General features: G+C 34.7%; 5 protein-coding genes across 11 annotated transcripts in view; 2 read left to right on the top strand and 3 right to left on the bottom strand.

Annotated features, from left to right (window-relative positions):
* The first annotated feature begins 33040 nt into the window (after positions 1-33040).
* Positions 33041-58012, top strand: ppp2r3b (protein phosphatase 2, regulatory subunit B'', beta). 3 transcript variants are annotated; one of them, XM_056465603.1, is made up of 14 exons: positions 33041-33125; positions 35243-35687; positions 45287-45475; positions 45935-46038; positions 48057-48159; positions 49029-49103; positions 49319-49405; positions 51031-51187; positions 51573-51621; positions 51758-51847; positions 52084-52259; positions 54252-54370; positions 54442-54548; positions 57290-58012. In XM_056465603.1, exons 2-14 carry the CDS (start codon positions 35334-35336, stop codon positions 57429-57431), a joined length of 1752 nt encoding a protein of 583 aa, XP_056321578.1. In that variant the 5' UTR covers positions 33041-33125; positions 35243-35333; the 3' UTR covers positions 57432-58012. The 3 variants fall into 3 exon arrangements, with proteins under 3 accessions (XP_056321578.1, XP_056321580.1, XP_056321579.1); XM_056465605.1 differs by lacking the exons at positions 33041-33125; positions 35243-35687 and adding an exon at positions 42685-43040; XM_056465604.1 differs by lacking the exons at positions 33041-33125; positions 35243-35687 and adding an exon at positions 42685-43052.
* Positions 58013-59623: 1611 nt separating this feature from the next.
* si:ch211-269e2.1 (cohesin subunit SA-2) lies at positions 59624-107359 on the bottom strand. 4 transcript variants are annotated; one of them, XM_056465598.1, is made up of 33 exons: positions 107265-107359; positions 105854-105968; positions 105055-105135; positions 104840-104924; positions 102302-102466; positions 101627-101723; positions 101383-101459; positions 101230-101301; positions 99695-99899; positions 99457-99608; positions 98371-98444; positions 98163-98286; positions 97957-98052; positions 93016-93095; positions 92767-92874; positions 91880-91997; positions 90337-90454; positions 90058-90161; positions 89272-89364; positions 89100-89186; positions 88465-88665; positions 88240-88316; positions 86251-86338; positions 86073-86153; positions 81786-81878; positions 77947-78124; positions 73382-73521; positions 67502-67603; positions 64969-65123; positions 62902-63030; positions 62610-62815; positions 59866-59923; positions 59624-59782 (listed from the first exon to the last, which is right to left on the bottom strand). In XM_056465598.1, the coding sequence occupies exons 3-33, from the start codon at positions 105093-105095 to the stop codon at positions 59662-59664; spliced, it is 3525 nt and encodes a 1174-aa protein (XP_056321573.1). In that variant the 5' UTR covers positions 105096-105135; positions 105854-105968; positions 107265-107359; the 3' UTR covers positions 59624-59661. The 4 variants fall into 4 exon arrangements, with proteins under 4 accessions (XP_056321573.1, XP_056321574.1, XP_056321572.1 ...); XM_056465599.1 differs by lacking the exon at positions 107265-107359 and adding an exon at positions 106797-106865; XM_056465597.1 differs by lacking the exon at positions 105854-105968.
* Positions 107360-109084: 1725 nt separating this feature from the next.
* Positions 109085-113955, bottom strand: si:ch211-218d20.15 (uncharacterized). Its single transcript, XM_056465242.1, has 8 exons — positions 113666-113955; positions 113456-113574; positions 113325-113385; positions 111739-111806; positions 111557-111659; positions 109943-110061; positions 109693-109838; positions 109085-109615 (listed from the first exon to the last, which is right to left on the bottom strand). The coding sequence occupies exons 1-8, from the start codon at positions 113727-113729 to the stop codon at positions 109510-109512; spliced, it is 786 nt and encodes a 261-aa protein (XP_056321217.1). The 5' UTR covers positions 113730-113955; the 3' UTR covers positions 109085-109509.
* A 1952-nt stretch (positions 113956-115907) lies between these two features.
* med14 (mediator complex subunit 14) lies at positions 115908-140451 on the bottom strand. 2 transcript variants are annotated; one of them, XM_056465595.1, is made up of 30 exons: positions 140065-140451; positions 139507-139533; positions 137624-137729; positions 137374-137547; positions 137160-137289; positions 136872-137000; positions 135879-135986; positions 135506-135638; positions 135281-135431; positions 134588-134699; positions 134190-134315; positions 134016-134094; positions 133259-133418; positions 132974-133168; positions 131304-131438; positions 131118-131194; positions 129049-129209; positions 128812-128958; positions 128419-128510; positions 127312-127464; positions 126845-127114; positions 123919-124135; positions 123473-123598; positions 121586-121768; positions 120680-120906; positions 120422-120601; positions 119350-119457; positions 118846-118971; positions 118444-118633; positions 115908-116588 (listed from the first exon to the last, which is right to left on the bottom strand). In XM_056465595.1, the coding sequence occupies exons 1-30, from the start codon at positions 140232-140234 to the stop codon at positions 116515-116517; spliced, it is 4266 nt and encodes a 1421-aa protein (XP_056321570.1). In that variant the 5' UTR covers positions 140235-140451; the 3' UTR covers positions 115908-116514. The 2 variants fall into 2 exon arrangements, with proteins under 2 accessions (XP_056321570.1, XP_056321571.1); XM_056465596.1 differs by lacking the exon at positions 123473-123598.
* A 1603-nt stretch (positions 140452-142054) lies between these two features.
* Positions 142055-144179, top strand: part of grtp1b (growth hormone regulated TBC protein 1b) — a 5648-nt gene continuing 3523 nt past the window's right edge. Inside the window, exons 1-4 of the mRNA XM_056465006.1 lie at positions 142055-142137; positions 143087-143235; positions 143929-144090; positions 144164-144179. The exon at positions 144164-144179 is cut by the window's right edge and continues 109 nt beyond it. Coding sequence (XP_056320981.1) covers positions 142073-142137; positions 143087-143235; positions 143929-144090; positions 144164-144179 — 392 coding nt within the window. The 5' untranslated portion in view covers positions 142055-142072. The remainder of the gene's footprint in view (positions 142138-143086; positions 143236-143928; positions 144091-144163) is intronic.

Raw genomic sequence — 144179 nt, 5'->3', positions numbered from 1 at the left:
GGTTGCTTTTTTTATTGTGCACTAAGCTGAATTATCAAGCGGGATAATATAGATGGCTGTGGGATATTAGTAATTATGCTCAAATTATAACTAAGTGCGCTGTAATTAAAATCTGATAAATATTTGATGCTATTTCTTTTACGATAATTGCAGCCTCGTTAATATGTGAGCGATGCTGAATAATGCACCGTGAAAATCATTATTTCAAATTGTTTTGTTTTTTTTCTTTTTTCGTTGAGGGTTCCCCCCCACCCCCTCCTCCTGGAACGGCTGACAGACACACTTTTTCATTGAAAAGAATGAAGGGCATAAACCGATGGTTCGAGCGAGATGGACAACATGTGCTTTATATGGAGAGAGGGAGGTCTTCCTGCCAGACTCCTAATTGAGGCCATTTAGCAAACATACATTCAGGAGGCTGAATGCTGAAGTATGAGCCAGAGGCTCTGTTGAACCATTAGCATGTATTCCCAGTTGCTCAAGTTAGCGAAGAAAAAATAGAGGTCTACCACTGAAATAATGTCTGCCAATTACCGCTGTACATAGTAGATAAGGATGTGTTTTACAGCTTAAAACTGACAAAATCTGCCGCTATGTGAAAGCTCCTCAGCCCTGGGAGTGGAGAGTGTGATCAATATCGGTCAGCTTTGTCCTCTATCAGGCTCATTCGGTATTCAGCAAAGCGCTGCTCTCTGTTTTCTGCTTTTAAAGTGCACTGTAGTTCATAAACAGACTTTTATAACCAACGTTCTGCTTACGAGGTGTAAAATCCAGGGTGGCCTGGGAAAGCGCCGGGTGGAACTGAGGACGAGCGCTGATGAGTTCCTGGGAGCAGGCAGAGGGCAGAACATGACTTTTGTCAGATTCCCAAATGGAAAGGAAAAATGTGTCCAACGGTGAACAAAGGCGATTCGTCTCTACGGAGTTTGCCCCCACATGATTTCAGGTCTAAGTTGTCCTATCACATGTCTGAGTTAATTTCGTGCAACAGTGCAAGACTATGGCAGTTCTGTCAGATTTATGTGGAAGTTGTAGGTTTCAATTCTAGAGATTCGTTTCTGCAGGCTAGCACATGAGCACTTGAAAAGCTGTGAGATCTCCCCTTTCAAACATTATCATTCTCCTGTTGTATGGATTTTCCTCCCTGACGGCCAGCATTTGAAGAATTTATTTTTCCGGCTAATTATATGACAATATGATGGATTTTTTTCCCCTCGATGCAAACGCAGAATTGAGTAGATGGTACCGCTGGAGGTGCGCTCGCTCTGCCCTTTATGCGTGCTGAATGTGTTGCCTTGTGTTTTTTCTTTTTTTATATATAGATGTTGCTTACCTTTGAAAACCCATCCTCTTGTGTCTCCTGCTGTTTCCCTGTGTTTTAAGTATCAGTCATACAGGTTAGGTAATGCACAATAGTGACTTGGATGGCAGTGCTTTTACCATTGAAAAACTTGTTGTACTCCAACTCTAACACTCTGCGTAAGTGAAATTGACATGCCTTTCAATACGTGCTGAAAGTGTTTTATTAAAAAAGACGTCTTTTATTCTCCAGCCCTTGCATCACATTGAGTTGGCCACATGCTCTGATCATTGTTCTCCATAGGGGAGGCTGGGCAAATTCAGCAGACTCGGCCTAATAAATAAATAAACAAACGAATAAATTGATTGATGAAGTATGTGTTCTAAAGTTTACTTTTTTGGCGGAGAAGTTCACTCTTTTTATTTTCCCGAGGCGTTGATGATATTGTTTTAGGTTTTTAAATGGGGTCATCACATAGGACAGACAATCATGCATACAGTATAAAACAACGCTGCTCAGATTCACCTGCTTGAAATAATATTTGAGTATTAGTGACTGTCATTTGCCTTTGAACTTTGAACTCTGTGCCCTTTTGAAACTAATAGTCTGTGCTATCCACATTTAAAATAGTTATGATCATGTTTAAATGTGAATAAGGCAGGGGTTTTCATTCTGTTAGATTCCTCAAAATATGATCATTCTCCCATGAGGGAGATTATTTATTTATTTTAATAAAATATTTGATTATTTTAATTTCATTTGATATTAATTTAATCTTTTATACAATTATAATTTATTGTTGTTATTATTATTATTATTATTATTATTATTATTATTATTATATTCATTTCATTTATAATAATATTTGCTTATTCTTTTTTTGTATCTTCTACTGTATTTATTTAGTTAAATATATATATATATATATATATATATATATATATATATATATATATATATATATATATATATATATATATATATATATATATATATATATATTTATTTGGTGCTTTTTCTTTGAACACTTCCACAAAACTGTTTGCACTCCCATTTGGCCCTCTATTTAAAATACAGTTTAAATCAGAATTGTTAAACCCCCTTTGAATTTTTTTTCCCCAAATGATGTTTAACAGAGCAAGGAAATGTTCACAGTATGTCTGATATTATTTTTTCTTCTGGAGAAAGCCTTTTTTGTTTTATTTTGGCTAGAATAAAAGCAATTTTTTAATTTTTTAAAAACCATTTTAAGGTCAATATTATTAACCCCTTTTAAGCAATTTTTTCCGATAGTCTACAGAACAAACCATCGTTATACAATAACTTGCCTAATTACCCTAACCTGCCTAGTTAACCTAATTAACCTAGTTAAGCCTTTAAATGTCACTTTTAGCTGTATAGAAGTGTTTAGAAAAAATATCTAGCAAAATATTATTTACTGTCATCATGGCAAAGATATTTCCCAGTGACGGGTTGCAGCTGGAAAGGCATCCGCTGCGTAAAACAAGTGCTGGATAAGTTGGCGATTCATTCCGCTGTGTCAGCCCCGGATTGGTGGAGGGACTAAGCCGAAAATGAATGAATGAATGAATGAATGGCAAATTATTGAATTATTAAAACTATTATGTTTAGAAATGTTTTGAAAAAAATCTTCTTTCCGTTAAACAGAAATTGGGGGAAAAATAAACAGGGGGGCTAATAATTCAGGGAGACTAATAATTCTGACTTTCTGTATATATGACTGTATATATAACTGTATATATTTAATTTACATACATATTTTTATATATTCTATTGGATTCAAGTGCTTGGCTGGGCCATTTTACAGCTTGATTTTCCTTCTCTGAAACTATTTGCTTTCTAACAACTGAAAGATTTCAGCTGCTGACTGGGCTTCCACTGGCTTTTTTACACCTTCTTTTCGTCATGTGTTCAATACTTTTTCCCTGCGTCATTTAATACTTACACATAACTTCATTTTGTAAACTAATTAGTTTTGTTTGTTTATTTTTTTTGTATCTTTTACTGTATGTATTTAGTTAACTTTTACTTTGAACAGTTCAATTTTTCCTTGAACAGTTCCACAGATCGTTGGCCCTCCCACCTGGCCCTGTGGGGATTTATAAAAAATATATTACTTTGCATAAATATTACCAATGGTGGATAATAAGAATATATTTAAACTTGTTTATTGTTAAGCTTGGCTAAAAGTTGCTTTTTAGATCATGTTACTTTTTAATTTATATCTTTATATTTTCTGTGTTTTTATTGTTGTTGTTTTTTGTCGCTATCTAACAACTTTTATATGTCTGACATTAGTCTGATCATTTAAATTTCATATTTTAGTTATGTTTTCCACAATATGCATATGCTTTAGTTACTATATGTTTTCAGCTTGTGTTAGAGTTAACCCCAGTTCACAATGACAGCAATGAAATCGCTGGAGGTCACCAGTCCATTGTAATGTCAGCCGTAGGCGGCAGATCCATCTCTGCACACTGTATAACATTTGCTGTGTCACATTTGCATAAAGTTGATCTTTGCTCAAGCCATGTATGTCACCAGAAATGGCCAGTTCTCAGTGGAACATTTATTGATTGGTGCAGTAAATTACTCTGTCCTTTTGATATAATTTTACAGTGTCGTTCATTAGTATTGGTACGTTTGTTACATTTTTTTTTTGTGTTTCAGTGTCTTTAGTGTTTAGCGTTTTGATCTTTTAGTCAACATATTAACAAAACAACTCTGCTTTCATTAAGAATAAACACAGCACATTTTTTATAAAAGAATTAATATATTTTATAAATATTTGTATGCCAAAATTATTGGCTCCGCTATAAACAAATATGAGCAAAATATTTTGAAGTATGTTCACACTGAGAGCAAAGAATAGAATTGTGGTTTGGGACAAAACATTGTTGTAGCTGTAAGAAAATAGCCAAAATTTGGCAAAATAGCTCGATAGCACCACCTGTACACATTCAACAAAGTGTTTCTTGAGCTATGTTTCCTGCACATGCAAAAATCGACAGACATGGGGACTGTCTCAATACCTACAAAAAAGTCTCTTGGAGTGTAATATTCAACTGAAATTCAAAATTAAACTGGAAATTTTTACCATTTCCAAGCCTTGAAAATGCCAATTTCCACCAGCAATAATCAAGAAATTCCCGTTAGCTGGAAGAATTATAAATCAGCCTAGATAAGAATTTGTGTAAATCTTGTCTTATCCACTGTCAGGAGAATGGTTCCAGGAGCCCAAAAATGTCCAAGAATCACAGCTGGAGATTTGCCAAACCAGGCTCATTCTGAAAACGTACCGATATATACATTTCTAGAGACCGCCAAATATGTGCCAGGAGCTACTTTTTTTTGTGCAGTTTTTGTGAATCCATGAGAAGCGGCTGTGCATGCTTTTTGAGATCTCAAATTTCTGGTAAGCTTGAAAAGGAACAGCGTCATACCGCCCCGTAGAGTTTATTTAAAAAGTGAAATGCAGCTATACGTACTTCTGGCTACATAATTCCAGAAATGTATATAGAGCTACATTTTCAGAATGAGCCTATGTTGCGATTTGCAGTAGTTACTTTGGTCAGAAAGTCTTCAAAACAACAGTCCGACATCACCAACATCAACACAAAAGCCACTACTCTCAACCAAAAATAAGAAACTGAAGCGTCTTCTGTTTTAATATTAATATTTTTTAAACTAAAAGATTAAAAGAATAAATGATAGAGATTATTTTTAAAACCTTCTTTTATCATGTTTACCAACAGTTGCAATGTTAGTGGAGGACATTATATATGTAAATATTCATTCTTGATGATCTTTAGTTTGGGAACAAACAAATAATGTATTGACATTTTACTTGAAGGGGTGTTCATAAGACTGTCATGAAACCTTTATAATCATGACATGACACATGAATGTGAATGAGATTTTATGTATGCTTAAGACAACTGTTATTAAGTGTCATTTGCTCAGTTATGTCATTTTAAATGCAAAGATGACATTGTTTGGTATGACAACTTGACAAATAAATACAACCCAGTCTTCATCTTTGTCACAACAACTTGATATTATTAAGACAACAAAACTTGTCATACATCTGTCATAAACATGATTGTCATGAGGCATTATAAAGGTGTCATAAATATTTTTCTCATCACTTTTTCAGTGGAAAAAACTATATTTGTCATCAGAATGTATCATTAAAAATGTCATTACTCTGTCGAATCATTTTTTAAGAACATCTGTATTTCATTACTTTTTTTATTTATGATTTATTTAACATTTTTACATTTTACAAACATATCAAACAACACTTGTAGAAATAATAAAATAATAATAAACATAAATAAATAAATAAAAATTGTAAGAAAATAAAACTTAATTAGACAACTAAATGAGGGGCAGATGTCTGCATTTATGCAAAAATCTCAATGTTACAATTCGAGTAATCAAAGATTACAAAGTGATGCATTATTATCATTGTCAAGAGCTAGCAAGGATGATCAATCTAGATCCAGCTGGATTTTAATGACAAATTCAGCTTGAACCAATGTAGTTGAGGTCATAAAATATCAATGATACTGTTATAAAATTCATGACATAGCTATAATGGCTTCATGACAATCATGTTTATGACAGATTTATGACAAGTTTTGTTGTCTTGGTAAGTTCAAGTTGTCATGAAGAAACCAAAACAGGTTGTGATGTATTTATTTTTGTCAAGCTGTCATAGCAATGTCTTCTTTGAATTTAAAATGTCATAACTGAACGAATGACACTTAATGACAATTGTTATGAGCAAACATAAAATGTTATGAAAACCCCTACAAGTAAAGTGTTACGAATAATTTTTCATTCATTCATTTTCCTTCGGCTTAGTGCCTTTATTATTCAGGGGTCGCCACAGCAGAATAAACCACCAACTTATCCAGCATATGTTTTACACAGCGGATCACTGGGAAACCACAATTTCTATGAATAATAATAATAATTTAATAATAATTCAAATGAAATATATATATATATATATATATATATATATATATATATATATATATATATATATATATATATATATATATATATATATATATATATATATATATAAAATCTTTTTTCATGTAAGTTAGAAGTCTCTGTACCATCTGGACGGTCCTTCGTGGTAGGGTCTGGAAGTGCAGGTGTGCTGAGCAGTGCTGGAGTCTGGTTGAGGAGGCATGGAGGAGAGGGTGGGGCTTTCTTTCTTTCTCTCTCTCCCTCTCCCCCTCTCGCTCTCTCTCTCTCTTTCTCTCTCTCTCTCTCTCTCTCAGAGATGCTGATACAGGAAGAATCTGACACGTGTCTCCCTCACGCATTTTAATGAGTGTACTGCTTCTGTGAAGCTATTAAACGAAATGAACCATTTGAAAGTGAATTTTAGATTTCCGGTCAAAGCGCTCTCCTCCAAGAACGGATGAGGGGATCGGCGATTGTCGAGTGCCCCTCTCCTACCCCCCAGTATCCACACTCGAACCTCTCGCACACAGCATGGATGATCAAAAGAGGCCAACGGCGGACGACCATTATGCCAATGACACTTTGAGTAAGAGTCTGGAGAACAAAATGACATGACAGCCATTAGGGTTTGAAAGTGGGACTTTAAAGAGAGGCTGAAGGATGAATGTCAGGAGGGAATCAAAGGGAGAAAGTTAAATCTTCATAACGTTTGCCGCTCTTCTCGAAAAAAATAAGTTCTTTGCAAACTAGCTCCCATTCAAGTCCCAAAACACGAAGACGAGTGTGTCCATGTAGAATAAAGCAGATGAGGAACTTGAGTCTGGAGGTTCAGACATGAAAGCTAATAGGGCAACGAAACTCCATTGTGCAGGTGGTTGATCATTAGTGGACAGGTTTTTAGTCAGCGAGACGAGATGCACAACGATGTCTTCAGGAGCGCAAATGATGTGCTGGCTTCCAGATGTAACGTCCAGAAGTTCCGCTAAAAAAAACAAAAACAATGTCAAACAAAATGAAAACCAATTGCACTCTTCAAAAAAAAACAAAGCTTCTATATTGGTATTGATGGTTCCGTAAAGACGCTTTAACATCTTTATAACCTCTCATTTCACAAATGGACACTTGCGCTCTTAAAAATCAAGTTTGATACTTTTTTTTTGCAGCGATAACATAAAAGAAGCACTTTTGGTTCCACAATGATCCTCTTACTATAGTTAAACATGTTTCAAATAATCATTTTTGATATTGTAGATATTGTTAATTTTTATAAGCTCCACAAACATTTCCAATACATTCTTAAAAATGAAATGAAATATTAGCATCAGTGGTTCCATCAAGATCTTTTAACAACCAAGGAACCTGTTCTTTACAGTGGAAAATGTTCTTCAGATTTTCTTCGTACAAAAAAAAAACTAATGGTTCTGTTTAAAGGATGTTTTTGCAGTAATGCCACAAATTGCCAAAACAAAAACATTTTGCTGGGTGTCCGCTGGGTCTTAAAAAGTATTAAAAGTTGATAAATCAATTATGAGGAAATTAAGGCCCTTAAAAGGTATTAAAAAGTCTTAATCCTGTTTTTACGAGGTCTTAAATTTAGTTTAAGCATTGCCCAAAAGTGTTTGACTCCAAAAAAAAAAAACAATAATAAGTTTATTTTCCTCGATCGACTTAATTTTTTCCGGTTACGTCCGATGTAACGCTCAATAGTGTGGGGAGAACAATGAATTCCGAAAAACGTCCCTGAAAACCACAGAACAAAACAGACAGCAAAATACGATAATGTAAGTTTGCATACTCATGGTTGGAGAAAGACAAGTTTAAACAGTGGCCAAAGCCTGTCGCTAAAAACAACCCCGTCTTTCAAGCTTTGTTACATAGTTGTGCTCCATTTATTTATTTAACTACAACTTTTAATTAACAACTGTTTATTAAGTTAAAGGTTTGATAACTTGAAGTGGCGATGAGGTTTAAAATATTCTAAAAAGGTCTTTAAAAGGTATTGAAATTACATTTAGGATTCCTACATATACCCTGTTTTGAATCTGCAAAGAACAATTCACTGAACACTTCTTAAATAATCTTTTTTTTCCCTGGCATGAACATTTTCATAATCTAAAGAACCCTTTTTTCTCCATGAGGAACCTTTTGTGGAATGAAAACATGGTTCTACATGGAACCATCAATGCCAATAAAGAACCTTTAGTTAGAGCTCACTGAAACGTTCATTAATGGACCCAAAATGGTTTTGCTATGGCATCACTCCAAAAACTCTTTCTTGAAACCTTAATTTTTAATAGTGTGGATAGAACAATGAATTCCGAAATGCGTCCCTGGGCCTTTTTCTACTTCTAAGCCTCCTTTATAACCTAATTGCCAAGAAAATCACGGGCCTCTGTGTTCGGTTTGTGCAGTTTCTAATTCCCCTCCTCAGTCAAATGCCACATTATGCCAGCGAACGTGGCTGATCAGCTGGATTTTTCTGGCACTGTCCATGCGGCTCATCTCTCCCTGCCAGTGCAAGGAAAATGCATCTAATGTGTCTCCATGTCACATAATCAAGGATTTTAGAGTGTAAATCTTTGATCTGGGAGAACATTTTCTGATAGGATCAACCCCCCACCACCCACCACCCCCCTCTTGGCTGAAGTCTTCTGATCTCCCTCCAATTACTGGTGTCAAATGAGTCTGTTTACAGGCTGATTGGATGAGTGCTGTACTGACAGTGCACCTCCCTCTCTCTGGAAAGCCTCTTTCCGTCCTCGGCCACCGTCGCACCAATGGCGAGGACCCCGGCACACAGCTGGAGCTGTTTGGAGCCGCTTCAGAGCCAGTTGTAAGGCGGCCAAGTCGGGGGTCTCGGGGGCCTTCCATCTGGTGTGACAGGGCAGGCTCTGGGGCTTGGCTGACAGAGTGCGAGAGAGCCCACAAACCTTGCAGAGCCTCACAAATCTTTTATTTATTGGCCTGCTCGGCTCACATTTGCAGTAGTTAGTTAATATGCAGACTGGGCTCCAGGACTTCAAATGGCGCTGTGGAGTGAAGCTGGCTGGAGTTTAGGGGAGGGAAGGTGGGGGCTCCTCAGCCAGCCATCCCGCTGAGAACTAAAGGGGGAGGAGGTCACTGTCCAGCTGCAGGGGAGATCTGGGGCTCTCGTATTCAGCCATATTCATCACTATCACCGTCATCATCTGCATCATCATAATGAGGATCCCAGCATGTGAACGAGATCTTAAGAAGCATATGACTTGCATCATCACTGATTTTTATGCTGTTTGCTGTGCCCTTAAGGGCAGCTCCTGGAGAATTTGTTTTTACATGCAACAAACGAGCCGCACAATTAAGGTTTCTTAATTATTCTAGACTCACATTAAGGTAACACATGCTTTAAAGAGATGAGAATTTTGTCGTCATTTACTCAAAACCTGTATGGTTGAGGAATCAGATTATATTTTAATGGATGTTCAAAACATGTTGTTGACGATATAATGAAAGTTGTTGGAGTCCAACAACACGTTTTTGGAGTTCAATACGTTTCTGGAAATCGCTAATTATGTAGCCAGAAGTACGTATGGCTGCATTTCGCCTTTAAAATGAATGCTACAGGGTGGTATGACGCCATTACTTTTTGCTCTTACCAGCTGACCGCTTACCTTTATGTGGACGTCTTTCCCACTGTTACCAGTTTGACCAGTTAGCTAGCCATGTATGTCGATGGACTTGAGACGCAGAGAGGAGTTGACTATGACGACGAGTATGACACGAGTCTGGTGAGAAACGGTTCCAGAAAGTGGGTAAAAAAAATACAGAATCATAATAATAAAATAAACAAGTAAATAACAGGGTAAAAGAATGAAAAATCTGAAAACATGGTAAAAATAAGGCGAGGGCTTTTTTTTTTCTCGATTGCTTTTTAAAATTGTCGGTTTGATTTAGGGAAGTGTGTGGGCGGGTCAGTCTGTGCTTTTGAAAATACTATTGGTTGGGTTTAGGGAAGGAGGAGAGTGGGTCAGTCCATCGGTCTCGATTGCTTTTTAAATTTGGATTTACCATGGATTTAAATTTGGATTTACAGTCCATCGATTGCTTTTTAAAATTGTCAGTTTGATTTAGGGAAGTGCGTGGGCGGGTCAGTCTGTGCTTTTGAAAATACTATTGGTTGGGTTTAGGGAAGGAGGAGAGTGGGTCAGTGCATCGGTCTGTCAGTCAGTCAGTCAGTCAGTCAACAGCTTCCTCTGGTGGATTTATGTGAGAACAGGCACGAATGGCACTCGTGAGAAAAAATTGGGATTTGAAATAGCATGCAGAGCTGGTGGATGGATTCACAAAAAAAAATTTGCAAAAAAGCGTAGCTTCTGGGGCGTATTTGGAGGTCTCCAGAAACGTATATAGAAGTACATTTCAGAATGAGCCTGGGTTGCTTAACATGGTGTCCGCAGTGTCTTAAAAAGTAAACAAAATAATTCTTACATTTCAAAAACAAAATTTTAGGCCTTAAAAAGTCTTAAATTCACTGAAATATTGACTTGTAGGTCTTAATTAATTTCAAACAGGTCATAGTTTTTCAATGTCCATGTAAAGTATGGTTCCTCAATAACATTTGTGCATTCTCCATATATTTATAGACTTTGGTGAGGACACTGACCTGGACAGAATGTAGTTTATTATAGTTTATAAAGCTTGTCAAAAAAAAAAAAGTTGTATTGCTAAAAAAAGTGTATGTATTGTTTGCTTGTTTTGACATATTATTTAAGTATCATTCAAGTAATTACAATTGTGTTTAATGGGGCAAGTCCTTATGGTTTAGCCCTGTGTAAGTCTGAAATTTCATTCATGATTGTTTTAAAAAGTCTTAAATTTAACTTGGTGAAACCTTTAGAAACCCTAAACATTAGACTCAATTATTTTTCCAGTTTGGTATCAATCAAGATTAGCTCAAGTGTTTCTATGTACAGTAAAAAATATATAAAACATGCTACAACATATATTTATATAAAAATGAGATATCATTATTCTTACCTTGATATAAATACATAAAGCAATAAGTAATCATGCTAAATTTTCCAATGATATCCAATTCCTTGCAAAGACCTCTTACTTACAAATGTGTAAATCCTAGTGGTTTGAAGGATAATCAAGTGTACAAAAAATGTTATTTCGAATTTTACTATATTTTATTATTTGTTTACTTATCATTTAAACCCCTTTTTTACACCTTTAACCATGACCAAAAAAAAAAGATATTTAATTTTCCACAGAATATTTTCATGTTTAGATCAAATATAAGGCTACATTAAAAGCAACTGAAATACACATCTCTCACCAGATTTGGCTGCTTTTTAGGTGATGCACATGAGGCACTATAAGTATCAAATGTAATGTTACTGGTGCTAAATAGCAAGTTCGGTTTACTTCAAATGTTTAATGAACATTATTTTTGCATATTGTGTTCAGCCATCTTAAAACCCTTTCAGTAGACACATATTATTTGGAATGTCGTGACTCATATCTGAGTGCTCAGCATCACAAGTGAGTACACTACTTATGTTTTCTCTATCCAAAAAAACTTGTATATGGAGCTATGTATGTGATATAAATGTGAAAATGTATTATTTTACAAATCATACAATATTGCAAAAGAGTTTTGTAGGCCTTAACTAAGGCCAGACAGAATCTGCGGACATTTTTTGAATATTTCAGCAGAGAATCAAAAAAAGAAAAATCTGCAGATTTAGGCGGAATGATTTTAGGAGTATAATAACTAAAAACAAACTTTAAAATAAAAAATAATACCCTTTTAACATTTATTTAATCTTTACAATGCAAATCCAATTAGATACATTTATTTGGTAAACAAAGCTAGTCTCTCATATAATATATCTACTAAAAGACAGAAAATATTACTTTACAAACTGTATTGTAAATAAATCATATGGACATTTTAATATTGTTATTATTATATCACAAAATATTAGTGAAATTAATTTAAAAACTGAATAAATATACATTTACACAAGTAAATGCATAGACTCAATGAAGGGCTAAATATCTGCAGAAATCTGCGGTTTTATGTGCACGCAGATTCTGTGTGTGCCTAGTAACATAGTAATAAGTCTTTATTGTTAAATCTTTGTTAATTAATAATCTGCCCATTTTACAATTTGTAACAAAAGGATGAAAGTTGATTTACTGCCTCTGGTGTTTATTTTATCTGGAGATGTAAAAAAAAGATACATTTCATCAGTGAAATGTATGTGTAGGTAAGTTTGGCAGTTTTACAGAAATATGCCTTGAGTCATCTCTAGCCAGTGAGCCTGGGTTGGACCTATTCCTTTAAAAGTGGTGGGGAAGCATGTGCAGCCCTCATTTGCATAGTCACTGTCAAGCATTAGCATGAATTCTGGGATATTCCGTACTGCCACCTAATGTTTTGATATGTGAGTGCATTTGGGCTGATGCTAACTTTTAAGTAATCAGTGCTGGGAAAATATGTGTAAGAAGTCTAGATTAGCAGGGAAATAAAAGCAATGCTAATAATAGTTATTTTCCTCCACTTAGCTAGAAAAAAGCCCTGACTCGAGTCAAAATATTAACATTTTATTCTCTCACTTACTAGAAAGTCGTCTAAAGAAAAACACTCTGTCCCAGGGAGACAGTTTCATGCTAAAGGAAGGTCAACACAGAGCTCCGCGTGACATTTTCTTCAAATTTATGGAGTAACAGCGTGTCACACTGCATTGTCATGCGATGACACCAATTTGACGTGATGGCTCTTTACGGCTGTCCCTTTCCTGTCATATACTGCATGCACAGCAGATACAAGAGTTCAACAAGCGCTCCAAAGGGGGCTGTCTCATCGCTCACATCGCCACACACACACAATGCCTTCACCATCCCCATATATCTCAGAGAAAACAGACCTGACAACAAATTTATAGCATGTAAAATCTCCAGCATACGCGCAAACGCACATTTCATACAGTACAACTATGCTACAAAGGCATCGCCATTAAGACAAATCAGTCGCAAGGCCACTGGGAATTTAGAAAGAGGTGAAACGGTGCAGCCTTTCTGTGGCGTTCATGGAACACAGATGCCAGTATAGAGCGTCTGTGCTCAGAGCAGCCAATCTCAGCAATTATTAACTAGGTGGCATCGAGAGCGCTGCTTAGCCTGTTCAACAGCTCCCTGAGCTCTTTAAGGAGCTCAAGACATATTTTCCAGCAGGCCCTCTGGAGCATCGCTCTTCACACACGCTCTCTCTCTCTCTCTCTCGCCTTGTCACTCGTCCCTCTCCTCCTTATTTCTCCGGTTGTGTCCTCTTGGATCCAATTTGCAACTTAGCATCACCCCTGTTTGCTGGTTTTCTTCTGGTCTTATCTTATCTTGTTACACACTCTTCAGGCTTTGTGGTTAAATTATGTATTAAGGTCAATGTCAAAACATGGAAGATATGTAATCTACGGGGAGTTTCCTTTTATTCATTATTACAGTGAAGGCTGAGCACAACTGTCAGAGAGCCGAGGATGTGCGCAGCATGGAAGCTTGCTGCACAGCGGGGCTCTTCATAGCCCCCTCTCCCGCCTCTCTCCCAGGACAGACCCCTTGATAGATTTACCCAGCTAACCCATCTCACTTAAAAAGTTCTCTCTTCTCTGCTCCAATCTGAAAGCTGTCAAGCGCACCTATATAGCCGTGTCATTTATCTAAAGGAAGACTGTGCGCACTTGAGAAGATGTTCGCTCGCGTTTGGGGATCTTCTAATGGGGAGGCGCTTTCTTTTTGGGAGGGTCTTGAGAAATGTGACACCCTCATACGTATATGTCTCCGATTACGTTGCGTTTTGTCTGAAGGTGTATATCGCTTGTGCGAATGTGACCCCCTAGTGTGCTCATGGACTGATCTCTACGGCATGCTTAGTGGAAGAAGAAGGGAAAAAAAATGAATGCTTGATAAATTTGAGCCAACTCTCTCTGGGGCAAGCATAATTATTTTCTGATTAGATTAATTCAGTTATACTTTGGTCCTTTCCAGAGCCACCGGCGTGCCTGGAAGAAGCGCACTCAGTCATGCTAACAATTACACAATTAGCTGAACAGCTCAAACCATGCAGGCGAATTCAGCTCCGGCTAACAATCCGCCCTCCTACATTCATTGCATAGACCATAACAATTATCATTTGTGGGGTTTTTATGGGTCTCTGATGCTGATGGGGGTTGGAATAATGCGAGTTCGCCCTCATGTTTAACCCACCCACTCCTCTCTCATTATTTCTGCTCCATTGTGAATACCATAAACGTCTCGATAACCGCAATGATAAACAGTCGAGACCGAGAAACAATCCTTCCCATTATGGGGAGTGTAATTGAGAATATCCCTTTCTCAGATGCTCTTCGGGGACACATTGTCCAAACGGTCAACAGCAGCGATATTTTTTCATCTATATTCACTTGTGAATGTGATTACTTACAGAAGGATCCTTACTATGGGCTCATTATGGCTGTAATATAAAATCAAGCTGTTTATTTTATATTGTACAGACACTTTCAAACACAATTACTTCAATGTAGAATCTAATATCAGCCATGAATTACTGATTTCCATACACACTTAAAAATAAAGGCTTCGAAAGGGAGTTTTTGTGGTTCCTTATGTTGCAGTTTCATTCATCTAGATTAGAATGGATTATATATCCTACAGTTTCGTATTTTCTGGGGGGTTTTATGAGTATAATAACTTAACTTGTAAATAACATTGTTTTCTAAAGATCTGTTCAGTATTGTACTACATCTGACGATCATTTATTGTTTAAAGTGACAAAAACAAAGTTGTCTTTCAAATAACTTTATTAAAAGCTTCATGGTTTGTTTATAATATGGTAACCTATGGGTAGGCCTGTCACAATAATCAATAGATGGACTTATCGCACAACACATGGACATGACCTCAATCATTTTTGGTAATGCAACAGATACATAAAAACCAAATCTAGCAACATTTTTTGCTGGTTGTCCAACCTCTCTGTCTCCATTGGAGGGGTTAGTGTCAGTATAGTTGAAAAAAACACTAATATATTTACTGTAAATTACTATAGTATATTTTCATGTTGGTGTCTGACAACTGAAAATAGCAGGTAGCAGATATCACAGCCTCTGTTACTTTTTACCTTGCACTTTTTTGTTGACATTTATTATTATTTATTTGTTTAGGATATACCCTAATTATTAAATTTTTGGGATTTGAGACCTGCTTTTTGTCCTTTTTTTTTATTCAAATTCAAAAAATTTTCAAAGTTGTCCATTTATGATGACTGGTTTATAAAATCTAGTATCTACTGCTCTTGTTTGACATAGATCTTTTGTTTTTCCAATATTAAGATGTAATAAACTTTTGCAAACCATTCTGTGATACTATTAATACACTGTAAAACCCAAAAAGTTAAGGTAACTCAAACCGTTTGAGGAAACTGATTGCAACAAACCATTTAGGTTAGACCCTTTAACAGCATCCTTTGTTTTCTCCTGAAGGTTTGCCCCAAACCAGAGGGGGAGCAAATGATGACAGAACTGTTGATTTTTGGGTGAACTATCCTTTTAAAGTGTAACATATTATGGTGTGCCTGACCGCCACCCTGCGAGACCTTTTTGACGACACCACAAAAACGTGTTAGATGTTTATGTATTTGTTGACTTGAACACCAGCCATGATGCAATTATAATGATGCAATATTTACAGTCGCTAAAATGTGCTCGATCCACCACCCAAAAGCCGAGCTTGTTCTTGCTCAACACGACGACGCAATCCAGCAGCTCTCAAATGACACAAATTTGTTTCTAAATAGTAAGTTTCTGACACGGAGGCCTGAGAGATTATTTGTATTATTATTATTTGTCTTTGCAAATGGCGGAACCTCAAATCTCCTGCCTCTATGGAGCATTAGCATCTCTTTGTTTTGCTGTGTAGTTTGATGATAAACTCTCTGTAGTCGAGCCAAGCTCACAACCCAGTTTTGTTTTTTGGGGTTTTTTGTTTTCCACAAACTGGACATTTGAAATTAGCGTTAGATGAAAAAGCACGAACCTTCTCATCTGGCCAAACAAACACGTAATGAAATAACCTAGCCTCACACTAAGACGTCTTAGAGATAGGAGCCATGTTTTCTTTTTATCCTGGCTTTTTCTCCTCTCGTACTAGAGGAGCGCTAGCACCGTTGCGTTCTTAACCTCGCATGTAGAGCGTGGAAAATAACTTGTGACTTGTAAGCCTAATTAAGGAATCCTCCCTGACCCGTACACCCAGGCCTCGTCAGAAATCTAACACCAGAGCTGATTCAACATGAGCTACACACCGGGCAGGACCCAGCACTAATGAATACTAATGAATAATAATTACAGGCTCTTTGGCACCCAGACGCACTGCAGGGACAAATGCTAATACGCTTTAAATGTACACCGCTAGGAATGACTAGCGGGTTCAACATGCGGCAGATTAGCCGAAGGGCCGATGCAAACTCAAGGTGAAGGATGAAACATCTCTGGCGGACGAAATTATGAGCATATTGGTTTGTTTTTCGGTGACGCAGGCGAAGCCATTGATCTAGAGAATTCGGGCCACATGAGAGCAGACGAATCTCGGGATGTGGCGCTCCTAGCGTGTCTGTTTGTGACACCTTTTAATTGGCAGCATTAGAGCTCATCAGCGAGCAGACTGTTGTTTGTGAGAGCGCTCTCTCCTAGCGCTTTTGTACTCGTTCTCGCATGGCAGGGAAATTAAACTTTGTGGTGTTTTATTTTTTCTCTCTTTTTTTTTCTCCCCACTGTTTATTCTTTTGATCTGTGTGTACATTATTCGCTGCTCTTTGAATTTAAATTTCACTGTCATGTTTCTCTTTTCATCACACTGATGGTTGCAGCTCTAATAATATTCAGCTTTTAAGTCACTGTAGAATGTTAATTAGAATCTCTCTTTTTTTAATTAATACGTCCCTGCAGGTTTCCTTATCAAATCATTTTTACCAACGTAAAATCGTGCACTTTGTGTCAGCGAGTTACTGTAAAATCTTCCAAATGAAATTGCATATGAGCAATTCCATGCAAATGTCAACCTTGCCATGAAAACAATTACGTTTTCGTCAAAATAGCGAAACGGTTTCTGCGTTTTTTGTGCAAGCAAGTATTTTACAATGCTTTAAAAATACTCAAAAATGTCTCTGTTAATGTTTTTAAACTATTCTATTTGATTTACCAAAATCACACAAGTGCCAATTTGACATCTGTCACATCCATAACGCAGCTTTTTTCCTCATAATTCCAAATAATGTCAAATAAAATAAAATCAATCATTTTTGTTCTAAGGAAAGCCAACTCTTATCCTTTTGATTAGCATTATTTCTTTTGGGTTGTGCAGTTTAATTCACAGAATTTCTACGTAATTTGTAAGTATGTTGTATACTTCAAACTTACAGACTTTTTTGATCACATCTATAACGAATCCTTATTTTCCTCATTTAAAATATATAACATGTTTACAGATTGATTTTTTTCTGCTCCCATAACTTTGTGGTTAGTTATTTTGGAGAATATAACCAGACATTTTAATATAATGTTAACATATTCTTTCTCTATGAATTTTACTGCAAATGTCACATCCATAACGCTGGAATTGCTCATATGATATCTGAGAACTTGGTTTACATGCAGTATGCAGAATATGTATTTTTTTTCACTTAGAGAAATTAAAGCTTAGTGTGCTCTTGAAAGGTTAGCGCAATGCGGCTTCCTCGTGCTTGTATTGTGGGGTATTAGTGGTAATGTGTTGTGCTCTGCCTCCCTAAATGCTAGTGTTGTCCAGCAGCTTCTACTGTCCCATCTATCATCTTCAGCTGTGAGCCAAGGATTCTGGGATAGAGGAGCCACGTACTGGGCTGTGATAATGAAAGGTCACAAAGGGGGTGGAGTGTTGAAATTGCTTTACTTTACAATGAAACATGTTCAGCCCAAGCAGTGCCATACCCGAGGAGCGCTGTCTGGAGCAGAGCTAGAATTTCAAACGCTCTCATGGCCACTGAGGCAATAGATTTGCTTTCAATAGAACACAGCAAAGGCCATTTCACATTTTAGATATTTTATTGGAAGTCAGAATTATTTGTTCTTGGAGATTCGTCCATTGGCTTAATTTTGGGGAAATTCTGTGAAATGTTTGGAAACTTGTTTAAATGCTGTACTCATTCATATACTGTAAACCATGCTGGGTTCCACACAATCAGTTTGTGTTAGGGTAACATGAAATAATTAAGTTAACTTATTAGTTTTACAAATTTAAGTTGATTGAACTTAAAACAATCAAGGTGTCTCAAAAAACCTCAACCGTTATGTTGTTTCAGCTCATTTTAAATAAGTAGTTTTAACAAACAATGAAAAGTGATAATGAAAGGTCACAAAGGGGGTGGAGTGTTGAAATTGCTTTGCTTTAAAATGAAACATATTCAGCCCAAACAGTGCCATACACGCTCTCATAGCCACTGAGGCAATAGATTTGCTTTCAATAGAACACAATGAAGCCCATTTCACGTTTGATATATGTTATTAGAAGTCAAAATGATTTGTTTACATGTTGATTCATTTGTTGGCTTAATTTTGGAGAAAATCTGTGAAATGTTTGGAAACTTGTTTAAATGCAGTACTCATTCATTCATTCATTTTCTTTTCTGCTTAGTCCCTTTATTAATCAGGACCACTGCGGAATGAACCACCAACTAAACCAGTATATGTTGTACACAACGGATGCCCTTCCAGCTGCAACCCAGTACTGGGAAATGTATTCATTCACACACTGTAAAAAATGCTGGGTTCAAAATAACCAATTTGTGTTAGGGCAACATGAAATATTCAATTCAATTCACCTTTATTTGTATAGCGCTTATACAATGTAGATTGTGTCAAAGCAGCTTCACATAAAAGGTCATAGTAAATTATATAAAATAAAATAATATTATTAAATAATGAAGTTAACTTTATTTGTTTTTACAAATGTAAGTAGATTGAACATAAACAATCAAGTTCTCCCAAAAAAACTCAACAATTATGCTGTTTCAGCTCATTTTAAATTAGTAGTTTGAACCAACAACAAACAGCATTTATTTAGTGTACTATATCTTGTTTATTTGTACACGTTTTCACGATGATATCTTAAAAACATCATTTTAATGTTCACAAAAAACATTTGAGAAAAAATGGAAGAATATTTATATTGATCTAATGTCTGTGGATGCTAAAGCTTTTTAATCAATGCCAATAAAGAGTGAATATACAGTGCATATTGAAGTACACCCCTCACAAATGTATCTTTTAAGTTCATATTTTTAATAGGAAGCTATACAATATTATATTTGTGCATATACAATAGATTAGTCAGTACTGAAGCTAATTCTGGAGCTTATCTAACAAAATAAGTTTCGATAACAGTCCAAAAACTAGCACACCCGAATTTATATGTTATGGAAAAATATTAAATACAAATTTTAAAAAGTGGAAAAATCAAGAGAACCAAAAAACAGAAATATTAAGTTGAAATTTTGTAAGTTGTAATTTTTTTTCACCATATTTAGCTTGAATTTAATTGTTTTATCTTTCCATTTCTAAATATGTTTAATGACTAAAATATTATTTTAATAAATATATCTGTTTAATAAATATTGTTGGTTTAAATGCACCAAAATACATTGCCTATATTCACTGAGAAATAGATGAAAATATTCATTTTCAAAATGGGGTGTACTCAATTATGCTGAGCACTGTAATTTAACGGATATAATAAATTGATATTTGAATCTGTTTTATCATAAACAAACATGCACTACAGCAGTGTTCCGACATGCCTATTATTAAAAATCTGTTTCTGTATATTTCTATAAATAAATATGCCTTCATTGTAAGACATAAAAATCAGTTTCTTTTGAAAATACGCAAGGAGGAGAACATTTCACTGAGCTCACCAACGAAAACTGATATTCGCAGAAAGAGCAGAAAAGAATATATATATTTGGCGTTTATTATACTTTATAATGAACTGATTCACATCTTGCTGAGAGGTAATTAATACGGGGAAATCTTGAATTAAAGATGTAAATCTTGACACTTTGGCAGGGGGGCCGGTAAGGGACAGTAGTCTCCAAGGCCTGAATTATTCTTAGCATAGACCAATTAACACCATGTATCTTCTTTTATGTTCAGTTCAATTAAGAGCCTTTACGGTTTTTAAGTTCTTTTCTTCTTTATAGTTGGAGAGTGTCAGAAATGCAGATCAAAGCCAAACGCAGCGGTCCGTGCACCATAGGTAAATCTGCTTTGCATAAGAATCTGCATGTTGCTACGAAGGTTTTATTCCAATTTTGCATGAATTAAAAAACAGGAAGGGAGCAGAAATGAGGGAGAGAACCCACAAAGCAGTCTATTAATCTGCTCTCAAATCTCCCTATATCTAGCACTCTGACAGCTGAGTACCTCGATAGCTCAAACCCCAGTAGACCGACGCCGGCTGTAGAGAACAATTTCGCTTTTTGTCATTCCACGACCATTCCACGTCTTTTATTTAGATTTTCAAGCAAGCCCGGCAGAGCTGAAAGCCAATGAAGTAGCATTTCTAAACACAGATAGTCATTTGCTGTTTTATATTTCAATACGTGACCAACAAGCTACTTTATTTGGAGAGGGGAAAGTGTTTCTCTGTCCTCTTCGCTCTTTTGTGTTTCATTTTGCATAATTATTGAACTGACAGTTGTGTTTTTCTCACCGCGGGAGCTTTAAACTCAATGCTGAAATTCAATCTCAAAAACCTGGTTCGAAAATTACTGCGCTCACTAATATTCCTGCCGAATGTCATGACGTGCTTATATTTATTTTTGCGCTGGCCACTGTAGATCTCCTTCTTAATTATTTTCCTCAGGCAAGATGGATGGTTTCTTGAAGAGATCTCTGCTGCGTGCTGCGTTCCAATCATCCAGTGATATGATATGGTCAACATATATCATAATCATATTGAGAGATGACATCCAGGGAGGGGCACAGCCTCGGGGTGGATGGATGCTTTCAGGGCAACATAATAACACAAACAACCTGTTTTTCAGCACCCCTAATTGCTGCGCTTTAATTGCATTAAGCAGTGAGATATCAATAAATCAATGGGCAAATGAACTGGGCAACTATGAGCAATGACTGTTTAGTGTAGCTCTGTATTATTCTATTGATGTTCCACTAACGGCTGTCCTTGAGATATTGAATGCTATTCAAGCTGGGTGCTGACATCATAATAGAAGGCAGTCTGGCCGCATGGACGCTCGTCTCTGCCGTATGTTTTTATCACTTATATACAGTGCTTAGCATATGAGTACACCCCATTTTGAAAATAAACATTTTTCTCCATTTCTCAGTGAATATGGGTAATATATATTGGTGCATTTGAACAAAACAGATTTATTAAACATATATTTATTAAAATAATATTTTAGTCACAGAACATCTTTAGAAATGGAAAGACAATACATTTAAATTCATGCAAAATATTGCAAAAAGTAATTAAAACTACAGAATTTCAAATTAACTGTATATATTTTTTGTTTCTCTTGATTTTTGCTATTTTTGACAATTTTATTTCATATTTTTCTACAACATAAATTTGGACTGCTAATTTTTGAACCATTATTGTAAGTTATTTTGTTAGATTAGCTCCAGATTTGGCTTCAGTACTAACTAAACTAATGCATATGCACAAATATAATATTGTAAATCATCCCATAGAAAATATTAATTGAAATGAGAGATTTTTAGGGGTGTACTCATACAATTGAAGTCAGAATTATTGGCCCCCCTGAATTATTAGTTTATTTTTTTCCCCAATTTCTGTTTAACAGAGAGAAGACTTTTTTCAACACATTTCTAAACATAATAGTTTTAATAAATCATCTCTAATAACTGATTTATTTTATCTTTGCCATGATGACAGTACATAACATTTCAATAAATATTTTTCGAGACACTTCTATACAGCTGAAAGTGACATTTAAAGGCTTAACTAGGTTAATTATGTTAACTAGGCAGAATAGGTTAATTAGGCAAGTTATTGTATAATGATGGTTTGTTCTTTAGACTATCGAAAAAATAAATAGCTTAAAGGGGCTAATAATTTTGACCTTAAAATGGTTTTTAAAAAATTAAAAACTGCTTTTATTGTAGCCGAAATAAAACAAATAAAAGTTTCTCCAGAAGAAAAAATATTATCAGACATACTGTGAAAATTTTCTTGCTCTGTTAAACATGATTTGGGACATATTTAAAAAAGAAAATAATTCAAAGGGGGGCTAATAATTCTGGCTTCACCTGTAGCACTGTACATGCTTTTTAAAACACAGAGAGAGACACTGCCATTATGAAGAGTACATTTGGGCTTTTATGTCAATAATACAGTAAAAGTACTGTCTTTATTTATAGTCGTGCAATTGATCTGCTCCTTTTAATCTCTTGGAGTTGTGGGAGCTACTGTAGAAATATAGAATCGTGTGACACCATGCATTGAAAAATTATTTAAATATAATTATAAATAGATTATGTTATTAAGACAAATAAATACCCTAAATATTTCAAGAATCAAACATTTTAACTTGGTATAAATATTAAAAGACCAGGAATAGCTGCCAAATATTTATTACATCAAACCTATTAAAATTATATAAAAATAAACTATTTTATTACTCATAATTATTCAAATATGGGTGAATATCTAGTCCAAATCTACACTGTAAAAAATGTAGGGTTGCACACAATTCCTTCATGTTGTCCCAACACAAATCCATTAAGTTAATGTCACTAATTTAAGTAGATTGAACATTAAACAATTAAGTTTCCCCCCAAAATTTCCAGAATTGTTTTGTTTCAGCTTATTTTAAATATGCTTTTTGAACAAGCAGCAAAAATAGATTTTTTTGAGCGTTCATGATCCTGTTTTATTAGTAATAAGCTGGACAGGAAAGCTTTTAATGCTCAATATCTAAAAATATACACACTGTATAAAAAATGGGTCATTGTATTCTATAATGTTGTCTCCAAGTTACATTTAGAGCAAAAATGTATATATTTTAGGTTGTAGTGTGGCATAATAATAATATGATATTGATATTAATTATTATATGCTATAATATGTATATTATTATTGATACAATGTGTAACTATAGTATAATGAAATTGTAAAGGTTGACCTGTGCTTTAGGACACATGTTCCAGGTAAAAATAAATGTTAGAGACAATTATTTCAAATGTTGTCATTATCAGAAATTAATGATTCATAAAATTAATCCATTTACTAATACCTGTTGCTCAAAATTATATTGTTATTATTATTATTATTAGTAGTAGTAGTAGTAGTAGTAGTAGTAGTAGTAGTAGTAGTAGTATCATTATTATTATAAAAATTGTTTCATAATTTACATTTTCGCTAAAAAAAACATTAAATATGCTTACAGATTTATTGTGACAACATGCCCCAATATATGCCCAACAAACAAGAACCTTTTCTTCTTGTTTTCTGGGAATTATCAATGAAATTTACCTGCTTCTAGTAAACATAGTATGGTCTGGTTATTGAAATAACCATAAAAAATGTTCAAAATGTGATAGAAATGAAACAAATCCTGTGACAACTAGCCTGAGTGTGCCCTACATATTCCCTATTTTTTCATTTCAAGACAAAGGAACAGTCGATGTCCCTCTCTTATAAGTAATAAGTTAGAGAGAAAAGCTTTTAATGTTTGATATCTAGGGATATGTAAAAAGTCGTGTGAAATAATTTTGTCAGCTCGTTCTTGACCCACTATTTTTAAGAATTGGTATGAAGTGTGTGGTAATAAAAAGCTTTGAAGTCTTTTTTATCTCAAGTTTATTTTAAGCCTGTTTTACTGCACTTTCACCTTCGTGTGAGTCTTTCTGACTGTTGACAATTGCCATTTTAATCCAGCGTTCAAAGAATTTTTTTATAGGACAGCAGGCTAATTCAAATATCAAAATATTTTGGCAGGTGTGATTTCTTTGTTGGTTTGTTTTCATAACCCCGTTGTCTCTAAGTATTATTAAGTAAAAATCTTTGCTCAAGTGTCTGTTTGAAGATATAAATAGCGCGTACTGCCATCTAGTGGAGTTTTTACGCTACAGCGATCTGCAATTGAACTTCAGACGCTGTTGGTGCTAGTCATTAAACTTCTTACTAGCTGTTCCACTGACAATACTCATATTTTTTTGTTATGATATTAAATCACTAAACAAACAAACGTTCTTAAACTGTGAAAAGCTGGCAAAATGAGGAGCGCGTATAATCAAATTTTGCATAATGGTCCTGAGGCTGCCAGCAGCTTTAGGAAGGCCGACGTTGATCCGCGTGTCCTTTAATTGTCTCGCAATTTGAGTAAACAAGAACAAAGAACAGCGAAAACATGTTGCAAATCAGGCATGCAAATAAGTGGATTTACTCGCACATCCTGCGTGCTCGTGCTCAGTGGGAATCAGTCAGGCTTGTTCTCAATGGCCCTCTTTTTTCCTGCTGTGAACACCGTGCTCTGTCAGTGATTAGCAATAACAGAGACAATGGATGTAATTTCGGTGGGAGGGAAACATGCAGCATCAGACCTTGCATAAGCATGCACATAAGCAAGCATTCTTGTCTGTGCCACCTACTTTTTTATATTTTATTCATAGTTTTGAACAACAAACAACCATACATGATTTAAAGATTAACACGTAGACTGAGATTATACTCAGTATTTGGGCTGTACGGTGTTGGAAAAATCTGATATGATATTTTTCTATGATCAATAATGTGATATGAATACAGTTTTATAAGAGAAACCACTATTTGGTGGTTTTCTGGAAAGTCTAGCAGTATTCAGGTAGAGAAATTGAATAATCACAATGCAAATTATGCTTTGCTTTGTCTCCTTTTAAGTCCAAATATTTTTTTAAAAGTCCTAGATTGAGTAAAAATATTGTTTTGTTTTAACTGTCAAAAGAAATGTCAAAATTAAGAGATTTTTCTTTAAATAAACAAGCAAACTTATCTGCTAATTGGGTAAGTAAAATAATCTTGTTTTCACTTTAAAATGTGGATATTTAGACTAGAAACAAGACTAAAATTTAAAAAAAATAAAGGACATAAATTTTATATGTATATCTGTATAAATAATTTAATAAAATTTGTCTTTGTTAAAAATAAATTTTGCAAACAAATGTTTTAAGCTCTCTTGACATGCTCAGTCACAGGCATTAAAACACATGCATATGCTAAACCTTCACCAGTTAAACTTAGCAGTGACAGTATAAATCACATGTGTCCTGTAGCTCAACTATAATCCAGTCATTGCACATCCTGCGATGTGACTATTGCGAATGCGATATCGATGCAGAAACGATATATTGTGCAGATCCACTCACACCTTTCTTATTATAGTAATAAAACAGGTCATGGGAAGCATTGTTGAAATAAAAAATCACTCAGAAATTTATTTCAATTATTTATTTATTATTGTTTTGTTTTGTTTTTCAAACCAAGTGTTCCTATCATGCAGAAAAGTTGTTTTTAATCCATTGGTTTAATCTGTTAACTCAATCATTTTTATTAATATTTTTAAAGGTAAACTTAGATTGTATGTAGTTAATTTTAAAAAAGCTCCCTAAGTTGCCCATACATCAATCATCAATGACTTTATGTTCACTAAATTGTTATGAGGGTTAAAATTATGTTTAAAAATATATTAAAAATAAATAAATATAAAAAATATATAAAATAACTGTATTGTTGGTTGAAAAGCAGGGACATATTAGTACCTTAAAAGTCCAAAAGTGTTCCTCTTAAAATTTTTAGGTACTAATATATACTCTAAAGGTACCAATATAGACCCTTTAAATACAAATGTGTATCTTTTGAAAAGGTACCACCCCAGTGACAGCTCGCGTACCTTAATTTCTGAGAGTGTACATTGGTACCTCATTAGTACCCAAAAATACACTTGAGGTGTTGTGGACCCTTTTAGGTGCAAATGTTTCCCTTTTGAAAAGTTACTGACCCAGTGACGTCTCCTAAACCTCAATTTCTGAAAGTGTAAGGAGATTGTAAAATTCCAAATTACATTGCAACAAAACCTGTATTCCACCACATTTTTGAACTGCATCCATAGGAATCTCAACCCCAAAATAAATCTTTATTTGTTATGGACCCTTTAGGTGCATATATGTACCCTTTGAAAAGTTACTGACCCAGTGCCATCTCCCAAACCTTTATTTCTGAGACTGTAGGGAGATCACATTGCAAATCACATTGCACCAAAACCTGTATTCCACCACATTTTTGCATTTGATGAAATCCTGTAACCATTTAAGTTTGATGAACCCATTCATATTATCAAAATTAATAGTTTTAAGACCACTCACTTTTTTAATTGTGTCACTTTTCCATAAATTATGACCTTTTTGTTTTTTTATTCTCCAAATTGGAATGATTTTGTATGCCTGTGGAGCTGCGGTCTTTGCTGTCTACATGCTGCACTGGTACACACATGCTTCCAAGGTTGCTAATGTAATTGCTTTACATTGATCCTGTCCGACTATACGACTTGTTTTCATCCATTTTTAGGGAGCAGTGCCAGCGCTTTAACCTCCTGTGATGTGAAAAGTGTGCGTCCTTTTCAGCACATATAAAACAGATACTTGCTCACATGGCTGGGAAGGGTATACTGTCCTCTGAAAGATTTTTTAATGTCTCATTTTACCATACAATCAACCAGATCTGTTGCCATGATACCGCACATATGTAACTGAAGCACTTTGAGTGGATTGACTCACGGTCTAATTATAAGAACCAGATCTTTACATCCCACACGTCAAGACAACGTCTCTAGCAGATGAGGTGGAATAATGTTTTAGGAATAAGACAGAACGTGTTTCCATGAGATCATGTGATCTGACAGCCACAAGACCCCTTTGCTGCAGGTATATACTGTATATATGCATATATATTCAAGCTTTTATTGAATTTTTACATATGTTGAATGCTTTAATGTACCAGCACTTCAACCAGATAGGAACGTGCATACATTTGGGTTAATTTTAGAACTTTATAATCCCATATAGTAAAGATGCTCAGCAATTAGATACTGCTGTGGTTAAAAGAGACATTCTTTGGCAGAGATAAAGAGAATATTGCCTCTATTGAAAGATCACAGCTAGTTGCCTTTGATAAGACATTGCTGGATTTGCTCGCTCATTAAAGAAATTAGGTTTCAATAAGTGATTAATTTCATGACAAATTGTGGCCCTTTTAAAATAATAATAACATAATCTCTCACGTTAAATGATTATTATTAGTACTTAGGCAGAAAAAGTCATTTAGCGTGGTATTATAGTTGACAATTTGCCTCGTTCAATTCAGGCTCTGATTTTGTAGGCCATTAATGCTGTTTAATTGCAGTCTCTTTTCATTTATTGCGTAAGCTAGTGTGTATTGGTGAATAATAGTTGCATTTACCTTCACAAAAGCTAAAATAACTGTATAATGTAACTGCAAATACTGAATATCACATACTGGTCAGCCTTAAATGAGGCAATGTTTTAAAAACTGTTCTGTTGTAAATACTATTGTAAACCTTTTTCCATTTCTATTTTACACATGTAAAATAGTGAAAATCACTAAATGAAATGAGTTAGTTTAACTTAATTTTTTTAAGTTACTTTAACTCAATGAAAAAGAGTTATGGTAACTCATAAGCTCATTATATTAGGCAGAACTCTAATCGAATGAGTTATGAATTAATTGTATTTTTTTGTGTTAACTTAACTCTAGTGCTTGAAGGAATACCAAACCATTTGAGTAGCTATATAGTTGTTTGGACTTAATTCATTTAAGTTCATTAATAGTGATTTGATGACTGAAGTTAAAATGTTTAAGTTAATACTACTCTAAAAGTTTGATGATATCAACACAAATGATATATGTGTATGTGACACAATATATAAGTTTACAGTACTCAAACCATTTTGTTTCAAAACTTAAATGGTTTGCCCAAATCTGTTTAACAGTTTGAGTTAACTTATCAGGTTTTACAGTGCACTAAAACATGATATTTTTGCATTTAGCTTGAATATAAATGTTTGTTATCTGCATCAATATTTCTGGGAAGATATATTAATGGAACCTTTCAATTGCAGAAAAGGTTCTAGTGTGAGAAAAAGATTTATTTTATTTATTGAATATTCTTTAGAGACTTTTCACAGAAAGTTAACCCACCCCTCCTCTATCTAGATCTAGAATATTCTGTAGGTGTGAATGTTATTCATACCAGGAAAATAATTGTTTTAAGAACTGTAAAAGAAGAATGGTTCTTCAACAATCTCAAAAATAATGGTTCCAATTTGGCCTGTCATGATAGCTATTTTTTGTTGTATGATATATCGCACCAAAATATTTTGTGATAAACAATATTGTTGTCATTTTTAGACCAATGTTTGCCATTATATGATGCCAGAATGACAATATAATATCATCACAATGCAAGTACATTCTTCAAAGAATATATAACATTTTATTCTTAATAATATTCCATTTAATTATAGTCATTTTAACAATTTAATTGTAATTGGCATTGGAATTAGAATGTGAAAATGCATGTAATAAATAAATAATAATAATAAAAAATTTAACAAAAAAGTATATATGGTTAACAATGAATAAATAATGTTAACAAAAAAGTATATAAGTATATATAATCTTTATATAGCACTATTAAACACAACCAAACCTTTGGTTGTGTTTAATAATGCTATATAAACAAAATAGACATTGACAAAAGGAGCAGAGGCTGCAATATCTGGTACCATATCTATTTTCAGTTGTTAGGCACCCACATGAAAATATACTATAGTAATTTATAGTAAATACTATAGTTTGTTTTAACCATACTGACACTGACACCTCCAATAGAGATAGAGAGGTTGCTAGAATTGGTTTTTATGTATGGGCGATATAAATTGCATCACCAAAAATGATTGAGGTCATGACCATGTGTTATGTGATAAGTCCATATATTGATTATTGTGACAGGACTAGTTCCAATGCGATTTTTTTTCACTGATGCCATAGAAGAACCTTTTTGGATACTATAAAAAGTTAAAAGAGCAATGTTTGTGGTTGTGGGGGAAAAAATATCAGTATAAAGAAACTTTTGTGGTGTAAGTAAAAAACTCCATAAATGAGAAAAAAATGCTCATTCATGGAACCACTAATGCCAGTAAAGAACCTTTATTTTGTATATATGACATCCCATTTGTTTTTAACACATACACATTTTTCAGATAATTCACATTCTAAAAATCTGAACCTAAGCTGTGCTGAGAGCTGTGCTCTGACTATATCTGAATGACGATGTTTAAACTGTTCCATTGATTTCCGTGATGCAGAAGTGAGTTAAATTCTCAATCTACACCTTGTCACTCACATGAATGAGATATTACACCACAGTAAATACATTTGAACCACAAGCTACCACAGTCTGCCTGAGCACGGATCCACTGATAACTATGATGGGAGTTGTTGGACTGATTCTTCACGCAGTCAAATCCAATGCCTTCTAATCTTCTCCTGCTTTTTCTGAATTATTCAAACAGATCTTGAAGCAACAGAGGCGTCTCGACAGCGAGCAAAGCTCCCTATGAGAGAGCTTCAGATAATGTGAAATGAATGATGAAATTCTGGGAGCTGAAATGAAAGACTGATGTGATGCGTGTTCAAAGGTGGGGCCCGGGTCCCCAAACCCCTGGGGGGATCAGCGAGCCTCTTTTACCTTTTTTTTTTTTAAACCAGGGATGAATATACTGTAACGTCTTTGCCGAAATTAACCAAAACCCATTTCCACATTCACATGTCATACGGGCATGTCAAGGAAAGAAACAGCTCTTTGTCCAGCATTAGAGGGAGAATCGCATGACTTTTCTTCTCATGTTTGAGAAAAAAAAAATCTAGATTGAAATCTCACGTCAATTAATAGATGAAACACATTTTTCTAAAATAGGTTACTCGTTTATGTAGGAAGCATTTAGGGGGCAATTTAGTTAATGCATGAAATAATTCACGCCATGATGTAATGTCCATTGCTTTTTATCTTGAAAGGAAACTGGCTTATCTGCCTTTAAATACAGTTAATAGCACATCAACAAACAAATAGCCTTAAATAGCGTGATGTTCTTCGATTAATATTGATGACGTGCTACTTGACCTCGGTGCTTGAGTGCGATTAAATAAAACAATAAAATGAATATGCGCATAATTATGTTTAGAGTTCGGTACCTTGCTGTAAAACAAACATAAAACTCCTCTGTGAACTCGAAATGGAAATGTATTTTTAGTGCAGTTCTCATGCAATATGCTTGTAAATCATATCCAGCGCTCAAGTCCAAGACCTGAAAGCTTTCATAAAGTTGAACACAAAATTAGACGGTCTTGTCTGGCAACTGTAGCCATCCAAAGATCCGTTTCAGATTTCTGCCCGGACATTTGATATATGTAATGTGTTTTAGCCATTAATGTACTTACTGATATTGGATGTAATGCTACTTTAAACTAGGTCATGTGTGTGTGCTAAAGTTTGTGTGTATACTTTGGTGACATTTGAATATTTATGCGTTGTTATATCAACAACAAAATAAAAAGCAGGTGCAATTAGAATACAACTAAATCATGTTGCTTGTCTACAATCAGTAACGTTTTCTTTTTGAAATTGTATTGAGCAATGAAAGTTCCCTCCCGTACTGTACCATTAACATTAATCTAGCATGAGAAAATCTCCATGGATTTTCAAAGGCACAAGCATCGTTTCTATTCCCCATCGGGATCTCAAATGAAGAATCCAAACATCTGAGAGCAATTGAAGTGTCTTGTGAAATCCATTCTTCCCACCATGCATTGATTTATTATGTGAATTACAAATCTAAATGTTTTTTGAATAAAGGGGTGTCCTTTTGTGCCTTTATTAAAAATCATGAGGTACAGGGTGGAATAACTATTAAAGCCCTTTTCAGACTGTGCTGTAGATCATATGGCTCTTTGTGTTTCTTGAAACATCATGTTATGATAGTAGTAGATTTAAACAATTTATACACAGCGGTGGTTATAAGGAAATCATTAGATGAACAAGAAGTTTCCTTCTGTTAAGTAATGCCTATTGTGGTATTACTGTAAATTTCAAGAACATTACAGGGGGCTTCATCATAGTTTGACCAGTATAATATTGTGGCCATTTGGATGAATTTTTCAGGACACCTCTATATAACACCAATACAGTTGTCTAGTGCAATTTCCACTGCACTTTGAACACTTTATGTTTAAATAATATTCTGTTCCTAAACAGAATATGGCCACATTTTAATGTCAATATGTCAAGAGAGCGTTGAAATAGAAACTCAAAATATTGGGGTAACATTAGATGAATAACATATTTGCTAATTGTGATTGTTCATGTGATCAAAATCTAAATAAGCATTAACGTTATTGTACATAAAAACTTAAGCATCGTGTCTAAACAAAAATATTTTTTCCTCATACTTACTCCCAGGGCCGTTTATGTCAAAGTTGACACATAGCTGCATTATGTTGGTGTTTTGTGACATCTAATTTTTATGAGGTGAGTCGTTAGCCCAACGCTCAACCCCCAACCTGGAGGACCAGCACATACACACATACACTAGACAATTTAGCTCACCCAATTCACATTTATATGTTAAAAATTACATTTTTATGAAAAATTATTCTTTTGTCCCCGCTCTCCCTCACTATATAACTGAATAAAAAATAACTTAGAGAAGATTCAGAGGATGAGTGAAAATATTATTATAATTATGAATTCCTTCATTCATTCATTTTCTTTTCGGCTTATTCCTTTTGTTAATCTGGGGTCGTCACAGTGGAATGAATCGCCAACTTATCCAGCATATGTTTCACGCAGCGGATGCCCTTCCAGCTGCAACCCATCTTGTGGGGGAAACCGGAGCACCCTACGAAAACCCACGCGAACACAGGGAGAACATGCAAACTCCATACAGAAATGCCAACTGACCCAGCTGAGGCTCAAACCAGCGACCTTCTTGCTGTGAGGCGATTGTGTGAGACTGATTGTGTGAGGCTACCCACTGCGCCACCATGATGCCCCATTAATATTAATATTAATATTAATATTAATATTAATATTATTATTATTATTATTATTATTATTATTAATATTATTATTATTATTATTTTAGTAAAATAAAAGAAATTAGTAAATTCATCAGTAAATTAGAATTAATCCAAGCAAATCATGCTTTGTCATAGTCATGTTTGTTGTCATATAGGCTAGGATTAAACTCCTATGCTTTGTTTTTTTATCAATTAAATGCAGTTCAGTGGCAAAATAATATATTAATTAATACTGCTGAGTAATATTTAATCTATAACTACTAGTGGAATCTTTTACACTTTTAAACAGAAACCTTTTATGCACTGTTTCGTTCGGAGTCGAAACGTTCTCTTCAGACAATGAATCGGATCGGATTCGACTCTGTAATCCTGGTCAAACCCCTTTCCTTTTGCGAATCGATTCTTTAAAAGAACCGCTTTAAATGAACGAGTCTTTCGCGTGTGTTTCGCTACTCTCGCGATATAAACTTTTCCCGGTTACCTGAGGAGACGAGAGTTTGGTTCAAAGTGTACCCCTATTATTTGAATGAACGATAACAGACAAAACTCTTCTTTATAACTGCAGGTAGAGTAGTGCAAACCAGTTACCTTTCACTTTGTCGGGTTTACCGGTTGACAGTACGTTTCTTTATCTATGTTACGAAATACTGGCGGTGTTTATGTAATAATTTGCCCGTTAGCAGTGGGAGTATATGCTGCGTGTTAGTCTGTTAGCAACAGCAACAAACCAGTTTATTCATCTCGTGTTTCTGCTAACGTTGGGTTCTGTTTAAACGCTTAACGTTACCGGTTTATGTGTGGAATTGTGAGTTAAACAAAGTGAACTTGAATAGGGATATTTGGTGCGTTCTCCACTTTCGCCAACCGCGGTGGGATGTTTAGAAACCGTAATGTTATTTACAATAGCATAGTTGGTTCAGATACAAGTACGTATTATATAATTAAATCAATGTACATCTTGCTTTCGTAGAGTTAAATGTTGTTGTTTGTGACATTTGAAGCCAACGGCAGGTTATAACATCCTACTGGGCTAAAGTTGGTTTAACATTCTCACATTCGTTCAGTCATAACCTGTGAGACGATAAATATATTGTTTTCCATGCTACTTTGAATATTCGCTCTGAAAACGCATGCAAGTATGAGTTCAAAACAACATTAGTATTTGATTGACTGTGAGCAATGCTCTGAACAACAGGTAATTACAACAGGTAGAAATACAAACATAGAAGTATAGTACAAACAAAACAAATATTACTTTTTGCAACAATAGAAACGTGGCAATTTTAAAGAAATATAATAAAGGTAAATCAAAAAGACCATGAGAGAAAAAATAATTAAATGAGGGCACATGAAATCATACAGATTAATGCAGAATATTCAATAAATCACATGTTTTATAAGTTTTAATTGCTTTCTTGTTATGAGACTCTGATAGCAATGTTGTACTTTGCTAGTCATTGGCTGCTAATAGGCAAAGAATACTTTTCTGAGATTATATTATTAAGAAGAAAGTCTGAATGTGCAAATGTAAAACCAATTTTACCATAGTTAACACCCTTTAGGTAACGTTAATATCATGAAATGTGATCATAATGTTTTGGCAGGGAATTAACGTTTCAGTGCTACTTTGTAAGGACATATGTTGCTTAATTGTGTGAGATCATAATCAAACAGCTGTCAATTTTTTTTTACCCTTTTTTGACACAGAGAATAAATTCTATAAAGATTTTTTTGTTGTTGTAATGCATGTATTTGCATAATAGTTTGTTAAATGTATTCAATTTCATTCATTTTCTTTTCGGCTTTGTCCATTTTTTAATCTGGGGTCGCTACAGTGGAATGAACCACCAATTTATCCAGCATATGTTTTACGCAGTGGATGCCCTTCCAGCTACAACCTATTACTGGGAAACACGCGCACTCTCAATCCCACTCATACACTACAGCCAATTTAGTTTATTCAATTCACCTATACCACATGTCTTTGGACTTGTGGGGGAAACTGGAGCACCCGGAGGAAACCCATGCGAACACACGGAGAACATGCAAACTCCACACAGAAACAACAACTGACCCAGCCGGGGCTCGAACCAGCTGTGAGGCAATTGTGCTGCTCACTGCGCCACCGTGACGCCCAATTGTATTCAATTTGTTTAAATTATTGTTTTCCTGAAAAATATTTGTATACTTTTTTTTTTATTTGATTATACACATACCCTTTTTAGACGTATTTGCATTTATTTATTTAGTTTGTTACAAATATGAACTACAACACACATTGATGTGTATAAACGATGCTTTTGTATTTTACACTTTTTATGCACTTTAAAATGATATTAAATTATGCAGCATAGTTTACTAGGATAAAATTGGTTTTATATTCGCACATTCTGACTTTCTAGTTAATGATATAATCTCAGAAAATATTCTTTGCAAGTTCTAAATAGGGAAATTACATTAGCAGCTAATGACTATCAAAGTACAGCATTGTTAACAGTCAATCAAAAAGTGCTAATGTTGTTTTGAAGTCATGTTTGCATGCAATGTCAGAGCGAATATTCAAAGTAGCATGGTAATAGATATTTGTATCGTTTCACAAATTAGGACTGAACGAATGTGAGAATATCTAACCAACTTTACCAAAGTACATACTTTGATGGTTCTATCTGCTTTCTTTTTCAGGTATTTTTCGTCTTTATTTATTTTTTTACTTTTTTTATTTTTATATATTTTTGTGTTTGAGAGAATCTTGCCTGCATGAAGAAAACCAGAAATGGCATCACCACAAACACTTCAACCTGTCCTAAAGATGAAGGTCGACGAGCTCTTCCTCTTTTGGTTGAGTGAGCCGAGTACTCAGGCGATGCTAAAAGACTACCTCAACAAAATCAAGAGTGGAGAAGAAATAGATCTAAGCCATGGTGAATTCAAGGGCACAAGCACTTTGATGTTCACTGAAAACAACAATAACAACATAGCATCAAAGATTAATGCAACGGAGAGAATGAGTGCGGCCCTTGGTGCCCCATGCAGTCCTCCTTCGGCCACGCTGCCATCTGCGAGTGGCAGCAATAACAGGGCAGGAGTGAATGCGAGGGCCCTGCGACGCTCTGTCAGCACTAAAAAGGTAAAGCCATTATGCTCCACATTCTCTTCATAATACAGCATGACCCTGGTTTTGTCACTTTGCAGACTGCTGTGTCAGTCTAAAGAAATGTGCGTTCTACTTTGGCAATGGCTCTATTCCATCAGTCCCTGGTATATATTGAAACATTACTCAATTTCCAATGTTAACATTTCATGTTGTGAAGCATTTGTGAAGCATTTATTAATGTAGAAACTATTTTAGTAATGCTAACATACTTGTTTGGTTTTTATTAATAGTTTGAAAGTTTTTCTTTTCTATTTTAATTTTAGATAATGTTAGTAATTTTGTGATACTGTCATCTTTATTCGTTTTTAGAGTTTTAAAAGCAGAATTTTTTTTATCAAACTGTTCCTTGCCTGACAATCTTTTTTACATTATAAATATTGTATTAATAGTAATTATTATTATTATTGTTATTATTATTATTATTATTATTATTATAAAAGTAACAACTATTGTAGACTATTTCAATGTGGTCATGTTATTGGCCCATGAACATTTCCTGCTTATCAAACTATTTTAATAACTGTAACAAGAGGCAATTCAATCATAACTTAAAACGGCTATCATAACATTATTTAACAATATGTGGCTCTATTTGGATACTCAGAAACTATAGAAATTAAAAATGTAAAACAGGAAATTTGTTGGGACTATTGCTTTTGTTTACATTCCTCAAAAATGTCTATAGTTGTTTGTTCTTTATAAAAAGGGCGAATAAGTTATAATATATGTAATTTAAATTATTATTTTAACTAATATAAAATCAAATGACTACTTAACAGATGTTTAACAGAATTTAACAAACATTATAGAAATTGAATAATGTAATAATACTGTTTGGTTTTTAGTTGATTAACTACAGAGAAATCTATTATTACTGAAGCTAATAAATAATGTTTCGTCAAGATCAATGATTCCTCTATTTTGTATTTGTTAATTAACGTTAATGACAGATGGAAACTGGTTTGTTGAATTAACCTCATGCACAGATCTGACATGTTGTAACTGTATGTAGTTGTTATGTCGTTTACATTTTCAGTTTTAATATTAGAGAGAAATGTAGATTAAAATACATGTATAATGTAGGTAAATGTATATTAAAAGTGCTTTACAGCAAAAAAATTATAAATGATAATGCTCAATGTCTTTTATTTAGCATCAGTGCAGATTCAGAAGCATTATGCGTCAAGAAAACGCTTATTTTCTACAGCTCTAGTCTATATAGTTTTTAGAATTTACTTGGATTTCAGTACGTCAAGTTAAAGTTAATAAAAAGAAGCTAGCTGAACTCATTTTTCAGTTTATGTATTTAATGTAATTTTTTATTTAACATGAAGTTCATTTGCAAAAACAAAGTATTGTTGTTCAGTTTACTTAAATTAAAAATTTACATAAACATACAAAAATGTGCAAGTGTGAACTCTTCATTTCTCCTTTATAAAACATTTTATTTATTTTAAGAATTCTTGGAGTTATGTTAAGATGAACTGTTTATTTTCTTAAAAAGAAAGTGACAAGAATGTTTTTAATTAACTGTAAAATGATTAGCTCATTCTGGTGATATAGTTGGAACTGTTGTCATATTCCCACACTCTCTATTTTATTAACAGCCAGTTTACCACAGAGTAGTGTTGAACAATATATTGTTTGAGCATTGATTTCGCTATGCGATTATCTGCAATAGTCACTTTGCAGGATTAGATTGTTTTATGCAGATGCACTGCATAGAAAAAGACTTGATCATGCCATCAAATCTAAATAATTAAATCTTTCCAAATAGAGCTATTTAAATCATCAGGTGACATTTATAGTCATATCAAAATAAATATATTGCAGCAAAACATAACTTTTCGATGTCAGATTTTTCCAATATCGTGCTGCCCTACCACAGTGGGTTAAAGTACTTTTTCCTGATTTAGCCACAAGAGGATGCTGAATGGCTTTTGCAGCTACTGGTCAGTGCAAGTATAGGGCTCCTGCTCTGGTCAGATGAGCTCTGTAAACTCTGCATGTGTTACAAAAAGCAATCCTGTTCATGTGTTCAGCCCTGGCCAGAGGTGGGCGAACCTCTATGCTGTCAATTCCTGGAATGATAATGACTCTGTCATCATGTACTGTCCAGTGATGCTGGTGAACTTCACTGCTGATGTTTCAGGGCCCATAAATTGGATTATAAAGAGATGTCTTTAATTAAAGCATTTCCTTCATGCCGATAATATCAGTATCCTCTGTCATCTGTGGAAAATAAAAAGATAATGAAGTAAAATTTGCTTTTGCTGTAAAACATTATATGGACAAAGCATAAGCACATTTTCTAGTTGATGACATTTTGCCTAGTTGGTCTCAGTGAAGTTTTATTTTATTATTCCAGGTATGTACATTTTATTTACATACCAATTTTATAAGGACAAATTGAAAACACAGAAATAGCAAACTTTATTTTTCTTCACAGATGACAAAGCAGCATTTTAGCAAAGACATCTGTTTGTAGGGAATGTACATCACAAGTAAGAGACATTATCTGACCAGTGTGATTCTTTATTATGAAATGCTAAGCAGATGTGAGAAGGCTTTGATTTTTATGTCCAGTTATTCTCAGATGCTTTGGTAATCCTACGTGCTGATGGAAACAACTGTTGGGTATTTTATGTTTTCTGGCATGGTCCAATCAACAGGCGCCCACAACTTGTCACAATGCATTATAGGGATTTTGATCCTGTATGTTCTATTTTAAGAGCCTAAAGGAATTCCTGAATACAAATGCATTCTCTAAAGTATTAGTTAAAAATTCAATTAACGTCATGCTGATGCTCATCGGAACAACTGTTCCAACTCTGACACAGGACACCGGTAAAGATAGCCTTGGTTTAACTACTGGGAATTTGGCGTACACTTCAGAGGCAGTTTACATATTTGTCCATAGTGTAATACAGTATGCGTAAACTCAGTCAGATGCTGTTAATGGTCAGAATTATTTAGTGTCTGTCATGCCTGACACCCAGTTGCAAGGTGAGAGGTCATTAAAACATTGCCTGGAATAATATGAGCTAATTGGAAATATTTTAATTGTAAAGTGCTAAAGTGAAAAGGCTATTCTCATGACATTTGGGTTTTTTATTTGAATTGTGCTCAGTGCTGTTTCTGTTTTTGACACAAAATGCTACTCTACTGCTGATCTGCTATCCCTACTGTTTTGTTTCTTTTCTTTGAAGTGCAGATAGTTAAAAAGATTAGTTCTAGCAAAAGTGTTTGACGTAATCAAGCTGTGTATTGGAAGTTGGGAATTTTGCGTCTTGTTTTGGTTCTCCCTCATTGGATGGTATGCAGCCTCAAAGAGATTTTAATTTGTATTTTTTTTCTCCAGAACTACAGTTTGGCATTTTGATAGTTTACAACTCTTATAGCATCCTGTCTGAACATTGTTTATATTTTTCTCCCCTGCAGCACTTGAATTGTAGCATGTTTGTTAGCATTCCCCACTTTTGCTTTGCTGGTCATCCTCTCCTCAACCGCTTGGCTCTAGTGACTGGACACAGAGCTTTGTTTGGAAATTGGCAGTGTCGACACGGACAGCTGCCACCTCTTGTTCAGGCAGATCTTTTTCTCGTTCTGTTAGTACCAGCTTACTCTGACAGTAGAGAGTTGTTTTACGTATGGCATACACACTGAGGCAAACGTTGGGGAAAGTGCTGTTTGGAGAGAACTTTCCAATAGACAAAAATATTTATAGGTTTTACCCTTTGTGTGTGTGTGTGTGTGTGTGTGTGTGTGTGTGTGTGTGTTTCCGTATTTCTAACAGAGTGATGAGTAAAAAAAGCAAAATCAGTTAATGATGAAATTGGTCTTATCAAATGTGTACAGTATCCTGCCATTGGATGGCAACAGGAACTGTTTCTGCTGGAATGAGTGGAAGAATGTGGACCCTATGATCTGGCATCTAAAAATACTTATTTAAGCCAGGCAGGGCTTTGTTTTTGCACTACTTTGTTTGTTAGATGCTCTAGCTCCAAGCCTTCGGTGAATATGCATTCACTTTTATGGCAGATCACTTGTCACTAAAGTCTGCTTTTTTTATTAATCCAATTAGTTTTCAGAACAATAATGGGCATAAGAAAGGGATTTTCAGATGCACAACGCCCAGCCTCAGAGGCTGAGTTTCTTTGGATCAACACAGTTAGAGGGAATTGATGTAATTGCAGTTAGTCTGGGAGCGGATGTTTGTTAAAGGACTGAAGATACATTTGTATCTTGGGGTTGCCCAAACAGAGCATGTTGGGTCTTTTAATAGTCCTCAACTGCTTCAGCCATCATTCTTTGAATTCAGTACATCCACACTGTGCCACTAACTAAGACTTGTCATCTATAATAAGCCACAGAATGGCTGGTAGCTGTAGCCTTGGAAAGCAAAATAAACAAAACAAAGCCAGGAATGCACGTGTAGATTTTTTTTTTTCCACATTTCAAGGAGTGCCAATTAAAAAATTAAAACTGCATTAGTAGTTCAGTTAGGGCTGTTTGATCATTTAAAAAATCATAATCACGATTATTTTGGTCATAATTGTAATCCCGATTGTTCAAAACAATATACGGTTGGTCAAAATTATTCACCTTCCTGTGAATTTTTTTTTTTCTTTTTCAAATATTTCCCAAATGATGTTTAAGAGAGCAAGCAATTTTTCGCAGTATTACCTATAATATTTTTTCTTCTAGAAAAACTCTTATTTTGGCTAGAATAAAAGCAGGTTTAAATATTTTGAAACCTATTTTAAGATCAATATTATAAGCCCCTTAAGCAATATATTTTTGTGATTGTCTGCAGAAGAAACTACGGTTATACAATGACTTGCCTAGTTGCCCTGATTAAGCCTTTGAATTGCACTTTAAGCTGAATGCTTGTATCTTCAAAAATATCTAGTAAAATTATGTACAGTCATCATAGCAAAGATAAAACAAATCAGTTACTACAAATGAGTTCTTAAATCTATTATGTTTAGAGATCATGAAAAAAGAAAAAATCTTTCCATTAAACAGAAATTGGGGGGAAAATATAAAGGGCCACTAATAATTCTGACTTCAACTTTGTATATACAGTTATTTTCCTCCCTGTAAATAAGGAAAGGGAAATACATGCTATATAAAAATGTGATACAAACTGCTTTAAGCATCTTTACTGTTAGAAAAAAACTTTAATTAAAGCTACAAAAGTCCTTCAGAGAAGAGCAGTGAGTGATTTTGTCTTTTTGTTGTTTGATTAATGATAAAAACAGTCGGCAGCAGGAATATTGGGCACTGTCACTTTAGGAGTAGTACTATTCTGATCTATGGTTTCACTTTCACTTGTCTTTTAATTCTCTGTTAATTTGTTTGTTACTTAAGGGTCAATTCGAATAATCACTATACACCACGTTTTGTGCTGTAAAAGTTACATTACAGTACATGATTTGAGTAATTTTCATGTGAAACTTAACTTTGCAGAGCAACAAATGTGTACAACTTGAAAGGAGGCGGTATATGATGCAATAATCATTTTATTTCGATTATTGTTTTTCTCTGAATCGTTAGAACCCGAAATCAAAACTGTAATTTCAATTAATTGCACAGCCCTACGTTCAGTAGTAGTGTAATTGTGGGTGGCATAAATTATGACTGACTTAACTATTTTTGATCGATTGCATAATGCACTTTGATGTTGCTTTAATATTATTAATCTAAATAAATGGAGCTTTTTGAATTGGTAAAAAAGTAGATTATGTAATGTTATGTTGCATTATGTAATGTTATACAGTAACCATTTGTATTTTGAAATGTTTTATTTTCTCTGTAAAGTTAGTGCTTTCATTTGCAAAAGTGTGAACAATGCCATCTGAACCTTGGTATACAAATAGGCCTAGATCTTTGGAAAGGGGGATCTTGGTCCATTTCCAAGTGAACTCGGTTCAGTTCAATTGAAGTATAAACAAAAATAAAACATCTAAGACTTGTCATAGTATTTATATACTGCAACTTTCTTTAAACTCTCACTTGATTTGAAGTGGTTCTTATCTTTTTTTTATTTTTTTTTTACTTGCAAGTCGTTTTGGATAAGTGTCTGCTCAATGAGTAAGTGTAAATGGGATCAAAGCCCGTAGTTCAGGACCAGTGTTATTGCTGGTTTGTCGCTGATTTGTCTGGCAAGTGGATCCTCGATGCGTCGCAGTGAAAACTGCAGATGATCTTTTGCCTTGATCCACAAGTATCGCTGTAACTGAGAGAAGAGAGGAAACATTATCTCATGGACACACCACCAGGTCAAAGGGTCCTTCGTAAGACAGAGGCAGAGATATAGCTTAGCTATGCCTGAATTTCCACCCTAGCAATGAAATAGCGGGTCTTGGGTTCTACTGTACCTTCAGTGTCAGTAAAAGTCTGTTCCAACGAACTGACAAGCAGTGAATTGTGCAGTTGTCGACTTTAGTTTGAACATTTTAATCTGCTCTCATGCTCTCACGTCTCTCCTCCCTTGCCATAGTATGTTACTGCAACATAGCGCATATGTCACAAATCTCTGTTATCAGTTATGATCTATTACTGAACAAATATTGAGTTGTTCTTAACAATTAATTTTGACACCTTCAAACAATGTTGATGCTCATTAACTTCCATTGTATGGGTTTAAAATTAGTTTTTGTTCGGGTACAGTAAACAATCTAAGGGTAAGTAAATGAAGAAATTAAATTCTAGACATAAAAATATGCTGGTCATTCATAATGTTGCATCCTATTGCCGTTAGTGTTCTTGGTAGCTGCTGCATCTTCTGAATACAGGATCACAGGGTTCCAAGTGAACAGGTTTGTGTCTTTACATAACCTCTATGAGAGCTGTGGAATGCACACTGAAAAGGGCAGATCCACTACCCCTCCGACTGTCACCCCCCTCCACCTCAATACAAACACCCTCGTCCTATCTCCCCAGTGACTTTTCAGGATAGGACTGTGTGACCCCTGCCAGCCACTATTGGATGTATGGAGCAACAGGCAGTACTGTGGTTCTGGCTACTGCACGGCTGAGAGGAGCAGCTGCAGTTCACCATTAAGAGAGCTGACGCTCTGATAAAGACAGACAGAGGAGTGTCCTGTGGCGGGACAGTCACTGTGTGCGATTATCCTGACCCCGGAGTGCGTACTCTCTGCCACACTGGCTCCATTAGCAGACAGCAGCATGAGAATGAAGGAGATATCTTTACGGCAGGACCCTGACCTGAGGAAGGAGCTGGCACTGCTGGCGCGTGGCTGTGACTTTGTGCTGCCCTCTCGCTTTAAGAAGAGGCTCAAAGCCTTCCAGCAAGGACAGGCAGGTTGTCTTGTATGTTCTGTGTGATACCGTCGCAATGCTCTTGTTCGCTTATCCCTGTTGTATACCTTAGTGAAATGTAACCTGATTTAACATGCATTATGTATGCGTGATTGTAGCTGTGGTATTGAGCAGAACTGTCCTTTTCATATCATGAAAAACTGAGAGTCTGATAGATTATTGATGGTTTTGAGAGCATCCAAATGGTTGGAATCGAGCAGAAGGCTCTGTGCTGGAGTTGATGATGGTCATTTCCTTTTATAGACATGGCAGACACTGACTGGAGAAGGCAAGATTAAATGAATTCATCTCTCACAGTGGGTTACACTAAGCAGAATCCTCTGCATGCCATATCAGAGGGAGGCTTTTTAAGTGTGCTAAGCTTCCATACTTCCATGTAGGGTTCTTTTATGTTAGCCTATTTTAAAGCAGAAGCTTTGTTTGTTGGCTAAAGATTTATACAGCATTTATTGATGAGCAGCAGTGATTTACTTCTGTACGTTCATCATAGATGTCTTTAGTGCTGCATGAGGTGGTGTAATATCTAATCAATAGCAAAACACTGGAGTAACAAGTAAAGACCTTTGCTTGTAAAGTTGTATAGTTTTTTTTTCAGGCATATAAATGGGTAGGGAAGGTGTTGTTTATTTAAATATAAATTTAAATAAAGGGTATACTTCATGATTGTACATTTTCTATATGCTTAGTTTTGTTTTGTTTTTTTGTCATGATATGAATTGGTTAAAATATTATATGATGTCTTTTCTTTACTTTTTGCTTTAATATTATGATATAATCTTTAATGGAGAACATTTTTAAAATCCTAGTGAATAAGATTGATAAAATATGTTGAGAACAAAAGCAGCTAAAGAACTGGACATTGACCTCTCTTCTGTACAGCAAGATATATATTCATGCTAAGGTTTTGAAAAAAAAATGAAATATTGTGTGAAAGCATCAGAGTTTTGTAAATTGAGAGGTCAACAGTGGTTAGGACTGAAGTTGTAGCATTAAAACTGAAATGTGGTCCTTTGTTTTACCTCCAGAATAAAGGCATGACACTGAAGGTTAGGAATATGCTTGCTTCCATCTCCCAGTAACTAAATACTGCTTTTTAATTCATTATATGGGCACACTAAACCTTTACGTTTCTCAGGGTGAAACGGCTGTACACAGAAGGCCTGGTTAGCTGAAGCCTGCATGTTCATGTGATTGTCTAATACAGAAAGTCTAAATGGGTCTTGTTTGGTGTAATGTTGCTTATTTTAGAGAGATGGCTTTGATGGAGTTTTTTTTTTTTTCTTTATGGAAGTTCTAGGGGGTCAAGATCTTCACAGCTGCAGCCTGACACTCAAATACTTGAGGTTTTAAGTTACTGTGGGAAGCTGAGCCTTTGGAAAATCAGTAATAAGAGAAATTTTACCACAACTGTTCACTAAACATTTGGGCATGAGGGACATTTTGTCATTTGGCAAAGCTGTCATGTTATTATGGACACTTGGGTAGAGTTTTCCTACCGTCCCCCCATTTTCCACCCAAAAAGTAACTTTTGTTTCTTTCAAACTAGGTCCACCCAACTCTACACAATCGTTCTGCATGTTTGACTAACTTCAAGGCTTTTTAGACAAGCCAACATCAACACTTATCTCTGATTGTTTTCCTCTTGTTTTTATAATCTCTCTTTTTTTAAGTCAGTCTTGACTAGAATTTAAAAATATTCCAATAGTATATTTTCTAATGCTGTTTACCCTACTAATCTATTCCCAATAGTTATTTATACAAGTCTAAATGTGCAATCTTTCAGAAGTTGTGCAACTCTTTAAAAAGATTCCTTTCAGAATATGCTGCCTTTTACACAATCGCAACAGGTTTGCTCTGGTTTTCCTTTGTTTGCACTTCGTCCAGACCTAATCAATAGACTTGCATGTTTGTTTACTAAAAAATAAATTAAGTACTAGGCCTTTTTCTGTGAGCAGGTGTAAAGGGTTTTTATCTATAATACCAATAAATAAAAACTTTTCATTTTTAGATTTGTAAAAAAAAAAAAAACATTGAGATGGCTCATCATTCTTTGAGATGGCGTTTATCTGCCAGAATTGTTCAAATTGTGTTTTATGCACACTGTCTGACATCACAACTTAAGCCATCACTGTGAAATGCTGATTGAGCTGTAATTTTCAGCACAGACGTACATCTCTCTCACGTCAAGTTTTGTGGCTAATAGTTATTATTTCTGTCTGTTTCAGCAAGCGCAGGCTAAGAAAGAGGAGCCCGTTACACCAGCCTTAAGTGAAAGCATTCCAAAGTTCTACTTCCCTCGAGGACAGCCCCAGGCCAACATCAACATAGACAATCTCATTTCCAAGATTGAAAAAATATTTTCTCAATTTCCTGATGAAAGAGTCACTATTAAAGACATGGGGCTGGTCGCCAAGGTAAGTGTGGTTTGTAACGTGCCACTTTTACCCATTCTGCAAATTGTTCATTTGTGTAACTAACTTCTAACTGTTTACAAGTCTGAGGGTTGTACTTTTCCTGAAGTCAGTGGAAAAGTATCGCCACTGTTTATATGTCAAATTACTTATCCTGGGGAGAACCCGTCAAGGTAAATGATGGGAATCAGAAGTTTAAACAAAATGATTTCTAAACATAATCTTTGCTAATTAGCCCCATTTATAGTTCCTACAGCACATGTGAAAGATGTAGTCATAATCCTCAAGCACTGATTGTGCTGAATTGCTTGTATAGGGGAGAATGGTTCTAGTGTTACATTTTATTTCTGAACCCTTCTCTAACTTTCAGACCTTGAAACCTTATAGCTTCATTTGCACTTAGGTATGGATTTTGAAATGTTTTACATCTTGAACTATTTTGACACATTTGTCTGTTTACAGGCCTGCGATTGCCCGTTCTATTGGAAAGCTCCATTGTTTCATGCTGCTGGAGGAGACAGGAGGGGTTATGTGTCTGTTCACAAGTTTGTGGCAATGTGGAGAAAGTAAGACAATACTTCTCTTACTGTGCTCTGTCACTCTGTCCTTTTCTTTAAGAGCTAAAGTGAAGTTAACTTGTGTGTGCGATTGTGTGGTTATTTTATACAATCATGCTCTATTCAGTTAGTGTTTTGGATTTTCAAGTGAGGGGGAATTTATACAATGCCTTTTTTCACTGATCAAGAAAAATCTGAAATGTTTTGCCTGTTGATTTTCACAACTGCTTTGTGAACCAGAAAATAATGACAAGGCATCATTATTCACATGCGCATTGTGTCTATAGACATGCCTGAGTACTTGACAAACAAAACAACAATGGTGGAGTACCGAACTGCAGAGTTATTTTTTTTATTTTATTTTTTTTCTGAAATGATGTCACCAACATCTGGCCTGACATACATAATACAGCCTTTTTGGGCATTTTTGTGGGTCTGTGTGAGAGATGTTTGACAATGCTGTTGTTATTATTAGGGCTGCTCAATTATGGGAAAAATCATAATCATGATTAGTTTGATCATAATTGTAATCACAAGTATTCAAAATGATTACAGTCAAAATTATTCGCCCTCCTGTGAAATTTTTATTTATATATATATTATATATATATATATATATATTATTTATATATATATTCCCAAATGATGTTTAACAGAGCAAGGAATTTTTCGAAGCATTACCTATAATATTTTTTTCTTCTGGAGAAAGTCTTATTTGTTTTATTTTGGCTAGAATAAAAGCAAGTTTAAATATTTTTAAAACTATTTTAAGATCAATATTATTAGCCCCCTTAAGCAAAATATTTTTTTGATTTTTCTGCAGAAGAAACTACTGCATTATACAATTTATTGCACTTTAAGCTGATTGCTTGTATCTTGAAAAATATCTAGTAAAATTATTTACTGTCATCATGGAACAGATAAAATAAATCAGTTATTAGAAATTAGTTTTTAAAACTATTATGTTTAGAAATGTGTTAAAAAAAAATTATCTCTCCGTTAAACAGAAATTGGGGGGAAAATATAATAATTCAGGGGGGCTAATAATTCTGACTTCAACTGTGTATATACAGTTATTTTCCTCCCTGTAAATAAGGAAAGGGAAATAAAAACAATAGAATGAAATATGATACAAACTGCTTTAAGCATCTTTACTGTTAGAAAAAACTTAAAGCTACAAAAGTCCTTCAGTGAAGAGCAGTGAGTGATTTTGTCCTTTTGTTGTTTGATTAATGATAAAAACAGTCGGCAGCAGGAATATTGGGCACTGTCACTTTAAGAGTAGTACGGTTCTGATCTATGGTTTCACTTTCACAAGTCTTTTAATTCTCTATTGATTTATTTGTTACTTAAATGATGGTTAATATGAATAATAAAATGATTCAATAATATAAATCTGCTTGTTTCTGAGCCTGTGCGCATGCACACAACAACATATGATCTTTTGCGCTTTTAAAAACATGAATGATTCGAATGCACATCGATGAATAATGCGCATCCTGTGCTGCAAAAGTAGCTTTGCAGAGCAACAAATGTATAAAAATTGAAAGGAGGCAGTATATGATGCAATCATTTTATCTCGATTATTGTTTTTTCATAATCGTTAGAAGCCGAAATCAAAACTACGTTTCGATTAATTGCACAGCCCTAGTCTTTATGTAAAAGTTTTCAAAAATACAATGGAAAATTATTCATTTATCTCATATCTTTGTCATTAAAGGACCACTTCTAGAAATGCATCAATATTTGTATATTTTTAATAAGATTATTAGTGTTCCTGGGGTTGTCCTTAGGTTGGCTGAGCATTTTGGTTGGGGCGTCCCTGAGTTTGCAGTCGAAAACCCTCTGTTTTAAATCATCACTCCTCTGTCATTTGATGTCTGAACTGGCTGAGCGTGAATTCCGGAGCCTCATTTGTAGATTCCATTTAATATGTGGCCACATATTTGAAGTGAAGAGTTTTGGAGTCTATATTGCTTTTTGAAAGGCTGAGAGGGAGCCTGAAACCATCTGTTTCCTCCCCATAGAGTGCTTCAGACCTGTCATGATGACGCATCCAAATTTCTTCACCTTCTGGCCAAGCCTGGCTGCAATTATTTGGAACAAGAAGACTTTATTCCATTCCTGCAGGTACAGAGTGCTGGACCTACCACTGAGAACACAGACACACGCATATGTCAAAATGCACCGAGCATCTATTATTTCAGCTATGTATATTTGCTACAGTATATGCCCTCATTCCGTGCAAAAATCCAAATATGACTCTGTTATAAAATAATTGTGTGCATTCTTTGAGTTCAGTGAAGGACATGTCATTTATATTCTCTGGCAGGCATTGGTCACAGTGGGAGGATATGTATTCTGGCGTCCACTCTTTAATTTGTATTGTGTAGCTTTAGAAATTGCCTTGACTGTTTTGATGAATGAAAAAAGTATTGCAGTGGAGTAGATTGGCCTGTTCCCGTCTGCTCCTTTACAGCTGTGATTTATGTGTTTTTCTATTGTTTAATTTCACATGGGGAAGGGTCAAAGAGTCCCGCACCTCCCCCAAAATAAGTTGTCGTAATTTATCGCCTTTTACGCATATATACCAATATTTGACTATGAAACATGCATGAGCGGAATCTTTGCTGACGAAAGCACTAGATTGAAGACATTGGCCATATGTATGCAGAGAGAGAGAGAGAGAGAGAGAGAGAGAGAGAGAGAGAGATGGGATAAAACCAAGATACAAGTCTGAGCTTGGACTTAAAATCTGCCCTTTGTTCTTAGAAGTTTAATACCTTTAACATTTCCACACATCTTGTACCAACATATTATCCTCTTCAAGCGGACAGACCAGAATGATTTTGCCGCTTCCCTGTAATCTAATCCAGAGTCTCTTTGCACACAAATGGATTTAACATTGGGTTTTTTATTCTGAAAGCTGTGTCCGTTATTATATGCTGACTTTGATGTTATATTGGTGTGTGAATCATTTTTATGCCTTTTTTTTCAAGGATGTGGTGGATTCCCATACAGGCCTGGCGTTTTTAAAGGAGGCTTCAGACTTTCATTCACGCTACATTACCACTGTAAGGGATACTTCCAGTTGTGTATTTTTCTAGTGAATGAAACACTTTTTGGATATTAAGCGTAGACATGCACCATTAACTGAAACTTTAAATAACATGAACAGACTGTATGTATACACAAAATATTATGTAGCGTAATTTTAAAAAAATAGCATAGTTTTGGTTAATGATTTAAATAAGCCTGATGTTCAACAAAGTGTTATATCTGCCAACAGGTCGTCCAGAGGATATTTTACAATGTAAACCGCTCGTGGACTGGAAAAATAACATGTTCAGAACTCAGAAGAAGTACTTTTCTGCAGGTAGGTATCTTGTTATTCTTATTCATTGTCATAGTATTGATAGGTAAATGTAATTGTCTTATTTTTAAGATTCCAAATAATTTTTGTTTCATTTATATTTTTGGCAGTAAATTTAACTTCATGGTTATATTAAGGTCTGTCTGAAGCGGCTAGTCTTTTCTTTGCAGTATAAATGGAATTTGTAGTGCTGATTTGATTTTTATACAATCAATTTAAACTATGTCTGCTTATTTCAAACTGGGGCCCAAGGTGCTGCAAAGAAGTGCAGGGTCTGTGGAAAGGTTTAGCGATAAAAATTAAAATAGTAAATGTAAAGTTTAAACAAGCTATTGAGTAAAAATAATGGCCCGTTTCCACTGAGTGGTACAGTACGGTACAGGTCAACTTTATCAGGCTTGTGTTACATTGATACCCTTTTGGTTGGTGTGGTGTACAATGGAAAATTTCCGTCGACATCATTCTCACTCGAGGAAATGTCTACAGTAAAGCTGTATGGGTCATTCACATATCGTATGAGAAGCACTTCTTACAAAACGGGGGCTTTATACACATAAATACTTGTGTAAATGTTCGTTACTAACCTTTCTACATGATTTGATTTATAACTGCAAATCAATGATGCGAAATAACCTACTGTAACGTCTGCAATTATATAAAATAAATAAATAAATGCAACGTATTTGAACACATACAGCCCCTTACAGTCTCCTTTATGTTACCAATTACAGAAAAACTACACAAAGCATACATTTAATTCTTATTTGGGTTCTAAAACAACACGCAACATATAGCCCAGTCAATGCAAACCTCTCATCTGTGTCTTTAATCTTCACCAGCACATGTAACCTCTGTTAGAGAGTAATTCCATCATTCCTAGTTCATAATAGTCCAAAAGGTGATGATAATAGTTAAACATGGCAGTTTGTTTGTTTTAGGTTGCTAAAAGAATCGTTTGCTCCTTTGTTTTTTCTGGCTTCTCCTTTGTTTTTTGCGCTCTTCTCTCGCGTTTGTCTGTTTATGAAAGGATCGGATGTCAGAAGTACTTTAATAATCACATGCACGTTATTATCATCAGCTCAAGAAGTTCGTTATTTCAAATATAGACTCGCGGCAAGCTCTTTGGAGAAAGTGAAACCGCACACGCTTTTGGACGGTATTGTAAAACAAAAACAGGACACAGAAGATTATGTTCTTCTTGGCTTTGTGGCTCTTCATCAAGACGACGACAAGGTTTCACAGTGAAAACAGCCATAAAAACGTACCGTACCATACCACTCAGTGGAAAAAGGGCCATAAATGAACTTCAAATGGTTTCAGACCTTTTCGAGTTTCTTTATTCAGTTCATCTTGATATTATTAAGAATGTATGAATGTAAATACAAAATATATAGATATATTGAAGAATGTCGGAAACCCGGAGCCATTGCCCTCCATAGTAGGAAAAAATGTCTACCGGTTTCCAACATTTTTTTTCAGGGGAAAAAAGAAACTCAAACAGGTTTAAAACTAGCTTAGAGTAAATGATGACCAAACTTGTTTTGTGTGTGTGTTCTGTGGTGTCTAGATGATTGATAACTCCTGATTTACCTTTTGTGTTGTGTAATGATGAAAATGTTTGCCCGCAGAATGTGGCACTTCTTGAAGAGGATGAAGAGATTAACCAGTTGACAGAGTTCTTCTCCTATGAACATTTCTATGTCATTTACTGTAAATTCTGGGAGCTGGATACAGATCACGACCTGTACATTGACCAAAGAGACCTGGTGCGGCATAATGATCAAGGTGACCGTCCAGATGCTCACACTCTTCTGAAATGCTCTTTAATGATTGGCTGGTTATTACTAGAGGTGTCGTTGAATATCCGTCCCCTCCAGCAGCACTTGACTGCATATGTTTCTGTTTGCAGCAGTATGAGTTTACGGAGCTGAATGAAGTGCGGTCAAATTTTAACATCAATTTCCTCTAGAATGACGCAATGTCTGGCACTCTAATCATTTTATCTCCGTTTAGACAGGGTCAATAATCACTGTGTCTTTTAAAATGATAAAATAAGGACATTAAATCATTTTTTACTGTTGCAGCATGAAAGATTTATAACCTTTGACTGCAAATTATTGGCATGTTTAAGAATATGTCTGTGATGTGAATTGTCTGTTGTCTTTGACAGCCATTTCCCACAGAATGATTGAGAGAATATTCTCAGGAGCTGTAACCAGGTACCATCTTTCATTTTTCAGACATTTCAGAAAAAGCATTTTTCATTTTGTTCTTTACAGTTTTTAAAAGCTTGCATGTCACTTATCAATTTATGGAGTTTATGAGTGCTGTGGTTAATTATACTCTGATGTTCAGGGGCAGAGCAGTTCATAAAGAGGGCAGGCTGAGCTACGGTGACTTTGTGTGGTTCCTCATATCTGAGGAGGACAAAAAGTCTGAGACGAGGTCAGTCAAAATTCTCTTAATGTTTGGTTTTTTTCTTTTTTCTTTGTTTTTACCAAAATGTAGGGCTGATTTGCTTAATATTGAGTCAGTATTTACACCAATTTGAAATGCTATTAATATTTTTATGAACTTGAAAAGAAACTGAATAAATTTGAATTCCAGACATTGGTTTATTTTTGCATTTGTTCTTGATTAGTAACTCTCATGTCATAACAACGCTGCTGTCGCTTGTGTAGCATAGAGTATTGGTTTCGCTGTATGGATCTGGATGGAGATGGAGTTCTGTCCATGTATGAGCTGCAGTACTTCTACCAGGAACAGTGTCAGAAGCTTGAGGCCATGGCCATTGAACCGCTGCCTTTCGAGGACTGCCTGTGCCAAATGTTAGATTTGGTTAAGCCAGAAAACCCAGGTATTATTTGAAATAATTAATATGTTGGTGTTAGATTGAACTTTGAATGCGTTTAATAGATGTTTAATAGATTTACATGATGTCTTTGGCTCTTAATGCTCTTCGGCCATTGTTTTAAAGTAGTCATTGAATTATACAAAGTTGAGTTTAGATTTTGGGTAAGATTAGAACGCAGAGATAGATCATGTTGTTCACGGTGTCTTAAAAAGTTGTTGTTCGCCTTAATGTCTTAAATTTCCAAAACAGAATTTTAGGCCTTAAAGGCTTAAATTTATTGAAATATTGTGTTGTGGGTCTCAAATCATTTTAAACAGGTCTTCAATTTTCAACTCTCCAAGTAAAGCTGCACAACCGGGCTGATAAAACCTTTTTTTATAGACTTTTTGTTTTAAAGACTTACAATTTACCACTTCTGTTAGACATTTTTTACAGCAATTTCTCCAAATTAAATTCCCTAGTCAGGGAAAGAAAAGTAAAAACAATTATGAAATTTCTCACGATAATAATAAAGCAAGCATATCATATTGCACGATCTTCTATATATACAAAAACAATTTCCAGAAGAAAGGGGGGAAAGACAAAGCATTGATAAATGGGCATGAAACTTATGGTTTTATAACAGAAACGCATTAGGTTGAATAGGAGTTATTTACTCAATCCATTAAGACCAAAAGTCAACAACTATTTATTTTTCATTATTCATGTAATTGTCTTCATAATTAATACATTTAACAATGTTAAACTTGTCATTTGAAAAAAACATGTTGAAATGGTGTATACAACTATATAACAATTTTCTTGTTTTGACACATTCAAAATGATAAAAATGAAAAATCATTAGCATTAACCCTGTATAAGTCTAAAATTTCATTTAAAATGGTCTTGGAAGGGACTAGGGATGTTCCGATCAAGGTTTTTTTGCCCGCAAGTCCGAGTCATTTAATTTTGAGTATCTACCGAAACCGATCTCAAACTTCTATAATACATAAAAAAAAGAATGAAGAAGAGCAAAGAAACCGATCCAGGATGTTCCTTACTTTTTATTTAATTCACTTATTTTAACATTTAACAACTCTGCTAACAAACAGAGCACTTCTGTAAGATAGCTTGAACAATCAAGTAATATATAACATCAATTCTTGAGTTTAGATTGTGCAACTGTAAATATAAAAAAAAAAAATCTAATATAAAAACAAATAGCTTCTCAACTTCAAATACCCGGCAGGTAATTCCAAGTTTACATATCTCTCAGTTTGCTATGGCAATGTTGTCGTCATCAACTTTATAATACCTCGTTATAATACCTCCAGACATACTTGCGCTTTCCGTTTCAAGCTGCTTCCGTGTTCTACTTTGGTGGCATTTAACCAATAGCGTCTCTGCAACAAAGTGATGTCATGCTGCACGCGTTGCTGTTTCTGTGTGAAGTCAAGAAAGAGGTCTAACTCTGTGCATATATACATATATATTTGAGTCCTGATCAGGAGGTAACGTCCGATCGAGTCTGAAACTGCGTGATCAAATCTGGACATCGCTAATTATGACCTAAACTAGTGTTACAGGTTTTTCTAATTATGACAGATGTGCAACTCGCATAATAGTTTCAATGTTTTTAAATGTTTTTTTTTTGTTTTTTGCACAGTGTCAACACTGGGGGAAAAAAACAAGATGACATGTGTTTGGGTGTCCTACGTCTCAATGTATAAGTTTTTTTTTTGTGTTTTCACTAGGGTGCAAATTTTATTATCAGAACAGAATGCATGTAAAGCATACAGATATTGCAAATACTTTTTTATATCAGAGAGACACGGTTGGTTGATCATCTGTGTTTGTGCACACTGTCAGATGGAGAACTTTGCATTGGACTGTGTGCGGAAGTATACAACTGTTGGGCCAAAATGAAGAATACTTTAGGCGTTAAACCACATCCTTTCACAAGCAAAACTGCATATTACTTGCAATCTCTTTAACCAACTTCTCTGTTTTGATCAGGAAAGATTACACTCAGGGACTTGAAGAGGTGCAGGATGTCCCATATTTTCTTCGACACGTTCTTCAACATTGAGAAGTATCTAGACCATGAACAGAGGGATCCCTTATTGGCTGCAAGGGTAATGAACAACTTTTTTTTTTTTTTGCTGATATGGTCACTTTGATGCTGACTTGTGTTGTTGTTCTGCAGGACGCTGAAGCAGTGGGCCAGGAGATTTCTGACTGGGAGAGATATGCTGCAGAGGAGTATGACAACTTGGTGGCTGAGGAAACCGCAAATGAGCAGTACAACGATGGGTAAGACTTCTCTTCTCACAGCTCACCTGCCCACAGACCACAGCTTTATCTATGGCACAACATCACAGATGAATGTCTGCTGCAAGCAACATCTAAACTGCACGTCTACACTTTATCTAACAGGAGTTCACCTCGTCCTATACAAATTAAAAAGAGTGATTTGTAGATGTTAGGATCATTATTGTTAGTTTTTAGGATATCTGTAAGCTAGTGCGCACCAAAACAATGACAATTTACATTTACATTTTTTCAGTTTGTCATTTACACCTAAATAGATCAACGGTTTTATTCACGTCACCTCATACTTCAGTTTCTCATCAAATCTCTGACTAATTAAATGCTCTCTAGTATCTGACATGCCCTACCCCCTTCAAAACACTTCACGTTTGATGCACTTGAGCTCAACCACTCACTGACAGAGCAGTGATGAAACAAACCGTTGTTGGCTGTTTTTCTTTTCTTTTTTTTCCTCAAAGGGAGGAGCTACACTATGTCCCACTATCTCTTCATGTTTCGGTTGAAATTACATCAAACATCTATCAAAACTGCACATTTTAAAGCACTTCACGGGACCTTTAAATTCTCAATTTAAAGCCCTAAAAAAAGTCTTAAGTTCACTTAAATAATGTTGTTGATCTTAAATCATCTTAAACACTTCCTATTTTTTTCGATGTCCATGTAAAAATACCTGATTGAGCCAAAGATGCATCATAACTAAAGTTAGGAGTTTACCCGCCACCATTCATAAATTAAATCTGTGTGCTGGAGCTGATTGCACCGCTCTTTATCTCCTTACTACTTTACTACTATCCCTGAGCAGACCTTTTTAAAAAAAAATTTAATTCTTAGCGTTTTACCCTGTGTACTGTTCTCTTTATGTGTTTGCATTCTTTGCATGAAATATGAATAAACAGCCAGCCAAACTCTGTTCAAGAGCCAGAATATGAGCGTCTTGCTTCTTTAATCGTGTAATATGTTTACACAATCAAACCCAATAGCCATTGAACGGAGTAAAACTATAAAGGAAATTAAAGAAATATAGAAGATTAATTATAATGTTTCAACAAGTTATCACTTTAAGATGTAATGTATTATGCATTAGTGCAGATTAGCAATAACAATCATCTTCTATCATACATTTTAACTGAACATATTCTACTACAATCTAAAGTAAAACTGATTAAACATTCAGATGAACTTGCAATCAATGCTTTCGGCAGGATTTAGAAGGTGACAGAAACGCGTCATGTGCTTTCTGCCTCAAGTCCACTGCTTTCATTTTTCTAGAGCGCGAAACTGGCAGATATGCGTCAAAATAAGTCACGGCATAAAGACTTGCATCTAATGGGCTATATGCACACAGACTTTTAATATTCAACCAGGCAGCCCAAAGGCTTCCGGTGAACTGTCTTTCCATTACAAAATTGTCACGTTTAAAATCTGATTTCTTTAAAAATCAGCCATCTTCACTGCCTCTTAGATAAACGATATGAAGTGGATCTCAGACCGGACAAGAAGCACTGGATTAAATTGCATTTCCTCCCGCCATGTCTTTAAAATGTGACAGTTTATGTTATCCCAGTATTTTCAATGGAGTTTCTGCGCTAGCCTGTTGCTACTGATGGCTTACAAGGGTCTTTCAACTCGTTTTACGCTTGAACAACTAAACGGATGCTTAAGTGGATTTTACTGAATGTGTTGTAATGATATTACAACATTGATGCTGTAAAAGCAACCTTGTGAAAATTAAAATAGTCACATTAAGCTTTCAGCAGAAGTTTATCGTTGGCTTTAAAACTCTAGCTGTGCATAGAGCCCATAGCGACAGGAAACAAAACTTATACTGAACTAATAATGCATTACAAAAATATAATACTGTTGTATACAAATGTCCAACATGAACAGTACACAGTGGCAGAACACACTGTATAGGTCTTGAGTTCAAAAATGTCTTAAACTGGACTTGGGGAAACCAGCAGAAACCCTGTTATAATAACATCAATTCACTTTTGTCATTTGCTGCATTGTCACTGCACTACATCAGTGTGCTGATCCTAAACCATCACACACTGCCTGATCTGAGTAGAGCTGAAACAGGTAAGACGCCGCAAGAGCAGGCCTAAGCTTTTCCATCTTCTCCTCCTCATGGCTTCACCTGCTAACCAGACACTTCCATGGTTTGCTTGTCAGATGAAAGTTTTACTTCCTCGCACAAGTTGCTTTTCAGTATGTCAGTGTTTTTGTCAAAAGCATGCAGCTCACTTGTCCGTTCCTTGTATGTTTTTGCCCTCCTGTTACTTCTGGAAGTGTTGTTTTTACTGATTTATTTATAAGAGTTAAGTCAAACTGACCAGTTTTGAGATGGTAATATTACTAGTAGCTACCTTTTGTGTTTTGGGCACAAAATAGTTTTTATCTGCCAGTGCCGGTAGCCTAGTGTGTTGACATATAGTGCAACTGCGCTACTGGTGTCCTGCCTTTAAGACCCATCTCTCTCCCACTTCACTTTCTGTCAACATACTGTCCTGTCATAATAAATAATATATATGCACATGGGCTGTATCAGAAATCACCCTATACCCTAAATAGTGCACTATTTGAGGGAGCAGCCATTCGTAGTAGTGTATAGCAACAAAAAAGTATTGAAGCTGTATTTTCCTTATTCAGATATTTACTTCCAGAACCTAACTCATCTTGCAAGTCAAGCGCATTTTGTTACTTAAAAACCGTTTTGGTTTCAGGTACGACAATATTCTAGACCCGGCGGATCACGTGACGAGCACTTTAGAGCTGCACAGTGAGAAGAGGCATCTGTTCGGGATCCCCAGCCCTCACTGTAACCTGGATCTGGATGAATATGAATACGAGGACGATTTTGAATGAGGAGCAGACGAGTAAATGAAACATCATCTGGTAGTGTGTAGAACCCATCCTGCTCTCACACCTGGTTCAGCTATCCCAGACTAAAGAGCGATGCGGATGCACTCCTACAGGCCGCTGGATGCCGGACAGCAAACAGCAGCCAGAGACGGATTGTGCTGGTCCAGTTTTTCTGTCAGTCTGCGCACAACCAGCTTTCTAAAACCAAATGTAGCAGCAACTACACTGAAAGCCAACCACAACACTTGAAATATTGATTCTGCACTAAATATTGAAGATTTTAATGCTGGTGAGACATTCCAGAAGATTGAGGATTTCAGCTTGATGGCTTCTTTCTCCTGGAGCTTTGTCCACATCCTGTGTGTGTTTGAGGGTCACGCTAATATGAAGTAATGCAGTAATCAGACTGTGATGTTTTACTGTGTCTGTGTGAGAGGTGTATAAGTTATAATGTATTTATGTATATTTGTTTATATATTGTTTGTCATTTCTATAGAAGTGCTTCCTAAAGTTGCTTTTATTGTAATAATGAACTTTTGTTTTTCAACTGTCTTATAGTTCAATAAAGTATTAAGACAAAAATATTTCATGCATTCACTGTGGGATGTTATTGCTGTTTAATGCACTTTTTAGAAGCAACAATCACTTCAGTACAAACCCTCAGTTTACTAACAAAAGACAGTGAAACTATATTCATTATTTCTATAGCGCATTTACAATGTAGATTGTGTCAAAGCATCTTCGCATAGAAGTTTTAGTAAATTGAAATTGTCAGTCCAGTTTTCAGAGTTTAGTTCAGTTCAATGTGGTTTCAGTTTCACTGCTGTCTCAAGCAGTGGCGAGGAACAAAACTTTACTAATTGACAAGTGAAGGAACTGATCTTCCATGTATAACTCGTTTACTAATTTTGTCACTCAATTTTGATGCACTGATTGATTGAGATGAGTCTAATAGACCATTTCAATTTGGTCGTGTCATTGGCCCATGAACATTTTCCTGCTTATCAAACTGTTTCATAACTGTAACGAGGCAATTCAATCACAAATTAATGTTAAAATACCTATCATAACATTATTTAATATGCCAACTAATTCTCTTTAGATTATAAGTAGACTGTTAGGGTTAGTGCAAGTTGACATGTACTTGCAAAGTTTCTTATAGTCAGTTAAATGTCTGTTGAGGGAGCAGTATCAGTAGATATTAAGCAGACAGTCTACTAATACTCAAATGGACCATCAAAATAAAGTATTTTCAACCAGTTTTATGGTTTATGGCAGCTGCAAAAAGTATTTGGTTGTCAATCACTCAATTTCTTTAGCTTTTTTTTAAATTAACTTTATTGCAGTAATACAGGCTTTATCAGATATAATTTCATGTGCATCATCATTTATCAGTTTGTGTGTATATTAATTTAGCTGGAAAAAAATAATTAGCATTACTCATCCTATTCTACATCTTTCTGAAAAAGTTAATTTTCCTCAGCGCTTCATTTTAAATGGAAAAATTGTTCTAATATTTTATATATATATATATGGACAGGCATGGGATTTTAAACATTAATAAGCAAAACAAAAACTCATGTTTCTTTTGCAATGTGTGTGTGATTTATTATTTCTGTGATTTACATTGTATCCAATTTAGGTCCCAACATATAAGCAGTACCAAAAATGTATATGTATTACATTACATTGAACAGAAGTATGGACCCCTTTACCATAGTAAATACTACAAATATATAAAAGGATGAACGTGACCAACAATGCATTACATAAAGAAAAGTAAATGACATAAACTGTCTAAATACAGTTGGTGTAGCTTATGTAGCAAACCTGAACGAACAACTACATGATTCAATGAAAGTATCTGTGGTCCTGAATTACATGTAGTATACAGTATTAACAAAATGTTACCAAAAACCCAAAGGTCCAAATGACTATATTATTCATTTTGGCCATAAATGTGTCAAAATTTGAAAGTGCATCATCTTGTGTTTTAAGCCCAAAGGCCTAGTGCAAAACAAAACAATGCACCATGTATTTATATGCTTTAAAAAAAAAAAATTCAGCACCACCGTAAAAGATCTGTACAGTTAAAGTTGATATACAGGCAATTATATATATATATATATATATATATATATATATATATATATATATATATATATATATATATATATATATATATATATATATATATATATTAGACTCATGATAACAAAAGTGAAGTACAGCATTAGACGTCAATTTCTACAGTATCAACATCCACCTCCTCACTGCTCCTCAGGCCTTTATCAGACTGGAGATAAAGATGTTCTCGGCTCAGTGGAGTTTGCTGGACCTTTGAGTCATTAAAACTGTACACAGACAAAAAAAGCCAACATTCTGTTAGTCACATGACTAACTAATCACTGTCAATAAGAGAGTTTATTGAGCTCACCTTCTCAAAAGCTTGCTTCCCTTCAGTTCTGCAGAGGGAGAAACAAAGCGTTGCTCTCCTGCAAACAGAATTATTTTTAATCAAATTGTTGAAATAAAAAAATCCATATAAAATCAAACTTTTTCTAACTAATCTAGAATATTGTGGCTGAAGTCGTCAAACTGACACCATCAGAGATGGAGCGCCACTCCAAACCCAGAAGCAGAAGCTCAGGCTTTTGCTGAGAAGATTACCAAAACAACCTTTTTGAATGGATTAAATTGCACAGATTGACTGTTCACCAAAGAATAACAATGTGCATTAGCTAAATAAACATAGTACATTTTGATTTCACACAGACTTTAATGTACTGAAGAAAAAAGGTCATCTTCATCTTCAACGTCCTGAGGGTGAGTAAACCGATTAATCCTTGTGTAGTGTTCTACCCTTTTCATTATGTTTGTGATGAAAATGAACATTTTAACTGGATTATGATTAATGAACAATTACCATTATTATTTTTTTTTTTTTTTGCCCTCAAAGTTCACTGACAGGTTTTGTACAGTAAATATGCTCACATATTACTAGTGAGAGATTTGTGAATGAAGGGTGCATTACTTGGTTTTAAGATAGCTGAAGTAAAACGCACACCATCTATGATTATCTATTGAACATTAACGCTGAACAACTGAAATTAATCCGCGCCGCCCACGCTCGTCACTGATATTAAACTGACTAATCACAAACCTGTACTATGTGTCGTCACGACGTGTAGTTAAATTTCACGTGACTCCACATGTGGTAGAGAAAGTAATTGGAAAAAAAACAGCCTTGAAAAATTAGATCGACTTTAGGTTATGAATATTTTTTACAGTAGGAGTTATATACACTTGGGAAAATAGTAAAATAATTAAAAATATATAGAGAAATAAAACTTATGCAATCTGCACTGAAATAAAAGTACAAAGACTGTCACGGGGTGGTTCTCCCCAAAGGGTTAAAAGAGAACATTTATTAATGTGCACGTTTTAGATACAAACACGTATTATTTAAGATACCATCTTTAGTACAATTTGTGTCTGATAATAGACATGCACAATAGCCTATTCCACTGTTTTATTATTATGATTATTTTTTATGAATAATAATTTATGCAGTCATGCATGTTTTGCTAAGATGATTTGATGCTTTGCAAAATTTGCAGACACTTTTATCGATATCTAAATACTTTTTTGATGCAAAATTAATTTAAACATTCAAGTTTCCTAATCAGCATAAGCAATAACTGACTAAGTCTAGGCTACTATTCTAAAGAAAATCCCCTCTAAATGTAAAGCTAAACAAATTGATAAATACTCGACAGTAAAGCCTGCAGCCCACAACACATGTGGAAAGTTATTGCGTATCATATTTAACAAACCGTTTACTAATTTTATAGAATTTTGCTCACATGGATGAAAAAATAGTAATCAGATGATGTCTGAGGGATTATATTTTTAAATGGGATTATATTTTTTAAAGAAATGTATTGAAAATATATTTTTCTCTTAAAGAAGTTTTGCTTTTTACTAATGAAATGCTCGTTGCTTGAAATATTGAAATGATTGTGCCTATTGCTTAAGTTTCGTTTCTAGGGTGGGGTTTTTTCCACAGAAATATGACAAGAGGTTTTTCTAGAGAAACGAAAGCAAAAAATGTATTTGGGGTGGGGAAGGGAAATTCTCTGTGTGTGCAGGCTGCTGGCTGCTTCTGACTGGCTGAGATGAAATCTGATGATGGGCAGGCGAACAATGGATTGGAGGCTATAAAGAAAAGGGGAGGAGGCAGCAAAACAAAAACAACTGTGATATTACTGTACGGCAATACTGGACTGCCGGAGTGCCTTTTACATTGTGGCTGTTTTGTATTCCTGAGCTCAGACATTGTTGATCTGATTCTCTTTTTATTAAATTCAATTACTTGATAAAGTTAAGTTCTCTGCGTCTGCTTTCAAGCGAATCCTGAACGTGGGGAGGGGAAAATCTATTTCCTACATGTCATTACACTGCTGTGCCGTCAGCCAATCGCTGCATTGCTGATCATGATTTCAATACATATGTCCTTCACAACACATGCAGCGATCTAAGATCAGTTCATCCAGATATTTTTTATTCGCAAACTTGTTTGAAGAACCAAATTAGCCAGAGATCAGTTATCAAGATTACAAGATCCAGGATCTGTCAAATCATCTTAGATCATTTAAGCGAGGTTTGAAGAACGGACCCTGAGCTCCTTATTTTGATTTTCTCAGACATTTCAAGATAAGTGCACAAAGGTGTGTCTCTGTCTCTCTCTCTCTCTCACACACACAAAAAGACACACAATATACTCCATATAGAAGCCAGAAACTAAGCTTTTTTTTGCATTGCAACTGATGGTCAACAGTAAAAATGACACATTTGACCTCCTCCAACATGGAAAACGAGCAACAATCAAGAATGCGTGACTATATGCTGTCATGGCTTTCCAATTAAAAATTGTGACTATAATAGAAGTCAAAGAGGCAAAAACAGCCACCAACATAACAAATAAATAAATTTTCAAAGCATTTTTCCAAAATGTGTGACAAAATAAAGATTTGTCACCAAAAATCATTCCATTTGCTCAAACACAGAGAAACTTGTGGCTGAATTAAGACTCAAAATCACCCCGGAGTGGATGAAAACATTTTTGTGTGAACTATCCCATTAGAGAAGCTCAGCAGTGGCCAGTGAGCGCTCTCTTACCTTCAGACTGGACGAGTCTAATAGAGGGAGACCTGGAGCGGTTAGTGAGAGAGGGCTGTTTGTTGGTGTCGGAGCTGATGAAGGAAACGGCATCCTCTCCCTCAGCTGTGCCCATCAGAGACGCCCGGTAGTAAATCAGCGGCATCCAGCTCTCCTCTCGGTTACTGATGACCTGCTCGCCAGCAAACTTCTGCAGATAACCATAACTACAGGGGGAAAAAGCAAGACGTGATTGAGACTGTTTTAGTGAAAGTAAGCTGAGATGTGGAGAGCTGATTTAGTTCAGACTCACATGGTCTTCTTGTCAGGTTTGAGCAGTTTGCTGGAGAATTCACTGAGGATGGTGAGGTACGAGACATACGGCGGAGACTGTTTCTCGGACTGCTGAACAAACCCTTGGAAAACAAATTCAATGCCGTCCCTGCACAAACAAAGCAACTTATTCAAGCGCAGGTACAGGAGAAGCACATTTCATCACATCAAAATTGACGTCGTATCTTTTATTAGCTCACATTGCTATTATTAAGGAGAACAATTCATCCTTGCTAGTTAATCGGTGGTATAATAAACTCTATTCTGAGCTTAGTTTGTAAAACTCTGGGCTAGTTTTCAACCGTACACTTGAACGCTCATGAGGAAGGGTCATGTACTGTATGTTGGCTTTTTTTGTTATGAGATTAATAAACACAGCTCCATATGAATGCTCATGTTATTCACGTAAGGTTTTCCTAACTTTATTAAGTTTTACTTATGAAGTCTGAAACTATTGGTCTTAAAATATTTTTGTTAAGTGAAATATAATAAAAATGTCCTAATAAATAACTAACTAAAACTTAATGAAAATATTGTGACTGAAAAAGTAACTAATAATAGTAATAGTTAAATAATAGTAGTCAGGGTTAATAAGCACTCATTCTGTAGCGGAAAATCTGACCTGTGACTGCTATACTGTATATAGAAATAACAGCAGATGGTGCTTTTTTAAAGCTTTTTTTAATTCAACATCTTGTTTAGATAAACTTAATGTGTTCTAACTTCTCCTCGTTTGCCAAAAAGTAAACTAGGCATGTTTAACTACATGAATGATCTGTAATATGAAGAAATCTGCCTTCATTCTTTTTAATTATTAAGAGGTTTGCTAACTATAATTAATGTAAGCAGTGCAAACACTAAACTTTGCTCTGGTCTAACTCAGCTAAACTAGAATTAAGGAGTCAATCTAGGGCCATATATTCTTGCAAAATAACAAAGTTTTGCAAACAAAAAATAAAGTATTGAGCAAAAAAATGGAAATCTCCAAAATCACAAAGCAAAAATAAATTGAGAATAAAAACTAATTTTGCTAATAAAAATAAAGAACTGCAAACTGAAAGTGAAGTGAACTAAAAATGACATTTGCAAGCAAAAAAGAACTGCAAATAAAAAAAATCAAGCAGTGGAAAAAATATATATATATTTGCAATAAAAAAAAACTATATATATATTTATAGCATTACCTTTACCCAAATTTTACCCGTTTACATTTATTTATTTATTTATTTTTGCTCAATACTTTATTTTTTTTGTTTGCAAAACTTTCTTTATTTTGCAAGTGTATATATGGCCCTAGATTGACTCCATATAGAATTACTTAAAATAATAGAACAAATAGAGTTGTGTTCACAACATAAAAACTAAATCAAACTTACAAAACCATTTATGAATCAAATTAAAACTAATCTAAAATGTAAAGCAAATTAAGAGTATCGAAATATAAACGCTTTTTATTTTTAAAAATATCAAACAAATAGAAATGTTCACAAAATATAAACTAAAACTGACAAAACGTTGATGAATCGATCTAAAACTAAACTTAAATGAAGAGCGAATTCAATAAGAGTATCGAAATATAAACGATTTTATTTAAAATGCTATTCATTTTGAAAAATATAAAGAATTTTAAAAAGGCAAAACTATTATTTACATTTTTTTAAATTAGCGCCATCTGCTGTTAAATGCTAAACCTAGAATCGATTCAAGAGAGACTAGCGAAGCATTTTCAGAATCGCAGAATCGGTTTCTCACCAAGCTCTAGTTAAAATAACAATTGAGAATAACAATAAGCCAACATTAAGTGCCTTTCCTTTTAAGACCTAAATACTCCTTGTTCTGTCCATCTATATTTGAATCTTAATACAAGTCCAGAAGTGCAGCCCTGAAATAGTCAAACACTAGACTCTTCGGTAGCAGCTAAATGAAGCCATGAAGTACAGGATCTTGACAGAACTATTTTTATTTGAGGACAAGCACACGGCTATAATAGTTTTGCTTTTAGCTATGTGACCTGTTCTGACCCTGAGTCAGCAGTGGACTGCGGTACCTGTGGATCATGGCCAGAGACTCTCGGGATTTGATCTGGTCCCAGCCGAAGGTGAGAGAGAAGCGTCTGGCCAGCTCTTTGATACTGCTGTACGTCTGGATCCTGGAGCTGCATGTGTTTCCTCTGTCCTGCTCCTGTTTCAGCCGCAGATACAGCTGAAAACACACAACAGTAAAGGATGCGAGTTAATTTACAAGAAAACATGCAATTATTTTGATTATTCTGTGATTGTCTAAAATGCAGCTTTATTTTCATCAGTCCAGAGGGAAGTATACATAGAAATACATATAGAAATCATAGTAAATGATGTAGTGTCAAATGTTCCAATGAATACTGTAAAAATAAAATTACATAATATGATTGAAATTAAGTTCCATCATCGTTTGCTATAACAAATATATTTAAGTAAAATGGACACAATCTGTAAAATGGAAACAATCTGAACACATTTTTTTCAAATATATACAAAAAAATAAATTAATTAAAAAATATATATATATATACATATACATACATACACACACACAAACTACAGTTCTGTCTGATTGTCAAATCAGATTGGCTGATAGCTGTGAGATTTTAAAGTAATATCAACACTTGTACAGCCTCTTCACCCTTGTGCATTACTCTGTCCACATGAGTGGCAAGCAGAGGACTACAGATTGGCAAATGTTGCTGCTGTTGGACAACATAATGTACTTTTGAGGCTTTTTCAGGTGAGAATGTAGTTGTTTACATTGCAACTAAGCAGTTTATTTATAAGGATAGTGCCTATTTTAAATTTTCATAATTTCAGAGATTCAGCACGCTGGTGGCCATCAGCCTGTCATACTGAGCAGAGCAATGACGTTCCGCCACAAGATGGTGACAGAGATCGCATAAATCCTTCGGGGAGAAAAACCTCAGCGTTTTCTCAATGTAAGTTTCAACTACAGCAGAACAAATCATTACAGAACAGGTGAGTGACTTTCTAAGTCGATCTCTCTCTCTTTTTATGTTGTAGTGCTGTATTTATACTACAGAAACTGGTAGTGTTTACTTTGCTCTGGCTTTTTCAGGGTTAATTATTGTGATCTCCCGATTGCAACGGAGACATACTTGAAAATCTCTGACTGATGACATTTCATGCAGTTCAGCTTAATAATCTTAAAATGTCAGCAAAATCACCTGTTTTGTCATCATTTTAGACATTACACTAGAGAATCATTCAAATACCAGCTCTAAAGTGATGTTAGTGAATGAAAAACGGTTTTTGCTGTGCTGACGGTCAGCTACAGTGTATGAATAACGTAAGAAAGTAGTTCCTCATACAAAAGAGTTTTTGAGACTCTCTGTGTTTCATTTTCTTTTTTATATGCACGATTATGCCGTCGAAACTGTTGTATAAAAGGCAATATCACACTCGTAGCAGTACGATTTGGTTGTATATCGGCATTGGTGGGACACTAAAGCACTTGCCCTGCAGCCTCGAGTCAACGCATGCCTCCCACAAGTGCTGATATACAGCCATATCGCACTGCTACTTGTGTGATATTGCTCATAAATACAAACTTAACAAATATGTAAAACCTAGTGGTTTGAAGTAAAAAGTTGAGGTAAAAAAAAAAAGATCACAAATGACAAATAACTGAAAAGTATTTAAACATGTTATGAATGTCTTTTAGTTGTAAATATGCCTGATGATTTATTTTTTGGTATATAAATGATCCTGAATAAATTGTGTCTTCTGTAATTCATGGTTACATAATTTTTTTATTTCTATGATTATTATTAACCCTATTTAATACAATATTATTATTATTTCTATTAATCAACACATCTTGACACAAAGCAGCTGTTCTCAAAATAAATAATAATAGTAAATGTCTTTTGTGCACCGAATCAGGATATCTGAATGATCATGTGACCAAAGATAATTAAATCACATTCTTATATTTTACAATTAATATCAAATATGTAAAAACTTACTAACTTGACTGTATTTATTTTAATCAACGTGTGTGTGTGTGTGTGTGTGTGTTTGGTTTGGTTTCAAATTAGTAAATTGACATGGTTATAACCTAGGTATTACAATATTTAGGTGGTTTATGAGTACATATCCAGTGTCCTCATAACTCCAAACTGTAATACTACAGGGGATACACTGTCATACTAATGGGATCTTAAGGTTTCCTGTGAGGTTTAGGATTATGGATAGGGTGAGCATAAGACAATAACATTTTTAAAGTATAAAATAAAGTTTAAAATAAAGTTTTAAAGTATAAAGCATATTACATTAATTTAGTCCTCATAAACCACCAAAAAAGTATGTGTGTGTGAGAGCACAACTTCAGCACAGGATTTCCAGTTAATCTCTCCAAGCAGTGTTAGAGCTGCTAGAACATTCCACACTGAGCATGATGGGAACTCTTTGTGTCTCTGAGGTGTGGACAGCTGCAGGGGCCATCAGAGAGCTCAGGGGCCCGGGACACTCAGAGGAGCAGATGTACCACACACACACACACACACACAGGAGAGAGCAGCTACATAATACCTGCTGAAGGCACTGCACCAGCGTCCTGGCGCTCTCCATCTTGTCCATCTGCCGGGTCCTGTTCAAGGTCTCTTTGATGATGTCACCGAAGTCATTGTAGTACTGCAGGGCAGATACATGAACACAGTGAGCTATACACACTCAGTAAGGCTCCACGTCTGACACAGCTTCACCAATAAGACTGCAAACCTGTGGCATACTGACAGCACTTTACCCATGACTCTGTCTAACTCTTGGGATTACTCTATGGTCCACTTTTGGTGAGCCTGTACTAATTGTAGCCTCAGTTTCCTGTTCTTAGCTGACAAGAGTGGCACCCGGTGTGGTTTTCTGCTGGTGTAGCCCATCCGCTTCAATTCGGACATGTTGTGTGTTCAGAGATGCTCTTCTGCATACCTCAGTTGTAACAAGTGGTTAATTGAGTTACTGTTGCCTTTCTATCAGCTGGAACCAGGATGTCTCCTCTGACATCAACAAGACATTTGCACCCACAGAACTGCCACTCACTGGATATTTTCTCTTTTTCAGACCATTCTCTGTAAACCCTAGAGGTGGTTGTGCGTTAAAATCCCAGTAGATCAAGTTTCTGAAATATCAGTCACCTAAATCACCTTTCTTCACCATTCTGATGCTCTGTTTGAACTGCAGCAGATCATCTTGAACATGTCTACATGCCTAAATGCATTGTTGCCAACTGTACCTAATAAAGTGGCCGGTGAGTGTATTGATTGATCGACGCTGCATAAAATGCTTTTCTTAGATTTTTGTCTTGTTTTTAGTCCGAAGATCTACAGATTCTTAAATCAAGAAGCATTTTCTAGACAAGCAAAAAAATATGGTCTTGTTTTCAGAAGTATTGGCAAAATGAAGTAAGCTTTTCCTGAAAACCAAAAAAAAAAAATCTGCCAATGGGGTAAGTAAACTAATATTGTCAAAACGAAAAACAAGTTATTTTTATTACACCATTGGCAGAGGTTTTTTTGCTTGTTTCAAGGAAAAACCTAATTTTGGCATACTATTTCTAAAAACAAGACATAATATTGTGTCACATAAGACATATCAAATATTAAAGTAAGAAAAGCATTATATACAGGGATATCCAGGGTTAAACACTGTTAGTTTTCCCAGAAAGGTATTTTGTTCAAGTTTTTTTTAATTAAAAAGAAAACTATTTCAGCACAAATAGTTACATATTATCTTTGTTGTATTTATAAAAGATAAGAAATAAAATAATAATCATTCATTCTCGTTTCGGCTTAGTCCCTTTATAAATCCGGGGTCACCACAGCGAATGAACCACCAACTTATCCAGCACATGTTTTACACAGCGGATGCCCTTCCAGCCCCAACTCATCTCTTGGAAACATCCTACACACTCATTCACACTCATACACAATGGACAATTTAGCCTACCCAATTCACCTATATCACATGTCTTTGGACTGTGGGGGAAACCGGAGCACCCAGAGGAAACCCACGCTATCGCAGGGAGAACATGCAAACTCCACACAGAATCGCCAACTGACCCAGCTGAGGCTCGAACCAGCGACCTTTCTTGCTGTGAAGCGACAGCACTACCTACTGCGTCGCCAAATAATATAATAATTAAAAAAAACAGAAACGAGTAATAAAAGTGTACAGAAAATTACAACCAACTGAATGCAGACATTAAATAGTCACAATCAAATGTTCAGATACGTTGTTAATGTTGAAAGTAAATATTTACAATGAAGCAGTATAAGATGATAATATTAAAAACTAAAATTTAATTACTATGAAATAAATCAATTAAAAAGGAAGGAGAGGGCGTCTAAAGGGAAGGCAAGATGTGCAGAGAATTTGAACATTGCCACTTTTTAAAGAAACTAGTTTTCCCAGAGCATCTAACCTTTTTCTAACTTTAGAAAATTCATGGTATCCACAAGCCATTGGGCTAGTTGGAGGCTTATTTGATTTTCAGTAGAGTACGACACCTAGCTAATAATGAGGTAAAGGCCAAAATATCAAGTCGTTTAGAATTAAACTGGGACCAAATGTTTGGAACCCCAAAAATCGCAACATCAGGGGATGGGTGTATATTTACCTGCAACACCTTAGACAAAACTGTAAAATACTTAATCCAGTAATTCTGTAACATAGAGCACATAAAGAACACTTAAATTACACTGTGGTGCATGAGTATAGAAAGGTATTTTGATTATTCCCCTAACTGTTAAACTTAAAATTGTTCAATGGACGGTTCCGCATCCCTGTAAAAAAAAAAAAAGTAAAATTATTTAACATTTACTCCCTCATCCACTTGTTCCAAAGTTTTGTTTGTTGTTTTTTTTTTTACAGTTTTACAACTGGTGCAGTTGGTTGGTTCTTATGCTCATTCAAACTGAATTAATTAGGATACAAAAAAAAAAAAAAACCTTTGTTTAGCAAATAATTAGAAAAAAGTTTGTATTTGCCCTAAGAGTGACTTTTTTTTTTTTATGAAGAAAATGTGAGTTCAGTACTAACATTTTAATTAAAAAAAATAAAGTTTTACGAAAACATTTTGTTGGAGGACTTAAAATTAATTTTATTACAAAATTCAGTTTAGTTTATTACAAAAATAAGACAAAAAAGTTACTAAATGTGCACAAGGATTAATAGAATAGAATAGAATAGAATAGAATAGAATATAGGAGATGCGGTGGTACAGCGGGTAGTACAATCGCCTCATGGCAAGAAGGTTGCCTCGGCTGGGCCAGTTGGCATTTCTGTGTGGCGTTTGCATGTTCTCCCCGTGTTCGCGTCGGTTTCCTCCGGGTGCTCCAGTTTCCCCCACAGTCCAAAGACATGTGGTACAGGTGAATTGGGTAGGCTAAATTATCCGTAGTGTATGTGCGTGAATGAGCATTTATGGATGTTTCCCAGTGATATGTTGCGGCTGGAAGAGCATGTACTGCGTAAAAGAAAATTTTACGACCCCAGATTAATAAAGGGACTAAGCCTGAAAAGAAAATTAATGAATGATAATTAATATAATATAATATAATCAGTGTATATAAACAGTATAGTAAAGTTTATTTTATATATAAATGATAATTTATGGAGTTACATCACTTGATACTTGTGTGATCTTGTAGATCTTGATCTTGTTACTAGGTTTACATGAATGTTTGGATGCATCTTTAAATAGACTCAGCCTGTGTGAGTAAAGCTGTTCTGATGCTGCTGGCAGGGGTTTCTCTCAGAAAGTCAAGACTTTCAGCACATATCTCTGATACTGAAACTCAGCCACTTCACACATTCTTCTCCACTGAGTGCATTTGAGGCTTTTGCCACCTAAAGCTGACTGACACAGTATAAGAAACAGAAAAAGATCTAGGTGAGGGTCCTCCTGCCAAACAACAACCTCCATTTATTACCATCTGTTAGCTTGAATACATATTCACTCAAGAAAAGTGACTACTTGTTAGAGAGGAAACTGTTTAAATGAGGAGTTTGTGACTCTCGCCAACTTTGTCATTTGCCTGATCTTTAAAAACTGACATTCAGACTGATGCTGTTCAGAGAGAGAGAGAGAGAGAGAGAGAGAGAGAGAGAGAGTGTGTGTGTGTGTGTGTGTGTGTGTGTGTGTGTGTGTGTGTGTGTGTGTGTGTGTGTGTGTGTGTGTGTGTGAATGCCTCTTCATGAAGAATGCTGCTAAGAGAATGTTGGCGGCTCTGTACCGGTCGAGTCGAGCGGGCATTCCTTACGTGTCAGCATGTCAGACACACACAAACACACTGTAACACAAACACTCTGTAAATCCCAAATATCAATTCATTAATTCTGTGCCTAAGAGCTACAGTTGTGAAGTCAAATGAACAGACCGAATTCATCTAATACTCATCGACATACTCGAATACTCACTGCAACATTTACTTACACAGGTCAGTATATTAATAACACAATACATTTGAAGGAAAAGGTCTCAAAAGTAAAACATAATATAAGAGCATTATTATTCATACTCCTGGCAATTTCTGATTTAAAGTTATTGTCCAAATGTAAATAAAAGCTTGAATAAAAGTAACTAAGTCAGAATTTGCCAGGGGTGTGAATGATTTTGGGCTTGAATGTGTATTTATTGTATATACAGTGCTCAGCATAATTGAGTACACCCCATTTTGAAAATAAATATGTTTTATCCATTTCTCAGTGAATATAGGCTATGTATTTTGATGCATTTAGTCAAAACAGATTTATTAAACAGATATATTTATTTAAATAATATTTTAGTCACCAAATATATTAAGAAATGGTAAGATAATACAATTCAATTCAAGCTAAATATTGCAACAACTAAAAAATTACAACCTACAAATTTCAACTCAATTTTTCCTTCTTTTTTCTTGCTTCTCTTGATTTTTCCACTTTTTTAAAAATTGTTAATACAGTTTTCCATATATATTTCATATCACCATTAATACACCTAAAATAATACAATTAAAGTCAACATTTCCAGCACATCTATGACATTGTCATTCTTTTACAAATATTTTTTACCAAGTAATGTTTAACAGAGTAAGGCCTTTTTTCACAGTATTTTCTCCATATTTCTTATGGAGAGTATTTTTCTAATGGAAAAAGTCTCATTTCCTTTAGTTTGGCTGAATTTTTTAAATATATATAATTATTTAAAACTGAATTAAAATGAATATTAATAGCCCCTTAAGAAATAATATTTTCATTGATTACTGAACAAACACCTAACTTGAGTAGTTAACCAAACTAACCTAGTTAAGCTTTTAAATTGCACTTTAAGTTACTCTCACTTAATAACTAGTAAAATAAAATAAAAATGTACTGTCATCATGGCAAAGACAAAAGAAATGAGTTATTAAATTATTATATTTAACAATGTGTAGAAAAAATCTCTCCATTAAACAACACTTAGAAAATATTTGATAAAGTAATTACAATTTCACAGGAAGGCTAATTCTAATTAATTCTTAATATTTATTCATTCTAATTAATAATAATTCTTCAACTATATATATATGCACACACAATACTGGCCAAAAGTTTGGGGTCAGTTTTTATTTTTATGTTTTTTTTTTTTCTTTAAAAAAATTATTCTGTTTATCAAGGTGCCATTTATTAAATGTCAAAAAATTGTAGTTGTTAGAAATTCATTACAATTTTTCAATTGTAATTCTGCTTTCTTATTGTTAGTAGTTTCAAATAAAATTATTACTACAGTTATCATTGCTTTTATTGCTATAGCCATTAATAATAATAATAATAATAATAATAATAATAATAATAATAATAATAATAATAATAATAATAATAATAATAATAATAATAATAATAATAATAATAATTAATATTAGAGTGATTTCTGAAGGATCATGTGACTCTGAAGACTGCAGTAATTCATGTTTAAAATCACTGGAATAAATGATTCAATTACATGATGAACTACTTCTGAACAGTTCTTTTATAGTGCAATAACATTTCACAATTCTACAATCTGTACTGTATTTTTGATTAAATAAATGCAGCCTTGTTGAGCAGGAGAAGCTTATTTTAATACATTTAAAAATCCTACTGACCCCAAACTTTTGACCAGTAGTGTATAATGTATGCACAAAGACAATTCAGTAAGGTAAATATAGCTAACTAACCAAATAAAATGAAGTATGATCAAATATTATACTGTTAAAACTACTTTTTATTAAAAACCTCACATTTCCTATGAGCACTGTAATTTCCTGTAAATGGGTGTTGTGTAATCTGTGGATCTTATGTTGACAAAAACAAAACTACAGATCTGTATAAATCTGATTAACACAGCCCTCTGCTTATCTGTCTGGTTAGGAGGTTGCCAGAGTTCAGTGTAAGTCATGAGAAGTGTCATACCTTCACATACTGCTTGAAAACCTCGGCAGCCATGCTCATCTCTAACACACTGTGCACTATGAGCTTACAGTACGCAGACAGAAGATTCCTGCGCCGGTGCAAATCCTCCAGCCGTCCTTCTCCACTCTCACTCTCACTGACTGCACACACACACAGAAACAGACTGATTGAAACAGAGAGCCGCAGATTCAATAACAGAGCGCCATAATTATGATACTCAAATCTTATAAATGAAATGCTTTCCTGAGGTGAACTAAAGTTAACAGCATTTTCTGCTCTTGTCTATCGTCGTCCTGCCTGCTCCCGAAGCCATCACTTAATAGAGAGCTTTCATAACAGCATTAGTGACGTGAGGAAAATCCAATAACTAAATTGCTTTTTATTACACGTTATCCGCAAAAGCTTATATTGCATTTTTTTCGAGAGGTGAGGAGTTTGCGGCGGCACGAATCGACGACTCTGTGAAATATTTATAGGATTGATATGATTTGCTCGAGTCGCGCTTGATTTCTAATCGAATAGCCCAAAATCTGACGTTATCTCATATGCTGCTCGAGTTTTAAAGCAGCATAAAGGCCAAAAACAACATAAAAACTTGTTTAGGAGAGCTTGTATCGATTTTGGAGGTTTGTATATGCCTGCTGAAGCTTCTTGTCTTTCATGAGAGTTTGTAAACAGGGTGCGAATTATACATTGACGATCAGGGGAGGTCAACTTATTCGATAATGTTAGTTTGTGTAATACATGCTTCAAATGTATGTATTTATTTGAATTATATCTAATTTATTAATAAAATATATTCAAGTTTTCAGTGTTATGTAGGATATTTAGCGTATTTTTATCTGATTAGCTATTTTCGGCTTACTTTAGGTCAAACTTTACAAACTATGCATTTAATTTGACTTTTAGGCTTTATGTAGGAACAAACACCTATTTAATGAGAAATCAGTCTTGTGAACTCTTACGGTGCTCTAAATCTGCCAGTTTCAGACTGTTGATTGACATTTTTCTGGCATGATTATGCATTCACAATGGTATGAACCATTATAAGGGTGGTCAAATGGATATCTAATATTTTAATTATTAACTTTGTTATTTAAAATACAGATCAGAGTGAACTTTTTCTCCGATTCAAAGAGACCCACTTATACATCTTGTTTTGACATCCTTTAGAGGGAATCAAACCCTAATTAGGGGGGTCAGTCCCCTCCAAACCCCCTTGTAAGTCGCACCCCGTTTGTAAATATAATTTGTTGACTAAGTCATCAGTTCAATTGTACAGTTGAAGTCAGAATTATTAGCCCCCAGCCCCCAGCCCCCCCCCCCCCCCCCCCTTTTAACAGAGCAAGGAAATTTTCACAGTATGTCTGATAATATTTTTTCATCTGGAGAAAGTCTTATTTGTTTTATTTTGGCTAGAATGAAAATAGTTTTTGTTTTTTTAAAGCCATTTTAAGGCTTAAGCTATATTTTTTTTGATAGTCTACAGAACAAACCATCGTTGGACAATAACTTACCTAATTACCCTAACCTGCCTAGTTAACCTAATTAACCTAGTTAAGCCTTTAAATGTCACTTTAAGCTGTATAGAAGTGTCTTGAGAAATATCTAGTCAAATATTATTTACTGTCATCATGGCAAAGATAAAATAAATCAGTTATTACAAATGAGTTATTAAAACTATTATGTTTAGAAATGTGTTGAAGAAATCTTCTCTCCGTTAAACAGAAATTGGGGAAAAAATAAACACGCTTTAACTGTAAGCGTGACTTCTGTAAAATCTCACACGACGTACTGTGATGGATTCTCATCATGATCATGCATTATGTGCTGGACTTATAGTGTTTCATTCGATGAGATGTTTTATAGGTCAGTGAGAAAGTGAGGTGCAATTAGATGAACCAACCACAAACAAATCATGTGTTCTGCTAAGGTCATTTCCACTAATAGGGGAAGAAGATTATTTTATACCTTACATGACATGGGCAGATGTAGAGGCAGACTGCCATCTGCTGGTAAAGTTTAATCTGTTCCACATTCTACAGTAAAAATATCTTTGAGTAAACAGCTGAATGACTGAATATGTAAACAAAGTGTACATAACTGAAAAAATAAATGTGAATCATATCATATATTACATTTTTTACATATATTTCATAATAATATATTTAAAAATGCTATTTATTAAGATGGCAATGATTCTGAATATATTCAGATATAAATAATAAAGCTCAATAATGTAATAATGTAGTACTCAGCATAAATAAATCCATCACAGATTAATTAATATTTAAATTAATATTTTCTACAGGATGCTTTACGATGATATATTAGTGCATTTCCATTAGACTAGTCACTACCAAAACTGACTTAATCTAACAAAAAAACTTAACTAGATATAGATAGATAGATAGATAGATAGATAGATAGATAGATAGATAGATAGATAGATAGATAGATAGATAGATAGATAGAAATAAATATCATAAAATATCCTATCTATCTATCTATCTATCTGAGTGGAATTAATAATTATGCAGCTCTTTATTTCTTGCATCGTTCTGACAAACAGCAGTGTCAATGTGTCACTCAGAGCATCACACATTGAACGAGACAGTCTTTCTCTCTCTCAGGAAATCTGCATCTGTCACAAAAGCATCAAGAGCTGTTGTGAATTTGTTCCTCATGTTTAAGTCTCTGTGGTTTAATTGGGCCCTGGGGAAGAGGCTCACACCCACATGTGAAAAGTTGGTCCCGGGTCTCCTGAATTTTAGTGGCAGAATCCTGATACCCTTGGGAAATCTAGATAATCTTCTAATGGTGCATTTTCAACGAAACAAATTGCATCAGATGCTTTCATTTCAGCAGACGCTTCCTTTGAAGCATGAACAGGTTAGACACTGTACCTCATAAAGTTAGCGGCCAAACAAGACGTCATTTACTCGCATTAGACGCTTCATAGGCACTTTTACATGCACACAAATAATGATAATTCACTAATCACTTAACTGAAATAATCGTCCAAATGTAATAGTAACATTGAGAATTTAGGTTACTGTCATTTTTTTTCTCATATTAAATAGTTACAAACTGAACGGCTCATATATTATCCTCCCAAGATGCCGCATTTTAACAGTAGCATGAGATGAAAACACATTTTTATAATTATTTTGGTCAAAATTGCATCTGAGATTGTGATAGATTTACTCCTCTCTTACTGCAAACGCTTGCTCTGTCTGGATGTGCTTAAATCTGAAATAAAATTGTGTTTTTCTCACATTTCACACTTAACAAGCAGGTTAATGTGTTTCCACAAGGGGCAGAAATCTAACCGTAACAATCGGTTCATGCATAAGCTGTTTATGACCTTACTTGAAGGGTTAATGCATTTACTTGACCACAAGAATGTGCTTGTAAACACACTGAGTGGTTATTCGGTTTGGGCCCTACCTATAAACCATACAGTTTGTCCATACACTACCTGACAAAAGTCTTGACATCGATCCCGGTAATAAGCAACAAATAATAACTTGACTTCTAGTTGATGATTTGGAAAAGTGGCAGAAGGTAGATTTTTCTGATGAATCATCTGTTGAACTGCACCCCAACCATCACAAACACTGCAGAAGACCTACTGGAACCCACATGGACCAAAGATTCTCATAGACATCAGTCAAGTTTGGTGAAGAAAAAATCATGGTTTGGGGTTACATTCAATATGGGGTCGTGTGAGAAATCTGCAGAGTGGATGGCAACATCAACAGCCTGAGGTATCAAGACATTTGTGCTGCCCGTTACATTACAAACCACAGGAGAGGGCAAATTCTTCAGCAGGATAGCACTCCTTATACTTCAGCCTCCACATCAAAGTTCCTGAAAGCAAAGATGGTCAAGGTGCTCCTGGATTGGCCAGCCTGGTCACCAGACATAAACATTATTAAGCATGTCTGGGATAAGATGAAGGAGGCATTGCAGATGAATCCAAAGAATCTTGATGAACTCTGGTAGTCCTGCAAGAACTCTTTCTTTGCCATTCCAGATGACTTTATTAATAAGTTATTTGAGTCATTGCAGAGATGTGTGGATGCAGTCCTCCAAGCTCATGGGAGTCAGACACAATATTAATTCTTCTTCCACTGCACCATGACTCTATATTCTATACTGTACATTATTTAAGTGACAAGACTTTTGTCTAAGCAAAGTCTGACCTTACTGTCCTAATTAAATAATTAAAAATCGACATGATCATATTTTATTTTGGTAAAATAAGCGTAATCTAGAGGCCTTTGCCTTTCATATAAGCCACTTCTGATGCCAAATAATCAACAAGAAGTCAAGTTATTATTTGTTGTTCCTAAAACTTGGATAGGCGACAAGACAGGTAGTGTAGTGTTTCAACAAAATCAGTTCTCTGTTTTATGCATATCTTCAAAGAAACTTCACTTTCTGATCTAAATAGCATCAAGTCTCCGACTACTTTTTGCTAATGGTGGATGTGTTAAGGTCCATAGAGAAGCACAATGCCAGAGCCTATTGATGTGCTGTAAATGAGTAGAAAAAAGCACCTTTACTGCTGTGAGAGTCCGGCTCAGGGCTGATGAAGACGTGCTCCAGGATGAAGGAAAGAAGAGCTTTCTGGAGCTTGGGATCAGGGGTGTAGAGCAGTGGAGTTCCTGCAGACGAGTCCCACATCTGAAGCTGGTAATTATGAGCTATGAGAACGTCACTCAGACACATGAAGGCCTTTGAGAAAAACAACAAAAAACAGACAGAGAGTGATTAACAGATGTGACATCAAGCAGGCAACATTACACACACGTTCTCAAATCTACTGTCTTTTCTTAATCAGACTAATTAAATACACATTCTTTAAAGAAATATATGTATTTTATAATATTACTTCGGATTATTTTTTATCTTATATAAAACTTTAATTTAATGAAACAAATATTTAATAAAAGACTGCGAACAGCAATCAAGCACAGGTAGAGCGGTCAAAGCTGTCAGTCTTTTGCAGTGTTATTTACTAACATTTAAAAAAAATGTATTTATATTTTATAATTTGTATTGTATTTGAATTGTACCTTTGTGTTGAATACATTTGAATATTAAGTTAACTACTGTATAATAATCCTTACCACATCATTTAGATAGTTTGAATTAGCTTTCATTTTTATATTTTTCATTTTCACATTAGTCAAAGTTGTTTGTTTTTGTCATTTTCATTGGTTTTTCAGTGTCGGCATAGGCTTAATTATGTAGTATTTTAATTTAAGTTATTTAATACATCAAATTTATGAGAATGAGAAACGTTTCCTTGGCAACTAGCTGATATAAATTTTTATTTATTTTTATTTACTTAATTTTTATACATTAAAACATTTTACAGAACAGTCAATGGCAGGAACAGTTATTAAAATAAATAAGAATTACCAGTAACACTACCAGTAAATAAAAACAAATTACAAAAAGACAAATTTCAAAGGATACAGTTGGGAATATTATGTCCTGTTGCCGTGTTCAGCTACAGAGTAACAGGTGCCCATCTTTGTTTAAAAATATCCAATTTCAATTGAAGTTGAGCAGTCATATATTCTATTCTATGTATTGATTCAAGTTTTTTTTATCCACTGTGCTGTTGTTGGAGAGTGTAGTCTCATCCAATTTATTGTTAAAGTCTTTCTTGCACTTAGTAAAAGTATATGTAGTAAATATCTCTGGTTTTTATTACATACAACCTGGTGTATCCCTTCAAGCAAGAAAAACAGGGGAGTAAAAGGTAGATCTAACTGCATAATTTTCATTATCTCAATCTTTACCCCTTGCCAAAATGCCAGTAATATTTTATTTATTTTAAAATTTTTATTATTATTATTTACATTTTATTTCACTTTAGCTAATATTCATTAACAAAATCTATTAGTTTTACAGTTTAGTTAAATATTCTAGCTGCGTTTTTTTTACGCTCATTCTCACTGCCATATTAAACATCTGTGAAATATTTGGATTTTTTTCTGTTTGACATTAAATCACAAATTTACATATTTATTTATATTAATAAAACGATTAACCAATGGAGTATATGCACAAGGACTTTGAATTTTTTTAGTAAGCCAGCTCAGACAGGGCGGAATTAAGAACATATTGGGCCCTGGGGCTATAGCAAACCAAAGGGCCCCATTTATTTTATCACCTCATTAAAGTAGCTTTTTTGCTATTATTATTATTATTATTAATGTTATTGATTTTCTAATTTACATAATTTTTCACTTGATTTATATTTGTTTATTATAAATGTTTTCTATTTTACTAAAGTAGACGTATAAGCATACAAAATTAATTTTAACTTTTAAAATGATAAAAAAAAGGCTGCCAAAATCCGAAAAAAACAAACAACACACATTTGCAATACTTTATCAATGAGTGCTTTACATTTTGCATTTTTCTTAAGTCAATCAATTACACAAGGTTAGCATGTATTTGTTTTTTTCCTCAGATAAACTGTCTGATGAAAGCCAGTGTCAATATTTCATTGCTCCGGATTATTAATGTCAGTTTTTATAAAAGGGGGAATTCCTTAATTTAAACGTTTACTTTCTAACTGGTTCAGTTACACTTAAACCATATATTTTCTTATCACCGCGTTTAAGATCTGGTTCCCAATTATCTTTACTGACTGATTGATCTACAGCAGGGGTGACCAAACTCTGTCCTAGAGGGCCGGTGTCCTGCTGAGTTTAGCTCCAACTTGCTTATACACCTGCCAGGAAGTTTCTAGTATATGTAGTAAGAGCTTGATTAGATGGTTCAGGTGTGATTGATTAGGATTGGAGTTAAACTCTCCAGGACACCGGCCCTCCAGGACTGAGTTTGGACACCCCTGGTCTATGATTTAAAGTGAGTCTCAGACCGAACAAAAATCAATGCATTACATTACATTGTTCTGCTCCATGTCTTTGAAATTTGGAAATGTATTTTACCACAGTATTTTCAATGGAGTTTCTGAATCCATCTGCTGCTCCTGATGGCACTTGCGTTTAAATATCTTGTTTTATGCTTGAACAACTAAATGAATGCTCAAGTCTATTTAATTGATTGTATTTGAATTGAATTACATTATCGATGCTGTAAAATCAACCATATGAAATTGAAAATAGTCACATTAACATTTCACCAGAAGTTTATCAGTGGCTGAAAACACGTATAGCCAAGTAACTGCATTAACCTTCCTGTCATGTTCGGGTCAAATCTGACTGATTTACATCTTAAAACACTTAAAAATATTGTGTTTTACATCTGATTGCCTCAAGGCCGAATGGTATCCTCCACACTATGCACTTAAAAATATATAAGAGAGATGATGATTACTTTCATTGGATTTTGGGTGTTTTAATCAACATTGTTACACCTGTGGTGTTCCCGGTCCATAGGAAATGAATGGGTCTCCAGACTATAGTCATCCATCAGATAGAAACCATCCATAACTCACTCACTCACTTTTAGCTTAGCATCCATTATTTTATTGTATTAGACCATAAGCATCTCTCTGAAGTAGTGCTAGTTCTGTGTCCTCAGTCACTATTCCCAAAATTAGTACACTAATATACAGTAGTCCAGTTGAAGGACAGAATGAAACTTCGAGCACTCGGTTCACAGGTAAGGATACTGTATTGTTTGTGCTTTGCTGGTTGATAAATCATTCAGATGTATTAAAAATGGTAATTTCTTTGATCAGACCCTGTGATAGTGAGCTGTCTTTTGTTAATGAAACAAAATATTTTGATTTCTGTCATCTATTGTTCATTTTGTAATACATTTTCAGAGCCTAATTGAATTTTCACTGCAGTTATTTTATGTCTAATTCTATAAATTCATATTAAACACTAGTTTGAGACATTGTTCACAGCTAAAGAATGTTAAATCAAAATTTGGTGGTGAAAAATGTTTTTGTGTTAATTTAAGAGCAGTTAAAACAGACCGGTCAATTTTGACCGGAAACACTAAAGTAAGGGGTGGGATTTGAACATGACAGGAGGGTTAAAATAACAGCCATAAAAATATGTGAAATCACTGCTTATATGCACCCTATTTGTGCATGAACAATTTGTAGCAGTCCTGAAATAAACCAAAGTGCCTGGAACTTCCATTTGTTTTAGTTTCAATTAGTGTGCTTTTTTCTGCTGTCAGCTGGAGTGAGGATTCATTAAAACACAACGCAGGTGCCAAGGGCACTCTGTAAGAAATTAAAGTCAAACAAACAGGATTCAAACAATGCCAGCGAATCGGCCCACTGGCACACATGCTACTGCTTAACACACTCTGATGTGCTTGGAATAATCCACTTTGAAGAAAGGGCTGAATGGAGTGGTTCTGCCGTGAACAGAGAGAGAAACGTGATGCTCACATGCTCTCGAACAAGCTGCTCAGCATGCGACAGACAGCGGTGGCATTTCTCACAGAAGGCACGGAGCTGGTTTCTCTGCTGGAGGGCAGACTCCTGAAACCACACACACATCTATAAACAAGACAGTTCTATTCCTACATGCCTGCCATATTTTTACTTGCGCTTGACAATAAATCGCACCAGGTTAAAATTGCATTGTTTACTTGTTCAAACTTCAGCTGCTTTTGGACCAAAACAGAAAATGACACGCACTTCACCCTGCTTCTCTTAAAGTTCACACTGTCATCTGAAGACTCAACTTAAAATTGCTAAATTGTTTTTATGGTTTTTATGGATGATATTTTTCATCAGATCTTATCAAACATCCAAAACAATGCTGTGTGCTAGGTGGAGAAAATCTAAATATAAGGAGCCTGACTTCAGCCTACAGTGTATATTAGTGTCGAATTAAAATGCGTTGAGGTTAAAAAAAAAGTTATGTTTAATTTTGTAATTCCCTTCTGATTCTGAAACCTGAAAATATGCAGATAATAATAAATAAAACTGTAACGGCATTCATTATAAACAACACAGGCCAAGCAAAAATTCATAAATGTTAACCAAACATCTCTCATTCTGAAAGAATAATTGCTTTCATAACAGATTATTGGCAAACCGAATATTAATATTGCCAATACTACAAAAAAGGGCTTTGTTCTTCACTTAGTGCATCTGATCATTTGGCATGTGGTGGGCAACATTGTATTTGGATACATGTGATTGTATTATTATTAGTTGAAGACTTGTAAAGAGCTTATACGATGTATAAAGGAGTAAAAACAGTATCCATTCCTCCATCACACATGGAGAATTGCTGCAATCTTCTGTTTTGGTTCATTTCAAGCACCTTTACACAGAAAAAGTGGCACAGATATCAAACCTGAAGCGCCATATATTTTTTTAAAAATGTGTATAAACCATTTATTGTGGCATTGTGTCTTAACACTGAATTCTGAGCAGATATAAACCCACTTTCGGGCCACCTTAAATCAGTGTAAAAAAATTTTGTTTACATATATAATGTCCAATGTCCAAGTTACTTTGGTATTTCAGCAGATCCACACCAGACTTTGAAAGATTCTTGATGATATTATCAAAATTACCTTTAATCCATGACAAATCATTAAAGTTTTTGTATCCAGGACAGAAAATAAAAGAAAAATAAATACAAATCAAACTGAAATTATAGAATCATTCACTACAAACAACATTTATCACAAAAATCTTAGGAAATGCACTAGACCATACCTGTCAACCCTCCATTTTTTAGCCAGGATTCTCCCATATTTTACCATTCTATCCTGCTATCATCCTGTTTAAGTATTTTCCCATATATCTCTCGTATTTTTAATCTTTTTATGAAAAGTGAAAGTATCATCAACACAGAGCCGATCTCAAATGTGATATACTTGCAAGAGCTGTTTAAGAGAATTGCGCTTTTGCTTTATTTAGGCTTGTAAGCATGTTGAAATGAATATAAAAACCTCTGCATTCACTTTGTTTCCATTAATGCTGTGTGTGGATCGTCGCCTTTCTTTTGCAACCCCTAAATCAGTGAATACATGTATTAGCGCTGACTAACGGACGCGCCCCATATGATAAACTGTTCCAAAATCAGCTTCTGTACATGCCATTTAAAGAGGAGCGAAAGTGTACACTTTGGGATTTAGGTGTGTGTTTAAACAGACAAATACACTTCATAATATGTAAACGTATCCGTCCTGCGTGTTTTTTTAAGCACAACTAATTTACTCATAAACAGTTACAAAAGAAATCGAATGCTTTCATTAGATCTGTGCATTCTTACAGTGACACCTCTGTTATCAAACAAAACAAAATATGATTCATTTGCTGCTCTTCACCACAACTATAGTCATTTTAATCAATATTCAAATACTGATAAGTGAATACAATTTCAAGCTAATAAAAAGTGAAGTAGATTTTATAGCTTTATTTAATTTCTGGATAGGCCATTGATTTTAATAAGCTAAACCTTTTATTTTATTGTCAATATTTTCTAATGTTTGCTATGTATTCTGTCATTTGCTGTCCCATATTTTTACATCCCATGTTGAAAGGTATGCACTAGACAAAGTTACAAACACTAATGTGCTTCTGTCATTCGGCACCAATCCATGTTTTTTGTGTTTGTTTGTTTTTTGCTTAGTGCAACATAATTCAGTTCATAAAAAAGTACATAAAGCTGTGTGGGAAAAAGATTCAGGTCACAAAATTGAAGATACAGATTGGTTTGAAATATGTAACTATTTGTTGTGTTCATGAACTCAATTATAAATTCATTAACAGTTGTTTATCTTACACCCTTACATCTAAAAACGATTTATAGAAACTCCTCTGATCTTTGTTTAAACTGTAAGACATGCAAAGGAACATTCCTTCACTGTTTCTGGTATTGTGACATAATCATCTCTTTTTGCAAGAGAATACATCATTTTCTACAAGGACTCTTTTAGATAAAATGTTGTTTTTCTCTGGATTATTATATGTTATATGGTGGAGTAGAGAATGTGTTGGACTCCCACACCAAGCATTTGTTTTTAATCTTGGTTTCTCTGGCAAAGAAATGTATACTTTATATATTGTGGTCATCTCCTCAGGTACCCTACTTTAAAATGTGACTGTGTCAAGTATGTACGCTTTTCCACTTGAGAAACTCGCCTATGACTAGGGCCAGACAGAATCTGCAGATATTTTTTGCTATTTCTGCGAAAAATTTTGTAAAAAATCAGCAAATTTATGTGGAATTATTTTGGAAGTATCATAACTAAAAACTAAACATATGAAAGAAAACAAATTGATTTTTAATTTTTAATTTAATGTTTACAATGCAAATCCATCTAGATCCACTTATTTAGCAAAAAAATCAAGTCTATCATATAATATATCTACTAAAAAACTAAAAGAAATATTACTTTACAAACTGTATTGTAAATAAATCATATGAACACTTTCATATTAGTCAATAATATTACTGAAACTAATTTAAAAACTGAATAAATTTACACACATTTACACAAGTAAATAAATAGACTCAATGGTGGGATAAAAATCTGCGGATTTCTGTGTGCGCAGATTCCGTGTGGGTCTAGCTATGACATACATCAAAAGTCTGATGATTTTTGCCAGCTACCAACACCTTTTTGGTATTACATTAATAATTTCTCCAGATTTTTTTATTCTATAGTGCATATTTAGCCCCTAGCCTGCCTGTATTATCCTGTTTACTTGTTTGTATATTTCTGATTATTTCCTACTATATAGCTGAGACTGTATTTGTATGTGCTGATCTATTAAAATAACTAACAATTAATATATATATTTTTTTAAATACATAAAGCTTTGGCAATTTATGTCACATCATTTTCAAAAGACGGGGCATAATTACACAAAATAACAGAAAGAGAATAAAAGCCACAGCAGGGCTCTAACTAATACAGACAGATGAAAGCGTCATTGCGAGTAGTGCCGCCAGTCTCCTGTGTAAAATATTCCTTCATAATCATGTGCACGTGGAGCTCTGAGGTAAACGTGCCAAATCGGTCGCGATGTCAATTCAGCTAAATGACTCTTTTGAATCGGACATACATCCCAATTTCATGCTGAACACGTCTTTTTCTCCCCCTCACCTCGGGTCGCCGTTGACATTAGAATTGCAGATTGAGTCGAGCTGCCGCGTGGGCCAAGAATTACCGCCTGGGCTGTCAGTTATTGATGAACCAGCACTGAACCAGCACTGAACCAGCCTTTTACCTACAGCAGTCTTAATGGCCACCAATATTTCACTGCGTAAAAGGTTAGAGGTTTGGAGATATGATTACCTCGTGCTCTGCATGGAAACAAGAGCCTAATAAGAGACGTCCAGACGAGAGCGCAACCATTACACCCCCCTACAATCCATCACCAGCACCTACTTTTCCTAAAGACTCACGATCAATCGCTTTCTATGCCTTATTAAAATCGGCTGGACATAACCTTCGAGCCTCTATGTTGATATTTGAAATGTAAGGTGGCAGGTTTAAAGGACACAGTTCTCTGTGATGGATCATACGACAACTCTGTAGACGCGGAGACTTGCATGCCTAAAAACGTTTGATTAATTAATTACCTTAGGGAAAATTCTGTGCTTGTGACTGTGTTTGTGGATATTACTATTCTGAGCGTGATCTCCGCCATCTATGACAGCAGGCATGATTAGATCGGAGGGGAAGAGAAAGGTTTATGTCTTACCCTGGATGTCAGTCCTTCTCCAAAAGTGTTGAGCTTCCATAGGATGCAGCTACACATACAGCGCAGAGCCTCAATAGTCACCTGTGAGAATTAAGATAAGAGAGAGACACACCATTGATGGAAAGAAACAATAACTTGTTAAAGATTAGAGGGTTTGATGTTGGGCTATTAATGGTACCTCTAATGGAAGACCGCCGTGTTTTATCTCCCCCTCCAGAACTTTGGTCACCAGCTCATATAAACTCCATTTAGACAGGTCCTGAGCACTGGACCCATTTGATAAAGCAAAACAAACAAAATGTTATAAGATGGCATCAAGCATTTAATTTAAAGGGCACCTAATTTACTCCTTATACAAGATGTACGATAAGTCTTTGGTGTCTCCAGAATGTGTCTGTAAAGTTTTAGCTCAAATTATCTATCAAATTATTTATTATAGCCTCCAGATTTTGGTCATTTTGGTGTCTGAGTACCGTGTAGCTGTTTTTGTAGCCTGTGGCTTTGAATGCAAATGAGCTGCTTTTTCCCACCCACCGTTCCCACGTGCGTGTCTGCTTCTCATTATGCGATACGTCAGATAAACAGCAGTCAGTGATAGAGACAGACTCTGATGAAGCTAGCATACAGTTTATTTCATGTATTTGTGGTGGAGTTTATTCAAGCCTTTCTGAAACGATGCATCACATACAAATGCCATTTGCAGTAAACACACACATATGTGCATGTTTACTGACACCATGCAGCTGTGGTGATTATAGCGGTTAAGAATTACATAGCGATTTTACTGTCTTGATTACAAACATGCTGTTTTAAAAAATGTTTTAATCTTAACAAAATCTCAGAGAGTTGTAACAAATATTTTAATCCCAGTTTATTTGCAGAAAGCAATGTTCTGTGGACATATGTTTATAGATGTTATTATAGAAACATGGCGTCTGTCAATCAATTCTGTGGGCGGGGAAAACCACACTCCTAGGTCATGTTGCGGTAGGCTTCATAATTACTGGGATTTGGGTCCAATTTTAACATCAGCAAATTTGAGTTCTGTCCAGTTCTGTCCAAACAGCTTATAAAAGTTGATTTTCCTCATAGGTGCTTTAATTATTTTCATAATTTTCATCATAGGTCCTTTAATGTCCTTCTCAATTCTTTTTCCAATTCTTTTTTTTGCAAATGAAACATTTTCATGTACAACATTTTAATCGTTTAAATAAAAGTTAGTAATCAAAAGGCCTTTCTATTTAATTAAAATCATGAAGCCTACTGTATTTAATGTAACACTATAGTTGCATTTACATTTAGATAATGTTACCATTTACCGAATATATATTTTAGACACTCTATGTAATGTTTATTTTTGTTCCCAAATTTGATTGTATTCGTTTGTTTGTTTGTTTGTTTGTTTAGACTTTATTAATCCCAAAGGCAAATTCATGCCACAGCAGAGCTCTCTATAATATAAGATAAATAAAATAAATTACATATACAAGACAATAATATTGATAAAATTACTTTCATACTGCACACCTTAGTTTCAAACAACGAATAGACACTAGTCCATATCTACAGTATCTATGCTATTATTTCAGCATAATTCATCTAGTATGAATTTGGTTATACAATCTGATCACTGTTGGTAAAAATGACCTGTATCGTTCCCTGTAACACCGGGGCTAAATTAATCTTGAGCTAAAAAAGCTTGCACACGCTTGGACTGTATCAAAAAGGGGATGACGATCGTGGTTCATCATACTGACAAGATTGTCCATCATTCGATCATGTGCAATCTCTTCTATAGTGAGTAGTACACACCCCACAACAGAACCTGCCCTTTTTATTAGCTTGTTTAATTCCTTGTCAAATCATAACATGGAAGACAATTTGTGTGATTATTTTTGTCAAATAAAATGGTAAACAATCTTGAAATAACACCTTTGGAGACAAAGTTCAAGGGTTTATTCCATGTTACACAGGAAATACCATACTACTAACTGAATTCCTCAGAAATAATAGGGATCTACATTTAAAAAAAATACTACAGATGTCAATAGTTACTGGCTTTCAAAATTCTCAGAAAATATCTTCTTGTGTTAAAAAAACAAACTTTTAATTGGTTAAGTTTATTACAAATGTTGCAGTGAATATATAGATAAAATAAACTGCTTACATGTTGAATGCAGCAAGTTTCTTCAGTGTGGACAGAATTTCCAAAACGTTGTCTTCATTATAAGTGAAACAACCATCCTGTGGATGAAAGGAAATCTTTTTAATTGCTGTCAGGAATCAGAAATCAAATCCATTTTTGTATCTGTAAATGATTATGATATTTAAGGTTGTAAAAGAATATTTTCCCAGACTATCTGAATTTTCAATAGTTCTTTATTCTACTCACACTCAGTGATTCTGCTAATCGTGTCCCCAGTGTGTTTATCCAGCGCTGAATAACCTGGTCAAAGGCTGGACGGGCCAGAGAGTGAAATGGTGAATCTTGACCACAGAGGCTCTGATAAGAGCGGGCAGATGTTTCCAGTAGCGCCACATCTGTGTGTCTGTTCACTGCAGTGTCCAACTCCGCCAGCAATGCCAGCACACACTATGCCAAAACACATTAAAACTGAAAAAATGCTCTCGAAAAGTTTTTTTTTCTTCTTTTTAGCAAAAACAGATTCAATTGTAAAAACGTGACACTAAAGACATTTATAATTTTATAAACATTTCTATTTCAAATGAATAACATTCTTTTAAATGTCCTATTGATGAAGTAATGTTTAATAAGATTTTTGTCTTGAGCAACAAATCATCATATTACACTGATTTCTGAAGGATCACATAAAACTGAACACTAGCGTATTATTATTGCGTATTTTTTACAGGAAGTTTACATTTAAAATAAAAGTTCATTTTAAATTGTAATTATATTCTGCAACATTAAAATATACAGGAATTATTGACTAAATGTTATTATTTTATATTTTCTGCTATTTTTTGTGCATCATAGCAATAGATGACACACAAACACTCACTCACCTGTGAGTTTTCATGATCACAGGTGTCCATTTGGAAATACTGAGGTATTCTTAGAAAGGAGGTCAGTTTTTCAGCATCCTCTGAGTACTAGAGGATTAGACATACTGTAAATCAACTGTGGTCAATTTACTGACAACCAGACATGGTAAAACAATGCAATTATTAATTTTACCTTGGATAACAGCCCAGGTAGCACTTTAACGTAGTGTTCAGTGAGTTTGGTGCAGTCATCAGTTTGTAATTTTTTCTCTTTAGTACTTATCACCTAAAAAATAAACATAAGTATAACACTAGGAACAAGTAATAGTACTCATTATGTGTAAGCGAATACAAGAATGGAAATGGCTGAGGTGTGAAGACCTAATTAATATCTAATTCCTGTTTGCAGTTTGTCAATCCCATCACAGGTTTCTGGGGTATAAAATGTTTTTAGCTTGTCCACTTTCCACCACTTCCAGAGGTAGGTTTAGAGTTAAGCATTCGATTGGTTGTGTTCATAATGTAAATGCTCTTGTAGTCAAATGTGTTCAAACAACCACAGAACTGTTCATCTACTGAACTAATGTGATGTTTTTGGGACATGTTGTAAAAAAACACACCAAAACAAGGTATTTAAATGGACACATGGATTACTATCAATATCTAAATTGCAGTGCCAAACACATTTCAATCACTTGCTATCCTGCTCTCTTGTAAGCTGTGTAATGTCAGTTCATTCATTCAACAGTACATGTGTATCACACTCATCACTTCTGCAATAGTGATATAGAGCATGGCAAAGAAAGAGAGAAAAGTTTTGACAAAATCTGAGCAGAAGAGGTCACAAAGGACCAGTTTAAAACATGTTAATACAAGGTGGAAACAGCTATACATCTAATCTGACCACCTGCTAGCTTAAAATGCAAGTTAATACTAGAGCAAAACAGGGCCTGAAATAAACATTAAACAGAAAACTCACCTTTTTTCCTGCTGCTCTCCCTGATAACGGAGGACCCTCTGCAGCCTGCCTTACTGACGCCACCATGAGCTCAATCACAAAGGTCTCCTCAGCACTGCTCAGAGCTGCGGTTAACACAAAAATGGATGTAATTCGTGTATTAAAACGAATGTAGCTGCATATATAATTGTAAATATTAGTTAAGGCAGGGAAATCTCTGCTGGGCTGTAATAAAGGCTACTGATAATAGCAGCCTTCTGGTGAAGAAATGTGTTGGCATGTATAGTGTAGTGTACTAGCCTTGATCCTGACAGGACGTGTGAGGTAAGAGTAGTGAGGTAAGACCAGTCCAGTCCTTCAGCAGAGCTCCTGCACTGTCCCACAGGCTATCAACCAGGTACAGCACATGTTGGTGCAGCTACCAAACAGGGGACAGAACTAAAATCATCATCCTATAGCTAATGACACACTCTCAATTAATACTGATATTTTAAAACCTAGCAAATAAGATCCTGGGATATCATGTTTTCTATTTACTTATAGTTTATGAATTTATCCTGGGTATTCGTACTCTGATGTTTCACACTGTACATTCCGAAATTCAGGGATATCATCCTATTTTCAATTAATTCAAGTTTACTTGTACAGCACACACAATAATTGACAATAGTAATTCACAATATGCCAAAAAAAGCTGTGCTAATATTAGGAGTGAAATATACCTCGGTTAAGTTAAAAACCAGGGTCACAATATCCCAGGATTAAGTCATTTAAAGTTCCGGCAGAATACATTCATATATATTTTTGCATTACTGGAGATGTTAAAGACATTTTTTTAAGATTATTTTTATATACATTATATACACTATAAAATGTATAGGGCAGCAAGACATTCTTTATTCAAAATATTGAATATATTTATTTTCATTCACTCATTTTCTTTTCGGCTTAGTCCCTCTATCAATCAGGGGTCGGCACAGCGGAACAAACCGCCAGCTCATCCAGCATATGTTTTACGCAGCGGATGCCCTTCCAGCTGCAACCCACCACTGGGAAATATTTTTATTTTTTATTTTATTATACCAAAGATATAGGATATTTAGGCCCAATCCCAATTTTATTTTTGTCCCCTACCCCTTCCCCTTGGCCCTTAAAACTGAGTGTGAAGGGGAAGGGCTTCAAAATTTACCCCTAAGAATTGGGACAGCACAACAGCACCTGCACACGTCATCATATGTCATTGTGAGCTCTTGCTTCATATGAGATCAGATGATCGTGACTGCTGTAGTTATTCCAGTTGTGTTATTTTTTGGTATTTATCTACAGGAAATCACTGAAGGCGTGTATCATGTTATCATAATGATATAATGTGGCAATAAGATCGTAACTGTACTGTGCATTTACACAGTGAACATATTCATCAATGTAAACACACCAAAAACAACACTAACATTATAGCAGCACTGTAAAAAGCTCATTCCCAGCCACTAGACTTTTCTGACAGGGTATTCAAGTGTCATCGAGTGACAGAATGTTGTGGGACTGCTGTATAGGGATTTATTAGGGATTATAGATCGCGGAATTTAGCAGTTTTTATTTTTGCGGTTTTTTTTTTTAAAGCATGACGGTAAAACACTAACGCGGTAATGAATATGTTAAAACATATGTTTGTTTGTTGTAAACATACGTAATAATGACAAAAAAATACTACTTTGTGGATCTCCTTACTTGGGAGACCCCTACCCCTTCACGGGAACGTGCAAAATGAGGGGTAAAGGGAAGGGCTAACGGGTAGAATTGGGATTGGGCCTTAAAAAAACAGCATGCTTGGGGTTGAGCATACCTTGCTCTCAGTGTGGAAGTTGATAAGGGCTCGGACCTTCGCTAAGACCAGCTCTCTGTGTCTGTCCTGATTGGAACCTCCGTCTCTAGTTGTTGATAATTCAGGGTTACTGAGCAGCCTAAAGGCAAGAAAATGACATGTTAGCAAAAAACAACATTATTCAAAAAATTTATTCCAAAATTAATCAAAAATTAATTTCAAATTATTTTTATTACAGTATGGTTCTCATTTACAAATGAGCACACCTAGAATGTTGGTTTTGTGTAATTTTATGGTGAACAACTAACTGAAATAGCACAAAACAGCGATCTATAACTACATATTTGCTTTAGGTCAGCAGTTCTCAGCCTTTTTGACTTCAAGGTTCTGGTTTGTCCAGACTAATATTTGAGGAGTTTGCCAGCCCATTTAGTTTTTTTTCAGTTCAGTGTTTTACATCCTTACTTTTAGTGTTTGCTTTATTTCGCTTTATAAGCATTTAATTAGAATTATGCTCAAATAACTCAATTATAATAAGTTAGGACATACTAGAGCCCCATAGTGGGCCTCTGTCCACTAGCTGAGAATCACTGCTTTAGATGATGACGCTTAAGTGCATTTACGGTTGACTCTGAAAAATTGGTATTTCAAGGTTTTTTTATTAGTAATATAATTTCTTAAGACAAGCCTTTATAAAAACAGAACTTAATAAATTATGTTAAAGATAGAATAAACAGATGGAAAGGTGTAAAATTATATCTTACTTTAAGAAATTACTTAATTCTTAAACATCCTATTCAGCATTGTGTATATTTTATCTGATCCCAGCGATTACTGAAAACTACAATGTAACTTTTACACAAACTTATGTGGCAAACAAATAAACAGTCAAACTGATGAACACAGACCTATTGTAGAGGAACTGGCCAGCAGTGGTGGCTAGAGGTCTGTGGGAACAGTAGACAAATTGGAAGACGTTCTTGTGGTCATCAGGACTCAGAACATCCTCACAGGATCTGGCACAAATGAACAATTTCAGCAATTACATGAGCAACAGTCCAGAACCACTGAACAGCTTCACAGATGAGATGTCAAAGTCTGGATGATCACACTTTATGAGCGTTAGTCAGCATGAGGAGCAAGGGGGAGACACTTACTGAGAGATGACCATGAGCAATCTCACGGCCTGGATAGCCACTTCATGGTCTTTATCCAGCGTCATGGAGATCATCCTCTCCTTCAACACAAACAGCATTGAATCGCTCATGTAAACAACAATTTAACTACCCGCTATGAGAGTAATCTTATCTGGAAAACCTATGATAAGACTTAAGATAGAGACCCACGATGTACTTAAATAGCTCTTTAAATCATGGCTGTGCTAATGCGCCCGCTGTCGTTAGTGAGGGGAGGTGAGGGTGGGGTCCTATGGGAAGCTATCAGGCCTGTGAGCCCAAGGCAAAACCTGAGGGGCTTTCCATGCTGTCAATCAGCAATCATGCCCTCCTGCTGTCCCACCACAGCTTCACTGGACCTGAACCGAAATACTGCTAAAGAAGCTTACACAACATGTCTGTTTCAGAAGTTTGGCCACAACAGCAGGTCAAAAAAGTTTGAAGACAAACTTACGGTGACGAAACAACTCTACATAAAAAAAAAGAGTTACTCTCAGATACAGTTTCTGACTGTGTCCTTAAAGGGTCACGAAACACTAAAACACATTTTTTGAGATGTTGACAGTCATATACTGTATGTGTCCCACGTTGCTCAAAACACCATTAGGACACATATATCTCACTAAAAAGTAAAAATAGGTTGTTTTTGCATTGTTTTGAGCCAATTCGTTCTTCCAGTTTGAAAATTATTTTGTAGCTACGTCACATCCATGAGATCCTTGTGTAAATTCCAACGTGAAAATTGGCTGTCTATACCAGCGGGTACAAAGTGACGTCATAGAGTTTTCAGCATTAATTCATTAGAAAGACTTCCAGACAACCAATCAGCGCACTCCATTGTGAATTAGATGCAACTTCATTAATATGCATGATATAGCTTTGAAGACTCCTTTTACCTGTTACAGTGTTCAGAGAGACGCCACGTTATGTTGCCAACCATAATTTAATCAAGTGGAAGAAGAAGAATTGTTCGAAGACATGGGTCATCAGTGTTGCGTTTACAAATGTGCCTCAACAAAGTTTTTGTTTCCATTTCCTCACGATGAGAGCACAGCTCACGTGTGGACCCACATATGTGGATTACAGTGGTCTGCTAACATGCGACAAAAATACATTTGTATGTATTTGTTTGTCGAGAGCTTTTTTAAAAAAGAGGTGGTTCCAGTTCGTGTTGATTGTCCTGTCTCTACGGATTTGGTAAGAGTGAGATCAATGTTCGTTGTTTATGTTTATTCAGATGGAAAAGTTAGGTAGTATCGTCAGCAGTACTCTTTCAGTTTTTAAAGACATACCTTAGTCAAAATGCTTTAGTTACTAAGTTTACAGTAATATTACTACAATATTCAGATAACAAAGTTAGATTGTATTGTCAATAATACTTATTCAGTAACTGTAAGACCTGAAATATAAAAAAATAGGCAGAAAATTCAAAATTTCTGGAACTAAGATGTTTATTAAACCATCTAGCAAAATAAAATAAAAAAATAGTTTTTTGCCATATACATTTTTTCATGCCATTTATTTTGTATTACATTTGACACATCAGGCGTTGTGCAACTTTTTTCTCATAACAATGTTCATTTACTTATAAAAAAATATTTTACCCTTAACATTTGACAACAGAGATCATTTCAGGGAGTTTTTCTCTTAGTTTTTTTACATTAAATACTTTATAGACTTTAAGATTCACTTACAGAGTACACAGAAGTTTGAAGTGATTGCAGGAGCAGTGCTTTTATCTTCTGTCAGATTTCTCCATGTTGGAAAATGATCAGTTTCATGCCTTCTAGCATAAAAAGGCTCACTGCAGCTTGTCGTTTTATAAGGTGCAATTATTGTAAAAATACCCACAATGCATTTTAACATGGCATTTCAGTCACTAATTAGATTATTTTAATCATCCAAATACTGTGTGTTTGCATTGAAGTAGGTTTGATATAAATTACATTACAAAAAGTGACATGATTGTTCAGGAATAAAGCACCCTTTATATCTGTTGTTTCAAATGTGATACATGCATTTTCAACACAATTTATTTGTAACATAAAGAATGAATTATTAAGTAATTATGCATTGTTTCAGCCAAGAAAACCTTTATTTAATAAAATTACTAACAATAATGTAATTCAATGAGAGCAGCCATTTTAACCAATAATATCCAGCTGCAGGCCCGCAGCGCCACACACGTTTCAGGCACACACAATCCAGCACACACAATCTAGGCAAACCATATATGGTTATGACGAATGTTAATGTTATTAACGTATTCTCGGACATCGTCATCAATATAATTTTAGATATATTGTTAATAAACATTGTACACAATAAACAATAGTGTTTACTATTTCACAAATATGGCGATCGAGACGGGCGAATGGGGAGCAGTGTTTCCGAACGCCATTCAATATAATAGACTGAACAGTTTTTTATCAGTCATCATAGATGATCAGTCATTATTATCTGACAGATTCATATAGATACTCATTTGCTGGCCTTGCTGAACGATCTAAATTGGCAGGTTTAATTTATATAACGGATTTATTTATAATGAAGGAAATAATAGAAAGTTAATATAGGCAATAATACATCTTTATATGTATTAAAAATCACTATATTAATATTTTACTCCAGCAATTTAATAGTGTGTATTTGCTTAATTTTCTAATAAATTTTTATTAATGATTTCCCACATTAAATACTATAGTTTATAGTAAGCAATATATTGTTTTTAAACCATAAAGTACAGGTTATTTGTTGCAATAGTGGTTGAAACAAATTTTGCATTACAAACAAATTAACATTTTATAATTAAAAAAATAAATAAATAAAAAATAATAAAAAAAAAAAAAAAAATATATATATATATATATATATATATATATATATATATATATATATATATATATATAGTGTTTAGTAAAAGATTGTAGTTTATATGCAGATAATCAGTAAGGATAATCATTTTATAACTATATTATATATTGTATAAATGATTAACTATAGTAATTTATTGTAATGTGACATTATCGTTTGCTTTTTATATTTTATAACACAGCGATTTTAACCAAGCATGATAATATTAAGATCCTGAATTAGTTTATGTTATTCTATTATGTTTTCTTTGTGAATGTGGATATGTGAATAAAGTCATAAGTGTTTAACCAATTATTTTTATTTACATAATTTGAGTTCAGAAACTGCAGAGATGTTAAAATATTCGTTACGATATAATAATGATATAATGACTGAAATGGGAAACATATTAGTGAAATTCAATAGGTGGCGATAATGCTCTTTAGGAGTTAGTTAATTAGTTACCATATATGGTTTGCCTAGATTGTGTGTTCTAGATTGTGTGTGCCTGAAACGTGTGTGGTTCTGCGGGTCTGCAGCTGGATCTCATTTTAAAAGGTAAAAAAGCCCTTCCACTACCTGCACTGTCATGAAAATCCACAAGAGAGCAAAATACAAGTATCAAATTATAAGCAACAGGTTTTCAAGCCAAAAATTGATCAGGTTGATATTATATAGGTCTTAGAAACTTGTGTATCAAATATGATATGTACGGCTTTACAGTCAAAATGCTTTAGCTACTAAGTTTACAGTAATATCACTACAATATTCGGATAGCAAAATTAGATTGTATCGTCAGCAGAACTCTTACAGTTTTTGAAGATATTACTTAGTGAAATGACTGAAGTTACTAAGTAGTTTACAGTAACATTACTACAATATTATGGACTGAAAATGCTTTGTTCAGCGTCCTCTAAACCCCAAGTGCGGTGAGAGGTGGAATGCCAGATATACAATATATATACAACAGAGACAATTAAGATGTCAACAGTCCACTTTTTCAGTGCAGTGCAGTATTTGTGGCAGGCACAATGGTGTATTTATTAGTTATTTGTTTATTTCAACAAATACAGTTGGGAATAATCACTACCATAGTGAGACATCAATGTTCGCCTCGTAAGGAGCATCTTCACTTTCTCCTGCATTCACGGGTGTGCTTGTGTTGAAAGGTTAAAAATTATAAGGCAGTGGACCTGCTCTGTCATCAACCAAATAATGTGACTGAGGGGAATCTGGTTGAGAGAAATCCTGAACTTTTTTTAGACAGCTCTAAACGCTCTCCAAATCGCTGTCCATCTTCCCTGCGTCTGTGTTTGGGTTGCCGGCCGCAGGTAATGAAACCCTTTTTATGCAAACCCTTCCCTCTTTGGCTTAGTGAAAATTCTGTATCTGTTTGGTTGCGACTGTAACGCAGTGTACAGAAATTTGTTGAGGAGTTTAATTTGTAGGACACTTGGATTGTGTCTGTTTAGAACACAAATGTGCTCAGGTGTCATCATTAGGACATTTATACTATTTAAAGGCATAGTTCAGCCACAAATAAATATTTACTTATGATTTACTCAGCCTCAAGTGGCTCCAAAGCTTTAGGAGTTTCTTTTTTATGCTGAACACAAAAGATCTTTTGAAGAAACCATTGACATCCATAGTAGAAAAAGCAAATATTATGGAAGTTAATTGTTCCCAGTTTCCAGCTTTCTTCATTATATCTCCTTTTGTGTTAAAGGAGATATACATTTAAACAGGTTTGTGACATCGGGGTGGGGTCAAGTCCTAACTAAAAGGTTGAAAATCCCATGCACTAGACAATACACTGTAGGCCAGTGTTTCTCAACCAAGTTCCTGGAGGACCACCAGATTTGTACATTTTCTCCTTAACCAAACACACTTGATTCAAATCATCAGCTCATTTACCAGAGACTGAAAGACTTGTAATGCGTGTAACAGACAAAGGAGACATCCAAAACATGCAGTGTTGGTGGTACTCCAGGAACGTGATTGAAAAATACTGCTGTAGGCTACATAATATACAGTGCGCAACTAGTGGGACAATGCAGGAGGAGTTATTACCTTAAACCGTACTGTGAAAAGGTCCATTTTGGAGCTACTTTGTTCCTGATAAAGTCCCTGTAGACCCAGAACACACTTTAGACGAACATCAGGTTGCTGTAGAATATTTGAAAAACAAAACAAAGCCAAAAGTCAAAAACAACAGTCAAAACAACAATCATAAAAATTCAACTGCTCTTTAAACACAAGGCTGCTGGCTCACCCACCTTGTCATGCATCATCCATCCCACATACTTCAGGTAGCTGTCATTCAGAAACACTGAACTATACAACTTCATCCACACCGTCAGTTCCTCCATACAGATGGATCTGATTTCAGGAATCACGTCTCTGAAATTGACAATATGATGATGTACACTGCTGATTTTTTTTCCAATGGAGCCAGATTAAAATTGTGTTAAAAATAAACAGAACCTGTATCTCTTCAGAAAGACTCCTTTGAAAATGGCATCCATCATGTTCTCAATTTCAAGTTTTCTGTCCTGTAACTGAGGAATGAAAGATTTTCGTTAAAGTTGTTTATTCACATGATCTGTAGAACTGTACATCACTTCAACCATGCAAAAAAGTCAAAGCATTCAGATTTCTGAATGGTAGTTTAAAATGGATATTTCACCCAAAAGTTTAACTTTACTCACCCTTACTGTAAGTATCGTTTAATCGCAATTAATTTGGGTGCAATATATCGCCCAGCAAAAAATAGATATGTGTCAGCCCTACACCCACCCGGCATATTTTGTATGTCTTTCTTACTTAACACACCTGATTCAGATCATCAGTTCGTTAACAAAGCAAGCCATGAACTGATGCTTGTGTGTTAAATAAGAAAGACATATAAAATGAAGAGGTCAGAGAGGCCCGATGACTGGAATTGAGAACCACTGGTTTAGGGTAAGCTGCATGTAATTATGAATCATTTACTTTAGTAAGTAACATGATAATGACAGTGGGTTTTAGTTAAGTTTTTAAAACTCTATTTTTATGAATAATAAATAAATGGTGCAACTATTAAACTACATTCGATATGACATTTTATTTGCAACACCCAGCAATGGATGATGATTTTACTATGAAATATTGATTGCAGACCATTAATACTGTATTTATACTGTAACCGTTTAAATTCAAATTAAATATATCATCTAGCAAACAACAAATAAGATCTCTTTTTGAAGCTGCTTCTTGCACAGAAAAATCATAATGTGTTCCTCATATTTGGGTGTCATAATGTGGAGATCATTCCACCTTTAGTTTATCACTTCATAAAAGTCTAGTGATTAAAAAAGGCAAAAAAATCTGGCATCTTTAAAGTTATTATAGGAGTATGAATTAGTGGCGAAAGATGCCAATCGAATGAGTGTTCGCAGAAATATTTACTCATCAAAACTAAATTAAACTCACACCTGGGACTTGACAAGCATCAGTTTTGAGCTCCACTACAAAAACAACTATGTCGAGAAACACTGAACACTGTAACCAGACATGCCATCACAGTCTAACCTCACTGATCTTTCTCTGAATCCTGTCCAGCCTCGGAGAAGCTCGTTTGCTTGCCATCTTGGCCAGCTCGACCTCATACAACCGCTGACTGTTATCAATGCTGACACTGAGGTTTAGAGCCACATTCACCAAAGCGCTGAGCAGCTTCACTGCTGCAGAAACACAAATAACAGTGGCAAAACATCAGCCAGATCTGCATTTTTCAGCTCAAGAGAGGTTACGTTCAGGGGAAAGTTACCTGCCAGTGTACAGGTGTGCCTGAAAGCCCGAACTCTGGAATCGGAGAGCTCAGTCAGCAGTGAAATGAGTGTGTTTAAGAGGTAGCCATCGAAGATTACACAGCTCTGACACTGGGACACTAGCACCGATACGAACTCACAGAACTGTGAACGAAATCTCTTCCAGTACAGGCCAGACATGATAAGGGGATATTCGCCACTGTCCTGAGAATGGAAGGAGAAAATTTTATATTGAAACTTTATAGTACAGTACAATTCAAGTGTTTGTTTTGTTTTTTTAAACTAATACTTTAAATTAAACTGATCAATAAAGAAAAAATTTAAAACTTTATAAATAATGTTCTATTAAACTTTCTATTTAATTAAGAATAATGTGGTTGCAAAAAAATAAATATTAATAAGCTCGTTGCTTTAAAAAAAAACAGAAATGTGCCTTAAGCATTTATTCATTTTATCAAAATGCACTCTGATGGACTTCTACACTAAAGACAGGAGTAATGACTGCTGAAAACGCACCACTACCATCACAGGTAAAAATCACATTAAAATATATATAAAACTATTATTAAAATCATAATATAAATTCACAAAATGCTAAGAGTAATTATTAATTTAAAATATACGTTACAATATATTCATATTAATACAATATATATTTATATTAATAATAGGGCTGAACAATATATATCATTTCAGCACTGATATCGCAATGTGCACATCCGCAAGTCACATCGCAAGATATGCAATGTTAAGTCTGAATTTTAGTTGACCAGGCGCTACAGAATTGTATTTGAATACTGTATTTATACAGAATATATACAATTTATGCAAAAATAAAATTTTATGTTTCTAGTCCAAATATCTACATTTCAAAGCAAAAACAAGATTATTTTGCTTTACCCGCTATAAGATAATTTTATTTGTTTTGTCTTAATTTTGATTATTCAAAATTCTGAAGGTGAAAACAAACAATATTTTTTACATGATCTAAGAAATCCTTAGATATTTGGACTAGAAACGAGACAAAGCAAAGTAAAAAACAAAAAAACATTTTTTGTATTGTGATCATTCAATTTCTGTACCGGAATACTGTTGAACTCCCCAGAAAACCATCAAATAGTGCTTTTCAAAGTATCTTTTAAAACTCTATTCATATTGCAATATTTATCGCAGAATTTTTTTTTAAAAATAGCAATATCAGATTTCTCTAAAGTCAAGCCCTAAAAATCTTCTGTGATATATTTTGCAACAATTCCCCCATGGCCACATTTCGGTGTTGGTATAAAAACAATATGTTGAGCAGCCCTAACTTTAACAGCATCATGGTAAACATCAGATCCTCTTCAAAAGCTTTTTTTCTTTCTTTTTAAGTCCTCTTTTAAGTAACTTTGAAAAGGCTTGTGTGTTTGGTATTTTAATACATACCAAATATAATACAGATGTTAAATTATTTAAAATCTAACAATAAAAAGAGCAATCAATTTCACTTCATGATTATAATCTGCAAAATTATGTGAAGTGACGTAATCCGTACCATATCAAGAGGCCACGTGACAGTTAAAATCCACGGAAAAGCAAGGAACTTCTTGTATTGAAAACCAGCATCCTGTCATATAAAAACAGAGAGTTCAGTAAGAAATAAATAACATAGGAAAGCATTCAGCGATAAGCATGTCTGGTGTCAGACCTCATCCAGATCCTCCACCATTTTACTCATGACGTCAGTTCCCTGTTTGCTCTGAAACATCTCTGCTGTAACCATCCCTACAAAAGCACAAACACCAATCACATCCTGAACTACAACATCTAAATGCACAAAACACAAACAAACCACAAAGAATGAAACAAGACTATCCAAACTGTCCATGTAAGCTATCAATATTGTTATGATATCTGTTTACAAAAGAGAGTATTGAAATTGCGAAACTTGCCTTTGCACCCTGAACACTGGATAAAGAAGCTGATGAGATCAAGCAGTGCTGTGTCTCTGTCTACAGTATATGCATCAATCCAGTCGTCCACCACAGCCTTTCACAAAACAAACATATAATATAGATTTGTTTAAAGGGGACCTGTTATGCAAAAAGAACTTTTATAAGGGGTTTGTGTGGCAGCAGTTTATGATTATGACCAGCTTCTAATAGTAAAAATGTATTACTTAAATTTTTTATAAACACACTTCATAAAAAAAGTCTACAGAAACACTTTGATTAACAGCCTTTCCTTAGATGTCTCATTAGAGGGGCAAAACCCCGCCCATTAGTGACAATCTCTCCCTAATTAGCATATACTGTTAGTCTTGCTTTTGAATCTGCCACTATGCTGACACACAGGCATTTTGAAAAGAGGGCGATGGAGCACAATCTCATTTAAATTTAAAGCGACAGTCACAAAAATGACACAATTAGGATCAATGTCTAAAAGGGGCAGTTTCGAAGAGTTATAAAACATTATTTGTGGAATATTTTCAGATGAAACTTCACATACATACTCTAGGGACATGAGAGACTTCTTTTACATCTTGTAAGAAATGGGTATGATAGGTTCCCTTTAAATCTATAGCAGCTAAATAAATTTTTGTGTGTGATTTGTAGAGGTATTAATACCTGCATGGCGTTTCTGCCCATGCTGACCACTTCAAACAGTGTGACGGCTTCCACATCTCCATTTTTGAGCTGTTCGTTCTCTGCTCTGCCCAGGCTGCCATTACTGCTCTTTGAATGCTTTCGTTTGGCATTCTCAGAGCATTCCCGGGCTTTACGCTTTCCTCTCTGCACAAACAAACACACACACAAAAAACACATTTACAGATTTCCAATGATCTTACCATAAGCAAATTGTGTTGGTTGAGCTGTAATGAAAGTCTTTGAGATGCAAACTAGGGCTGCAAGACACTGGAAAAAACATTTCAATATTTTTGTATATTTATATAAACAGTTGAAGTCAGAATTATTAAACCCACTTTTATTTAATTATTTATTTTTTAATATGTCCCAAATGATGTTTACCAGAGCAAGGACATTTTCACAGTATGTCTGATAATATTTTTTCTTCTGGAGAAAGTCTTATTTGTTTTATTTCGGCTAGAATAAAAGCAATTTTTAATTTTTTTAAAAACATTTTTAGGTCAAAATTATTAGCCCCTTTAAACTATATATGTTTCCGATAGTCTACAGAACAAACCATCATTTTACAATAACTTGCCTAATTACCCTAACCTGCCTAGTTAACCTAATTAACCTAGTTAATGCTTTAAATGTCACTTAAAGCTGTATAGAAGTGTCTTGAAAAATATCTAGTCAAATATTATTTACTGTCATCATGGCAAAGATAAAATAAATCAGTTATTAGAAATGAGTTATTAAAACTATTATGTTTAGAAATGTGTTGAAAAAAAATCTTCTCTTTGATAACAAAAATTTGGGAAAAACAAACAGGGGGCTAAAAATTCTGACTTTAACTGTATATTGTAGGGCTGCACAATATATCATTTCAGCATCCATATCACAATGTGTATGTCGGCAATAGTCACATTGCAGGATATGCAGTGTTGAGTTGAGATTATAGTTGATCAGCACATCAATTGAGAATACATGAGATTTGTGGAATCACTGCAAAGTATAACCATAACAGAGTCAAACTGTATCATTTGCATGTGTTTAAAAAGGTATTTTAAGAGAGTTTAAAGCATTTAGGCACAAAAATTTACAACACTTGTAACTTTCATGAAGAATAATTTTACTGAATTATTAATACAATTACTATACACAGTGTTATTTTACATTTCATTATTCAATTTCTGTACCTGTTCTAAATACTGTTGGACTCTCCAGAAACCATAAAGCACTATTGCTTTTACTTTTTTTCTTTGCTCTATTGTAATTTTTACTGTTTGCAATTGGTTTATTATTATTTTATAATCAATTCTAGGGTTTTTTAACCTTTAATTGGAAAGTGGAGTGGAGGTTCCAGACAGGAAAGTATTGGGAGCAAAGAGAGGGAAAGGGTTGGCAAAGGACCTCGAGCCGGGAATCAAACTCGGGTCACCATGAGCACCACAGTGCTATATGTCGGCACACTTAACCACTATGCTATTGGCATCAACTTTATAATTTTTTATACAACATTCACAGACTTACAAAACCATCCCAATCAATCTAAATTCAAGATTTCAAGCTATCAGGGGAAATTGTATTCATATTGCAACATCCGTTTTTTCCAATATCATGCAGCCCTAATATATTGTGATATGAATACAATTTCAGCAGATTACTTGTGGAATAGATCCTTTTGTAAAGAATTAATTGTTTTAGTTCGATTTGGGATGATTTCAGGAAGCGTATCTGCATACAAAACTAATTACAAGCATAGATACATACAACAGAGCAAAAGATACAAATGAAATAAACAGAGCCTTATGTATTTTTTCTGAGTCTAACAGTATTCAAGTACAGAAATTGTTTAATGGAATATAACACTGTATAGTTTTCATTGTGTAATTAGTCATTAATTTCTTTCGGCTTAGTCCCTTATATATGAGGAGTCAAAACAGTGGAATGAACCGCCTACTATTCCGGCATATGTTTTACGCAGTGAATGCTCTTCCAGCTGCAACCCAGTACTAGGAAACACCCATACACTCTCACATTCACACATACCGCATGTCTTTGGACTGTAGAGGAAACCGGAGCACCAGGAGGAAACCCATGCGAACACAGGGAGAACATGCAAACGCAGAAATGCCAACTGGTCCAGCTGGGACTCGAACCAGTGACCTTCTTGCTGTGAGGCAACAATGCTAACCACTCAGCCATCGTGCCACCCAATTGTGTAAATAATTATATCCAATTATATTTAAGCTACAAAAATGTCATTTATTTTGCGCAGATGGCTCAAATTTGGTCACAGGCCTTAAAAAATGCAAAAAATAAACTTTCACTGTAAGGTTAAGCACTCCACTATGTTGTGAACTGTGGCTCCTGGTCAACTATAATCCCAGCTCAATATTGCAACTCCTGCGATGTGACTATTGTGGAGTCACACATTGCAATTTCGATGCTGAACTGATATATTGTGCAGCCCTAATGCAAACACTAATTTTTGTGGGTTTAGTTCTTGAGAGAAAAAGGAGTAGCCGCTCTTACCACAGTCTTCTGGCGGTTTTCATTTCTCTCACTTGAGGTGTGATGCACCGATGCACAGGAAGAAACATCAACTACTGAATTCTCTCTGAAAACAGGATGCAAAAACAGATGTTTATCTGTACACGTAGCATATGTTAAATAATAACATTTATATAACTTCATATTAAATAATAAAGTTTATGATGAAAATGCAAGCTAGCTTTCACGAGTCTCACTTTTGCACCGATCTGGACAGTAAAGTTGGCTCTGCTATCATCTCCTCTCAGATCATAGCTGGACTAGGAACTGATGCTCTTCTGAATTACAAAAAAAAAATCTATTTAAAATCTAAATAAAAGTGATAATAATTCAGTGACAATAAAAGTGCTAATATTATACAACAACTCTAACACACACATTAGTTATGATGAAGAAAAAATAAGAAAATCAAAAGACCACTTTCTCAATTCTCAGTTTTAGATTTAAAATGATAGTTTTGTGTTTGAGTACAAAACGATGTGTTTTGTTCTGCAAGAAATGTCATTTATTTATTGATTTTAAACCAAAATGTTGTTATTAACATTTTGCTCAATAAAACAACAATTTCAAAAAGATTTGAAAAACAGAGACAAATTATCTTTGCTTTAACAGAGCCCTCCACCCCACTGCACCATTTTTAGATATTTTTATAATATATTATGCACATTTTTATTTTGTTTTATATCATGTCATGATATATACATACATACATTAGCAAATACAAGTAAATAAAAGTTCACTTATATGTTCACTCATCTATTGTGTGTGTGTGTGTATATATGACAACACAATGAATCACAATAGGCTTAGCAAATATAAAATAAAGTAATTAAATAATATAGATAGAAATTAAATAAAATGGAGGGAAGAAAAAAGTGAGAAACAGATAAACAATGGTCAAACTGCAAATATTAATTTTAGATCTATGTGCTACATATATATATATATATACATATAGCACTGGCTCCCAAATAAGATAACATTTTTGATTGCAACCTTTGGTGGAGTACTGAATCTTCTCCATTGTAAGATGGTACATAAGATCCCTGATCCATTGATTAAAAGTTGAAGGAAATTTGCCCTTCCATTTGAAGCAGTATAAGACGTCTAGCTGAAAAAGAAATCATACTTTTAGAATTATTGTCTAAACTGGGATCTGTATTTAAACCAAATATTCCTACAGCTAAAATCAGAATTATTAAACAAAATATACATTTTTTAAAATATTTCCCAAATGATGTTTAACAGAGTAAAGACATTTTCACAGTATGTCTGATAATACTTTTTTCTTCTGGAGAAAGTCTTATTTGTTTCATTTTGGCTAGAATAAAAGCAGTTTTTAATATTTAAAAAAACATTTAAGGTCAAAATTATTAGCCCCTTTAAGCTATTTTTTTTTCCAATTGTCAACAGAACAAACCATCATTATACAATAACTTGCCTAATTACCCTAATCTGCTCAGTTAACCTAATTACCCTAGTTAAGCCTTTAAATGTCACTTTTAGCTGTATAGAAGTGTCTTGAAAAATATTATTTGCTGCCATCATGGCAAAGATCAAATAAACCAATTATTAGAAATGAGTTCTTAAAACTTTTATGTTTAGAAATGTGTTGAAAAAAATCTTCTCTCTGTTAAACAAAACAATACTCTAAATGTGACCATGGACCACAAATCTAGTCTCTTGTATATAGCCAAAGACACATATTTTCTTTTACGCCAAGAATCACTAGACATTCCCTGAATATAATATATTTTGTAATTGTTTCCAAAGCACATGTATTTTCGAAATCCTTCATAAAATACATCATTCAGTAATGCTATATTGTTGACAAAGCAATGTTTTACATTTACAGACATTAAAGCTTATGCTACAGTGATTTTCCGTAGTATCTACAAGAAGCTACATAAAGCCTGCACGTTAGATGTTATAATTTTACCCCAAACTTCCACAATTTCTTCACTTCCACGTTAATGGAACAAATTTTGTGCCTTTTCCGTTTGCGTTTGGCTGAAGACACGAGATTTACCACAGGAAACTCACAAAAATAAAAACACGAAGTGACATGCGGCCACTACTTGCATGCCATTGGCTGAGATGCACGTCAACAAAACAAAAACAAAAACCTGATTGGCTACTTTGGGTGTCAATCAGAATTCTCCCCTTTCTCTGCTACCGTGTCATTTGGAAACAAAAGCTTCATGCAGCTTCATTCATTCGAATGTGTAAACCTGTGCGAAACGTTATCAATATTATTGGAATAGAAACACGTTTGCTACGACATAAATATTGAACCTTGAACAAATAAGCATAGAAAGGATAAGTGTCAGCTTAACTGTTTACATTAGTTTTTTTGTTTATTATGTATACCACGACAGCTATGCAAAAACAGTCTGATTAATCTTACCAGTGACAGCCGTCATCTGGATAGGAGGATTAATGTAAAGCTCACTGCATCTATAGATTCGGATACTCCCAGTCAAACATATTCGCGTGCACGTCAACGAGAGCGCGCTTTACGTCTGACGTCAGCCTACTTGAGGTATATTACATAATTTAAATCCTTTCATTATTAATCTCCTTTTAATCCTTGCAATATTCCATATACACCGCTGTAAATTCTCCCAACCTATACTTTGTCTTATTGTTTTTGAAAAGGAACTTCAACAGTACATTACAACTATTGCTTCCTCTACAAATCTTAAAGCTTTCAGAACTGTTAACTTATTTTCCTTTTTTAATTTTCTTAACACGTGATTTTATATTATTTGTTGTTTGTTTGTTTTTTGTTTTTTTTTCTCTTGTATGTGATTATTTGATGCTTTACTTCTCTGTAAATTTGTATGATGCTGTTATTGTTATCCAATGTGACATAAATAAAAAATAAAAAAAATAAAAACTAAAGCAAATCCTAGAACTGCTGTCTATTGACTCTGATTTGAGTTAGATAGCTTTCCTCTAATGCTCTTAATTTATTTATCTTCATACACTTTCATACAATTTTAATTTACTTACCCCATTGTTTGTTTTGTTAGTCTTTTTTCTTTCCGCAGCTAATATGTATTTTCCCTCTTTTGTATCTCTCTTATATTAATCTCCTGATTGTGGTTGTATATTTTCATTCATGAAAGATAATAAAAATAAATACATTTAAAAATTTAAGCAAATCCTGTATTTGGGTATTTTAACTCGGACCCCACAAAAGAACATAATGTTTTGTTTTTTGTTATTGTTTTTTTAATAAATTGAATTATTTTCTTGAGTAAATTTTACATTCACAAATGCAAATTCTCAAATAGTAAACCTGCCTTTGCCTTTGTTGTCTGAAGATATGGAGAATTATATAAAGTTGATTTCAGGATCGACTAATAAGAAGGCTTTAAAAACTGAAAATATGCTCCGCTTTTAAGATCTTCGTTTAAGTAATCTTAAATTAACCCTTGTTTTGCAAAAACCTCTAATGTCTTTTTCCCTTTCTCTCTTCTCTTTATTTCCTTATTTCTTATGTTGTTATTTTTTTCCATTGTGCCATACTGTACTGCACTTTTTTCAATGTCACTTGTTGATAGATAATTTCTGTTTTATGTACGGTTATGTATGTTCCTGAATTCAGCAATAAAAATAAAGAAAGAAAGAAAAATTATATATATATATATATGTGTGTGTGTGTGTGTGTGTGTGTGTGTGTGTGTGTGTGTGTGTGTGTATATGGATACAATATCTACCTCCAGCAATGTTAAAGCTTTAAAATCAATAATTATGTGAATATATTTATAGTGTTGTCTCTTTTCTATAATATCCATCTGACTGTATTCTATGTGACCTTTTATACATCACTGTGATCATGGTTTGAGATTGGTCTGTATGTTATTTTCACACTTAAGAGATATAATTGTCATATTGTTATTATACAAGCTTGACAAAAAAATGCTTTACCAAATAATTTTAGCAACTAAAAGAAAAAATGCTTACTTTCAACATATTTTTTCATAAATACAACTTAATATAAAGATTATATACATGTATATTAACGATGATATGAAATGACATAATGAAACTAATTTAAATATTAATACTAAGCATTAATTCAATTCTAATATGTAATACAAAATAAATTAAATAAAAACAAATGAGAATTTTTTCAGCTGGGTGTTTTGTTTTTATTTATTTGTGTATTTTATTTGTATAAACCTTTTTAATGACTATAAATCACCATAATCACCTCTGATCATTTGTTTGTGTTTATTTTGAGTCAATGTGCTGGTTCCTGTACATATGAAATAGATGGGCATATGAAATGAACAATGCTAGCACCATCATGTAAAGAACAAGTGTAACAGTCACTTCAAGTATACAGATGCATCATAAAAAAACATTATTGCACAGTTTTTTAAACATACTGTATAAAAGCCCAGGCCAATGCTCAGGCCAACAATGCTAAAATATCTAAATGCATCAACTCAATTAGTCAGAAGTCTTCAAACTCAGAATGTAAACCGTTTTCTTTACAACAGAAATCTTTCAAATATATCTGGATCACATTATCACAGTCTTATTTGTGGTCTATATACAGATGAATAAATCAAATTACACTCTAAAATCATTGAATTTTGGTGAACGTTTTTTTCTCCATCCTCTTCAGGATCCAGCAGTTATGAGAGATTAGAGACAAATTCCACAACTGGATTGAGGTCTTCGATGAGTTCTTCTGAGAGCGACAGTACTGTTGATATCATGTTTTGTGTTAAATCTGACACCCTGTGAAAAGAGCATGCGTTATTTATGCTGCATTACTTTGTTGTGATTTTAACAAATGGTATCAAAATCATTCTCACCAGCTCACGTGATGTGCTGGCAGCTGAGGATCCTGCTTGGACCCGTCCTCTGTCAAAAGAGACATCTTCAACTGCTTGAAATTGGCTTCAATGTCCTTTCTTATGATGGACAATGGCACAATGTCTTTGAGAGAGATAAGCACTTGCTGTTCGAGAAAGAACAAATAAGAATAGCACAAAGAATCAGATTTTCATGGACAAGATCACATAGATAAAATGATGTGAATTCAAATTCAGCTGACCCACTCACATAAATTGCTGACAGCTGATGTGCAATGTATTTATGACTGCCCAGATGCTTCATATCTTCATCTAACTGCTGACTAAAAACAAGCAGCTGGTTCAGCTTCCCAATATGAGGAAAATAACCTGGAAGAATGAAACCATTCCAAGACAAACTGGTTAATCAACTAAAAAGCATACTGTAGTGCAGATAGATATACTGTACATATACATATATATATATATATATATATATATATATATATATATATATATATATATACTCCCTGACAGAAGTCTTATCGCCTATCCAAGTTTTAGGAACGACAAATAATAACTTGACTTCTAGTTGATCATTTGGTATCAGAAGTGGTTTATATGAAAGGCAAAGGCCTCTAGATTACGCTTATTTTACCAAAATATAATATGATCATGTCTTGATTTTTAATAATTTAATTAGGACAGTAAGGTCTGACTTTGCTTTGACAAAAGTCTTGTCACTTAAATAATGTACAGTATAGAATATAAAGTCATGGTGCAGTAGAAGAAGAATTAATATTGTGTCTGACTCCCATGAACTTGGAGGACTGCATCCACACATCTCTGCAATGACTCAAATAACTTATTAATAAAGTCATCTGGAATGGCAAAGAAAGAGTTCTTGCAAGACTCACAGAGTTCATCAAGATTCTTTGAATTCATCTTCAATGAGTCCTCCTTGTCTGATGACTGGGCTGGCCAATCCTGGAGCAACTTGACCTTCTCTGCTTTCAGGAACTTTGATGTGGAGGCTGAAGTATAAGGAGCGCTATTCTGCTGAACAATTTGTCCTCTCCTGTGGTTTGCAATGTAATGGAAAGCACAAATGTCTTGATATCTCAGGCTGTTGATGTTGCCATCCACTCTGCAGATTTCTCGCATGCCCCAATACTGAATGTAACCCAAAACCATGATTTTTCCTTTACCAAACTTGACTGATTTCTGTGAGAATCTTGGGTCCATGTGGGTTCTAATAGTTGTTCTGCAGTATTTGTGATGATTGGGATGAAGTTCAACAGATGATTCTACCTTCTGCCACTTTTCCAAATCATCAACTAGAAGTCAAGTTATTATTTGTTGCTCTTACAACTGTGTGTATGTGTGTGTAGTTGTCCTTAAACCAAAAACAACACCCACTCTTGTTCTAGGGCAACTTTGATTACATTTTTTGATCCACTTCAAATGTTGACTACTATATAAATATGGAGTATGAACATAAGGAAGATTTTAAAAAGCTAAATACTTTAACAAGAAAGCTAAAAAAATGTTGTTGTTTTTTTACTTTTGCTTCTTTTATTATCTGTTCATTATTTCAATTTAATAAAACCTCTTTTTATATTTATTTACTTATTCAAGAGGTTACTTTTGTAAATATTTTTCACCTCTTGGGGCCAAAAAACTTTGTAAACTTTATAAATTAACCTTAAGACACAACATAAAAAATGTGTAGACTACTTGTTTATTCTATCCCAATACTATCTTTTATCCATTTTCTTTCCAAATACTATAAATACTTTATTACCCAAGGGTTTTAGCCATTGGACATTCGATTGAACATGCCTAACTACCATTTTACACATTTATTCCAGTTCTGTAGACTCACCTTCTGAAGGAGGTCTTTCCAGCATGTCAATAGGGCTGCCATGTATCATGTAAACTTCCACTCGAGGGAACATAGTGGATAACCCTACAGTATCCAAATACTCCTAAGAAATATAAATAAATGGGAATACATCATGCAAACATCATTAAGTTATGCAGAATGATTAACCAGTGATTAGTTACCTCAAGCTGAAGCTCTGGGTCTGACAGATGTTCAAGACACTGGTTCATCTGATATATTATCTCAGCCCCTATTGACAAAATCAGTTTAGATGTTGTAGATACACTTTCCGGCCACTTTATTGGGTACACCTGCTTAATGGAATGCAGTTAGGCATGTTGACGTGGTCCAGGCAATCTGCTTAAAGGGTTACTCACTCTCATGTTGTTCCCACTAAAACTGTTTAATAGAGTTGTTATTTTTGTTTTATTTGCACACAAAAGGATTCTAGTAGCTTGATAATATTCTGATTGAACCTTTGAAAACATTTACAGTCTGTTTTAAGGATTGTTTTTTGGGGGGGGGGACTTTGAATGAGTCAGAAACCTTGGTGCCAATGTAGAGATCCAATGTGAGAGATCAGTGATCTCTAAGATTTTACCTAAAATATTTTTATTTGTATTCCAAAGATGAACCAAGGTCTCGGGGGTTTGGAAAAACACAAGAATGAGTAATTAATAAGAATTTACATTTGGGGTAAACTGACACTTTAAGTTAAAAAATGTAATTACATAGGGATAGAAAAGGCTGTCACGGTGGTGCAGTGGGTAGTACAATCGCCTCACAGCAAGAGGGTCGCTGGTTCAAGCCCTGGCTGGGTCAGTTGGCATTTCTGTTTGGAGTTTGCATGTTCTCCCCTTGTTTGCGTGGGTTTCCTCTGTGTGCTCCGGTTTTCCCCACAGTCCAAAGACATGGGCTATAGGTGAGTTGAATAAACTAAATTGGCCGTAGTGCATGTGTGTGAATGCAAGTGTGTGAACGCAAGTGTGAATGTATGGGTGTTTCCCAGTATTGGGTTGTGGCTGGAAGGGCATCCGCTGCGTAAAACATATGCTGGATAAGTTGATGGTTCATTCCGCTGTGGTGACCCCTGATTAATAAAGGAAATAAGCCGAAAAGAAAATGAATAAATGAATGAATGAAGGATTGAAAAGTGAATTAAGTGACTTTAAATGTATGGATGTTGGTGCCAGACAGGCTGGTATGTGTATTTCAGAAACTACCGATCTGTGTCAATGATCCATGTCTATTTTATATACAACCAATGGTATGATTTACAAAGAATGATCCGAAAAAGAGATGACATGCAGTGAGCGGCAATTCAATGATTAATATGCCATCCTGATGCCAGATGTCAGAGGAGAAGCATCTCTGAATGGACAACACATCCAACCATGAAACAGATAAGCAACAGCAACAAAACAGTGACTTTCCTGTCAGCTAAAACAGCAAATTGAGGGAACAATTCAAATAAGCACATCAAAATGACTGTTCCTATACAGGAAATCAGGGAAAAGGTTTTGTCTGGTCTTCAGTCTTGATTTCTGCTGCAAGATACAAAAGGTAAGTTCAGAATTTTGGTGTAAAGGACATTTAAAGAATGGATCCATCCTGCCTTGTACAAATGGTTCTTGGGGAATCTATGCCACAATGAATCAAAGTAGTACTGAAGACAAAAGAGGTTCAAACCCGATACTAGCGAAGCATACCTAATAAAGTGTACCTAATAAATTGTCAGCACATCTAACTTGCCCAGTCTTATGCTCACCTTGGCTTTGGAAGCATTCAGACTCCACAGGACTTGTATCCTGTTTAAACTGCTCCTGAATCTGCTGACGTGAATTAGATATATGAATATATTGGGAGATAGCATATCAGTATTTATCAAGTGTCTCTGACCTGATGGACCTGAGCTCTGATCAGCAGATCCAGCTGACCGCAGAGACACAGCATCTCCAGTGCCACCTGCTCACTGCTCAGATGGATGGGCATCAGCGGTTTCCTCAGGCATACCTTCACTGTAAGCGTTTAATAACCGAGAAATAAAGCGCATCAGACAGATGATTGATAATTAGAAAGAAGCGACCATTACTGAAAAGATCGCATTACCTTTGAAATGTGCACTGTACGAATAAGGCTTGCAAAGCGGATCCGTCAGACTGACTGCTGCCATCGTCACCGTAATAATCCAACCAGTAACATAAATTCATATGATTATTAACACCGAATTTACTGGTTAATTCATTCATCAACGCCGTTTGTCACCCTGACGTTGCGAAGAGACCTGTCAGTGGTTCTCTTCTTCATAGTCCATAATGCTCATTCACACAGCGGACTGAGATGTAAATAAAAGGCGTGGTCAAAACGACAAGAACCCACCGAATACATAGATGCACTAAAATGACCTGGTTCCGAAATAGAATAAAGCCAGAAGAATGGTCATTTTTATCACACAAGTGTCAGAATAGGCGGGGCTTTGTGGTTTTGTAATTAGTCAGTTATGAGGCAAAATAATACATATATTACTACATTTTCGGTTCATCTGCCTTTAAGATTTCAGAGTTACATAATTTAGAAATAATATAATATTATTTTCTTTCGCTAGTCAAATCTTCTATGCACGGATTTGTCACGAGGTAACGCGTTACTTTTCTCTGCGCTGTTCAGAATGAACCAATCACATTCGATTTAGACTTTTTTTTACATCATAGGTTATTTCTGGGGTAAAGTCCAGATGGGATACAGCCAGGGGCGGATTTAATGATTTTGGGCCCTACGAAATTCCCGCCATGGGGCTCAATAGTCCTAAAATACATCCTTTTAATAATAATTAAAAAAAACTTCTTATATCACTTAATCTCGTTTCTATGTTTAATCTTCATGCAATATCTATATTTTATATGTTTTGTTTTCTCAAAATGAATTCACAACTAAAAATAATAAATAAGTCGGTGCCAATGGCATAGTGGAAAGTGCACCGACACATGCACTCCGGTGTTCACGGCGACCCGAGTTTGATTCCAGCCTCGAGGTCCTATGCCGATCCTTACCCTCTCTCTGCTCCCCACACTTTCCTGTCAATTCTATCTACTGTCCTGTCAAATAAAGGTGAAAACCCCTAAAAAATTATTATATAAAAAAATAAAAAATAAATAAATAAATAAACTGAAAATAATGGTTTTTTTAAAACGAAATCTTTCCTTAATTTGACTGTTGGACTGCTCCATGACTGAGGGTGTAAGACAAATTTGCATAGATGTAATATTTTTTCTTAATTGTATTTGTTAGACCCTCACCCTACAAAAAATAATATGAAATGGTAGAAAAAAGAAACAAAGTTATAGGTACAATTTATATTTCTAGGTGTTTATTGGGGGCCCCAAAGTTTTCTATGCAGCTGCTTGTTTCGCTTATTGATTAAATCCGCCCATGGATACAGCTGCAGATACTCTCATCAATATAGCATAATTTTTGTGACACTGTACAACATTTAATATTCTACATTACTGTGAGGGATAGGTTTAGGGTCAGGGTGGGGTAGACGTTTATATAAAATACAATTTATTTGGTAATTTAATAATATGAATAATTCTCAGTAAAATTAGTTTTTACATTACATTTACAACTGTGATAGTTGGGGAACACGTTAATAAAATATAATTAATTAATAAATAATATAAATAACTCTCGTTAATGGGTGGCAGGGTGGCTCAGTGGGTAGCCCCGGCTGGGCTAGTTGGCATGTCTATGTGGAGTTCACATGGATTTCCTTTGGGTTTGCCCCACAGTCCAAAGACATGCGTTGTAGGTGAACTGAATAAGCTAAATTGGTCGAAGTGTATGTGTGTGTGAATGCTTTGTGTGTACGGGTGTTTTCCAGTACTGGGTCGCAGCTGGAAGAGTATCCGCAGCGTAAAACATATGCTGGTTAATTGGCGATTCTTTCCACTTTCCACCCGATTAACAAAGGGACTAAGCCAAAAAGAAAATTCATGAATGACTGGATTCTCGTTAACTTTCAACTGCAGCTATATCCCTTCTAACTACAACCTATGTCTGGCAATTTCCGTGGTGAATTCTTATTGCAATATTCATAACATAGTAGAAAAAAAGCTATTTAAATCTGTATAGTTTATTCTGGCTTGAATGCAGGTCATACTGTCATTACAAGCTTTTCATGAAACGTTTTTACAAATCTATTCAGACTTCACACGTTAATTTTTAGTCTAAAAATGCAGTAATAACACCATTAGAATGTAATCTTACTCATTAAACGCTACACACAAAAGGAAAACCGGTTTCATTTCATTCTCTAAATATATTTAATTTCACATCAGCAAACAAACAGGGATTTGTTAATGAAAGGATGGAGTTATTTCCAATGTTTATTAAATAGTAATAAACACAGACATGAAAAATATTGGACCTCTTGCATGATTCCAATGAAATACAATAAAACACGGCTTATTTTGTCACTTATGTCTTAAGTGACAGGAATATTAAGAAATCAAAGCAATGCGAGCACAAACAAAAAAAGTAAATTAAATAGTGTGCTGATAAAGAAAACATCAACGCTCACACAGCATTGATAACTTGTATTACAAAAAAAGAGATATTTTCTGCAAAGTTTCAAATAAAAAAAATACAGCTGTAGTTAAACATCTTTTCTATCACAATCCGTTGCTTAAGAAGTGCATCTGAAAAAAAAATTATAAATCCGTCAGCAGAACTTTCGAGCTATTTTAAAAAGAAGTCCTGCTATTGTAACAATTTTTAATTTACATGCTTCATAATACAATAAAAAAAGTTCCATCCTTCTTCCGCCCCCTTTAATGACAATATAATACACCAGCAGAAGAGCCCATTAGTTGCAGCACAAAACCTGAACGTCCCTGGAGTCGGGGCTGAATTTATTCATGTAGAATCAGTTTGATGAATTTCCTACAGGAGACATCAACTTATGGTCGTCCACCGGAGTTTAGCGTTAGATTAGCCATGAGCTCGTGAACAGCTGCAAATATTGTGCACTCCCCTGTTAGGAAAAAAAGAAAAGATATTAAAACGTGGATGAAAGAACATAGAATACAGGTTTATAATTATGTACTTTCAGTTATGGATTTGTTATTACATCATTTCTGAATTCAATTATGAATTGCAACTTGTACAGGGTGACATTTTATCTCTCTTAAAGTACAAAATGAAATCTAAACTAACCATATGATTTTGTTAGCTCACACTGCTAGTTTTGTGGTGTAATGTAATATGTGTTTATACAGTACATTTATTGTGTATAGCCATACACCCAAAGCGCTTCACAATCATGAGGGGGGTCTCTCCACACCACCACCAGTGTGCAGCATCCACTTGGATGATATGACGGCAGCCCCAGGACAACGGCGCCAGTGCACCCACCACACACCATCTACGCAGTGCAGAGGAAGTGATAAGGGCCAATTCAATGGATGTGGATGATTGGGAGGCCATGATGGGTAAAGGCCAGGACACCGGGATTACATCCCCACTCTTTATAAGAAGTGCCATCCATGGGATTTTTAATGACCACAGTGAGTCAGAACCTTGTTTAACGTCTCATCTGAAAGACGGCGCTCACTGACAGTTTAGTGTCCCCTTCACTATACTGGGGCTTTAGGACTTGTACAAACCACAGGTTAAGTGCTCCCTGCTGGCCTCACTAACACTACTTCCAACAACGACCTAGTTTTCCCATGTGGTCTCCCATTCAGGTACTGACCAGGCTCAGCCCTGCTTAGCTTCAGTGAGTAACCGGTCTTGGGGTGCAAGGGGATATGGCTGTGGCGAACAACTCATATGCGCATGTCATTAAGAAAAAAAAAGGTTTGCTCTTGTAATCTAAAATTTGAAATCTGAAAATGCACTTCTCGTTTGTTTTTAGTTCTCAGATTACAACTGTCTGAGCAATTAGGCATGACTAACATACCTAATCACGCCCCTCCAACTGTCAGTTTTGCCAAAACACAGAAATGATGAGGTGGTGTTTGTTAGGTTGTAAAAACTCTCCCGAAACTCTTTTCCCGAACTTCTTAAATGAAATGCCTACTTTACTAAATCCAATCATCGAGCAGTAGAAAACACAAGCCACGCCCACTGTTTTCTCATTTAATATTCGGTTTCTCTAGGAGCTGCGTCACAATACAAAAAAAAACATTAAAAAGAAAAAGTCGCAACTTCTGGGTTCATGCGGACTATAAAGGGTTCCTATTCTGCTTTTTTACACTTTCAACTTAATTTAGTGCATAAGGTTGCTGTTTGAGTATGAAAAGAATTTTCAAATGACAAACCTCAAACTCAAATTATTTACTATAGATAGTAATCCAATAATAATGCCCTCTATGAACTGCCACAAACACTTAGACTGTAGTTCTGAGTTTTCCTTTGTTTATTTGAAGGTTTAGAATTTAGTTTAATATTAGTGAAACAACAGGCCATTGTCTGTTTGCTCAAAAAATCATATATCAGGAGTTTAAACTGACAAGGCTTTAAAACGTATTCAAAGCTTCTAGAAAGGGGTGGAGCTCTGCACCTCATTTGCATTTAAAGACACACACGGAAATACAGTGCATTTTTTCTGGCACCAAAAAGAAGCATTTGCACCATGGTAAAATTAATGGCATATTTTGAGCTGAAAATAATTTTAAACACACTTTTGGCAACATCGGAGATCTGCATCTTGCAAAAAGCATAAAATAACTTTAAGAATGCAATTTTGACACTGAGGCTTCCAGTTGGGGATGGAAAACATGCAACTCATAATATTACAGATGTAAAAATGTATATAAAACATGGGAGTTTTACAAACCACTGTTTACAAATAGCACTGATATACAGTATGAGCTTAATGTACAAACCTGGTCGTGGTGGATGGTGCTCATTAAAGCGTCTGAGGATGGAGCTGACCATCAGGGCTGCGGCTCCAGAAGAGCTGTGCTGGCGAGGGATGTCGGCCTGTTGGGTCAGTCCAGTGGCCATGTCATACACAATGGGCACGATGATACTGATGGGTTCCTGGGGCACCGGTAACCTCTGGGTCAGCTGGAGCTATAAGAAGAGCATCTCTCCAAGTTAATACATGTTGTAATATTCAAAACACAGACTAAACACAAGCTGTTGAGCATTCAATGACTGGAATAATAGTGTTAGAATAATAGATATCAGAATTCAGGACTAGGACCTTTAGAGCGAGACCTTGGAACAGGCTGTGTAGTAAAAGTTGATATTAAAAGATAAAATTCACAGATTGAATGACTTACAAAGAAAAGCATCTTGGTCTTTAGCACCACGGCGATGGTTCCTGGTGGAGCAATGGGAGGGGCGCTGGGTGGGATGGTCAGACAGAACTGCACATTCCAGTTCAACTGAGCCGCCTGGTCTGGGAACTAAAGGGATAATGAAGAACAGCTTGAAGGCTCTGTTTATTTGATGCATTTATTGTACAGTAAAACGGTAATATTGGGAAATAATATTAGCATTTAAAAGAATAACATTAAAGTAATTATTTCAATCTGCCTGTAATGGCAAAGTTACATTTTCATCAGCTGTAACTCCAGTCTTCAGTGTCACATGAATTCTCAGAAAATATTCTAATAGACTGATTTGTTGCAGGAAATTTTTTGTGGTATTACAAAACATTTATTAATATTACAATTTATTCTGATGTTATATTATGTACAAACCTTTCTTATTTCAATTTAATAAATAAAAAAAGGGATTCCAGAAATTAAAAAAATGTATGTTTGCACAAAAAAAGTGCTTACCAACTCCAATTTCATGATGCGAACACAGTCTCTGAGTATGTTGGTGGGAGCTCCCAACAGCTTTGTGAAGGCATTTAGTGTGTTATATTTAAAGGGTGGTCCTGCAACCTAAGGTGAAAGTGAAAGAAAATTATTTCATTTAAATCATGACTCAGGAATACTGGGATAAAGTGCAACAAGTCAGGTTTCCATCCAAACATGAAGCAAATCTTTTCTAAATTTGCTGAAAAAAAAAAATCAAATGTGAATAAGGTGCTTTTCCATCAAGTTGTTAGAGCACTTAACTGTAGTAGTGGAAACCAAGCAACCAACAATAAACAAGGCAAGCATAATGGAGTCTATACATATGAGCAATATCACACAACGTCACTTTAGAGCTAGTATTTGAATGATTCTCTAGCGTAATGTCTAAAGTGATGACAAAACAATAATGGCTGCCGACGTACTGTCTCTCAGAAACTATAAATATTTTAAAATAGCCACTATTCTTATAAATAAACTGCATAGTTGCAATTTAAACAACTACATTCTTGACTAAAAAAAGCCTCAAAATTACATTGTTGCCCAACAGCAGCAATATTTGTCAAACTGTAGTGTCCTCTGCTTGTTGCTGTATACTAGTGGAGTAATACACAAGGGTGAAGGGTAAGGAGGTGGTACGAGTGCTGTTACTGGCAGAATATCGCAGAGCTATCAGCCAATCAGATTCAAGAACCAGACAGAACTGTTGTATAAATATCAATAAATCTATAATTAGACGATGCTAGGCTTCTGTTTTCTCAGTAATAGTATTTTTCTTGTGTGTTTTTGTTGTTGAGAGAGTGTGCAGCAGACATTTATATATTCAGCTTGGCAGAATCACAACGTTTGCTAACAGTATAGCACTGCTAAGGTAAAGATTGTAAAAGAATTTCCCTGTATGTGAAGCATAGGCCCAATAAGTGCTCTCATAAAGACGGATGACAACTCTCTCTACTGCTACTTTCCAAAACACAAAGTGAACAAAAGAAAAGAAGAGATTCACTGAATATCAAAAAAAAAAGCCATGTCAGTTGGTGAGTTGATTTCCTACCCTGGTCTCAAAGAACTTTTCCAAGACCTGCAGCTCCTCCTGTGACCAGGGTCCCGTGTTTTCTGGTGTGACTTTCAGCTGGAGAGTCTGGTAGGATTTAGGGTTGAGAGCCACTCTGCATTTAAGCACTTCTGTCTTAAACATGATGACGCCTGGTTCGTTTGAGTTCACAATAGTGAGCTGTAAACAGAAAATAGTCAAAGTGTGATGCAATCATATGAAGTAACCATACTAACATGCTCACAGCTTCTGACTCACGTTGGGTTCTAACTGGATGATTCTCTGCAGGTGTCGTCTCATGATGACTGAGCCCAGGAAGCGCTCCAGAGGTGAGCACAGATAGCTGCCTGCCAGCCCTGGGACCGGGCATGGCATGGGTGAAGGCAGAAGCAGCACATGTAGCTTGCTGTGGGTGAGGATGGTGGGAATAGAGGCGGCCCAGGAACGTTGTGGCAGTTTACGAGGTGGAGGCATCGCCTGTGAACCTACACACAGTGAATGAAATTAGTTACTGCAAGGAATATTTATGCTGAATTAAAATTCAGCAAATCTAGAACTACTTATTTTTGTCTATTAAACTTGCATAAATCTATATTTGAAATCAAATTTAAGACCCATCAAGATATTTAGCATTGCAATTGTCAAGAAAATTAAGAAAAACAAATCTAGCCAGTTATTTTTGTACGTCTGTTTGAAAGTTTGAGGTCTGTAGAATTTATGAAAGAACTTAAATGGTTGTCAAGACTGTATTTACATTACAAAAATACAGTACAATCATAATATTACAAAATTATTAAATGTATTATAATTGTTTCTTAATTTTAATAAAAAAAAAAAGTTTAATATGTTTTAGAATGTGATTTAATTTTGTGATAAAAATATTTCTCTAGTCTTCAGTTTCAAATGATCCTTTAGAAACCATTCTAATAAGATAATTTGCTACTAGTATAAACTTCTTAATATTAGAAGTATGATTATATCAATATTATCACTGTATTACTTAATTTTTACAAAATCCTTATTTGTAATTTTTTATATTCATAAAAGATAATTGTATAAATGATCAATAACTATGTATAGATATCACTATAACAAGTTTTACATTTGATTCCTTTGATTTAAAATAGTCTTTAGGCAAAATGTCTTTGAATTTTATGCACTCACTGGTACCAGCTCGAGGGGAGTGGGATGGGTCTGGAATGGGTGAGTGCAAAGAAGGGTTTCCTGGTGACATGCCAGGGATTCGTGCTCCAGGAGAAGGTCCAGAAACCTGTGGGGAACCTGGCCAGGGGCCTACCCTGGGGCTGGCGGACACTAGTGTGTATGGTGAACTGGGATCAAGAGTTCCTGCAAAACAAATCAAAGACATCGGGGTCATAATGGACCCGTGTTGCGGTGGGTAATGCTCTACTGTTTCTATGAAGCACCTGATTCAATTTCAATTAAGACACAGGATTTGCTGAAAAAGTTCTGAGATTGTGATATTGGAACTATTTTTCTGAGGTAATTGACAATCCCCAGCTTTACTGTACTAACATATACCTCCGTTGCAAAGTTTGGCATCATCAAGAACAACAAAAAATATTACAAATAATTGTACAGAGCAAGGGCGCATTAAATTGATCATATTTAATCGCATTAAATTTAAGGTCACATTTACACATCCAACAAATGATTTTAAGTACAAATCAGAAAACGCAAAAAATATATGGATGACGAATTCCACAAAGACAAAAATCCTCATTTCTGAAGGTTCATGTGACACTGAAGAATGGATTCATTAACATCCTTTTACACTTTTGGTATCCGCTCAATATAACCAAACATCCGTGATTGATTAATAATGGAAAATCCTCTCTCGTTTACCAGTTTCGTTCTGTGCTTGCGATACCAGTCAACAATCGTGCAGACACATTTCACATGCTCTTCAGACTCACAGAGACGTGCATTTTTGGGACTTACAAAATTCATTTGACCCGGGTTTCTAAATCTCCTAAAATGTCCGGGATTTAACTTTTGCTTTCGCTTTCTAAAGCTGGTGTGCATTTTTTGCATTACTCTTTTATTGAAGATTACTTTCCACCTGATTTCACAGCTAACAGTGCACACACAGCCGAGATAAAAAAGTTAATAATAGATTCATTAATCTAAACAACTCAGACATTAACTTTACTATTTACTTACAAAGGACGAAATGACATCTCTAATTTTAGAGATATTGTCTTTTCTGTCATTGTCAACTTTTCTGTTATTTATTTCTCATTTGCAGATTATTTTATTAATTTGATGATGTTAATAAACTACATAGGCAATTTTTTTATATACATATCTAAAATGCTTTGGCATTAAAGTTTGTTAGCAGATTTTACCTGTCAGTGGCATATATAACTATTTATGTGATGTTGGTAAATGGTGTGTTATAATCCGGCTACCACCACAAGTATGTTTCAAACCTGTGGGAAGCACTGAAACATCAAGTAAAAGTAAGCTAAGGTTATTTATAGAGCACCTTTTATGAGCTTTACATCAGAAAGTGTATCTAAAACAGATTAAGTGCCAGCTGTACAAATTAAAGAGAAATTTACTAGCAGCCAACCATAATTGTAATTAAAAGCTTGTCCAAAAAGTTTTTTTTTTTTTTACTTTTCGTACTAATAAAAATATCACACCAATCCCAAAAGTCTGAATAAAAGTGTACAAAACAGATAACAAAAAATATATTCTTAAAACACACACACACAATAAATCACAGGACCACTCGATCAAACTGATTTGAAATACTAAGCATAGCATTTTTTTGTCTTGCACATAATCATGTAAATGATTAAAACAGATATTCCACGTCTTCCCAGTCCCACCAGTCAAGGAAACTAAAAAAGCAAGTAATGATACAAGAAATATCAAGCAAGTGCTCAATTAAGCCAACTAAATCCTCCAAGCGAAAGAGACAAATCAGATGTCTTTTACCAGCTCATCAGAGACTGAAACCCCACAGAGGAAGGAAAGCCTAAATCAACAAAGCCCTGGATGGCGGCCGCCCTGTACACTTACCATGTGGGCTGGCAAAGTTGGAGGTCTGCCCCATAGAAATGCCCAGAGAAGAGGGAGAAGGGGTGGGCCCAAAGGGAGAAGGGGCCCGTAGAGCTCCACTAGGGGAATTGGCTGCGTGGATGTTCCCTGCACACAATTAACCAATCAGAGGCCTCGTCAACTTCTCTCTGTGCGGCTAAAGCAGAAGCTGCAGGCCTTGAATGGAGATGGGTGGACATGTGTATGATCGTGGGCATGCTTTCCCATTGGACAGTATACGGTGATGAACACAGACTGACCGATAAAAGCATGCATGTCCACAGAAAGGCTGGTGGGACATGTTTTCAATGGGTGGGATATCAATAAAAAAAAAGTGCTTATTTTTTTTTGACTCCCAGACTCCATGGATGGCATGACCAGGATGCTAAAGACAAGCTCAATGACACAAGAGAGAAACATAAATATACCTGGAGATTGCGTTGTGATCATGGACGGTGAAGGAGGCACGTGGTACGGGTTGGGAGGTGATGTAAGGGGCGGATACACCCCTCTTCCTGGAGGCTGCGTCTGGGTGTGGGGCATGAAGGTGTCCTCCATGCTAATCGGCGAGGGAGGGTTGTCGTCTTCATTGACGGAGCGTCTTCGAGCATCCTGGTTACTATCCACAAACATGTTCAGGAACGTCTGAGACAAATAAAACGAAATGATAATTATACAAATAGTTTCACTGGCTAGTAATCAACATTTCGCCTGATGAATAATAATTGATTTAATGTTTCACAATTTCATCAACTTTTCTAAGTACTTTCAAAGTACAACTTTTGCACAATCAGTCTTCTCAGTTAGAGCCAGTCATTTTTGGAACACACTTCCCATTGAGTTAAGGGGTGTTACAAATTATTCAACTTTTAAATATAAGTTAAAGAAATGGCTAAAAGCAAATCAAGTTTGTAATCATGTGTAATTCTTCTGTCTAACATTTTAAGAAATTCTTATTACATGTTTTATACTGTTGTCATTTGTAATTTTACTGTTTCTGTATGTGTGATCATGTGTTTTTGATTTTAGGTTGCCTTTTAAAATCTGGCAGGGGGCAACAGATGAAAATTAGCCCCCGTGGCTAACTCTGGCTTATTCACAGTTTCACTGTTTATTAATGAGCATTATCCCTGTTAAATTAATAAATTACAAATTACATCAACAAACCACAAAAAAAATAATTAAAGCCATTAAAGCATAGGCCTCAAACTCAATTCCTGGAGAGCCGCAGCTCTGCACAGTTTTGCTCTAACCCTAATTAAACCCAGATGATCTAGTAGTGTCTAGTAGTCTTGAACACCTTAATTAGCTGGATCAGCTGTGTTTAATTAGAGTTGAAGCAAAACTCTGCAGAGCTGCGGCTCTCCAGGAATTGAGTTTGAGACCTACGCATTTAAGGCATAGTTCATCCAAAAATTAACATTCTGTCATCACTTACTGACCCTTCACTTGTTCAAAACCTATTTGAGTTCATTTCTTCTGTTGAACACAGAATAAGATATTTGAAGAATGTCGGTTGCTGAAACCCATTGAACTCCACAGTAATATTTTTTCCTACTACTGAAGTCAATAAGTGGCAGCAACCAACATTCCTCAAACTATCTTCATTTGTGTTCAGGAGAAAGAAAGAAGAAAGAAAGAAAGAAACTTAAAAAAAGGGAAAATAAATGATGAGGTAATTTAAATTTTTGGGTGAACTGTTCCTTTAACTCATATGCTAAATTATGAGAGATCCACAACCAGCAGAAATAAAAAATGTGGAGGATGTTAATGACAAGATTACTGACTGCCCATGTTATGGTGAAAAGACGCAACAGAGTGTTTGTTAAAGACAATATGTTTCACACACATGATACACACACAAAAGTATTTATTTATTTCTAGGCTAGTAGGCTAGTTGGGATAAAACAACAGTTTTTATGAATTGATTATTGAATAACTGGCCCAAACAACTAGTTAAGAAACATGAATTTAGAAACAAAACAGCTTTGCTTTAAGGTGCACAGATGCTCTAGCTTTGTTTAGACCAGAGATGGCCAAACTAGAGCCCGCGGCCCAAAATTGGCCCATGGTAACCTTTGATTTGACCAACCAATCAGAGAAGAGATGGACAAATGATGGGGAAGGTTGGGGCGAATCCCTAAATCAGAGATCATCGTTATAATTTTTAACTAAACTTTTGTTTGTTTGTGTAATTGCTGAGCTACAAAAAATTTTTTAAAAATTAAAAATTGTTTCAATTAAATGTCAATTATTGTAATGTGTTGATTTTTTTCAAGGGTCGTGAAACCCTAAAACCCTTTTTTTTTTGAGAAAAAGATGTATTTGATAAGTATGATGACAGATATATACATCATGACAGATATATGTGTGGCACGTTGTAAAAAATACTACTAGGACACATATTTCACTAGAGTGAAAATGTATTCTTTTTGTAAATATAAAAAACATTGAACTCCATTGTGTTATAAACGAGATTGTTTATGGTTTTATTATTAAGAAGTACATTATAAAATGTAAAACATATATAATTATTGATACGTAAATAAATTGATTACATTAGGAAGTTACCATGGCAACTTCGGCCCACCACCCTTAACCAAGTTTGGTTTTTGGCCCTTCATAAGAAAATGTTTGGGCACCCCTGATTTAGACCTATTGTCATTGGTGAAACAAAAGGTAATATTGTGTCTAAAAATTTTCAAACTTAACAGTAAGGTCTTGCTTGTTAAACTGTCAAAAAAATAGCAAAATATATAACAAATATATTTAAGAAAATGTCAATCAAGCTTTTGTGATCTTACTTAAAGGGATAGTTCAAGCACATATGAAAATTGACTAATTTTTAACCCTCAAGTGGTTTCAAAACTTTGAGTTTCTTTCTTCTGTTGAGCACAAAATGTGACATTTTGAAGAAAGCTGAAAACCTGTAAACACTGACATCCATAGTAGGAAAAACAAAATACTATGGAGGTCAATAGTTAGAGGTTTCCAGCTTTCATCAAAATATCTTCTTATGTGTTCAACAGAAGAAAGAAACTCAGGTTTGGAACAAGTGAAGGGAGAGTAAATGTCAATTTTCAGTTTTGGATGAACTTTGTCTTTAACTCATATCTTTTTGTAAAACAAAAACCTACACAGAGATTTTGAATGCTTTTGTTTCTTCCAGGGTCACTCTAATTGGATTCATTACACCATTAATGCTTTTGTACTCGACACATGTGTTCTGTACATTTTTCACAAAGTAAAAATCATACTCTACCAATGTCACTTTCCTACCTGAGGTCAAGTAAATGACAGAATTAGCATTTTCGTGTGGATTACCCTTATTATTATATGATTTGCTCAACCCACCTTGAGTCCAGGAGCTGGATAGAAGCCTTCGACTATCTTAGTGTTGTCAAACAAACTGTAGGCACCATCCCGGATGGCCACCACTCCTCTGCTTCGACAGTAGATGTCAATGCAGTACATGTTGCGGAAGGCTAGGCGGATGTGGGTGGGGGATTGGGGAAGGATGGAGAAACACTGGTACGCCGTATTGGTCCTTTGGGTGAGACCCAACATAGGCACTGTGGGAAGCTTGTTGATGGCATTTAGAGGAGCCTGAGTATCTGAAAGGACCTGAGAAGAGCAAAATGAGAGAAAATAACCAGCATATCATTTATAAATAGAGACATATCCTCCAAATCAACTCCAAACTGATCTGTTAACAGTTTAATATATTTAAAGCATAATGACATTATGTTGCTAGATACAAATGTAATTAATAATATGACAAATTATGTCAATGACTATTTTAGTGACAGAGCTGTAAGTACCTGTAGAAGTTGTACAACATTGGGGATCTTGTTGAACATCTCCTGAAGTTGGTGAAGAATTATGTTGTGACAGTTGCTGCAGCCTGAATTAGGCCCCACAGTCCCCAGGGCCAGATGATAGCGGTGCGTTACTGAGTTCCATTGTATGGTTACCTAAAAGTATAGGATATAAAGCTTGAAAATGTAATGTATAAAAAATAAAAACGCTAGATTTAAACTAAATTACTAAATTAGGTAATTAAAGGGATAGTTCACACTGAAACTGAGATCCTAGGTCATTTGAAAGTTCGAATGAAGGTTTGATGCCTTGTAGCTACAGGCACTTTTAATGTAAAAAAATGAAAGAAAAAGAACATTTCTGAGCGCATTCACCAAATGAACATTGCTCTATTTACAACTATTTGCCGAGAATGTGGATAAAAGGTAATGCTGTAAACAATGTTCTGTTGAACACATAAAAGAAAAGGAAAGAGGATTATCTAAATAGACAGTGATTTTACTTTTTAATAAGGCAAAAAGTACAACAGTAGCAAATGCACTGCTTTAAACTTTTATTAATCTGTATTTACGGCATTTATAGCTCTGGGCTCAGTTCTCAGAAGATAACATTATCCTACATCAATTTTTTATGGGCTTTTTTTAAGGTAAATGAAGGTTATACTGTGTACAGTGTGTTTTTAATTGCAGAGCTGCTCTATTTAAAAAAAAAAAGAAAAAAAATTCTGAACGTGATCAAGCCTCAGCCAGGCAAAAGTAATGTTTAGCATTACTTAACATAAAAATGCACCTAGTTACTTTTTGGGGGAGTAACTCAATATTGTAATGCATTACTTTCTAAAGTAACTTTCCCTAACACTGGTCACAGGTATTAATTTTGTTAGTCCTGTGTATGCTTTTTTTGGACTCTCAAAGTATCGTTAGCTGTTGATTTGTATATTATGAATCCTCAAGAACCACAACTTCAGTTAAAAATGTTCTTAAATGTTTGCCTGAGGAGAAAAAAAAAGTAGACCTGAGGATAAGTAAATTCAAATTTTAATTTCTGGATGAACTATGCCTTTAGGAACTTAAGCATCAACATTATAACAATTTTTCAAAATCTTTTACCGAGCTGCCTTTAGTGTTGCCATAACACAGAACCAGTTTCCGATAATTATACAACCGTATCTCCGAGAAAAGGCTCAGATAGGAGGGCATTTCTAGAAAATAGGAACAAATTGATTATTAATTACAAGTAAATCCAAAATTTTTTTCAGGATTATCTAATAAAAAAGTTCGAAAGAATAGCATTTATTAGCAATAGAATCCTTATGTAACATTGCTGTCACTTTACATCAACTCCAGACTTTTAAGTAGTAATGTATGTCAATACCTCATTAACAATCTACAATTACAATTTTGTCAGCTAAATGATAAATTAGCAGTAAATAACTAGATCAATACCACTATGGATGAGATCCAATTTAATTATTCAAGACACAGTATAACCAAGGTACATACCAGGTAAAGAGCGTGAGAACTCCATTACACATTCATAAAGCTTACTAATGCTGTTCCAGTCATTTAAAAACATCTCCACCACTTTCCTGCCACCCACTGGCTCTGACAGAGGATTCTCATATGTCAGGTAGACATGCCGCGTTGAAGCTGAATTGAATAAGACGGGGAAAAAATAAAATAAAAATCTATCCCTTTCACATCACTATGCAGTTCTGAAAGGCATTAGTAGAGAAGTACCTTGCTCTTTGATGGATGTGCTGTTGAGTGGGCAACTGGAGAAAATCAATTCTGCCACCCATGTGCGATTGTTGCGTCCCTGTAATCTGAAGGTGCAGTCCAGCAGAGAGCGCTCTAGAGCTTTTCTGGTTTCTTCACCCACTGCCATACAAGGTGGAACTCTGAGAGAGAGAGAAGGAAAGCTATTTTTATCTCTTCAAAGCTGCTTTTACACATTTTGATTGTGTTTTATAAATGAAATGTATCGATTGCCTCAAAAATCAAAAACCCTGATATTATCAATTTGTACATAAACACCTTTGAAAATGGTTACACTCCTTAATACTTTAGTGTATAAAAAATTGATCATATTACAAATAGTGCAATGTTAATGCCTTTACTGCCACTTTTGATCAGTTTTATGTGTCCTTGCTAAATAACAGCATTTCTTTCTTTAAAATCCACATATTTCAGTATGCTGATGTACTTCCAACTGAAACAGAATATTGAGTAGGGGGTGGGGCTTTCTTTTGCACATCATTCCTTCTTAGCAAAGTACGAGAGGGTATTAATATGCGGTTGCTAAGGAAGCCCTCAGGTTGATGTCAACAGAAGGACCGCCACTCTAAATGGTCAAATTTTCATTGAAGATTACCAGAAGAAACATGCTTTTTCTGTGGATTAACTTGAACAGATTAATGATTCACCTTAAGAATGACAATGTGGTAATATGGGAAAAGGACTGTTTAGTGATGAGGAATGGCTATTGGCCTGCTCAATTATCTATCCCAAAAGTACTTTAATTTCGGTTCATGAAAGAAATTATAAATGTGTTCACAGGATATATCTAACTCCAGTTCACCTCCATATACTATTTCCCAATTGTTCTCAGTTTCTAATGTAAGGTAGACATTGGCACAGTGATGCATGTAATCTGAGACTGTGACAAAATCAAAATGTAGTGGAAAGAGATTCACAAAATTATTTAAAAAAATAATTGGAAAAACTTTTGCTTTGTCCACAAAGATATACCTTCTGAATTGTACAGTGGAACTGTGTCTTGATTGTGATAAAGAATGTGTATTGAATTTTAGTATATACCAAAACAATGTATATTATTATGGTCAAGTCATCAGATACCTTCAGCCAATATGTCTATGTCTATATAGTCAGGCGACTAGACTCAACCTACGATTTACATCAGAGATCTGAGGTGTTCTGGTGCATTTGGTCCTCCCTCTGGAATTTTCTTGAGGATACTCAGTGAATGTCTTTTTCTAAATTCAGCTTTATAATTACCTTTTATTTCTGCCAAGGATTTGTATGCCCAGGGCTTTATTGTGTTTTTTATCCTCGACAGTTTTTATTTCAAAATGTATGGGATACTTGTACAGCTTGTCTAAAATCTGTCAAATAAAATTCAATTCAATTCAATTCAATGCATTTGAATGTAAAACAAACTTGCTGTACTTGTTGTCACAAAATAACAGTACCACTCTGGTTCCGTTGAAAATTTTAATTAAAAAATAAATAAACAATGCTATAAAATAAACATAGCAAATTTAGATTTAATTCAGAATTTAAAATAAAGTCCCACTTTATATTACAGTTAAATTCTCGCTTTTAATTCAATTAATCTTTATTTTTTATAGCGCTTTTACAATGTAGATTGTTTCTAAGCAGCTTAATGTAGAAGTTCTAATAAATTGAAACTGTGTCAGTCGTTTTCAGAATAGAAACAAACCATTGCTAACAGTTAACAAACCATTTTTAACAAAGCAATAACTATGACTTTTAGCTTAAACTCCTAATTTGCTGTTTATTAATAGTTTTTACATTAGTAGTTGGGTTCTACCCAAGTATTGGGTAGAATTAGGAATGTAAAATAAGATCATGCAGAATATGAACTTTATAAGTGCAAAAACAGCTAATATCTTAATAATAGGTACTTGGTACTTAAACAAAATAAGTAAATGAATAAAATCATACAAAACGCAAACAGAAGAGTGCATGAAACAGCACTAATGCGGAAAAAAAACTGCTATTTGCATTTCTCAGTTCAGGACATGCACTAGAAAAACAGATCTTACTTCAGAATACGTATGGCATGACTACAGCCATCTCCTTCAACCTGCACTCCCTGATGAGGAATCTCCATATTGGACAACTAGAAGAGTCAAAGTGAGAAAAGAAAACACACAATTCGTGATATTTTTAAGAGTTAGCACTTTAGAAATTGCGAAACCGCTGCCACCATCTAATTAGATATGCAGTACCTCAGAGCGCAGTCCGATGAGGGGCATGTTGGTGTCACACATGGCCACCAGGTGAGCAAGCTCCTTATTAAAGGCACACATCTCTCCTGACCTCTTGGGTTTCTTTGGTTCAGTGGCACTTTGCTCTCCAGACAACTGAGGAAAGAGCCAAACAAGAATGTTCATTACATTAACGACACATCACAGCATTTTTCTTCTGTATAAACCCTAGTGAAACAGATGCATAAAATGGAAAATATTATGATGCGTTTAGCAATACTGTATTAATATTTATTAACTTGTTGACATACAAGACTTCTAACAATAGCTTTGCATTAGGTTTAAAAGCCAAAACTAAATTACAGTGCTGCTCATGAATTTAATTCTCCTGAATTCTCTGAAATGTGAATACTGCTAAATATTGCCTTACTGTAGCACAATATGTTAGATTCTTGCCAACATATTCCAACTGATTGGAGGAAAATCAAATCACAAGATATCGATTACCATAACCCGCTTCACATCTTTAAATACCATTTTAAGGTGTTCAACACAAAAATGAAATATTGCAATATTTAATATAAACAAGTTACAGTTGAAGTCAAAATTATTAGCCCTAATATTTAAAAGAATGCATTTCCCAAGTGCTGTTTAACAAAATTTAGAAACACAGTTTTAACATTATAACAGTTTTAATCACCAATTTATTTTATACAATTTTTTGCCATGACAATACATAATATTTTCTAGATATTTTAAAAGATATTAGTATGTAATATTAGTAAGTGCCATTTAAAGGCTTAACTAGGATAGTAAGTTTGCTAAGGTTAATTAGCCAAATTGTTCTATAACTGTGGTTTGTTGTTCTGTAGCCATTGCGAAAAAATATTCCTAAAGGGCTATTAAAATGGTTTTAAAAACATACATAAAAACTGCTTTTATTCCAGCCACACTAAAAAAAGGGCTCTCTCCAAAACAAAAAATAGGCAAAAGAATAGTAAAAAGTGAAAATGTCCTTGCTCTAATAAACATCACTTGGGAAATACATATAATAGGTATAAAATTTAGAATAAAAGTCACAGGAGGGCTAGTAATTTTCTCTTCAACTGGATATGTGCATATATATCTAATTTATTCCATTGTAATATTAAATTTAAAAAAGCTTCCCCTCTTTTAACAACATCTCACTGAAACCACAGATAGGAGGACCAAATCTCTATTGACAATATGTAATGTTACATGCAATTGAGGCGGAGAATAAAAACAAGCTGCAGACAAAGGCAAAAATACTGCAAATATGAGCTTTTCTGTGTTTGTCTGAGCAAGTGTTCCATATGGGATGCATTTGCCCAATCAGCAGCATACCTTTCTATCATGGTAGCTCTTAGTGTGCTGGATTAGACCCTATTCTGAAAACTCAGCTAATTTAGTTCCCTCAAAATGACATTAAAAGCACATCATTAGGTTCCCAGTTCCTGCAGTATGAAAAACTTAAAAAGCAGATCTTTTTTTTTTTTTAGAAAAGTTCCTCTTTGACAAAAGCCCCTAATGACCCAATACATTTTCAGATAGACAAAATAAAGTTCAATTTCTATTTCATACTGACTTTGAGGTAATATAAATATTATTAGGTACGAGGAAAATGATCATGTTTAACGTCAAAGTTCAGAATATTCTATAGCCTATCCCACCTTCCTCTTGGCCCCAAGGCGAGCCATTCGACAAGATGAAATGTCCTGCACAAGCTCCTCCAGGTTGGGCTTAAAATGCCTAAACAGCAGAGCAGAAGGAAGTCCATCCTCGCTCTCCATCTGACTCACAGACAGGAAGTAGTACTTGTACTGAAGCTCCGTCAGATTGCTGGGCACGTCAAACATCTCCACCACCTTGCAAAACACAAATCTTAAATGGTTGGAATTCACACAAACAAATAGCTTTATCTGTGATATGTATAAATAAAATGTTAGAGTATTTACAATATAGTATTGTGGGAGGCGAGTGAGTTTGATGAAGAGGCGATGTTTTGATAGGTTGCCCACAGGATGTGTGGTTAGGTTCGATAGATGGAGAGTGTCTGTGCACAGTGTGGGAAGATGCTTCACAGACTGCCGACATCTCTGCTCGCCCAACCAGAATCTGACCAAAACACAATCTATTAACATCAGATACTTTCACAACATTCTAGCCACCACTAGTGGTCAAAAGTGAATTGTTTAAACAAGTCAATGTCTCCTTGATGGAAAAAAGTCAATTAAGTTTGATAATATTTTTAAATGCATTTATTTTTAACTGTAATTTATAACAGCTTTAAGAAAAATAAAGCAGTCCAACAGTTTCCTGAGCAGTAGATCATGTTAGAATGATTTTCGCTAATGAAGACATGAGGTAAAATTATGAAACTTTTAAAACTAACATATAATAATATATATATATATGTTTTTTTTCTAGTTTAAATTTGAACTTACTAACAAACTATTTATAATATGCATATATCAAATATGATTTGAAGTGTGAACTCAAAAAATAGGGTGACAGTTAAGGAGTTAAATCTCAGGAATAAATTACATTTTACCCCATTCAATAAAATTTATTTTTTTTAATATTTCACAATTTTACCGTGTTTTTTATCAAATAAATGCAATCTTGGTGAACAGAATAGGCGTCATTTAAATCTTTTTTTTAAACTTCCTGACCACAATCTTTTTTAATCAGTAGTTTTGCTGGACTGCTTACTTTAGCTGTAGCAACCATGTGACAATGCGCTTCATGTCATCGTTGATACTCTTCTCAATTTCGTCAAGCATAGACTGATCTAGAAAGAAAAAGTAAAAAGAAGTCAAAACTAAATTCAAGATGTTGTTTTCTGATGATTTAATGTGGGTCTAATGTAATGCAAATAGGACTAACCGACTCCGTAAAGCATTGGTTGAAACATTCCTGAATGCAGATCAACAAATATGTGGAGGCACTCAGATCGACCGCAGGGCTCCAGTATTGGTATGACCAGCGTGGGAAGTGCAGTCTCTATAAAGGCTGAAAAACAAACAGATAACAGACAAAATTAATGCTCATGACCACGTAAGAGGTTGTAATGGGACACATTTGTACCAAAGATTTGTATCATGCCCCTTTATGTACATCTTTTATTTAATTATTTAATCAGTGTTTCAACAAAACAGCTTGGCAAGTAATACTACAAGTAATTTTATAAGCAATGACTGACAGATTAAAATTCCTTTCAAATTGTTTTGATTCAATAAAAATGTAAACCGAGTGTGAAGATTTCTGTGGTGCAAAATACTCACAGTTATCGCTAGGGTTGCTACTTTTCAGAATGGCTTTAAGTTCTTGCAGTTTCTGATGCGAGCGAGCATGTACACTATCTATCAAAAGCTTTTCCACTGATAGATGGTCGATCTGAAAGAAAAGGCAAAACAAACAAACTTTTATCTTCATTGATCTTACCATACCATACATCAACATTCAAAGGTTTGGAACTGCTACAAAGAGTTACATATATTTGGTAATTCCCCTCTAAATCTAAATTTTAATCAGCCATTATTTCATCATAATATGTATTTTTTGAATACTTTTCTGTATTTTCTATATACATTTCTTACAATATATGTAATTTAACATCAAATAAGCATTTATATAACATAAATACACTGCATTAACATAATTACACTGCAAATGCATTATATTTATTCATGTTTATTGTATGCATTACAATTATATTTACATTTTTTGTTTAAATAACTGAAACTGTTATGCTTTTTTACTTAAATTGTTTCTCATGCTTGACAAAACATCTTTTGTAGCCATGTGAATGTCTTTTAAAAATGTATTTAATATACAATTGCTGATTAAAATTTTTAAAAATTAAATCTTACTGATCCCAAACTTTTTGAAAAGTATACAATTAGTGTTATACAATATCATTATCAAAAAAGGAATGAATGAATTTTTAACAAATGAATTTCACCAGTAATACTCACCTTCATGGCTCTTTCCATTAATTTGGAATCACAGGCAGGCAGTGGAGGCTCATGGGAGATCTGTAATGGCTTGGAACCATCGCTTTCATCAATTTTTATGGTGACTTTGTGTACAGATGCAGTGCCAGTCTTTCTACCCAGCACCTGTTGACTGAAAGAAAAAAAATCATTAGATGAAAAACCAAAAAAGAAAAATGAGCAAACTGCTGAATTTTTAAAACATACTTCCAGACAGATAACGTGAGGCACTTTGCAGGGATGTAGCGCTCGACTTGCACCAGATCCCCCCACCGCTCTCTGATCAACATCAGAGTCTGAGAGTGCAGCACCTCCAGCTGGAGTGACAGGCAAAAGGAATCTGACACCATTCATCAAGGAAACAGCTTTGATTTATTAAACACCTTTTTCACAACACCTGTAAAACAAAACTTCCCTTTCATAGTTTGGACGTCTCTTTTTGAATAGTTTAAAAAGTTGAGACTGACCATTACTGTACTTTAAAATATCTGGGCAGGTAAAGTAAAAGATATTAATTTAGGAACCTAATAATAATAATAATAATGTTATACTAAAATTCAGTGTTCAGCTGAAAGGATACGAAGACAGGTGTACATGTCCTGAAGAGGCTTGTCATCTCCAAACAGACGGGACTGGACCAGCTCATGGATATAATTCACCTGCATGCTGTGGACCAATGCCCGTCCATCTAAAAAAATTCAATATATATGGTTAGGATCATTTTAAAATAATATTCATTCATTTTAATATTAATATTTATTAATCAATAATATCTGATAATATTTATAAATAAGCATTTTTTAACACAAATTGTACACACATTTATAGATCAGTTTTTTAAGTAATGCTTTTACTCAGCAAGAATGCATTAAGAGATTGATTAAATTTGACTATAATTTTTTTTTAAATGCTACAAATGTTTTCAAGTTTGTTTAAAACAACTATAAAGAAAATGAATAAGGTCAACATCAAAACATTAGCAGTACAGCTGAGACAAATAAGAAATATTAAAATGAATTCTAAAGAATCCTGCGACGTTTAATAAGAAATGGTTGAAAATTAAATATTATATATATATATATATATATATATATATATATATATATATATATATATATATATATATATATATATATATATATATATATATATATATATATATATATATATATCCTCAATAATATAAAATATTATAGGTATACAAAGAAACAAATAAATAAAATATTTTTAAATATATATATGGGATATCCCAAACCCATTTTACATCTATATTTCCTTGCGATCTCTCTAAATTAAGTTACAGAGCAGATCTTAATTGCTGTGGAGAATTCAGCTTTGAATGACTTTAAAACATCTCATTCAGAAAACAATTATTCAAAATGTAAATAACATGTCACAATATTACAGTTATTGTATTTTTATTAAATAAATGCAGCCTTGCAAGTAGATGATACTTTTTTCAAATAATAAAAAATTTTGGATTTTCCTAAACTTTTCTGTGTGTAATATATAATTATGGTTCCATTATATGTCATTTGCAATATCTTATTACTACACACAGAGAACATCTTACCTCCAGTTTCCTTGTCCTCAACCAGTATCTCTAGTTTAAGAAGTCTCCAGGGAATATCAGGATCATCACCCATCACTGTCAGTGTGGCTTCAAATTCACCCTCAACTCGAAACTTTACTCGTCCATTGGCTTGACAAAAAAAAAAAGACCCATGGAAACAACAAAAATCATTCAAAGGCAAAAAGAAATACCCTTAAAGCATGGTCTCCAAATTCTGGAAATATATAACACACTTACTACAGGCCAGAATACAACTTTCTCAGTAGATGTGGGAGACTAATAACTTACCCACGGTTAAATTAGCCAGCTGTGGAGGCAAGTCAGTAGTGACTAGTCTGTGTCGCAGGATTTGATTCAGCTGATTTAACGTAGTCTGCTTTTCTGCTTTGGTTATTGGGTCAGGAGGAATAATTTTATCCTACAAAAAAAAAAAAAAAAAAATACAGTTGTCATTTATTTCACATCTATATTCTCTGTATGTACACTATGTTTGAATACTCACTCGGATGCACGTGGGCAGACGGGGATAAGACCCTGTGGTTAGCACATCAATGGCAAAAGGGATGGCAAAACTAGGCAAACGTGCATGCACCAACGCATCCCTGGCCAGTGATGCCAGCCGGTCAGCCGTGTCAACAAATAAATATGCTTGTTGATCCAGAAATGAGGATATCATCTGCAGACAGAGCTAACAATGAGCATCTCAATAAAAGGAAATTAATTAGTCTGAGGTTGGGAGAAAAAGCACGTACCGCACATTTCTCCACCTTCCCTGCATTACTTGCCCACTTGACAAGAGCAAGCAGACGCACGAAGAGCTGACGTGTCCGACTGGCAAACTGAACAATTTCAATTTTCCTGTAAGAAATAGGTTAAATCAGTTATGTTCATATGGAAGCACAATTTAACCCTGGGGTTAGAGTTTCTTGACTGATGACCAAAATTTAATGTGTACCACAAGATCAGCACTTCCAATTAAGCATGGGCCGGTATAAGATTCTGATGGTATGATAACCTTGGATAAAAAGATCACGATTTCATGGTATTGTGGTTAATGCTCTACAATATGTTATTTTTAAATGTCTGGGTAAAAAAAACTAAACTAAAAACTTTTCCCCTTTTGTTACAATGTCTTTGATGGTAGTCAGGGTAAAAAGAATAACTTTTGGTGTGGCTATTCTAAGCAAAAAGACATAGACAATGGAAATGCCAACAAAAGTTATTTAAATTACAAAAGTGAAACCAATACAAAATGCCCAAATATATATATACACAAAATGAGATATTTACAATAAAAAAAAATGCAATTAAAGTAGCAAGTTCAAAAAGAAAGTACCAAACAAAAAATATTAGATCAACTCAGGAGTAAGGGGATGCTAGTGATGCCAAACAATTCTAATTCAATAGTAACTTCTTATCTCGCTACAAAGCTTAATGAAACAAAACAAAATCTTCATCGCCGCACGCCATATTCTTCCATTATTCTCAGCTATTGGATAAACAAAAAAACAAAAACAAAAAACCTTGTGCCTCTAACAAACTATCTACTTACTCTCTTAGAAAACGCAATATATTTTATTTTAAGAAACATTTAAAATATTTTGGAACAGTAAACTTGACCGGCTAAATAATTAAAACGAATCACTGGCTGCTGTTTTCATTAGTTTCAAAAACACAGATTAATTTACAATTTAAAAGAAAACTAATTTATCTTTCCCCTGGAGATACTGTTGTCCTAAAAAACAAAACAAAAAAATAATAATAATTCTAAAAATTGTACACATACCGTAGGAACGGAATAGCAGAAAATTTTAAATCCTAGACTAAATGGTTATCATCCCATGCCTACTTATAATACCAGGTGTAGTAATTAATATCACTTAATGTAGGATAACCTAAAACCATCATAATTTAATATCATGTATTTTTTTATAGGCATGGGCCGGTATAAGATTCTGACGGTATGATAACCTTGGATATAAATATCAAGGTTTCACGGTATTGAGATTACTGCTCTAAAATATATTCTTTTTAAATGTCCGGGTAAAAACAAAACCTTTTTCCCCTTTGTACACAATACATTTTCATTTGGGAAACATATAAATTATTTTGGAGCAGTAAACAAGTCAGGCTAAATAATTCAACTGAATTATTGACTTCTGCTGTCTTCATTTGTTTCAAAAGCACTGATTTTTTTTTGACAATTTAAAAAGGCATCTTTGGAGATCTTTTCTGCTGGAGATACTGCTGTCCTAAAAAACAAACAAAAGTTTAAATAAAGAATCTTACTCATACCTTAAGAACGGTATAGCAGAAAATTTTAGCGGTTTTAAAACCTTGACTTTTCCAAACTGCGGTATACCTTCAACACGGTTATCGTCCCATGCCTAATTTATTTACTCATTTTAATCTCATTTTTATTTATAAACTTTTTTCATTGGATCTTTTAGATACATATAAACCCATACATACATTAATTTATAAATATATAATTATGTATTATCTTTTCTAATTAATTTTTAAGTTTTTTATGAATCCAAAGCACTCTCATGTGGACCCCTCCATTTGAAAAACACTGACTAAACACATCTTACTCTAAAGTTTAAAACATCTAAAAATAAACTATGTTACTTACCTTTCCATGTCTGTTTTACGAGGCAGTCTGTAAAAATAATAAAGACATGGTTACATAATAGCAAATGACAGCACAAAACATTTCAGATTTGAAACAACTAGCTATTATGTGGCAAAGATGACCCTTTTACCAAATAATAAGAAACTTTGAGAACCCATTGCTGTGAAATAATACATTTTAATATAACTTTTGATAGAATGTTACAAAATAAACAACACACTGAAGTTTCTTACCAAATGCCAAATTCACTTGGGCAAGCTTTCGAATGTACTAGATTCAATTCAATCCAATTCATAAGATTTTTAAACAAGTTATCAGCTACGGTAAATTTGCCACATTCAAGAACAACACTTAAGTTACACATTGTTTATTACCAACTTAAGAGTCAAGATTTGTGTCCAAGCTGACATGACAAGTAAATACGGTCATAAACTGAACACAACAATTGCCAACTGAACCATACGGGCCAATGCTACACATAATCAAACTTCAGTTATCCATGCCTGACCAATGACCATTCAAAACAAGAAGTCCAGGTCAGGTCTATCGTGCACTCACAGTTCAGCCAGCAGTGTGATCTCATGGTAGGTTCGCTGGAGCAGAAACTCGATCAGGAGGCTCAGCCGGACTCCTTGGGTTGCCGGGGCTCCTGGAGGAGGCTGCGGGGTTGAGGTCGGACCCCCGGCGGGCACCAGCTGCCCGTCCGAACCGATCTGAACTGGAGCCATTTTAAAATACAGCGGTAGCGATGTGTGGTTACTGCTCCGACTCTTTCCACTCGCGTTTAAGTTACCGCAAATCAGAAAGCGAATATTATCAGCCGTACGTCCTAATCTTTATAGGCAGCGGGAGCGATTTCATCCCATGGAGAAACGAGGAATGAGTCTCTTAACGTGCAAGATGTGGAGAACTGGAGCCCCGCCATCACCGACTGGAGCTGAAGCAGGAAACAAAACTGTTCTTTCCCTAAATGGCGCTGGAAAATTATTTAAAATAAAAGTCTGCAAGGCAAAAGCGTGATTTTAAAATAGTTGGCTTTGTTTTTATATCTGGTAATGTCTTTCACGGTACGTAGAAATGCAAGACTTGTACATTTTTTACAGAATAAGTTGCGTCTGTCTGATGAGTGGAAAATAGTCTGCCACATTAATTGCATAATAAACGCAGAATCTGGAAGACTTTTACTTTGCCAAAAAGACGGACAAACTGAATATCCGGTTTGCATTGTATCGGTACATTTTATGTTAATACAAATGACCAAATAAAATAAAAGTAGTTGAAATGACGCATGTTTTACATCCAAAACACATATTTTGTTTACTTCATTTACTTTGCATTCTGAATAAGAGTTTTGAGAAAGACATTCCTTTCAAAGAGGGCGGCGATTTAAAATATGCATTGACTAGTTTGTCAAAATATTCATTTTATAAAGCAGAACCACATTTATTATATTGTTTCAGGTGTTTTGTTTGGGTTATTTACATGCTTTTCACAGCAATATACGTTTAATTAAAACTGTTTGGCTTTATCCTAAAAGTAAATTATAATGATTATATTATATTATATTATATTATATTATATTATATTATATTATATTATATTATATTATATTATATTATATTATATTATATTACGGTCTAAGGAGTACGAAACCTGCAAAAACAATAAATAAATGCGCAAATAAATAAATCCACTAATTCCTGCATGAATAAAACAATAAATAAATGATTACACAAATAAATAAATAAATAAATAAATAAATAAATAAATAAATAAATAAATAAATAATCAATAGTGTGGGCAGATTAATAACTAAATAAATTTACAAGGATGTTGAGGGAATAATATTTATTTATCCTGAATTTGTATATATATATATATATATATATATATATATATATATATATATATATATATATATATATATATATATATATATATATATATATATAATTTATTTATTGCTTTATTTATGCAGGAATTTGTGGATTTATTTACTTTTTTATTGTTTTATTTATACTGGGATTTATGGATTTATTTATTTATTTATTGTTTTATTTATGCAGGAATTCATGGATTTATTTACTTATTTATTTATTGTTTTATTTATGCAGAAATTTATGGATTTATTAACTTATTTATTTTGCTTATTTATTTATTTATTTATTTATTTATTGTTTTATTTATGCAGGAATTTATGGCTATATTTAAATATTTATTTATTTATATATTGTTTTAGGCTACTTATGCAGGAATTTGTGGATTTATTTACTTGCATATTTATTTATTGTTTTTGCAGGTTTCGTCCTCCTTAACGGTCAGCTTGTTTGACAACACATTCAGCGTTTAAGGTAGTTTACGATTGATCTAATACGTTGATTATTGTTGCAATTTTATAATTCAAAACATACTTCTAAGAATAATGAGGAACAGAATATATATTTACTTACGCCTATAGCCTTCAGTTGTTCAGGTAAAAGGAATAACCTGTGCATATGACAGGTGTGGGAGGAGTTTACACTAACAGCTCTACTCAGTTACTGTCCGGTGGAAGAGACGCAAATACATGGAGAATCACTCTGAACAAAGCACGGAATGTCCCGCTACTTCAGACAACAGCGACTGTCAGAGGTATGAATTTAACTTCATATTTATATGAAGAAGTGATATTAGCTACCTAAAATAACAATTCGCCTTGTAACGGTAACGTAGTATAGTACAAAACACATGTAGGTCAGGTGATGTTTGCGTAGTTAAAAGAGCAAAAAGACATTTAAAAAAAATGTCCATTAAAGAAAATTATTTTAAACCCGTCGTATTTTAGTTCGGAAATTTTATGGTTGGTAATTATGTTCTAGCATTAGCAAACAAACTTTGTATAGCTTAAATGTACAACTTATTAAAACACCAACAGTTTAGCACTCTACACTGTAAAAAAGCCACACAATTCCTTAATGTTGTCCCAACACAAATCCATTAAGTTAACTTATTTGTTTTTACAAATTTAAGTAGATTGAACATTAAATAATTAAGTTGTCTCATAAGTTGTCAACTCACTTTAAATAAGCAGCAAAATATTTTTTAGGTGTAGGATGAGAGGGAGAGAGAGAGAGCTGACATGCAGTTGACATGCAGTTTCAAAAATATTATTAAACCACCTTTGATTTTTTCTTTTTTAAATCTTTCCCAAAATTATGTGTTTTTAATTTTTTTAAAACCATTTTAAGTTCAATATTATTAGCCACTTTAAGCTATATTTTTTCGATAGTCTACAGAACAAACCATCATTATACAAAACCTTGCCTAATTACAATGACCTGCCTAGTTAACCTAATTAACCTAGTTAAGCCTTTAAATGTCACTTTAAGCTGTATAGAAGTGTCCTGAAAAATATCCAGTCAAATATTATTTACTGTCATCATGGCAAAGATAAAATAAATCAGTTATTAGAAATGAGTTATTAAAACTATTATGTTTAGAAATGTGTTGAAAAAATCTGCTCTCTGTTAAACAGAAATTGGGGAAAAAATAATTCAGAGGGTTTAATAATTCTGACTTCAACTGTAAAATGTCTCTGTAGGGTTGACCAATATGGATTTAAGAGATCTGATTTCAACTACGAATCCTATGAGGAGCTGATGTCTGACTATTTAGCTGTTGTCACTAGAAGGTCCGAAAAGTGGTCAAAGCTTTTGCAGGGCACTGGAAAAATGGAGAAGAATCTGAAAGGTGGGTGAATTTAATATAAATTTTGCATCGTCTTAGATCTTCTGGAGCATCAAAAAAGTGGGTATAGCACAATAGTCTCACAGCAAGAAGATCGCTGGTTCGAGCCCCGGCTGGGTCAGTTGGTGTTTCTGTGTGGAGTTTGCATGTTCTCCCCGTGTTCGCGTGGGTTTCCTCCAAGTGCTCCTGTTTCCCCCACAAGTCCAAAGACATGTGGGATAGGTGAATTGGGTAAGCTAAATTGTGTGTACACTCTCAGAAATAAAGGTACGGTAGCTGTCACTGAGGTGGTACCTTTCAAAAGGTACACATTTGTACTTGAAGGGTCCATATTGGTACCTCAAAAGTATATATTAGTACCTATAAATTTTAAGAGAAAAACTTTTGTACTTTTTAGGTACTAATATGTAACCTTGAGGTATTAATATGGACCTTTTAGGTACAAATTTGTACCTTTTGAAAAGGTACCACCCCAGTGACAGCTCGCGTACCTTTATTTCTGAGAGTGTGGTGTATGTGTGTAAATGAGTGTGTATGGATGTTTCCCAGTGATGGGTTGCAGCTGGAAGAGCATCCGCTGTGTAAAACATTTGCTGGAAAAGTTGGCGGGTCATTGCACTGTGGCGACCCCAGATTAATAAAGAGACTAAGCCAAAAAGAAAATGAATGACTGAATGTTGTCATTTTGGCTTGCAGTGAAGCGATATGTGAGGAAAGGGATTCCGTGTGAACACCGCACCGAAATCTGGATGGCGTTCAGTGGAGCCCAAGACCAGTTGGAAAGGAATCCTGGCTACTATCAGTCTCTATTAAAGACAGAGCAGCATGACCCTAAAATAGAAGAGGTCATCCATGCTGGTAAGTCATTTCTCCAATCATTAATCTATTTCTGACCTGTTTTCTTTTTTAATCTAAACTTTATTTTCCCCAGATATGCACAGAACCTT

Source organism: Danio aesculapii, chromosome 9 (assembly GCF_903798145.1).
Source record: "Danio aesculapii chromosome 9, fDanAes4.1, whole genome shotgun sequence".
NCBI lineage: Eukaryota > Metazoa > Chordata > Actinopteri > Cypriniformes > Danionidae > Danio > Danio aesculapii.
Note: the sequence above shows the minus strand (reverse complement) of the source record. Positions and strands in the feature narration are given on the sequence as shown.

Coding starts and splice junctions, on each gene's coding strand:
- ppp2r3b (XM_056465603.1), top strand. CDS start 35,334: ATGGCATCACCACAAACACTTCAACCTGTCCTAAAGATGAAGGTCGAC. Junction 46,039..48,056: donor TTTGTGGCAATGTGGAGAAA/GTAAGACAATAC, acceptor TCCTCCCCATAG/AGTGCTTCAGACCTGTCATG. Junction 51,622..51,757: donor TTCTCAGGAGCTGTAACCAG/GTACCATCTTTC, acceptor TCTGATGTTCAG/GGGCAGAGCAGTTCATAAAG.
- si:ch211-269e2.1 (XM_056465598.1), bottom strand. CDS start 105,095: ATGATAGCAGAGCCAACTTTACTGTCCAGATCGGTGCAAAA. Junction 101,460..101,626: donor CCAGTGTTCAGGGTGCAAAG/GCAAGTTTCGCA, acceptor GTGCTTTTGTAG/GGATGGTTACAGCAGAGATG. Junction 88,666..89,099: donor GTGATCATGAAAACTCACAG/GTGAGTGAGTGT, acceptor GTTTTGGCATAG/TGTGTGCTGGCATTGCTGGC.
- si:ch211-218d20.15 (XM_056465242.1), bottom strand. CDS start 113,729: ATGGCAGCAGTCAGTCTGACGGATCCGCTTTGCAAGCCTTATTCGTAC. Junction 113,386..113,455: donor TCAGAGCTCAGGTCCATCAG/GTCAGAGACACT, acceptor TCACGTCAGCAG/ATTCAGGAGCAGTTTAAACA. Junction 111,660..111,738: donor ACCCAGAGCTTCAGCTTGAG/GTAACTAATCAC, acceptor TATATTTCTTAG/GAGTATTTGGATACTGTAGG.
- med14 (XM_056465595.1), bottom strand. CDS start 140,234: ATGGCTCCAGTTCAGATCGGTTCGGACGGGCAGCTGGTGCCCGCCGGG. Junction 137,001..137,159: donor GCTGGCTAATTTAACCGTGG/GTAAGTTATTAG, acceptor TTTTTTGTCAAG/CCAATGGACGAGTAAAGTTT. Junction 120,907..121,585: donor CTCCCCTCGAGCTGGTACCA/GTGAGTGCATAA, acceptor CACTGTGTGTAG/GTTCACAGGCGATGCCTCCA.